This window comes from Dermacentor andersoni, chromosome 10 (assembly GCF_023375885.2).
Source record: "Dermacentor andersoni chromosome 10, qqDerAnde1_hic_scaffold, whole genome shotgun sequence".
NCBI classification, from domain to species: Eukaryota; Metazoa; Arthropoda; class Arachnida; order Ixodida; family Ixodidae; genus Dermacentor; species Dermacentor andersoni.
In genome coordinates, this window is record NC_092823.1 from 54,792,807 (window position 1) to 54,936,985 (window position 144,179).

The window sequence follows — 144,179 nt, forward strand, 5'->3', positions numbered from 1 at the left end:
TGCTTGTGTCGGCTCTTACGTAAATAAGGGGTCAGGAGATTGGAATTTCACGCCATAATTTCACGTCAATAATTTCACGTCATACAGCCCATGAACAACTTCTTGGCTGCACTGTGCGCTCAGCGAAAAAATCCGTGCCTGTCTCAAGTATATACAGCTATCCTGCAGCAAAGTCATTCAAAAGCGGTGACGTTTGCGTTGGCCTTTGTCTCCGCGAGACTCCAGTGATGTTATTATTCCTTATGTTTTAACAGAGGCAAACATTAAATAATCTCGAGTAGGAAACTATAGAATAGAGCGGCAGTTACAATTCAATCGGTATTGCGACTGTCAAGTATTCGCACGCACCTTGATTTAGGGTTGGAGAAATATTGCTGTAGAGCTGAAGGAAAATTGCGGAAGCTTGGAAACCACATACTCTTCTGTACCGTCCCTCGAGTATGAAGAATGCTGTGAGATTATGGTTTGCATTTTTTACAGCACAAAGCTACAGTGCTCTAGAGAGCCATGACGGAAGCTGTAGAGTAGAAGGCGCAGCTTTTGTCGCTGAGTATTTATTTTAACGGCTTTCGCTTTCCCAATGTATAGCCACAGAGATCCTGGACTGTAAGAACGAAATCCGCAGAGGAATAAAAATGAGCCGAAATTTGCCGCACAGTAGGCAGTCTCAGATTGTGAAAGGCACCTTGCCGATAATCTCAAGAAAGGAAAAGAAAGTCTTCTTCTACCATGTTTCTCCACCGACCATCCTAGAACATTAAAGAAACCTGATATCTATATAATGTACTTTTTGCTGATCAAGTGCCGTAGCGGGGCCAAACACCAGCATTTGGGCAATAACCGAAATTTGCTAATTATTCATTATTTCGTTAATTTAGGGGACACGTTGCAATTACATAATTGATATCAGCCTGTCCGCAAAGATTAGCCAAGCAGGTACACAATCGCTACGCAGCAGGTGTTGAAGAAAATTATTTTTATGACATTTATATAACCGGTTTACGAAAGCTCCACTTCATGTAGGTTACAAAAATGTTCGTTATTTGTACATAATTTTCTTATGCCCGCGTCCTGTGTGTTTTGAGCTGCAAATAAGCCCGCAATAAAGAAAGAAAGAAAGAGGGTCAATGAAATACGTAACGCGTCAGGTTGCTGCGCTGTGGGAAGGGCTTCGGAGCTCACCATCGGATGCGTAATTTTTATTCTTGTTTATTAAGCGACAGCTTCTACACGGCAAGACAGGCAATGACGACGACGAGAAGCCAAACACCGGGGAGGTACGCGTAGGCAACTTCGCTTTACCATGCCTTTTTGTATTTGAGAGTACTCATATTACATTGGAGCCTAGACTACTACGAGTTACTATACACATAACTGGATGGCATTGGAATGTGCTGCTGAGAACTTCCTGCGATTTGCTTTCATTGTAACCGGTTGTATCCTTGCGATGGTACGAAACAATCGGTGCAATATGGCCTGCCTCTTACTTTCCAGTCAAGCAGACGAATAACCAGGCAGGCACGTCTGCGTCAGACCTTGCTCCCAGCGTGGCTGATAACCCGGCGAGAAATGCAGGGCAGGTGAGTTTCTTAGTCACCGCACTTTGCCCAAGCACAGCCAGGTAAAGACGAAACCCTATATCACTAGAGAATCGGGCTGACTGCTAACTAGAAGAGAGCAGTTCCGACAGTTCCGATGAGAAAAGTCGTGATCGTTTCCTAATGCCAATTATTTTATCATCAAATATATCGCATCTGGCGAGCTGTGTGTTGAGATCTGCGACGAGGACTTGATTGATTGGTCAATGAATCACCGCCTGATTCACTGATTGACTGACTGACTGATTGACTCTCACGTCCAGGCCTCTGTGACGAACGGCCACAGTCGACAATCCATTTCGATATAAATACAGTAGCAGGACCATGTCAGATGACATATATTCGTCGGTATATAAAAATACTGGAGCTGTGTACAGGGCTTTTTAAATACGAGTTGCCATATTTGCAAGAAATCTTATCGTACTTCTTTCCGCTAAAGCTGGTTGTTTGCATTTGTTATGTAGCCAGGGTAAAGGGTAGGGTAGGGTCGGTAGAAGTGTTAGGTACGGTAAAGTGCAGTGACCATAGGTTAGGGAGGTGGATTCAGCTGAATTTGAAGCGAGGAAGAGTAAAAGTGATCAAGAAGAAACAGACCAACCTAGAGGCAGTAAGGGCAAATCCAGGCTATTATTTGCAAACAATTATGCAGCCTTATGATGAGGATGACATAATAAGCAGTGAAGGAAACCGTTACTATGCTTGCTTTAGAGGCAGCAATTGAAGTAGGAGGCAAGGCACCAAGGCAACCAGCAGGCAGGCTCTCCCAAGTAACAAATGACCTAATAAACAAACGGCAAAGAAATAAAGTGTCCGACTCAAAGAATCAGACAGAATTCGCGGAATTCCCAAAACTGATGAAGAAGGACAAAGGAAGGGATATTCGAAATTATAACATTAGAAAAACTGCGGCAGCAGTAAAATGTGGACGCAGCATGAAATAAGTGAGAAGAAAACTTGGCGTAGGGCAAGCCAAGATGTATGCACTGAAAGATAAGCAGGGTAATATCATCAGCAATTTCGAAGATAAGAGGAAAAGCAGAAGAATAATTCTATACTGACCTGTAGAATGTCCAGAGCAGCCACGATACCTCCATTAAGTATAGAACAAATTAGAGGCTCATTCTATAACTAGCGGCGAAGTTAGGAGGGCCTTGCAAGACATGAAGCGAAGAAAAGCGGCAGGAGAAGATGGAATAACAGTCTATTATCACAGATGCATGGGATATCTTGCTTGGACGCGCCGTGGTTGCTTAGTAGCTATGATGCGGGGCTGCTAAACACGAGGTCGCGGGATCGATTCCCGGCCATGGCATTTTGACGGGGGCGAAATGCGAAAACACCCGTGTACTTAGATTTACGTGCACGTTAAAGAACCCCAGGTGGTCTAAATATCCAGAATCCCCCACTACGACGTGCTTCATAATCAGATCGTGGTTTTGGCATGTAAAACGCCATAATTCAATTAAGATATCATGCTTGGAAAGCTTGCAGCTTTTTAAACGAAATGTCTCACAACTTCAAGGGTTCCAGAGAACTAGAAGAATGCCAACATTGTACTAATCCACAAAAAGGGAGACGTTAGAGAACTGAAACATTATAGGCCCATTAGCTTACTTCCAGTATTGTTTAATATATTCACCAAGATCACTTCAAATAGAATAAGGGCAACACGTGAGTTCATTCAACCAAGGCAGGCTTCAGGAAGGGATGCTCTACAATGGATCACATCCAGGTCATCCATTTGGTAATCGTTAAGTCTGCGGAGTACAACCAACATCTGTATATAGCTATCACAGATTATAAAAAGGCATTTTATTCAGTAGAGATACCAGTAATCATAGAGGCACAACATAATCAAGGAGTACAGAACACTTACGTAAATACCTTAGCAAATGTCTACAGAGATTCCACAGCTACTTCAATTCTCCACAAGAAACGTTGGAAGATAACTTCAAAGAAAGAGGTCAGACAAGGAGACAGAACGTCTCCAATGCTATTCACTGCGTGCTTAGAAGAAGTATTCAAGCTATTAAACTGGGAAGGCTTACGAGTAAGGATCGACGGCGAATATCTCAGAAATCTTCAATGTACAGATGACATTGTTCTATTTAGCAACACTGCAGAAGAGTTATAATAAATGATTGAGGACCTTAAAAGAGACAGTGTAATAGTGGGGTTGAAGATTATTATGCAGAAGACAAAGGTTATGATGAATAGCCGGGCAAGGGAACAAGAGTTCACGATCGCCAGTCAGCCTCTGTAAGGAGTACGTTTACCTAGGTCAATTAGTCACAGGGAACCCTGATCACGAGAAGGAAATTCACCAATGAATAACAATGGTTGGAGCTCATACGGCAGACATTGTCAGCTCCTCACTCGAAGCTTACCATTATCATTGAAAAGGAAGGTGTACAATCAGTGCATTCTACCGGTGCTAACATATGGGGCAGAAACTTGGAGACTGACAAAGAAGCTGGAGAACAAGTTAAGGATCGCGCAAAGAGCGATGGAACGAAGAATTTTAGGCGTAACCTTAACAGACAGGAAGAGAGCGGTGTGAATCAGAGACCAAACGGGGATAGCCGAAATGCTAGTTGACACTAAGAGAAAGAAATGGAGCTGGGCAGGTTATGTAATGCGTAGGTTAGATAACTGGTGGACCATTAGGGTTGCAGAATGGGTGCCAAGAGAAGGGAAGCGCAGTCTAGGACAGTAGAAGACTAGGTGGGGTGATGAAATGAAGAAATTTGCAGGCGCTAATTGGAATCAGTTGGCACAGGACACGGGTAATTGGAGATCGCAGCGAGAGGCCTTCGTCTTGCAGTGGACATAAAATGGGCTGCTGCTGCTGCTGATGATGATCGTCGTCCGAATAAGTAATGTAAATAAACACATAAAAACTTAGTGAGGGTTCATATTTCCGCAGCCAACCACTCTTGTGTCCCTCGATAGCCCCTACGCTGTGCCACACACTATCAATCAACCAACTAGCCAAGCAGTCACTTATTCAGTGAATAAGTCAAGTGACGTTGAGTTATAGATATTTCCTCGTGCATCACAATTAATGCTAACTTGTTCTCCAGAGCTCGACACATGGAACCGGTGCCTTCACCCCAGCTTCCGCCACGTCGGCGTCTGAAGCCGCAGCCGAAGTCGCAGCCGAAGTCGCAGCTACGGTCGCGCCGAATCACGACGATTCATTGAGCACCCTATACTTTCGAGACGGCAAGCGACGCATCGATTTTGTGCTCGCCTATGAGAAGCTCGATGACCGCGTGCTGGAAAACCGTCGTGTCACCTTCGAAAAGAACCTGCTCAAAGAAGGACTGGAACTGGAACTCGAGGATGCCGTGGTACGCTTTCTGATTCGCCATTGACTAGAACCGGTAATCGGTAATCTGTTAGAGCAACCGAATTTATGTCAGGAGAAGTGAAGGGAAGCACAATCCAGAGGCGCTGATCATAAGGATAGCAAAAATCAGTACACACTTCACAGAAGACGATAAGCTCTATTTCTATAGACTACAAGGTATACGCAAGTGCTCGAAACGTAAAACATAACCCAATATCGTACACACTTTCTGAGAATGACCAGAGATGCAACACATGCAAACACAATATATGAACAAGAGACCCGCGACCCTTCAACCAAACTCCTTGGAATAGTGGATCGCTCCCCGATGTGGTGCTAATCCGGAGCTCTAGAAATCTATGGTCGACATCACCCAGCAAATTCTTGAATGAGACCAACTAGTTAAGGCCTGGGCAGTTGGGTCCAATAACAAACGTCAATTCTTTCTGCATATACCAGACATTGTCAGATTCCGCCATGTTTGCATTTTAGGCCACTCATCGGCGGCGAAGCGACTCTGTTTCCGAGTAGAAAACAAACTACAATGCAATGCGGCGGTATCGCGGAATTTGATAACGTCCAAAGTAATATACGACGATGGCAAAATGCTAGTTGGCGCAATTAAATTAGAAAAACGACATGCATAATTGGAGATGGTTGGGAGCAGTCATCGTCATGCAGCGGGCATAAATTAGGCTATTCGTTGCGATGATGATCTGTCAGGGAAGTAACTAGTGCCAATATGAGAAAACTATAACGTTTATAGTTTCAATTCTTTCGACTTTAAATGGTATCCATGAATGCAAAGCCGTGCTCCTTGTGTGGATCCTAAAATTTAGGCACGGGACCAGCGTAAAATATAATAACGCTTAACGTCCCATGGAAAGTTGGATGTGCAGATTGTGAGAGCTCAGTGTCCTTGGGGCTCCGCACCTGAGCAGGAGTCACCGACACTATTTGCCGACCACGGCGGCCACATTCCGATATCAGCACAATCCAAAAAATTTCCCTGCACCGAGATTTACGTGTACGTTAGATATCCTCAGCTCGTTGAAATCGTGACTGGCGACGAGGAAGCGGCAGGGCGTTCTTTATCTCATCGGCAGCACTCGCACAGCAGCATGTATTTTCGCCGTCATCCGACTGGAGCAGACCTTGTTCACCGAAATCACGCTTGAGAGCAGCATGATATCACTGCGCAAGCGCTCCATTACGCGTTCTTTTAAATATTTTGCGGTCTTTCTTTGCAACCCGGCAAAAGGTCTACGTGAGAGGTATCGTAAACGCAACGACTCGATTGGTCGTTTCGGAATGTGCTCTACAAATGTACATATCCTACTTGGAGTGCTCAGCGAATAATTAAAAAGTTGGGTTGCAAAATTTATAATTTAGTGAGCTACGGGGAAACAAAAAATTGTCTGAGTTACTATAGGCTATTGCGAAGAGTGTGCATTCGATTCCACTCGCTTCCGACGCGCCTTTCATTTTTAAGTTCTTGGCTTAAGGAGGTATGTGGGACGCACTGTATATGTTACCTCACGGCGACGACCACAGCGCCGGTGACGGCAAAATTCGCTTGGAGTGTCCGTATAATTGCTGTCGCAATAAAATGCACTAGAAAACGCGCATACTTGATTCGCTCTTGCGTCGCTCTATGCAGGCATCCCGTGACGGCAAGACCAACTTCCTCAAGGTCCACGCTCCATGGGAGGTGCTTATAAGTTACGCAGAGAAGCTGCACCTTCGCATGCCCATCAAGGTACGCAAGGCTGTTGATGATTCATAGTCTCACTGCCTCTAAAGGTGCGTCCAGGCTAGCCGAAGGAACTGCCGCGTCAAGCATGTCCCCGCGGAAGCCAAACTTTAAACACAACATACTTGAAAATAAAGCATTTCTCGAACCGTGAGGAGCACCACCGGCTCAAGTTATTTATAACAATTCTTCGATATGTAAATCACCAATTACTTTAAAAAAAAGAGGCTATACTGCTGTGCCGAAACCGCACCCTCGTGAACTTTTCTATACAGCGTTTCTCTCAGCAGCTACTAAAGATATATATATATATATATATATATATATATATATATATATATATATATATATATATATATATATATATATATATATATATATATATATATATATATATATATATATATATATATATATATATATATATATAAGGGAAAATAAAGGGCGGTACTCGTCTTTGCTTCATCCTTTAGGCCATCGGTTGACTGTCGAGCTTCGAAAGCGGTATAACGGCTTTAATATTCTCATACCGAGAACTATCGGCCGTTCGATATGAGAATTGGGAAGGGAATATTTGATGTTGCCATCAAGAACAACTCCCAGAAATATGCTCTGAGGAGTACTGAGGTTGCTGTGGCAATTTCTGTGTTAGTGACAGGAGTAGATGAACGAGAGTTCTGACTCGAGTGGAAAACAACGAACTGTCATACTGTGCTTTCTTTGCGTTAATTATTAATGCAATAACGTCGGAGCAGTCGTAAATATTCCCAAGATCAGTGGTCAAATATCTAGTAAAAGTATAGATGGACTTGTCACTTGTAACTATATCATCTGCACAGTAGAAAGATTGCCTGAATGTTCAGGTTAATAACTAAATTCAGGTCAGTAGTACAGTCACGTCAATAAGTAAATCAGTAGAAATGAGGGCGAGTGTCGAGCAAGTTGGGTTAGGTGAATAGTTATAATACGCAGCGTGAAGTATGGGACTTTGAAGAAGACAGACATGGAGTTGAGCTGCAACTAGCAGTTACAGAACATGTGATATTGCGTTTAATGTATGACCAATATGAAATAACCACAACAACAAAAACAACAACAACAGTACGTCTGGTGCTTGTCAGTTTTTCCTAACCGAGGGCACTTACGCGTTTTCTCACTAGAAGAGAAAACGCGGTTGTAAATTTCATTTGGGTGTGTCCAGCAAGTTAAGGAATTACAGCGGAATCTTCGGCTGCAGTTTTCTGCGTCGTAGAGTGATACAGTGGTACATAGAAAACGATCTCAGATTTTCAGTTTGTATATTGTGCTTTATTTGTTTTTCTCGGCGTTTAGCTACTTTTAGATAATATAGCTTTTGCGTAATGTAACTGCGTGACATCACATATGTCAAGTACAACAAGCGTCATAAATACATGTCTGATTTGAATTTTGATGTGGCGCAATGTGTGCCAAGGTTTGTACAATGCGGAGGCGTATACAAGCGTATGAGAATGTGTAGTGTTTCTGTTTACTTATCTTCGATATGCAAGTGACTTGCCGCCAGTTGCTGCTACGTTTTTGGCAAGGTGGCGCCACCTTCCACATCACACTATGCAGTTTTGACATGTGAGAAATAAACTTGTTCGCTAACTCTATTCCTTGGCTCTCGCAGAAGAGGGGCCGAATGGTGCCTTTTCCGACGCTTAAAGTTGGCGAGGGCGACTGTCCGGCACTGCCAGACCTCAAAGACGTGAGTAACACATCAAGTATCGCAGAGGTTTTTGGAATACATCTGTGGAACAGGCCACACAGTACTAGTTTTGTTAGAATAGCTTTTGAGGTTGCATTCTTTACTCTCCAAATTGGCATAGTCATCTTATCTGTCCACAGTATGTAGGTCGCAAGTCCACTTACACACGCAACGCACGTGTTAGGAATATGAAATGTGCCAATAATTGCGCAGGCCATAGCTCCTGCGACAATACAGAATGAACAGTATACTTGCCTTACGGCTTAAGAACGTCACAAAATAATACAAGGACGTTGCGAACAAAGTGTACACATGTAGCACTGTCAGCATTCGTTTCATGCACTGCGAGGTAAGATGCACAGGGTAACGGGAACGAAAACCATAGGTAGCCAACACAAGACTAAACTTGACCACCAATGCCCATGTGAGAAATGACCTTGAGCTGGAGATATAGCGATGGCGCACTCACACAGGTATCATCGTTCCGATGAATGCAGAAAGCTTCAAAATTCATCGCAGGAATTTCCAAGCATTCACGGAACAGATACATGAAATATTGAGCATGACCTCCGAGATCGGGCCGCGTCCTCAGGTAGCATAGCGGGCCGCCAGATCTCGGAGGTAACGTGCTGAGCAAATCGGTTCTGCAGAAGTCCCCAACATGGAGAAAGTTTCAATAAGGAAATCAAAAACGAACTGATATCCTCCTGAGAGTACCACTCAGCTACAATAAACGTTTTTTTTTAGTGTGTAAACAGAGTGTCGCAGTTGAAAACAAAGTTGAAGTGACGTTTCACTTCGTGAATGCGGGTTACGCCCAAGCCTTAGCATTCTTATATAACTGCGATAACAATGATATGGACACTCCAGACACACTTCTGCCATCGGGGTCGCCGCGATGTTCCGTATAAAGTCCGAGGGTGATAACGTCGTCCCCGCGCACCGTATGCTGCATGTGCGAGTGAAAACGTGCGACGGTGAGACGAATCGCGCACAAGGGAGGAAAGCGGCAAGGAAACGCGGGAGGGAGGGGGTGGGGGCTTTAACTCTGGTAGGAACTGCTTACGTAGCGCAGCCGCCTGCGCCGTATCTTGAAAGCGATCTGCAAATGGCTCATACCATTGTGCGTCCCGTGTTCGTGCCGCTCTGTTTGCGTTGAAGCGATAGACAGCACGAAGGTCACTTGGCTCGCTCCTGCTGGCGCGCTTTCTCACGCCAGCACTTGTTCAGTTCGTGCCCGGCGCTCTGCAACGACTTCGGGGCCGGTCGAATCGTGGTTGGCCCGCCGCCGCTTGCATTGCTGCTTCGTTCTTCTCGCAAGGCGCTCGGCAACTCGTACACGAGAGGAACCCGGTACCTCCATAGCGCGCGCACAACCCGCAGCAACTGCAAGAGGAGGTCAACACAGCGCCCTTCGCTGTTCAATATGGGGAGGCGACAAACCGAGAACTACAAGTAGTTCAATACAGTACCCGCGCAAACAATGACAGCTTTACCCCCCACCACACAAAGGGCTAAACGCACAGGAAGCGCGGGACTGGAGACAGCTCCAGACCAAGATGTTCCCCAACTTACACAAATACAGCATCTTCTCAGAACAATACAAAGACGCATGCCCCTAGTGTAAAGAACAGCCCACTGCCTACCACGTCATGTGGGGGTGTACGGGCCCCAAACCGCCAGACATACAAACACAACATCCGGAGGAGCAGTGGAATGCCACCCTGTCCAGCCCAGAACTAGAGGCCCAGCGCGGACTGGTAATCCAGGCGAGAGCAGCAGCCAAGGCCACTGGAGATTTGAAATGAAGACTCCACTTACTGTACATTGTTGTCTCAGTATTTCTTTCCTCTTTTGTGAATAAATGTTTTCTACTACTACTACTACTACAATTCGCGTACCCTCTACCTCTGGGAAGCTTCGCCTCTTTTCTCCTTCCCCGCTTCGCTCAATGCCACCTAGACTTTCGGCGGCGTTGGTTTACCGTGCGCTCCTCCGTATTTGGCCCGGCGCGCGATTCCCTTCTCCTCGGCCAGGTGCCTTCCTCCTCCGCTTCCTTTCCGGCTTCACACAACCCCTCGACGGCTCTCAGTGCCCCTAGCCATTTACGCTCGTGCGTAAAAAAAAAAAACGCCTTGATCTTAGAATTCAATCTGGGACTAACGCCTTTTCAGAAGAGTAGCAGCTTGGGCTTGTTGGTTTTCCATCCTGGTGTTAAGAGCGCAAAACGTAGACGGGACACGAAACAAGAAGACTACACCACAAGCGCTTGTGATGTCGTCTTGTCGTCTCCTGTGCCGTCTACGTTTTTCGCTGTTAACACCTTTCCGAAGCGGCCATTAGACAGCGCACGGAATTGTTCTGCAACTCGAACCTTAGGAACACATAATGAACATCCAGTATTTCCGGCTGATATGCTCACTGAGTGGACGAATAAACGAACAGACGGATGAAGGAATGGACCGAATGGATGGATGGATGGATGGAGCTCTCGTCCCCTGAGCTTCTTTAGTGTTTCCCGCATCGTCACTTTGCGCCGTGATTTCGAATAATGGTAGGAGTAGTCTCTTTGAAACTGCGCGTTGGGCATCCGCAGCAAGCGCTTACCTGTTGCTGTTGTTTTCACTTGCCTTAATATGACGTCTCTAGTGGGAGAGATGCTACGAAGGATAAACTTTCTTTATAATAGCAGTCACTGTCTAGGTTGGAGGAGTGCTTAACATTATTGTCTTCGAATAAGACTCGAATCTTTGCAGTCTTGAAAACATTTCTAGCTACCATCGACTGCAAACGACTCCATACGTGTCCCGTATCCGGGCCCCTAACACGCCTTTCGATGTTCGCAGCTCGAAGAAGGCTCGACAGAACTCGAAGTTGAAGCAAAGCCAACCAAACTGCACACCCTGTGGGCCAGGTTGTGGACACCGTTCCCCTACGACAAAAAACTCATACCGGACGAGAAGCAGTTCTTCACCGCCGAGTTTGTGTGCCAGCGAGAGCCGATGTGAGTAGCCAGCGTATACAGATGTTTGTCTGCAAGTTGCTTGCCCACCTCCTCCTTCCGCCCACAATGGTTGACACGCCGCCGGGTTCGAGAAGGCTTGTAGACCGTAGTGATACTTCTTATGCTAGTCGCACGTATTGCGTGCATTGCTGCAGCTGAGCATAGCGACCCAACCCTGAGCTCGTCTGCTTTAAGGAGTGGTGACATGAAATTCTGGACTGCACTTTTGCGCTAAATGGAGGCCTCGGGACTAAGAACTCTAGAAAAAGATAGTGGCGAACCTCAGAGGACCGTTCTAAATAATTTAATATATTAGCTTTTCTAGGGCGAGGTTTGGTTTCGTACCCCTGAAAGTGACTGTGTCGTGATCTCGTGGCGCAAAACGTCACGTGGGATCGGGACATGGTGACGTTTCGGCACTCTCTCCGGGTCGCTCGGCCGTCGGTTATGCGCCGGACCTCGTGACAAATGGCAGCGTAGGAAGGGACCGATGTGCTGCTCCCACGTGATAACCTTATGCATCCTGACCTCATGAAACAGACGCCTCCTGAGAAATTAAACTGAAACTGGCCGTAGAAAAGCTGTTATACACTAAATTATTTGGGCTGCCCTGAGGCGCTAGTGACTATTTGTTCGAGGCTTTCGAGGTTATGAGCCTCGTTTAACGCAAGACAAATAAAAAGTAAAAAAAATATCACGTGAGAACTGCTTTATTGGCCGTGACACTGATACCTCAAGCGCTCGACTGCAACGACCCCGCATAACCTGCCCACAAAAGATGGAAGGGGTTGACATCATGAAACAACGCCGTCTCCGGGACAATTTAGTGATGGATATTCCTGGAAGCCTTTCGACCTGAGACTTCTGATGCATATTTTTTGTTATGGGTTAATTCGGAGGCTACTCGAAAGGTACAGTGTGAACCGACATTCTTCAAGAAGCCTCGCACCGCAGCAACATTGAAAGGAAGATAGAAAGCCTTACTGAGCTGAGCTACATTGGTAAATTCCGCTTCTGTAACAGAAAAATTACCATTTTACCGCGATAGTAGGTAGGCAAGCCATAAAAAGCGCAACGACGAAAGACGGGTGCCGATACCCCCCCCAGATGTTCCCGCAGTAACGCGCCGTGACATTATTGAAAGTGACACCGTCTGCTCAGGTGCAATGACTTCTTTGTTGGTGAGAAGGACGATGTAGTAAGATAGCTAAACTAAGAACTCAACCTAGCAACCTACGAAATCATATAAAGCGCCACAATGGCCTAAAACCGACCAAGCGCACTAAAATCCGTGATGTCACATTTATAGTTACGTTTAAGCCAGAAATTCAAAGCAGAAGAAGTTGGCATTCGTTGGCAAAGTTGGCTTTAGCAATAACCAACCTTTCTTGGCCGAGTCAAAGTTTTGACATCAACAGTTTACCTGTCTAAACAGATTTATTATTATTCTTGAGTATCCCCTTTTCGGAGTGACATAGAAACAGGCCTGGAGTGTGGCCTGATCCCGGCGACCAGAACCGGTAACGCACTCCCTCACCAGAGCAGGATTGGCCACCCTGGTGCAGTACTTGGCCGCAACCTCCTATATGAACACAACAGTATGGGAGAGGCCTTTGCCCTGCAGTGGGCATAACCAGGATGATGATGATGATGATGATGATGATGATGATGATGATGATGATGATGATGATGATGATGATGATAACACTCCGCATAGTTGACGGGGTTACGTCGAGTCGAGGCGCATTTTTGAAAAACGGGGAAGGATTTATCTCCTACGTCCCCGAGTACAGTTCGCTTTCGGTTTATGTTCAGCTCAGAAATTGACACCAAATAGGAAATTATTTGAGCGGCATTTGCATATTACCGCTCTGCAACACCAAGTTGGTTACCTTTGTAAGGGACTTGGTAAGCCAGAAAAAAAAAAGAATGAAAATGACAGACGGGTGGCGACGCCGTTGTAATGTTCGGCGCCAGTAGGCCGTGACGTCATGTACTTTGACGGTGTCTATCTGCTCCAAGTTAATTCTGTTATTGGAAAAAATTGAGTACATTGCATGCTAAGACAGGCGAAGGCTGAAGTCGGCAACTTTCAAGAGCTTTGACTGCGCGACAGCCGCCCAGTTAGAGAAAAAAAAAAAGACGATTCTTTATAAGTCATGAAATTGCACCTACCTGACAGCGCTGTGGTTCCGGCACTAAATGTTAGAATAAAAGTGACTTTCATTTTTTTTTAATAAACCACATATTGCGGCAAAGTTAAGGAACAGTGCTTTACCAGTATAAATGGATTTAGTGTATATATTCAGTGTCCCTTTAAACGGTTTAGTATAGCTCCGATATATTAGTGGCAGAACCGATCACTCTTGCCCCTATGTCTGTGCAGGTACCTGATGCAATACAAGGAGACCTTCTTCTCGCAAGCCATTCGAAGCCGGATAGCGTGGGAGGTGCTCATGAGGGCTGCGTACGAAGACAAAGAAAGTCAGAGAGGTTATAACAACTTCCCATAAAGCCGTGCATGCAAGCTTCCGGTTGATTTCAGGAGGATTGAGAAAACCCTACGCGCTGTTTGGGCAAGCATACGTAATCAAAGCGGAAAAAATAAACCATGGAGTATCCTATTAAACTCACTCTGGGGGTGCTATCGTTAAACTATCATAGCAAGGATGGTCAGTGTTTGGATGTGTCTTGATGCTTGTTGCTTCATGGCGATAGCCTTGTGACTATATTTGCTACGATGTATCTGGCTGCATTGTCTTAAAGTGCAAAGCGACCATATTCTTATAAATGCAGGAAACAATTGGACTCAGCTCGAATGCATAATCCATTGCCAAACTATTGCCCACGTCATTAGCCATTGCACGTGCCAATCCAGATGCAGATTGCTGCATCTATAACACAACATAATGTTAAAATTTCGTTAAATTTTGTTGAAAATCTTTGAACTAGTAGATTACTTTGAAGCCAGAAAGACAATGTTTATGCAAATCCACGAGTTGACCATCGTTCCCATTCTGGCTGAGCGGCAATGCTTCCAGCTTCCTAGACACTAGAGCCAAAATTTCCACTAGTATGTTATGTCGGAAAAATTAATTTAAGAAGAACTTGTGAAGGCCGAACAATGCCAGATGCATTGTGAAAAGTGTGATGGAAGTCAGGTGTCACTTCAGGCTTTGCGGTTTTTGTTTACGGAGGATCAGTTGCTATAATAAGTGGGATGCACCGGTCAGGAGGTTTCACGGAGAGTGACGTCAGTTTTTCTAATTGCAGTCCTCCATGGATATAAATATACACGAAAAACATGGACGCATACTTAAAAGAAAAACACTGTAAATGGTTAGCGACTGAAATTTGCGAAGACTTTTGAAGAACGACCTTGCTGTTCGGAGAAACATAAGCTAAAACGACACACGAAAGGTGGGAGACATGCTTAGAAGTAAGAAACTGGAAACAATCGACCGCTGTACGGTATCGCCGCTATTTTGGTCAGATTACGTAGCGCACGGTGTTCTAACTTTGCCGTTGGGGTGAATTTTGTTTGCGGCGAGTCCTTTGGACAAGTCACTAATCACTGCAGCTTTACAAACGCTCTTACGTTTGAAGGTTTCAAGAAATGCACGCTTCAAACGAAGACGAAAATGACGCACCTGCTATGTGCTTCATGAAAATGTGACTTCGGGAAACTGTGCGCTTATATAAATCGTAACGGACACCGACACGAAGCCTTTTGTCAGTAATCGTAAAGCAAAGACTTTTCAATTTTGTTATTTCTCTACCAACGACAACAGTGTTAGGAGAGGAATGATACCTCACAGCTTCAGTAGACAACGTATTTAGGCGAGTGTATTTTTCTTTCTAGTAAACAGTTTCGTACTGGACTTTTAATTCCAGAAATTAACCAGTGTTTCAACCGAATGTTTTGTCTTTTTGTTTTATGGCCGCAGGCATACACAAGCTACTCAACGACGACGTCTACTTGGAAGCCTACCCTTTGCATGACGTAAGAGGAGGACATCTTAGAACCGGAACATGCACAGGCTCTGTACATTTGCGGACTATTATTTGTGCTCTGTATTACTCTCACCTTTTGTTTATAAATACGTGCACGAAATGTAGTGTATCTCGATTGTATGGCACATAATGTAGTGTTTTAATAATGCTAGGTGGTTTAGTGCGAAGCAGGACAGAGGGACACGCGAAAGACGAGGAGGAGTGCTTCTGTGTTCCTCTCTCCTGCTTCGCGCTGCACCACTTAACGTTATGGAACACCAACTAGCCTAAACCACTACTCTTCTAAGTAGTATGTTCATCTAGCCCTACATGAGTAACTTTCTGGAATTAAGTTACACTTCTGTTACGCTTTCGTTCCTTTTGTGACATTAACATTTATTGTTACGGGCTTGACTGTGAAATACGAAAATGTTGTCATAATATTATGTGTGGCAAGAAAGCTACGCTAAGCAATGTGGTTCTTATTTTCATTTTCGTTTTTATTGTATTACCCTAAAGACCTCCTAAAAGAAGGGGGGGGGGGTGTTACATAAGGGATAAGATATACAGAGAATGAACAAAATATCTCTAACAGTCATAAAATACACAAGTATTATGTTTATTATCTCTTCCTGTTATATATATTATTATATCACTAATCTACATGTCCCGTCATATTTAATATTCAGCTTTGACCGTGCTCCCTCATATTGCTTTAGTACTGCCAATGTTGGTTAGGTGAGGCATGTGAATTAGGTGAAACGTAAGGCTGCATTTTCTCTTGCAAACCTCTGTCTTCTTTCGTATCAGAACTGGAGTGAAGGAATTCTGACTGAAAGCTGGTGATATTCGCGGCGAATAGTTGCCGCGGAGTTGCGTTGCCGCCATTCCAGCAGTGAGTCGTGTTACAGGACATTACGTTACGCGATAATGAAAGTTGGTGGTCGATAACACGGCCCCCGAAATCAGTGATCCCAGAAACCGCTGCTGCATCTTTAAATGACTTTCATTCTTCCTGACATCCAACATTAACAGTGTTCTGAAGGTACTTCGTTGCATTACTTCCACCGCTGATTTTTTGACCATCTTCTCATCGAGCATTTTTTGATTGCGCTTCTCCTTCTGAACGATGCAACATCGAGTTAGTGAAACTTCACGCTCTCTTTTCAATTCAATAACGCGCCTTCCGCAACAATTTACTTGAAAAATACCTAAATTGTCGTACACCAGATAATATAGGCACGATTGGTATAGCCAGGAATTTCTTTCTGGGAGGGGGGGGGGGGGGGGGGCGTCTACTTGATCGGAGAAGGGGAGTGGCAGCAGGTGTGCGTCACGTCTTTGCATACCAGATATCCTGGCATACATAAATTTTGGGAAGGCGAGGGGGAAATGTGCTAAAATCCCCAGTGTCCTTTATAAACTACGTTATTCAGTAAAGTGTGAAGCATATTTATTGCTCTATATCCCTGACAGTTTTGAGTTACTGCTGTCTAGTTTTGGTAACCATTTTGTTTACAGCATTAAACAATTACACATACCCTCGACTCTCGTTAATTACACGTCGGCCATTAATTAGACTTTCTGCTTTGTACGAAGGCACTATAATGTCCCGGCGAGAAACCATACGTTGCTATGGAATAAAATGTCGCTTAGTGTGCCGCTTCGGTTAATTCGACTCACGCTGGCATCCTTTCATGACCGCAGCGGTTATTGAGGCTTGAAAAACAAGAAATTCACAAGACGGTGCTACTGCTTGTTAGGCCGTGAACATGCTTCACTTTACCTTTAATTTACTTTTATTCTCAGTCGTTTCAAGAACTTTGGTTTTCTTTTTAGTTCAATACTGAGGCAGCGTTTAAACAGGTCGGCCCTCTTTGCTTAAAGCCGATTCAGTAGCGCTTCGAAAGTGAAAAGAAGGAATGCACTACAGACTGCCTCGAACAATAAAAAAATATTTGAATTTGTCCATATTTGCCGCCGTTCGCTAATTGGATCTAAATATCTACTAAGCCAGCACGGCAGGCGTGTTTTGGAAATAGGATTTAATTGGATTGACTTTCCCGGTGTGACTTCCTGGCCACGCCTCTGATAGTCAGCAACTAAGCATGCTTTTATTTCATCCTCTGATTGACTTATTCTAGGTAGACCGTTTTTCCATCGGATGGAGTCGGAACACCTGGAAACATCCGCTCATTACCGTTGCAAGAATTTTTGAATGCTTTAGAACGTCCTTTCTTATTTATACATTGAACTTCTCTCTTTGCCTACGCGTATGTTTGCAGTTATACTGCATGTTTAGTCATTTTAATGCGCCCGCTACTGTGCTAGCCCTGCTAATTTGCCGCAAAGTCTAACGATGAATTAATTGCGCAGGGTCCCATCGGGAGAGGGTCCTTCGATCCTCTCAAAGAAGTTCCCACCGATAGGAGGGTAAGTTCGCTCAACTTGCTACACTAATAGACAATTCAACGAAGCCCAGAATCAGGCTTGGCTGTAGGAATTTCAATTTAGGAGCTTTCCGTTTTGATGATGTATGCAGCAGTATACTCGGACAGGGAATGAAGCCCAAATTAAGAGTCAGAAGTTTTCTTGCTGAATTGCTCATTTTTCGAAGACATGACATATAGATAACGTCAGTCTAAGTCGTCACAAACTTTCGCAGTTATTTGCGTATTGGGTCCCCTCTCTCTCCGCTATAAGGATGTACTGTACTATCACGCGTCATTTTTGCTTCTTGTCGGTGTTCGTTTTCATGAAATTAACGCCGTTATCTACTTGTCACTCTGAGCAAAACGTCCCTACAGTATCAGAAATTTCTTGAACGCCGTTGCCAAATCTACAGCAAAGAAGGCGTTCCTTATCAAAGTGTACAGACATCACGAAGAGTGTTAGACTTTCTCTTCTGTGCAGAATCACCAGAGTCACTCAGGAAGGAACAGCGATTATTGTATAAATGGCGGACGCCCTTTTCCCATGAGATTCGACGATCAATTAAAAAAAAGACGAGGTTTTGCGTGCCAAACCACTATCTGATTATGAGGCACGCCGTAGTGGGGACTCCGGAATAATTTGGACCACCTGGGGTTCTTTAACGTGCGCCTTAATCTAAGCACACGGGTGTTTTGGCATTTCGGCCCCATCGAAATGTGGCCACTGTGGCCGCGGGGTTTCGATCCCGCCACCTCGTGCTTGGCAACCAAACGTCATAGCCACAAAGCAATCACGGCAGGTAAAGATCGACCACTATACCCACCGCTGTCGTTGTGTTTTGAGCGTTGCTTGTATTTCTGGGCACACGTGCGCCTAGTAAACCGGTAAATTCTCAGCTCACTATTGAGTCTAGAAGCGTACGGTGAAGGGCTAGTTGGTATGACATTATGAGAACAAAGAAAAAATGCGCTAAAAAGGACAAGACAGAGAAAGAACCACACGACACAGGCGCAGACTGCGCCTGTGTCGTGTGGTTCTTTCTCTGTCTTGTCCTCTTTAGCGCAGTTTTTCTTTGTTCTCATAATGTCACTATTGAGGCCGCGTTTGACTTTCCCCCTTCACTCCACAAAGTGACAATGTCTAGTCGCTCTGCAGTGTCGTTTTATTGTTGCACACTGAGTTATCTTAAACCTTCAGGTAGTACATTTTCCTCCCATGTTGGTGCTTTCTTCCCCCCCCCCCCAAAAAAAAAGATACTCGTTTGTAGATCTGCTTCTTTGCAATAAATTTAACGTATCTTTTCTCCCTTTGCAATACAGCTGCTTTATAGTGAATGGGCCCGTCCGGCAGCATGGTACAAACAACAGCCGCTGGGACTCATCAGGTTTGGCATTTTCTGCCGATTTTGGGCTTTGCGTGACGCTTCAGCATTGGTCATCCGATGCTTTGGAATACGCTCACCTCCAATTTTTACAGGCATTAGAGTGAATGTGCATTGACTACGGATGTTCGGTCGTCGTGTTGTGACACTCTACATTCGCTGCACCGCCTTTACACTGTCCCCACTCTACTCACGAAATTACATCATAAATGGGCAACCACTGTGGAAGTATAGTCTCGTGGCCTGCCGCGACAAAATATTAAGCCTTCGTTTTTACATGAACGTGGTGATGAGACTCCCTTGGGGGTCATGCTTAAATGAACAGCCGAGCATTCCTTGCTTTCACCATGAAGCTTCTTCATGCTGTGTTGCCTATTCTGTGTTCTTATCACGTAGTTAGAACGAAATATTAGAAATAGAGTGGTACACCTTGAACAAGTGAGATCAAAGTCGTATCATTCGTATTCGCCTTGAGGTGCTCATTGAAGCGTGATTAGTTACGTTTAATTATGCAAAATTTTCAGTATTCATTTTAGCGCATGAATTACATTTGAGAAGTTGTAGAGCCCGCTCATAAGCACACAAATGAAATTGATTCCTTATGGTCAGAATTTTCTTGGCTGTTCTTTTTTTTTGAGCTCGGAGTAATAATATCCATGAAATATATAGAAATGACATCAGTGCGCGCTTCCGTGTCTGTATTGCAGCTCCCTCAACCATGTTTCTGAACAAAAAAGCCACATAAACATCAAAAACCAACTATGAACAAAGTCGACATGGTTTACGGAACGTGGCCAATAGATATGACGTCAGTACAGTTTTCTCGGCCGCCCGCAAATTGTCTATCATGTGCCCTATGATAAACAGGAAACTTGAACAGGGTGCCAAAAAAAAAGAAAAAAATTATTGCGGCGTTAGACATGTGTCCACTTTTGGGCCTTGTAACATTAGTAGTTTATCAGATTCAACTTAAGTACTAGAAAACGTACATTGGACAGAGTGGTAGGTGTATTAATATTACACTAAAAGAACACAAACAATCACTTAACAACCCTAATGCCTCACATCTAGCGTCGCATTGTTTCAATTGCCGTTCTAAACCTTCGTTTGAAGACACAAAAATTTTTTCAAGACACAAATCCCAAACCACACGGGAAATAATCGAGGCATTTCACATCAAAAGGTTAGGAGAGACTTGCGTCAGCCACGCATCATTGTCTCTGTTAGAATACGAGTTTCAGTATGTTCACAGCAAGTGTGCTAGTCTCAAGTAGTGTCTTTTTGTTGTTTGGTTTTCGGCTTCATTACCTCTTGATATGTTTAACTGATGCTTTAGACCATGTCATGTTCATATGCTGCGGTATTTGCAATCACCTATATATATGTTGTTACTTTTAATTAAAAAAAATTGGTTGGGAGTTAGCGCTCGGCCTGTCTGGATCTAGTCTCTGTCCGTGTCACTTCGCGCTACAATCCAAGATCATGTTATCGCACTGAAACCTACCACGAACTAGGTCGCGTGCTACACGTACAGCGTTTCTTTCCAGAATTCAACGCGCGATAAGCGCGTTTGACATGATTTCGTACGTGAAATCAAGAACAGAGCGACGTCATGAGAAGATGCTGCCTAGCGATGGCTGAATGCATGACATCGTGCTCCGTCCTATTTTTTTTTAAATTTTTTTCATGTGCTCTACTACCGTGTTGACACGCTGAACGACGAATTCTCCAAAGTCGTACCCGGAACGACTCGATATATTTAGCGCTTTTCGCCAGTAAAACGCTGCAGCTTTCAATATTATTATATTACATTCAATAATTAGGCTGAGCGATACTATAATTCTTAACGATCAACTGCGAATGCCTTATATTCTGCGGTGCTTACTCCTTTATACAAAGAGATGCCCCTCTCAGTCATTGTTGTCGGAATATTGTCTCGCAGACGATATTTCGGCGAGAAGACCGGCCTTTATTTTGCCTGGCTAGGCTTCTACACGTCCATGCTATTCCTCCCAGCGGCACTAGGACTACTGACCACACTCGTCGGCGTCCTCGGAATGACCACGAACACGCCGACGTAAGCATGGGTGGAAGGTGGGAATAGAACGTGACAGATTGCATGGTTTGCAGTGTAGTATGGTTTGTGCTAGTAGTAGTAGTAGTAGTAGTAGTAGTAGTAGTAGTAGTAGTAGTAGTAGTAGTAGTAGTAGTAGTAGTAGTAGTAGTAGTAGTAACACTCTAACAAAATTCTGAACACTTTGGGGTTTGTCGTGTCCTTAAACGATGATCGTTATCTATCTTGCGTGTCTATCTTGGCGCTCAGCACCAGGCAAATTTATGTCAGGAGCGGCATGCTCGTTATCAATGTTTTCAAGAAAGAAAATGCGAGCAATATGTGTAGTTATTATTAAAATCACAAACGTAGCATTGGGAACAATTAACAAAGCAGTTCGTTCGAAAGCTCAAGGCTCTTAAGAACATGTGAGGTCATGCTTCATTAAATAATGCTTGGAAAGGCATCTCTGTTCGCCAATTCCTATCAGTATATATTTTGAAATAATTCAGAACGGTGTGCCGTATGTGGCAATGGCGGGGCGAATGAAGGGCGCCTTTTCTTTAGTTCGAATGGTCGTCGCAGAGGGCGCAGCTATCGTATAAAGTATTTAAAATAAATTATGGGGTTTTACGTGCCAAAGCCACTTTCTGATTATGAGGCACACTGTAGTGGCGGACTCCGGAAATTTAGACCAGCTGGGGTTCTTTAACGTGCACATAAATCTAAGTACGTGGGGGTTTTCGCATTTAGCCCCCATCGAAATGCGGCCGCTGTGGCGGGGATCCGATCCCGCGACCTCGTGCTCAGCAGCCCAACACCATAGCCACTGAGCAACCACAGCGGGTTCGTGTAAAGTATGTTGCAATGAAACCCTTTCATATTAAATCCGGTGAGTCGACACATGCAGACTCTGCGTCCATGAATAGTGCCAAACAATACCCATTGCCCAAACGGCCAGATCTAAGCAACATTTTGTTGCTAGTGATCGGGTTTATTTGGAAAAGCCTGGCTGTCTGAGCGACGAAGCAGCGTGCTTTAGTATGTTAGGTGCACTATGGGTCGGAGCACAGCATGTCCATGTGCTACCCATTCGACCACTGACTTTCCAGTGACGACGGTAGGCGGGAAAACCGGTTAAATACAAAGAAACATTCATAGATACATACATACCTACAGGCATAGATAGGCACATGACCCCTGGAAAGTGGGTGAAGTACTGTAAGAATGCTAGCGCATTAAAAAAGCATTCCTCTGAAGCTGCGCATTTTATCTCAGCTGTAACCGATAGCGGAGGACGCTTAGTATTTTCTTTAAGCGTTGACCATAGTGCAGGTTCGGTGCGTATAGGGTAGGGTAGTAAGTTAGTAAAGCTAAAAAATAATTTCTTGTCCCTTGGGGATGAATTCTCAAAGATTTTTTGTGCTTGAGTACAATTCACTATTTCTTAGCTGACATGGTTTGGTATAATATGTCCAGCATCATAATTGGCTGGAATTTCCTCTTACGAACAGATATAACGTAAAAGTTATTCGTAAATATACTTCTTGATCACTTCTGTGGGCGAAATTTCCAAATCGCCTTAAGAGGAAGTTTTAAATTATGGTGTTTTACGTGCCAAAACCAAGAGCAAGTTTTAGCTCAGGAGCTGCTATCTAAATACACTGAAAAGAATAAATCGTTTTAGTCGGCGACGACTGCACCAAATTTGATTATTTTTATTGCATTTGAAAGATTAAGTTTAGACTTAAGGACTGTTGCAAGTTGATTTTTTATTTAGGCCGTCAATTTCTAACAGAAATATTGTCGAAAATTGCAAATCTTCAGGAATAAATACTATCAAGTTAACAAACTGTACCTCAGCGAAGTTAATTAAATTGCAATTCGGTAAATTCCATTTTTAGCCCATCTATAGTAGAAAAAATGGATATATTATGCATGCCTCTTAAGTAAACCACTAATATGTGGCTAGATCTTTAGCAGAACCCTGGCAAACATTGTTAGAAATTTACGTAATATATAAATTATTGCATGAAATTTGTCTGCTTTGTATGTTCTAACGGATGCAGTTTGCGGAACTTCGATATGTTTTACTCATGCAGAGTTACGGATTTGCAAACTTCGTGCACCTGTTTCCTTTTTTTTCTTTTACCAATTTTCAGTAATTTTTGTAGTAACATTCAGGCCCTAAATAAACATTGCGTTTCTGGCAGTCACTTGATTGTAACCTTTTATCTTAAATGCCACATATTTCATTAAAAGTGGCCCAGGGTATACCATAAAAGCATTTCAGCGTTTTACATGTACTTCAAAAGGCGGTACCGGTCTTGGGCCTGAGATAAATTCTCAGAAGGAGCCGGTTGTGCTAAAGACTACAAAAAAAGTGGTTGAAGCAGCATGTATTATAGTTCTCTTGTGACCAAACTTACACCACAGATTTGCTTAAAGATGACCGCTGAATAAGCAACTGTATTTGAAACAAATAATCGCCAGTTTTCACAAGTGCCAACAGCAGCCGTTCGTGTCTCTGATGAACACCACGTAATAAAGCCTTAATGAAACTATGGATTATGCATTTCGGGTGAGCTAAAACGTATATCGTAAACGTAAGCAAACACAAACTAGCCCAACAACAAGTGTTTCTGCAGTATATCATCCTTTTTCTGAAAGCTTGCTTACAAACCGAGCCCGTGACTCTTCTAAATACTTTGCAGTACTGAGGTCTGCGACCGCAGCATCGCCGGCGACTTCATCCTGTGCCCAGCCTGCAACAAAACCTGCCCTTACGATTACCTGTACAACAAATGCACAATTCGCAGGGCAAGTATCCCTCTCTCAAAAAAGAAGGAAAGCGTGCGGCCGATTAATAGTTTGTTACAATCATTCCAAGTGGCAAGTGTGTAGAGGCGTGACTTCATGAAGCCGTGCATTAACTCAGTACGAATGCCCTCATGCTACGCTCTGTATGTGTGTGTGTTCACAATGTTTTGTTGTTGTGCTAACAAAAAAAGTTCTAACTGATTGAAAATCTTCGAAGAAAACTTTACAGTGTGTATTTGCGATGCCGGTTGACAAGATCCTTTGAGGAAGTAGCTCTTCAGGCGAACTATGGATAAGCTTTTACCTAATCGCGCTATTCCATATAAGGGAACAGGTTCCTTCTTTTACTCAATCCTCTCTGTTATCTTCTCACCCGGTTCTTTTACTCCCCTTATTCCATCTCTCCATTGCTCACCACCATTCAGATGTTAGCAGGCAGCACTAGACAGTTGCAGTACAGTCAGCAATAAGTCCCTTCCTGTTTTTTTCCTTTATTTATTTTGATTTATTTTTTCCTTTATTTATTTTTGGTCCCATTTCAGTTTCTAACTACGGGACCTCCTTCTGTATATACATATGTTGTAATTATCCTCATTTTGTCATGAATAAAACTGATTCTGATTCTGATTCTGATTCAGTAACGAATTACTACTAAGAAAGCTTAAACCCGGTAACAAAAAGCTTTGACGTAGAAGCCTGGCTTCGTCAAGGCCCTGACGGAGACAAGTTACCATTTTCCTGCGATACATTTGTATTGTTTGACGAAATTGAAAAAGAATGATACTTTGAATTCGTGCACTCAAATATAAAATGGTCAAAGAATCTTTCGCGCTTATATTATGGCGCGCTTCTGTGCTTCCGACGTAGCGTGGTGAATGTGTGTTGCAGAGACGAATCGTTGAGCAAATGTGAAAACGCGTACACAAGGAACTATAAAAAAGTAACGGACGCAGGAATCTTCAAGCTAAACTGTTCAGGCACACTGTCATATTTCTATTGCAGATAATCTATGTTGTCGACAATGGAGCCACAGTGGGCTTTGCAATATTTATGGCCTTGTGGGGTAAGTACGACTATTTAGGCTTTCTTTTCTGCTCCCAGTAGTACGGTTGTTGGTTATATGTGTAGAGATATCAGGATGAAATAATACAGTCAGAGGATTTCAGAATGCTCCTGCCACAATTCATATCATTTGGACGTGTGAAAAGATGCAGGGCTTCTTTATTTTTTGGTGCTAACTACGCAAAGCTGAGTACTTTTACTATCATAATTATTAATATTTATTATTATTTGCGACCGCGACAGTGCTATGTCACTAAATAGTTACAGATGGATGCCTTCTTAAAGCAACAGAAATGGAAAGGTTTTTTTTTCCCAACCAACCGGCGCCTAAATTGTCGCATGAATTGCACTTATGAAATAAAGCAGGCCTCAAGAATGTCGTGACTGAAAGTCATTATGCAATTAATCTAAATGCTTCGTGCCATTGCCAAATATAGTCGCTAGTTTTGTGCGGCGACGAATACTCGTTGCAGTAATGACTGTGTATTGTTATTTGACATAATGAGTACCTGGGGCTCACAACAACTGTCAGTACTTGCATGGGTTGTGTTCACTATAGGTGCTTAGATAGTGGAGCACATGCCGGCTCTAGCACATATGCACTACTATCACATATAGGGCAATAATTACGCATTCCAAAAAGCCGAACATAGAGCTGGCAAATCGACAACAAACGCAGGTAGACGAAATGCGCCATATGTATACGAATCTTCTCGAATGCTAGCCCACTCGTTATCGTTCGCTAAACCATCTTTTCCATCACCATCATTAAAGCGTGACAGTGCTTACACACAATACCACCAAAAATAGAGACAGTTTACAGCCTCTGCCAGCATGGTGCGCATTCTGTAGAAAGCGTTCAAGGGAAACAAAAATATTAACCTTTCTCATCGTATTTGTAATGTTCGCAGCAACTATCTTCATGGAGCTCTGGAAGCGTCGTCAATGCGTTTTGGCATTGGAGTGGAACCTGAATGACGTCGACACGCTCACGGTGAGAACTACAGTGCCAGTGCACATCATTTTTCTCGAATATGCAGAGCAAGTCAAGTTTAACATAATAAAAGAAAAGTATGACCAATGTCATTTGACAACTTTCTTTCTCTTGTCACAAAAATATCCACTTTACGCACCTTAACTTACACCCTCGGCATCGCGTCAATCATCGCATTGTAGGTTCATACATAGACTGTTCGTAGGTGTTGTGACCCCTCTATACTTGCAGCATAGACCTTCCTGCCTCAACTTTTTCAGGCGCTGTGTTCACAATTGCGTCTACAGCCAAAGCATTGATGAAGTTAAATGTATTTCAAATGTGCCGCCTATATCTTGAAACACTTCGGTTTGGAGTTGTGCTGCAAACACGAATACCATTTTTGCAAGATATTTTAATAAAACGAGTGGCAAAGCAGACGGTTGCGTGTTTTTGCTCAGTGTCACATGTCGTTGTATACAGCGGCTTAACTTGTTTCATTGCCTTTCACATTGTTTGTCACAATGTTTTGCAACATAGTTATGTTTCAAGTGGTCGGATTCGTGCTTTTCAAGCCTGCTAGACAAGAATTACTTGATGCTCTTATATCTGATGCTCAAATGGTGAGTTTTCGTACGGTATCCACATTCGGTCAACTTCACAAAACTCACTAAACAGTTCGAAATCTTTAATCTATTTTGCCACTGTATACTTTCTTAAAATTCTGAAGACAAAAAAATTGCGTGAAAATAAGTTTTAGATCAACAGCATACTGAAAAATGGAACAATACTGAAGAATATATAGGACTATCCCTAACGAGGTTACCCAGCGCGCGTATTTACAGACCTAATTGTTGAGGCATATTAACCCGAATAGGGGCTTGTTCTTAAGTAACATCGTCATATTCATCACAGTTTAGGCCCACTCGCAAGACAAACACATCTTTATGCTATGTCCATGGAGCCTTGTTTTGCGCCAGCTTGTATGCATACGAGTTTGTGTGTGTGTGTGCATGTGTGTGTATGCATGCAAATTTCCTCGTCTGATCACTTTATCTGAGGTTATGCTGCCCCACACTGCCTTTCCCTTACTGTGGCGTCCGCTACGTTGTTTCATTCGAACACTACTGAGTTAGATGGACGCAGTGCATGGCCTGCCAAAATGTGCACGTTTCCCCTTAACCTTCCGTGGAGCTACCGCGTTTGCTCCCCAATTCGCGTAGAAGTACTCATGTAAAGTACTTTTGCCTTTCAGAGCACTGACGTAGAAGCACTTGGAACTCTCCTTTACCATAAGTTTCCTTTCGCAGGACGTTGTGTACCCGCAGTACGAGGCCAAAGCGACGTTATACAAGCTGAATCCGGTGACTATGGTAAGAACCTTGTCAAAGGAAGAGAGGCATGACATGACAAAAACCACTGTGTTACTACCTTTGGGCAAAAGGGCATTAGCAAGAGCGAAATGTCCCTGAATGTTTATACATGGAGGCTCCTACCACGCCTTACATTAATATTTACCCAAATTCTTGTTTGCGCGGTACTGGCAGACCTCATTTGGTCCAACCAGAATAAGCGCAGCTTATTGACTACTGCAAAGAATTACGCAGCTTATTCACTACTGTTTTCAAATGACTGGTCTTAAGTGGGCCGGATTTGTGTTTTCAGCAGTTCAGTACTCCCCACTTCTCCTAAAGGTTTCAAGGCTGTGACACCTCTATTACTATAGATAAGCTACGGAGCTTAGAAGTCGCTTTGCACTGGCGCGTCTGTGACATTAGGTGCGATGCAAAAGCGAAATTTTACGACTTATACTGGCGTGGATTTTCTCGGCTGTGCGATTGTGGCTTGTGCGAATTTTCTATCCTGGCACGTACTCCATGGCCCATGTCTGCAAAACAATGACACAGCCAGTGCATACTTAGTGACCCAATTCGACTATCTTACTGCTATGGGCACTGCTGCGCACAAAGGACCAGGGATACAAGAAAGAACGATGGGACACGCAAGGCGCATGTGTGTCCGATCGTTGTTTCTTGTGTCCTTGTTCTTTATGCGTGACACTGTACCTAATTATGGCATATCAACAGGCCCAAATCGCTACCTTAATACATAATGCTACCTGTTTCGATAGTGCGAAATCGGTCGACTTCCATCCAAAGTGCACGAGGTGATAAAGAAAGCTGTCACTTTGAAAGGTAACAGACAGTGTGTGACCTTGTAGAATGACAGCCGCATTAAAAGCGAGGCTGTTTATTCCGAGTTGTTGCATAACGAACTTCAGTTGCCGGTAATTAGACCACACTGTAAAGCATTGCCCACGAATGACTGACCCGTTAAGAAGGTTGCCCGCATATAAGACTATCGAGGTCTTTTGTAAATAATTTTTAGGAGAGGCCGTACTTTATCCGCACACAAACACGTATATAACTTTGCATGTATTGTCCCATTCAGTAAAGATGCACCGTGCAAAACACACGTGTACTTAGATTTAGGTGCGCGTTACAGAGCACTTGGTGGTCCAAATAATTCCGGAGTCCCCTACTACGGCGTGGTTCTTAATCAGATCGCGATTTTGGCACGTAAAACAATATGATTTTAACGCGAAAGTGTAAAGGGCCCCGTGTTGTAGAAATTCCGGCGTCTTGCATTCAGCGTCGACTATCCAGCATGTCCATCCACGCAGGTCCTCCATGTAGCGCAAAGAAGTTACTGAACTAATTGAATGTCTCAAAGTAAAATATGCCAGAACAGTCGGAAAGTATGACTTGTACACAACCTGCAGACATGATAGCGTGGGACTGTAATTTGCATATACGAGAAAACATTCTTCTGTTACGCGGAAACTCAAACACAAACCCATTTTCCAGCGTTTCTAAAATTCATAGAGCAGCCGTGACCTCCGAGACTTGCGCGCGATGGCGCCTGCAAATCTCAAAGGCCATAAAGTGGCGCGCCCGGTTCTTTGCCACACCTCCAGATGGTACTCGCGTCCGCCCCACCGCGGCCCACGGAAGAGGCCGCGTTTCTACCAGAAAGCTCACTTTCGTGCGCAGCGTTTGCCGCCAGCGTCTCGCCGTAAACGTTACGGTTACATACGCTGCAGCTGCCGGGAAGCGCGAGAAGTCTGGGATCTTTGAATGCTGTCGCGTTCCACTCAAAGGTGAAGCTTAGACGTCCTCATATTTTTTTTTTTTTTTTTGGTTTGAAGCTGCGACGTTAAAGCTGTGGCCGGACCACTCTCCCGGTCGAGCGGGTGGCGCTATCTTGCGAGGCTTTCGAGAAAAAAAAGGTGGAGAGCGTTTGGCCATTCCAGCAAGGCGTCGCAGATCGCTTTCAAGACACAACCGCCGATTCATGCTTACATATTCTATCATTGTTAACTTAGTTAGTAAGCGAATGTTTGCAAGTTTATACGGCTTATAAAGCTACTATCATTACTTCGTACAGCTATATACTAATTTGCTATCGCAATCAGTACTTCGCCTTTCGGGCGGAACTGCGAATACCTTTTGTGTAATACAATGACATTAGACAAGTTCTGACAAGTTGCACCAAATCTTATTTTATATAGAATACAGAGAAGTAGGTTTATTGCCTAATATATGGGCCGGTTCTTGGAAGCATTGTTATTTTAAGGGGCCCCTCGCCAAGCCACATAGCAAATCTTGGCAAAACGCTCGAAGTTGTTACGCGCCCTCTAAGGTGTGTTCTACCGCAAGAATTTAAAAAAATTAGTTACTTAGTGGCAGACGGCAGAAATATTCGAATTGCCGCGAACCTGTGAATTCAGGAGGTGAGCGTCACCGCCAACACACACTCTCCGCTCCCTCTGTCTAGCCTCCGCAAGCGAAATTCCTTCCCCGCGTTCTCCCACACCGGAGCCGGAGAGCCGCTTAACGAGTACGTCACGGGCACCGCCATCTTTTTGTTCTCTCTCGCGTGTTTTTGCAGAGTGGCGCATTTCCGATGACGGTCTCACTAGCGATCGACCTTTCGTCTTTGTCTCGTTCCGCGCAATGGACGATTTTTCGCGCTCTGCACGAGAACGTATGATTGGCGGTGTAAGTGAGTGCTACAATCACAAGCACTGAGGCTTGGCAGGATGGAAGCTTATGATGCCGGCGCTGGAATAAGGTAGAAAATGACATAGTTTCGTTTTCTGCTAGCGCGAGTCCATCGGCGTGCGAACATGCAGACGAAACGGAAGCCATATATCTTGCTACGGCACGAACTAAAGCAAAAACACGCAAACATTGGGTTTGTACACCATGTTTCATTATTCGCCTAAACTTTAATTCGTTCATTGAAGCAGAAACTTGAACAACTGATGTTGCCTTGAATATTTTTCGAAGTTACGTGTCACTGTGAGTGACCTCACAGCACGGCCATGTACATAGGCGCACTTGTGGGATTGACGCCGACTCTCCGGCTGGGAGTGCGGCGCCACGCGGAGAAGGGCAAACGGCGTTTGGTTCGAAATTTAAGCTCTTCCCGCGGTGAGTAGGGCCGGCATAGCGGACACGATCGCTGGCGCGCATTGTATGTACCGCGCTTGTGAGCTCAAAATGGCCAGATATGGCGAGGGGCCTTTTAAGGAGTAGGGGCGACAAAATATATTACAGGAACCGTGTGGATGATTGCTTGATGCTAAGGAATAGCTGAACGCTTTTAGAAAGCAATTTTATTTTAAATTAGTGGACGAATGATGTGCTCGAAAGCGTGCATTTCTTGCAGTGAGGACGTTTAGGTAGCGTTTGTTGCTTTACTGCGTGGTTCCGTAGAAAACAGAACCGTTAACCAGCACATCCGTGGTGGTGTCGTCGGAACCTTCCTTTGCAACCGCCGCTGAGGCAAAGGGCGGCCGCAAAAAGAAAAAGAAAGAGGGGGAGGGGTGTGTGTTACACCTGAACGCTCCATCACGTTATCTAAACGCTCAGAGAAGCCAGATACAAACTACGCACTATCGCCTTTTGCCCCGTGTTCCCAACCTCCGAAAAGGTTTAACGAAATATTAACGAGAACAGCCTTTTTCGCTTACGTCAACCACTTTTCGGTCTGCCGGTATCCGTCTAACAAAAAAGTGTATTTCGATATCGAAGGCAGGGCAGCCTCAAAATATGCGCCTAAGCTGTTCGCGGCGCTGCTCCTTAAAAAAAGTCCTTTAAAGATTTCCCGCTTGGAATCAAGCTCGCATCACACTGGTTCCTCAAGCACAGAGGCCCGATTGTTTAGCCCACCGCACCAGGAAGACCCGCGGGCGCGTACGGATTACCCTTCGGTAGAGACCCGGAACTTCAAGCAAAATATAGTTTCTCCTTACGTGCTTATCGGGCCCATTCAACATGCAAGCATGAACTGTGTATAATTTTAGTGGCACATTCTAGTGCCAATGCGAAATATTCAGAAAAAGAAACATTCGAATTCGCGAATACCGACCGCTTGATCCTAGGACCGAATCGGCTACGACAACAACGGATTATTTGAAAGTTTCGAATACTTACTACTCTTCTTGCCCGTAGCCCAGCCCTTTCTTTGCGGAAACACATATCCGCTATGGCCTACGTAGCGCACTTTGTCTCAATTGAAGGGGCTTGATAAACATTTCAGGTCACACCATGGAATATGAACTTTTCTTTGATCAGTTGTTGCTACCTTGCACAGGGCTAGCGCGATCAGTATCTCTAAAACGAACCGATTGGCCTTTTAACGCAATAGCGTTAAGGAGCTCGTGTCGCAGAAAAGCCGGTGTCGTCGGCGTCGGTGTCGGCGTCCGCGGCGTTGGCCGTGAGCGATAAATCACGGCAGGTACTTCATAAATAAAAAGCAACTTCTAAGATGGGCTGGGTGGGAATCGAACCAGGGTCTCCGGAGTGTGAGACGGAGATGCTACCACTGAGCCACGAGTTCGATGCTTGAAAGCGGTACAAACGCGCTTCTAGTGAACGCGGTGTTGCCTTAAAAACGTGCCGTAGAAAGTTATACTGCGGTGTATATCGGTAATTATGAGCATGTAACTTACAGAAGTCGCATTTACACGAGTAGCGAAGTACGTTTCCGCTACATTTCTTCTGCGCTTACCGCACACGCAGAGCCATCTTGCGGCAAACACAGAAGACCCCCTCCTCTCAATGTACGGCGCTGCCCCGACAAGTGGCGCGCCATGCGCGCATTGGGGCTGTGCGCGGAGCGGTGCCAGGCGCGTCGCGGCCCCGACTCCCTCTCCCCTGACGACGCTTCGCCGTGCTCCCACGCGGGTTGCAGAATCAAGCGCCTTTCCTTTCTTTAGATTACTATCTATCTATCTCTCTGCCCGTGCCGATCACGACGTTTGGCTGGCGTAGATCGTTTCCCCCTCCGAGACACCGAGTTCTTTGGTTCGTTCCGTTGGCTCAGGCGCACGTTTCGTTGCCGCGCCGAACGCTGCGTTGCTCGACGTTCTCGGTGTGATAGGTGGGCGCAAAGTCCTATGCGGGGCGCCTCGTAAGTGATCCCTGCGCCGTAGCGCATTGTCTTACACCCCTTGGCGGGTCGATGGGAACGCTGTCGCGTTCCACTCTTGAAGACGAAGCTTAAGCGTCCTCCAATTTTTTAGAGCGCAGCTCTTTGGCGTCCGTTCCTGGGTTTCGCGTCGTCGTCGGCGTTGTCGTCGGCCTCGTAACCAGCTCCGCCCCCCTTTCATCCCCCCAGCGCTAGCAGCGACCGACTGATACCGCTGGATGCCGCTGACGCCGCTAGAGAGTCAAGATAACGTGACTGCATAGAACACCGTCGCCGCCATGCAGAAAGAGGAGGAAAGGGTCCCCCCCCCCTGTTCTTGTGTGGCGGATAGGGTGCTCTTCAGTTGCCGACGCGCCGGTTATTTCACGTAGGCCCCGGCACGTCGACGAATACGTGACCACCTTCCCACGGCTAGACCTGGTTCTTAGCGCTGCGGAAGCGAGGGTATCATATTGTTTGTGTCGGCATCGGCGGCGTTGTCCCTGAAACCAACTCCGCAGCTGGGGTTGACTCACTATCGGCGTCAGCGGCATCAGTCAGTCGCTGCTATCTCTTCCCTCCTCCCTTTATCGTGTTGTCCGCTTGCTGCGCGCGCTTCTGCCCCCATCGTTTGCCGCTGGGTGTACACGCCGCCCCCCTCCCCCCTCTTCCTGCGAGTCTCCGGTTGTCAAAGCGCCGGCTCGAACTTAATTCCTTTCTTCGCTCCTCCTCCAATGCAACCCCTGTGCGGTGGCAATCAGAGAGCCAGATCGGTGGCGGCGGATCTGCATATGTGCACCGCCCGAGCCGAAATTGCCGCTGCCGTTCGCCCTGTGCGGTGGCAATCAGAGAGCCAGATCGGTGGCGGCGGATCTGTATATGTGCACCGCCCGAGCCGAAATCGCCGCTGCCGTTCGCCACTGCGAAATTATCTGCCAGTTCTTTCTGAGCCATGAGCCAGACGACCGATGGAAGTCCTCCGTCTGCTGCTGCTGCTGCTGCTGCTAAACGAGCTGCCAGAGCAGAGGCCCAGCGCCGTCGCCGTCAGAATCCAGAGGTGCGTGCCGCCGAAGCAGAAGCTTACCGTAGCCGCCGTCGAGATGATCCAGGAGTACTCACGAAAGACGTCGTGCACTTCCTGCAACTCGCATTAACCGTCCATCGATTCACACCGATGTTAGTAGTGGGGGACTTTAATGTTGACATAAAGACAAACAGCAATTTCCTAACACTTATGCGGGAGAACATCCCGTTCCTCTCGCTCGTAACGCGTCCCACGGCTGTGACAACCTCGCGAGGCACTTGTATAGATCTCGTCTTTGAGAATCAAGCATTGGTGTACCAAGTCGAACATATATCAGTCTATTTCTCCGACCACAAAGCTTCCTTCATGACTGTCAAGAACTGTTAGTGGAGTCTTTGTTAAAGGAATACGTGTGAAAAATAAAAAAAAATTCTGTGATAGCGCATACATGTGTTGCTCGATTTCTTTGCCTCAATCTATCGAAAAGGTGAAACAGCTTATTTGCTGCGCTCAAATTTCGCATTAGGAAGTAACGTAATCGTCGGTAATTTTTTTTCCGCAGATATACGAACCTTACGTGCCCGCCTGGGAGAAAGTGGCGCGGATTGCAGCTGCCAACTCCGTCGTCTTGGTGATGGTTAGTACAAGTGTTCAACAATCTAAGAGTGACCCGCCGTGGTTGCTCAGTGGCTATGGTGTTGGGCTGCTGAGCTCGAGGTCGCGGGATCGAATCTCGGCCACGGCGGCTGCATTTCGATGGGGGCGAAATGCGAAAACGCCCGTGTAGTTAGATTTAGGCGCACGTTAAAGATCCCCAGGTGGTCGAAATTTCCGGAGTCCTCCACTACGGCGTGCCTCATAATCAGAAAGTGGTTTTGGCACGTAAAATCCCATAATTAAAAAAAACTAAGAAGAAATAACGTAACATTAATTTCTGTGGAGCCTGATAGCTCGAAGACTAGTGAAATAACTATTACCACAACGTTTAAAGCAACGTTGAAATGGACAACAAGGAGGCGCACCAAATTAGTTCCGACCAGTAGTGCATTCTTTCAAAACTCTGCTTTCTATAATTTGAGGAAGAATGTTGGTTATCAGAAAAGAATAAAAGGCAGATTTCACTTCTTGACTTCACGCGAATACTTCGACGTTGGAATGGAAACGTGACGTCACAATTTTTTTGCACCGATTCGGCACAGGAAAGTTTCTCACAGCCTGCTAGATCCAGCCTCCGATTCCATTGTAATTGAATGGCGATAGGAGGTCTACTACGCCCTATTTGACTAAGTTCTAACTCTTGACGTTCGGTTAAATTTGGAGCGGGAGCTTCTGTGTTGCTCTTGTGTCTGGAGCATTTGCGGGCCTCCTTTGATTATACGAGTGACCACGTTGCTGTCGCGGTAAGTAAGTTGCTTAATATGCAGCTGAAAGCAACATTCCTCATTAGCGGCCTGTTAACGCAGCACTGAGAAAAAGAAAGGTTTTGCAGGATTTCGATTTCTTTACCAGATCGTTGTCGACACAGTATTTACGCTATGGAGCAGTCAACTTCCCCAGAGCACAGCAAATGATGCATTACGGCAGCTTTAAATGCAACCAGTGCTACTTAGGGCGTGAAAAGGAGGCTGACTATTCGACACGTCAACAAAACCTCATATGGTTGTCTAGCGCTTGCGGACATGACTGGAACGTAAACCCACACTCTGGCCGTGCTGTGGACACCCGAGTGCATTGACACAGCTAAAGCGCATGGTTTGTGCTTTTTTTAATGTATGCTGCCCTAGGCGCCAGTTTTCAGTGGGTTGCACAATATGTGCTATGAATAATTATTTGCGGCGCTCGCATGGAATTAAAACTTTTAAATATAGATATTAAGTGAACAGCTTCCTAAAAAAGTAACAGCAGCAGCAGCAGCAGCAGCAACAACAACAACAACAAAAGGAAGAATGCGGAACACGACATCTTTGTGTGAGTACTGAGAGGTGACCACGCGGACAATATTTCAAGTGCATTCTCGTCGTGGCATAGCCGGATGTCGGCGCGTTCATTTCAATCTGCGCCATAACAAGTTGCAAGTATCATGGCTATAAGATGCACCCTAACGCTAAAGGAAACGCATACTGGTCACTCCTTTTGAGGGAGCAAATCCCTGTACCTCGTCAAACTTCACTTCCGAGAGCCCACGCGCTCCAGGATTAATTAGCTCGAAGCAGGGTGAACGTGTTGGTGCTTGAGAGGTACGAGAGGAGGAGCAAATAACTTTATTGTGTGCCCTGCGAGTTGGTGGGCAGGGCCGAAGGCCCCGCCTAGGTGACGGCCAGGAGTTCTTGGGTCCTGGCGGCACCCTCGGCCCGCTGAACGGCCCATAGTTGATCCTTGAAGGCGGGCTTCCCAGCGCGGCTTCCCAGCGCGTGCGAAGGCTGCTGCTAGAGGCCGCGTTTTCTTTATTATGTATCCCTCGGCATTCCCATAATATATGCTCCAGAGTGGCTCTGGATTCACATGTTTTGCATTTGTCCGTTGGATATACATCCGGATATATGATGTGCGAGAGCGCAGGATTCGGATATGTCCTAGTTTGTAACTGCCGCCATGCGACAGATTGCTTTTTTGTCAATTTTGCGTGGCGAAACTAGCAATATGGGGGCCGCAAACACGTAGGGGGGGCCGGTTAAGACAGACATTAAGCCGTACACTAGAGGTACGAAAACCTTCAGAAATTAGCATTAAAAAATGGGACACGCAGACATTCACGCAGACGAATTTTCCAACACTCTCTCTGTTGTTAGGGTGCAAGGTATCCTTCACTGAAATCAAGAATCTTGCACCGTTGAACGTTGTGGTTGTACCCAAACAATGATTGCCATCCAGCCTCCGTGCCTTTCTTTAATAAGGCTCGGCTGGCACTTTCTGGTCGCGAATGACATGCGCTCGTGATCGTGGCATGACGTTCTTGACGGGAAATGAGCGAACACGGAGGGCAAAGAAAAGAGATGCACGCTATGTTGATGACAATTAATGTTGACCAGAAGATAAAACCCTAACGTTGTAAAGAATATTGGGATATTGCTACAGCTATTTAGTCTGGGGTGAAATTCGATTCGCCTGTTAAGACGATTTGCTGGTAATTCGTTTGTTTTAAAAGGTGCAAAGCTATATCCCCACCGATTGTAGGAAGCAAAACTTCCACTTCGGGCATAAAATATATTATAAAAGATTGCCCAAAGTGGGTTGATTTCAAGAAAAAGAAATTCGAAACACAAGATTCGCGACTCCTGTAGCTGTTCGTCGAAAAAAGAGAAATCGCAATTGCGTAAACTTCGCAGCCCGGGTGTTGCTTCACCTGCTAATGCCGGTTTTTTTTTTTTTTTTTTTGTCTGCGGAAGAATCAGTACGCCCGAGATGAGATGCATGCAGTTGCCGCTTTAGAGCAGCTCACGTGGTCATCCCCACCCGCTTTGCAGCTGTGCCTGGTGGTGTGCTCTGTGTTCGCCATCATCGCCTATCGCATCATCACACTCGGCTGGTTATCGCGGAAGCCCCAGCTGCGCCCACTCGCCCACATGGCGACTGCTGTGTCCGCTTCGCTGCTCAATCTCGTCGTCATCTTACTCATGAACAAGGTGTGTGTGCTCCGTTCCGTTTTCCTTTTCATTTCTTAGTATCCTGAGTGCACGAAGCTAGGGAAGTGGTAGAAGTCAGAAATACATCACGTAAGAACTGAAAATCTCTCGTTACTAGCCAGTAATCCACGAAAAGCGGCAACGTCATGTACAAGCTAGGAAATGATTGATCTGGGAAGGCGATTCCAGTCCTTAGAACTTTATTGTCATTTTTTTTTTGTTTCAAGATGCTTACTAGAGAGTGACAGCATCGGGCAACATGGTGTCAGCCTGTCTTGACATAAAACAAAGTTTTGGCTCATTCAGGAAATTTTGCAAAGGGGCTCAGGGAAAACCTGGAAAACTCAGGGAATTAGGAAATGTCAAGTTGGTAGACACCCTGAAAATACGTTCCACCTAGAAGCCGCATATTCAGCTTTTGTTCCGACAAGACCTTGCAGGGTGACATGGGTAGGGGACTCGTATGAAGTATGAGAAGCGTAGAGCAAAATTAGTTTTGAAGACAGGCTCAAGAACCTGGATCGAAATAAATGGGCGGCTAAATTGCACAAGTATCTGCACCTGCAAAGTGTGGACACAGAATCGAGTAAGAGGTTAAGAAATTTGGCAATCAAGTGCAGGGTAATTGAAAGTGTAAAGAGACAACCAGGAGTCATCAGAAAGAAAGTGAGACAATGACAGTGAATGGAGACAGAAACAGTGAATGGAATACAAAGAATGGAAACAAAAAAGCATGCCGATTTACAAGAATATCAAGAAAAAGGAAATTAGAAACTTTGTACAATAATACGAAGGGAAGTGCCTTGCTATTTCAGGCTTGAGCTGGTTGCCGAAGAAGAAAAACATACCGTAACAAGTATTCGCAACTAGGTGAAGCACGTGTATGCTGCAACAAAAATTTATCGACCAGTCATCACATCCTAAAGAAATGCCAAGGAATTCACCCAGTTAGACCCGTGGGTAACGTACGCCTTCCAGAGCGCTTGGGTTTAAAGTGGGCGGAATTGTCAACTTCTGTAGCAGTCAAGATAAGCAAGAACCACTTAAAGTATTGATGGAGAAAAAGCAGGGAAGAGATTGATACGACCGGATCCGCTACAGGCATAGGTAGCAGTACAAGGTAGCTTGAGGAGTTCTGAGGAAGAGAAAAAAAAGGTTAAAGCGATGCATGCTAAAAAATGGCTAGAGTGAAAAGCATGTTTGAGATACCTAACTCAAGCAGGCTAGGTGACTTTGCGTCACCACCGCGTTTCAAAGGGGATGCCAATAAATCGTCATCATCATCATCATTATCATCATAAACCACAAGGTAGAGAAGTTTTGAGTAAGAGAAAAATGATTAAGGAGACGCATACGAAAATGTTAGAACGAAAAGAATGTATAACGTCCCTGATGATCGACTCAAGCAGGATAGGGTACTTTGTAACCATCGCGCTTCAGAGGGATCGGGAATAAATAATAATCATCATCGCCATCACCACTACCCAATTCCTGGACTCTAACAGGATACCGCGGGTGTCAGGTCAGCCATCCCGTCTAGGGGAACCTAAAAGCGTCGGAGAGCCTGCGTACGGTACATTACGCGTGCGTCTATTTCTGCGAAAAAATTACATAATTACAGAGTTTTAGCATACATACAACACCGCTCTGTCGGCATAGTTACTGCACTCGCTCGCTCTGCACGTGCTAGCGCAGCTGTGGAGCTAAGCCGACATGTCGATGACTTACTCTCTGTCTGTCTGTGCCTGTCTGTCTGTTGTTCGCGATGGTATTCGCTTGCATGGCACTATACCTCCCATATATAGCAAATGGTTCTGGTAGTAACGCTACGGTATTAGCCTCTCAGTCAGGAATTTCTGCCGGATTCCTGTGTCGCTCGCAGTAATTCTCCAATGGCAGCGTAATGTGTTTTTATTCCTCAGGTGTACAGGAAGCTTGCCACACGTTTGACTGAAATAGGTAGGCTATCCCATGGTCTAAATTTTAAAAAATTTTTATGCTTTTTAAGGTAAAGTAGATGATGCTTGGCTGCGTCTAATGAAATAATATATGGTGGAAGAATTTCAATTACAAAGCTACTTGAAATGAAAAGGGCTAGCAACTTTGCTCTCGCAGTGTAAAGGTTGTTTCTCGAAAACATTTACGGCTGCTGATATTACTTCATCGCTCGTTTCCTTTCTCGCTCGTTTCCTTTCTCGTTTCTACTGAATTATGTAATTACCTCCGTATATCTAGACTGCCGTTGGGCATGACTAACCTGTTGTTGTCTGACAGCGCTCACGTGTCACTAACGTTTTCTTGGTCATCAATTCTGTTGCCACTCTTTCACATGATGTGCCTCGTGTAAAGATGGAAATGCGTCGACTCTTTGTTTTAGTGTTCGTTTACACTTAAGCACAGCAACGAACAAAAAAAGCACAGGCAAAATTAACTGTAGTTTTGATTGAAACAGGTAAATAATAATTAAAATGGAAGGGAAAGTGGCCGCAAAAACGATTTGCCACCGGTGGGAGCCGAACCCACATCACTCTTCCAATTCAGCTACGGCAGCGTTTGTCCTTCTCTCCGCTTTCCTGGTCATCTGACTATGTGCACTGGATCTGGCCCTGGGAGTGTTAGTCATCGCCACTCAGGGCCATGCCACCACACAGTAATAATGTGTACAGGTTTGCCGATCGTCGCCGGTCAAGCAGCCCTCTTTAGCATAAATAGCGACAATAGCCTCACCGCATTCGATGTTCACGTTAAGTCTGGGTGGGTTATCGGTGGTAATAAAGTTGGCAACAGTACTATACATTTAACTTCAGCGGCAGACATCGCGTTATACATGGTGTAACGAGGCACATGGAACCGCAATTAGATGTTGGCGAAATACTCTTGTAAATTGTACGGTGAATCATATAAACTTTTGGCCTGTTGCTAGTGTTATTCGGGGCAAATTAGCATTGTTTAGGGCAAAGAGCTCCGGTTAACTTGAAAAATGTCAACACGGGCGCCTCTAGAAATGTTACTTCGTTTAGCATGCACGCTGAAGGCCGAAAAAAACAGCAGACGAGAGGTCAATTACTTCAAGTCACAAAAATTCGTGTTTTCTTTCGTTTTTTTTTTTTTCAGAACGTCCAAGGACGCAACACGAATACGAAGACAGCTTCACATTCAAGATGTTCCTGTTCACTTTCCTCAATACGTACTCTTCGCTTATCTACATAGCGTTCTTTAAAGGAAGGTGCGTGCTACTAGGGCTAAAATTGTACAGGATGCGTTAATTAGTTCGTTGCTGTTTGTTCTGAGACATTGCGGCGAGCGTAGCTCGTGGTCCGAGGTTGAGCGAATAAACCTACCTCAATCGCACACTATAAACAAGGTACTTATTTTAAAGACTGCAAATTCTCAAATAAACCAACCACCGAGTTTATTGACCATACATAGGCTGGATGGTCAGCTGGGCTTAAACCCTCAGTTGCAGCGTGACTGGGCCCGGAAGAACAGTACAGGCATTTCATGGCAGCAGCGTTGCACAGAACACCAGCAAAATGAGGTATATCGTGAGAGCGGCGATTCAAAGCGAACAGGAATTTTTACAGTGTACATCGTCACATTACATCGTGGTGTGATGTAACTTCGTGGTGTGGTGTAGGATCGTGGTGAGAATTGTGGAGTGGTTATGGTGGCGGTATGCAATGAAATTAGCTTAAGGCTAGCCGCGCTTCTAATGACGCGTTTATTATTATAATGTCAGTTCTGTAACAATGTAGGCAGAATGAAGTCAGGCTACGTAGGATAGACACATTGTTCTTACCGAATACGAGCTAACAAGCAGTGAAGTCGAACTAAATGCGCATATGTCCTTCGTGATCCAGGTTCGCGACGCGCCCAGGACAACACGGAACTCTGTTAGGGTACAGCTTGGACAAGGTGCGTGTGGTTTGTTATCACCATTTTACGATAATCTGAATAACATTTGTGTTGAGCTCTCGCGCAGTATCCGATGGTGATGTTAGGTAAATGTGTCACAAGGCCACAATAATCAGTGACGTCGGCGATAAAGATTCTGGCTCGCCTTATCACGGCACGGCAGAAAACATTGAACTTGGCACATTTACGAATTCGCACGAGAGGAGAAACGTATGTGGTATCTTGTTGGGATTGAAATGCGAAACAAACAAACAAACAAACAAACAAACAAACAAACAAACAAACAAACAAACACAGAACAGCTGTTGCATTCAATTGAATAGTTGCGTAATCACTCAATTACATTCAATTTGTTGAGTAATAGTATCGCAAGTGAACGCAAAATGTTCTAGAACCGCAAGGCTAGGACTACAAAAGATGGAACACCGCATTAAAACACGTGCTATGTCGAATGCGAATGTGAAACTGCGCTCTCAAATGTTTGCTTTGTGTGCATATTTTAGTGCGGAGCCAAAGACATCCACACTTCAGTGATTTTGGACAGCAACACCGGAATGTTAGGTCAAAAGCACACGGCTCAAAAAATAACGCCGAAACTAAAGATCTCGCATGAAGCTAAATGTTCAACGATATATTTGTGCACGGTGCTTATTAACACGCAGGGTTCAAATTCACGACAAGTCAGGATTAACTGTCGCTCGAAAATAAATTCGTTGTTGTACAGTTACGGCAGTGGGGCCAGGAAGAGATGGTCTTCTCATTGCAATGCGGAAACTCGTCTATATTTGTGAAAATATTTGAGATTTGCACGAGAAAGCGAAAGGCAGAGTGTATTAGTATGAAAACGGAGAGGGTTAGATGTGAACCGCTGTAAAGTGCTCAGTTGGTCTGGTTGGTGCATAACTATGCAATAAGTTATGAAGTGGCACCAAAGGCGAGGTATTTCGTTTTATTTCGAAATAAATTCTTTATTGTCGGCTATGAGAACACATTTGATCGTTTGCACCTGGCCATAATGATCTCTTTGAGAAATCGCAATGTAAAGCGAGCAAATAAAGGAATCACTAATTATCTTCTTAATGAACAACTTTGGGCCATATGTTCTTCTCCTTTTGTGCCCGTTATTCCGTAAAACAAGGACGGGAAACGTCAATCATCCTTCTAAATTCAGGCGTTCTTGTCTGATGTGCCCTTTAATGGTCATTGGTGGCACTGGACGCCTTGCAAGGTGAATATTCCTCGCGATAGGTAACAAAATATGATTGTCTGTCAGGGCTGTTTATGTATTTCTGTACGTCGTTCTATACTAGACGCTGTTGTTCCTGATTCAGGATGTGTTGTGAAGTTGCAGAGGTATCGTTGCAGAGGTATCGTTTCAGGGACACAGCTGCTATAAAGAAATAAAATTCGTCGCTTTTACACGCAAGCGCTGCCGTGATTACTGCGACCGTAATGTGCTTGTGCTTGCATATTTATCAATCTGGTACTCCTGGCCATTAGCCTCGTCAAAGTGGTGGTGATTCTCACGTGCCAAATTCGAAATCCAGAATCCTTGCAAAAGAATCGTAATCGTATTAAAAAAACTGAAGCTGTTTATTTGCATCAGTTAGCCGGAAATTTAGTAAACTACAAACGGGCTTCAACAATGTCAAATCCAGATTAGTAACTTTTTGTCGAAAGTTATTGCGACCTCTAGGCCTTCTGGTTAATTAAAATCACTTTGTTGGATCCTAACTCGCAACTGATTTGTCACATATATGTTAGAATTTAGCGCCAAGGAAGCGTTCACCAATTTCAAGCGGTCACTTTGTCCTACTTGTTTGATTCTACCATAGTAACACAAACCCTCTTGAAACAATGTTCAGTGATACAAGTTTACTAGCTTAACAAGTGAACCAGGACACAGAGAAAGCAAGACGAAGTCACACAGCTGTCCTCATCTTGACTTACTTCTGTCTCACTTGGCACTTACAGCAGTGAAGTATTTATCAGACCTCTAGCCCACTTCAACGCCTTAGGTTCCACCCACTTCGCACCTCTTCATCAGTAACGCGTTCTGTAACCTGTTGCAAATGAACCACTACGTTGTCTTTCAGTGCGAGGGCGTCTGCCTCTACGAAGTGTCTGTCCAACTGGCAATAGTCATGGTCGGCAAGCAGATCGTCAACAACATCCGAGAGTTTGCACAATTGTAAGATCCCGCGCTTCTTCTACCTTTTCTTACAGCTGTTCCTCGCACAATCGTGACTTTGTTTTTCTTGGAACTTCCGCCTATTTTGCGTAATTTGCAGTTCTTTTCCGCGGCCATTTTCATCGCCAAGGTCCTTTCTTCTTTGATCATGCAAATGTGCAAGTTCCTCGTTAAACCGAAATTATCGCGAGAGCAATAAAGTTTGTAATAGCGGGTATTTATTTAAAGATAGAGACACTCCAAAAGAGTCACAATAACGCGCGATAAGTACTACGACACCAACGCGAGACTTCCTAGAACGTATATTAAAGCAAATCTACGCACCATAGGGGTGACATGACAATGCCGGATCTCTTGAGAACCTCCGTGCAGCGTTGTCATTTGTCGGTTATCAAGTGATAAAGTTAGTCGCAAGAAGCTGCCGTCCCTCGGCTGAGTCTTGCTTTCGTAATGCTTCTTGCATTTCCAGGTTGATAAAAAAACAAAACAAAGCAAAGGGCCATCGCACATGGTCCATTAAGTTGCCCGTGTGCGTATTTCCAGCTTCGTACTAAGCGGAGTTCGGAGTGACTGCACTTAGAATAATCCAGTCTGAAATTCGTACATTGCAATATGAACAAAGAGAAACTTCCAATAAAACGATTTCGTTATAACAAGGGTATACTTTGTCGTCATTATAAATTTGTGTCGCATTTCAAGGCATCGACAGTCGTAATATTAAGCTGGCTAATCCAGCGCATCGTTTCTTTTTGAAATGACTTTGAGACTTTGTGGTAGTGCGGCAGCTCACCGGTTTGGCATACTTTAAAGGAGTACTGGCACAGTTCCGAGTCACTTTTATCGTTATTTACTATTATTAATTTTTTACGGCGTTCAATGAAGGTCAAGGTTCTCTAAACCATAAAAAACACTGGCACGCGTCAGAGCGCCTTAAGTAACTTACAATACTTGTTTCTACAAACTATTTTTCACAGAAATTATCTTATGATAAAATTGCACATTAGAACGTCATTCAGCCACTCGCGATGCAGCACATAGTCGTATTATTAGTGAAGGCGGCAGGTCGATGGCGAAAAGCGCTTACAAACAAAAAGGTTTGCGAATTCGGCCTCACTTTTTCTTTTCGTGCCGAAGAGGTCATGCCGCATCAAATATACGAGACGTGATCATTAGAGAACAGAACTATGTATTTCTTACGTCCTTGTCGCGCTATTAGCATACACGCACGAACTATGCGGCTAGAAACATTTTTAGCGGTGACCATATCGGGGGGGGGGGGGGGGGCTATAGATGGCTATACTTCGGAGAGGAGGAGAGGATAACTGCCCCTAAATTTGGTGGATGTAGAGCGCTCCTTCTGTACATACAATATGAGTGAAAAAAGGCGCAACATGAAACCAGAAAACGTCGAGATGTCGATTTTTTTTTTCTGCCACGGCTGTCATAACTTCTCGCGTACCTGCTTCTAATTTAATATACTGTAACAGATGCAACTCGTCCCATTCTGTTTTATCAGGAAAATGAAATGTGTTAAAAAAATGCAACTGGTGTTTCCTGGGCTCTGCTGCTTCAAGAATGATAATTTATCCTCAGATGCACAGCAGATCTTCTTATTAATTGAGCCAGTACGTGCTGAAAGGACAATATTTGGGGTCTATACATGCCTTAAATGACTGCTTTAGTGCCTTTTATAGCCGCTCAGAGCAGCAAGAGCGGCTATCCTTGCGAGCTTTTCGCGATGCTCGCGCCCGTACTTCAAGCGTAAACCAACGCAGGCGGCTCACCAACCGGTGGCGCTCGTGGCAGCGGGACCACGTGAGGCGCGGCGGCGCAGTGAGCAGTGGACCGCTGGCCCGCTGGGAGGAGGACTACGTGCTGGCGGAGTGGAGCGTGCTGTCGCTCTTCGACGAGTACCTCGAGATGGGTGCGCGCCCTGCTGGCGATCGCGGGCTGGTCTTGTGCCTATGTTCCAGTCCCTACCACAGGATATACAGGCTTATAAATGAACGGGAATAGTGTAGCTAAACTTAAAACTGCGTCATGCGAACAGGCAATGAAGGTCAAGAAAGCATGGGGGAAATGAACTGTTTTATTCTCTGAAATGTAGAAATAATAACGGAGAGAGTATTGAACGTGGACGAAAGGACAACTGGTCCTCACATGCCGTATTACTGCTCGAGAGTGCCAGTTTGCATTTAGAGACCGAAAGAAAAAGTCGCCGGGGCTACATCCGGTGCGTACGGAGGGTGTTCGAGCATAGTGATGGAAATGTGTGCTAAAGCCTCACGTACTTTCAACGCAGTGTGCGCAGGGGAATTATCGTGGTCCATAATCCCCTGCCTCTCTTTCGAGCAATCAAGTGGGAGTCGAACCCACACCTTCCCCATTACGCGTAAGATGATACGTGCCAATTCAGCTACGCAGACGGCTGTCGACCCGTCTACTCCCCGCATCTTTTGACAACGCGTATCAGCTCTAGCCGTGACGGTGTTAGCCAGCGGCACTCTCAGCCAGGATGTGGAATGTGGAACATCCAAACGTCGCACTAGCTCAATCGCAGGTAAAACATCGCGCCGGCATATGGCCTTTTCTTCGTCCACTTCCATACTAATTTTACGTATTATTTCTAAATTTTATATAAAATAAGGGTAAAATTTTCTTATGCTTTGCTGGGCATCACTGTCTTTATTGTCTGCGAGCCCTTCGGTTTCCTTTACTATACGTATACGATCTTGCTCAGATGAATACGTTTGCACTATGCTTTCCGCCGCTTTGAACAACAAAAAACCGGAAGGGTAGTACTTGTGCGGAACGGTTGCGGTGTGGGACGTCAGGGTTGGCTATCAGTTTAATATTATTCCACGACATGTGAATATGAAAGACTGTTATCGTAAAAAAAAGAACACTGGTGGTGTCTTTTGTAATTGACGCATATGCCACAAGAGCCATACCAGTTACTTGTGTGCTTCAGCGAATGAAATGTTTTGTTAACACAGACAAACACGCATATATATATATATATATATATATATATATTAATGTATATATATACCCGGTTGAAGCTGGATGTACCGAAGCGATGCACATGATCAAATTATTTCGTTAAATCTGCAAGTTCGGAAAATGAAGTAAGAGAATTTTCAGTCCTTCGAAATCTAAAATTGTAACGAAGTAACGTAGCGACATCGAAAAAGTGCGCTTCGTTGTAGTTGCCGCTAGCCCACGCCTGCGCTTGTAAAAAGTCCGACACCCCAACTGCCACCGCCCCTAGCGCCATCTCGTAGGCGAGAACGCTAGCGACTGCAGAGTCCGTTGTGCCGTGCATGGGCGCGGCGCGCAGCGTCCTCAAAATGAAGCTATAGGGCCGTCACTATGGTGCATATATGCTTTAACGCAATAGAGTTAGAGCGCACGCTCGAAGAAAAACCCGCCCGCTTCAAAATTAAGCAGACATCACGGCTCTTTCGTACTAGTGTATTTCTGGAAAGCTTCGTTAAATTGGGTTTAATGGGAGATATTTTCGTGAATTCGGGTTGGTGATCACGTTGTAACTTATCGGTGTTTGCCCCATAAATGCTTTCCCCGCCAAGCACTCCATCGGGTGCTTGCCGGCGAATGGAAATTTCTTCGTTACATCGGGAACTTAGTAAACGCGGGCTTCGTTGGATCGAGTATTAACTATATATATATATATATATATATATATATATATATATATATAGTGATACTGCAATCCCAGGAAAAGATTCTCGCAGGGTGGGCATACAGACACAAGCACTGGTCAAACATTTACAAGAGAAGCCAGAAATAAACAAAGGCCGCAAATGACTAGCGAACAAACAAAAAGGATCAGCATTTCAGAGAACAAAGTTCAATTATGGCAGTGCAACATAGGAGTAGACATAGCAGCACTGTAAGGTTTATGGCCTATCTTAATTATTCAGGAACATGTAAAATATTGAGTAATACAGTAATACAAAATGTAAGGAAAATAAAGTTGATATCAATAAGAAATTAGTAACTATGTGGGCAGCAGGGAATGAATATAACAGAAATAGATGGGCGCTGAGGCTTCTGGTGAAAGACGTCAGAGATTGCTGTGGTACTTGACCGTTAGTTAGTCGATTCCATTCCGTTGCTGTTATACATATATATATATATATATATATATATATATATATATATATATATATATATATCACGTCATATTACACATCATGCGTTATATTTTTCCAGACAATACAGTCAATCGTTTTTAGTCAACATGTCGTCCTGACGCTTTCTGCCGTTTTGCCTTATGGCGTCCTCTGCTGATTCACATAGCTTCTAAGGCGTTCCAACTCGTCCTGTCCACCCGTTCGCAGCCATCCAGTTCGGCTTCGTGACTCTCTTCGTGGCCGCATTCCCACTCGCTCCGCTGTTCGCGCTCCTGAATAACATCGTGGAAATCCGCCTGGACGCCTACAAGTACACCTCGCAGGTGCGCCGGCCGCTTGCCGAAAGGGTGCCAAACATTGGTGAGCAACGGCCAATGCCATTTTTGTCGGGGGTGCTCGAATTCAACAATTTCGTAATCAAATCAAATACCAGTAATCGAGAAAGACAAGCTTCGAATATCGAACCGAATGCAGTACATATTTTTTCTGCTGGACGAAGTAAAATATCAAGGCTAGAAGAAGAACCAAACGTCCAGTCAATTGAAAGAATCGTAGATGAGAAACAGCTAAGCTGACTGTTTCAAATGTACCATCACGATGATGGTTCGTTTTGTATTCCACCCTTTCTTTTTCGCTTTCACAAGAAGTGTTTTGTGCATGTGACCAATGGTACTTTTTTTTTCTTTTTCGGGGTGCAGGGGCATGGCAGGTCATCCTGAAAGGTGTTTCCACTTTCGCTGTCATCTGTAACGTAAGTGCACTGCCCGTAGCATATGCAACATCACTGACATCTGTGTTAACTTGTAGTTGTGTGCACAGGAAAGACTACTAAGCGTTTGCTCTGTGTGAGAAGCTAATATTCCGAAACTTCATTTAAAGCCTACGGTCGTTAACAAGATGTGTTCCCAGACACGTCCTTCATCAGAACTTCATTTATGAAACTTGGTGCTAGCACGATCTCAGTGATCAAAACTACCCGAAGAAATGCTTCGGCGTGCACTTAGTAATTTCATTTTCGTAATTTAAATTACGTCGGCTACATTTGAATTCTGGGACATGTATTACCGTGCGAGATGGTAGAAGAAATATGGTTATCAAATAGCATATAGGGGGAATTTTTCATTTGGGCACAAGTTTTCTTTATTACGACACAGTAAAATACGTTGGTTAAGTATCTTTGGATTCCAGCACTTCTCGTTTGAACCTGATTATCAACTTGCATTGAAACTTCTTCGTGCGAAAAGAGCCCAGCGTTACAAAAATACCAGAAAATCCGTGACAGCAGAATTTTAATAATTCCAATTATTTGGCAGAACTTATTTGAGAAATTATTTGAGAATTTGGACATGAAGTTTCATATAGAAACTTGCCAGTATACTTCAGGACAGCGCGAAAAAAAAAGCGAGAAGATTAAGCAACATGGGTGCAGGCATGCACCAACTTTATTTGAAGACACAAACGCATAACACCGTGTCAATAGTCACAAACAACCAAGTTCGCTGGTCTGACAAAAAAACTTATACTGGCAGCACACAGCCCATCCCCTTGTCACAACTTGCAGCAACACAGCCAAAGCAACTTTTTTTAAACTCCCGGTACATTAGAAAATAGATAAAAACACGTGCCCAGAATAGTAGACGACAGGGCAACGTGCCTTATTGCTTATACAGTCATGGCTGAACAGGAAGTTCTACACACTCTAGGATATCGACCATGAAGAACACGAAATCCTTCAACGACAGTCACATGCTAAGCGCTGTAATACGTCAATCAAAGACTGCGCTATTACTGATTCCCAAGCTTTCGCAAGTACAGAATGTAAGTACGTAAATGCGTGTGCTCAAGCTTTATATAACTGACGGCAGTGCCAGACCGCACAGCTTAGCCAGTACAGGAAGCATATCTTGCAGGCAGCGACCATTCTTCCAGCAGACGAGAGACGGTCTGAAGTGAATTTCTCCCGGCACTCATCTCCTATTGGCGCTTTGAAGTCACGTGACAAATTGCGTGGAAAAACTGCCTGCAATTGTGCCTTAACCTTACCTAAACTAACCTAACCATCCGTGAGCCAGTAGGAGGAAAGTGCCGGGAGAACTTCGTTTCAGAAATTCTTCCGGCTGCCGCGAGAATAGACGCCGCCTGTCTTGTAGGGTCCACTACGCGTTCAGGTTTCATGTTCTGGAACCATAAAACCGTGCATGCCGTGCATGTCGACAAGACGTGGTGGCGAAGGCCGATAAATTGTGCGTCCTAGTTGGGGCCACGCACTCGACAAGGCAGGGCAAGTTGTCACACATCAAGTGCAAGCATGCCATCAAACTGGCCCGCGTTTATTGTTCTTCAGATCGTGGTGCAATTTCTGTCGTATCCCTAAACGGCTGGTCTCTGCAGAACCTGCAAGTAGGCTCGGGTGCTGAAATTTAACTGCGGGTTAAAGAACTCCAGTAGATCGAACCAAATCAATCAGGAATCCCCCGCTGTAGTGTGTGTCACACCTTCCGTGTTACTTTACAACGTTGAACCCAGTAATTCTGTGAGAGTTTGTTCTCCCGTAGTTTTACGGAAAGACAAAGATGCTATACTCACAGCTAGGCTGCTACAGAATGGTTGAGATTTCCCTTGGTTTATGACCAAGCAGCACGATAGCTTCAACTCTAAATCTGGTGCCAAAGTCACGAAATAAAGGCAGACACGTAGATTGGTTCCTGCGACGAAACTGCCGACGCTGCGCCGATTTCGATGCTCCCGACTTGATGGGGAACAATGCAGTCATTTTGCGGACATGAACAGGGTCAGGGAATGTGTTTTTAACGGTCTATTTCCATTTTGCATTCTTCATTTGTTATCATGCGTGGTGCCGCAACCGATCCCTGTGATAGCGGCAGTGCGACAGCGACAGTCATCATAGGACGCGCCCAAGAAGTTCACGGCTATTTAGTTATTCTGTCGCCAATTGCACTTCGCACCGTTTTGACGAGTTTGCAGAGAGCTGCAGGGACGATAATCTTGTTTATATCTGTGTTCAAAAGGCTCGGTAAATGTGTGTGCAACAGTTGACAAAAGGCTGAAAGGAAGACCGTCAGTGGCCGCACAGGGCCAAGGATGTCAATAGGTCCGCTTACTGTGAATCACGGGATTGTGCGTAACCTAACTTGCGCCTGTGGCAAAATATTCCTGTATCGGACGGGCTGGTCGCTACATTTATGTTCGGTTAGGAAAACTTGATCATTCTTCATGAAGTGTAGTGTCGTGCAGTACCTGTCAAGTCATTATATCCCGCGTGGTTGCATCTCTTAAATTCCTGTTGGTGATCACAAGGCACCAGCACACGCACGAAGTAGTTAAATCATGTTTAATTAATTTTTGCGCTATACAACATGCGGGCATGTGCATAAGCCAGGATTCTGTGATGCTACAGAATGGAAAAAAGTTGATTTTTTTTATGGCTGCTGCTTTCGCTGTTCACGTCAGAGCGTGCGGTATGTTTCAGTCTCTGCGGGATGAATCCCGGCAAAAAAGCCGAAGAGGTGCACATTCGTTAAATGCTACCGCCAACCGAGAGATTTTCGGCCAATACGCTGAGCCTGTGAGGTCACGCATTCGGCCGACTGTTTGAGGGGGAAAAACGAAGTGGATGGGATCGCGCAGAATTGGCTTGCCAAGGCTGGCTGCCTGAGTCAGTCTTTCTCGTCGATATACTATTATCGACATCTTTTTTTTTTCATTGTTTGAACTCCTCTATCAACAACAACTCCTCTACCAATACAAAAAAAAAAAAGAAGATAGGCAGGTGTGCAGGCAGCTGTAACGCGGCAGAGAATGCGCGTTGTTATTGGTTTTCTGCACACGCCGCATTAACAACGCGCATTCTCTGTCGCGTTACAGCTGCCTGCCAGCCTGCCTATCTTTTTTTTTTTTTTTTGTATTAGTAGAGGAGTGCACACACTGAAAAAAAGAATGTCGAGAAAACAGTGTCTAGTCTGCTTCACTTCGTTTTTACCGAAGTGCGCTGAGTAGGCCCACATATGCCGAAAATAATTCAGTCTTTCGCTAGGCGCTCGCCTGTGCGGAAATCGCTTCGTGACAGAGATCGGCGCATTCGAAACAGCAATGTGAAATTAGCATTCGCCGAAGTCGCAGCCGCGGAAAAAACGCATAGCGAAATTCACCCCGTGTGAAGCAGGCATCTGCCGACAGATGAGTGAAAAAATGGACGCTGCTAAGTACACTTCCCTGATGTAAACTGGTTCACTGTTGCTCACTAGTGCAACTTTATTGGAGTAAAATACTCACGGCGCGACTACAAACGCGCGACGCGCATGTGTGAACAGGCGTTCCAGATCGCGTACACCAGCGATTTCATTCCGCGACTGGTGTACCGCGTCGCGTACAGCAGCGACTTCAGCATGCGCGGATTCGTCAACTTCAGCCTCTCGTCCTTCGACACGAGCGACTTCGACAACGACACGCGCCCGGACAACGCCACGCTAGACGGAATCGTCGTCCGAGAGTGCAGGTGGGTTGTGTAGGCCGGGGAACCCGGGCCCTTATTGGTCGGTCGGAGTTAACTCATAAGCCGGGCTTGAAACTGTAATAGCTTCAATTGCTGACACCTTTTTTGCGTGTGTGTACCAAATGTAGACGATGCTTCTGAGATGACCGTCGATCAAATTTATTAAAGAACACGAATTCAAACTCTGAGATGTGCCCATGTACGTTCGACTATAGCGAAATGTATAATTTAACTGCCTCGCACTCATACCTTCGACAGCTGCGGGTGGTGGTTTCGTGTGGCTGAGTGCAGGTGGCGTTATATGTCGGTGCCGCGATCCGATTTTGAGCGTGCAGATTGCATGTGACAGAGGTGGCGGAAGAGAATAAATAAACAACGCACTTCCATTAATTAAAACTTAGCATCGTAAATTGTGCATTAGCGTGTCGTACCTGGCCTGGCAGCAAATGTATAAAGTAGTAGATATTTTCTTGGAGGTGAATACAATTGCTTAGCGTCGTAAATAGTTGCGTAACGCGCACTGGTTCTTGCAGTCATTCAGGCGTAGGATTCTGTAATTTGGGGGGCGGGGGGGTCAGGTTAATATAAAGGAAAACTGAAAACGCGCCGTGGCAGCGCTGGTCGTAATAGTCCCGTAATTTCCTTCGTTTATTTATGCTGCAGTTAAAAGCAGCCGGCATATTGATGGTGCAGTAGGCTTCTTATAAAGCAAGTGTGAAAGCTTGGACAGGTTTTCTTGGCGAAAATCAAGTTCATGAACTTCAACGCATGTGCCCAACCGTGCTCTTCTGTCTTTACAATCGATTCTCCTGCATTATACAAGAAGCACCTCAGCGCTACGGTATATTACGCAAGGTGGGCGAGAACATTGCGCGCGCTCCCAACGAGATATCTTAGCGTTGCTGGCATCAGGCTCGGTGTTCTGGCGCCATTAGGAATAAGAACAGCTGGCCGGGGGAACGCACTGGACTTTTTTTCAGTATTTCATAACATATGGAGCAGTGCGGACATGTACAGAACTGCTACTGCTATTCTGCTATTCTGCTATTGCACTACTGCTATTATTATTCTGCTGTACACTGCTATTCGGAAGGCGGAGCCCATAGCACCGTTCTGTGGAGCGCCCCCACAACCGGCGCCTCACGAATTCTTGCGGCGCAGGCGCGTTTGTAGCGATTGGCAAAAGGACTAAGAAGTGTTTTGCTTTGATGAGTCTGTCCATGGCCTCCGAGATCAACCACGGCGCGCGCGTTTCAGAGAAACGCGCGCGGGGGTGAATCTCGGAGGCCATGGTTTGTCTGGCAAGACTTCACGAGGCGTCGGTGGTGGCGCTCCACGGAACTCTGCGGCGGGCTCTCGTGTTCCCTCTAGCAGTGGCCACGCCTGTATGTTAGCACGAAAAATACTGAAGCATTAAGATGAGATTTTGCTGCATATATTTTGGCTATCTAATGTTAAGACCCAGAGAAAAAAAATACTGATTTTGTGACAATCAATGCTAGCATACGTTCGGTCTCGTGAAATGTGAGCTCCGACACAGTGCCCGTCGTGGAACTCGGCCCTGGACTACAGGACTATACTGACAGACGGAATGCTGGTTTGATGAATACCAATAATTGGAAAGTGTGTAGCTCTTGAATTTTTGGTATGTCGGCGCCGCTGTGCAGTCTTGAGGGCCCTTTCTTCTACGAGCACTATTTATCCGTTAATATTTAAAGCAACTGTACATTATTTCTTTTTGGGGGAGCTTTCTTTAGTCTCTAACCACTGTTCCAAAGCTATCGGTTAGCTCAAGACGCGGCTGCGTCTATTTCTAATATCCGGAATGTCGTCCCGGGTTCAATAGCAAATTAACGCCATCTAATCAGATTTCGCGCGTTATACATATAATGGCGTACATTCTCGACCTCATATGAGCTCCCGAGATTCCTCTGCAGCACATGAGCGTTCCAATCTGATCAACCGATGCCTTGATCTGTAGATCAAATGCACAGGATGCGCTGTTTTTCTCGCAGCGATGGTTGTGCTTAGAATGTTACTTTCTTTTCCAGCGCAAGCTTGCCTTCATCATCATCATCATTAACGTCAGAACGTCATTACTACGCGGCATATAGACGTGCTTCATTTTCATCGAATACCCACCGTGGTTGCTCAGTGGCTATGGTGTTGGGCTGCTGAGCACGAGGTCGCGGGATCGAATCCCAGCCACGGCGACCGCATTTCGATGGGGGCGAAATGCGAAAACACCCGTGTACTTAGATTTAGGTGCACGTTAAAAAACCCCAGGTGGTCGAAATTTCCGGAGTCCTCCACTACGGCGTGCCTCATAATCAGAAAGTGGTTTTGGCACGTAAAACCCGATAATTTTTTTTAATCGAGTCAATACTCGGCAATGGACTAGGACTTCTTTGCGTGCGCGTTTACACATTTAACGCAATAATTTTATTCATAACTTCTTAATTTAGGAGGTTATAAAAGTCAGCAACCTTATATAACAGGCGGTCTTAACAATAAAGAAAGTTCAAATGCTTATTAGTCAGCTTTTATCTCATGGCTGGGAAGAAAATTTCAGTAAAAATATCCTTATGATAATTAAAAGCATATCCGCTTGAAAACGTTACATCTTAGTTCTCACTTTGCAAGCTGATACTGACTTGAAGGTGGTTCGTATCGTGGGCTCTTGACATATGTCCAACCGTCGAACAAAGAATTATTCCGAATGTTTCATTTCGGGAAGGCGTGTCATCCTCCTGTCCTTCACTCCGGTTGCCGACTACGCATGAGACGAAAGTGCTGCGTAAATGGCGTCGTTAGCACGACGTCTCGGGATCAAATCCCGGCCACGGTGGCCGCGTTTCGTCGGGGACGAAATGCGAAGACACCCGTGTACTTAGGTTTAGATGCCCGTTAAACAACCTCAGGTGGTCCAAGCTTCCGGAATCCGCCAATACGGTGTGATTCATAATTCAGTTCTGGTTTTTGCACCTACAGCCCCATAATTCTGCCAACACGTGAGGCTTAATCGAACTGCCAACATCCCTTAATGACGTCCTCGGCAGTCACATAACTCTTGAATGCAAGAAGGTGTAAGGACTTGTGCGCGAGGCTTTTGAGTACGCGGGCACCCTTTTTGTCGTTCGATACCTGCTTGTCTGCATTGCGCCTATGTTATAAAGGCACAACGGCAACATGGTAGACAATATGGAAAACAGACAAATCCTGCATGTGCTACTGCACAATAATCTTAAATAGTAGTCGTCCTTCACGCACGTGAATAGCCCTGACAGGGCAGTGCTTTGACAACTAAATGCAAGTACTGTACACGTCATGCCCAAAGGTGTACCGGCCCCGGTGACCAGTAAATGTGGCGTGATATTGTGGGCAGCTTGACCACAGCATGCTAATGGACGACGACAAAGAAACGGTTCGCAGAATTATTGTGTCATGCCTTATGCCCCAAAAAGCAAAACGAACTTTTTCATGCTTCCATCTTAATATTTAGGCACATCTTATCTCGATTTGCAGCTGCTGCTCTAGGCCATCAGTACGGAAAAAAATTAATAGAGGGTACCTTAATAATAGAGGGTACCTTAACGAAACCGATAGATGAAAAGCAAAGGCCATCCATGACGGCGTTTCTCGTGGACGCTGCGCAACGTTGAGAACAATTTTGCTCGGGCCTCCTATTTCGTTTCTCCTATTTCGCCTCCTATTTCGGGCCTCCTAATCGTTTTTCTAGGCAACTACAGCGCCAAATTTGATGAGGCTTGTTGCATTTAAAAGAACAATTTAAAATATAGTTACTGTTGCTTGCAAATTTTTTATTTAGGTCGTCAATTTTTTAATAAAAATTGGCAAAAATCGTAGGTCATCAGAAAACGAAATTACCTGTTCCTCCCCAATCAAAAAGTATATCACAACTTCATCGACTGCATCTAAAAGTACATCTAAATCGGACTAAATTGATATATTACACTTGACTCTCAAAAAAAAAAAAAAACACTCATTTGTGAGTACAACTGTAGCGAGACCATTGTAAACGATCTAGCGAATTCACGTAGGAGATAAATCAACATATCAAATTTGTACACTTTGAATGCTCTCATGAAGGCAGTTTACAGAACTGCGATATATATTCTGCGTGCAGACCTGTGTCTTTGTAAGCGTCGTGCCTCTGTTTTTTTTTTTTAAAGACTGCCAATTTTCGAAAATTCCTTATAGAACGTGCAAAATTAATTCGCAGTTTTGCTTCTCACATTCACTATAATCTAACATCCTCTTTCAACTGCAACGAATTTTATTCAAATTGGGCCAGTGGATAGCTCAGAAAAGCGTTTCTGCGTTTTACATGTATTGAATGGGCGATATTGGAGTTTAGCCCGAGCTAAAGTTGCCGCGAAGTGCTTCCGAGGATAATCCTAGCCCGGTGACTTCCCAGCATTAAACAAAAGAAAAAAAAATTTCATGGCTGCCTTTCGGGAAGCCTCTGAAAAGCCTGGAATCAGTCACCACTTGGTTTGCCTCGTCGCGGCCCAATGTTGTTAGGATGACAAGTGTTTTCCAGCCGACGAGCGGCAACTCTTTATCAAGAAGACTGATAACACCGCCGGGACAAGTTTTGCGGTGAAATTCAATGCGCAGGGACAGTTTTTATTCGTTTACCTATGTTTCGCTGACATCACTAGGTCACCGGGGGAAGTCTGAAACGTTTAATGTCACTACGCCACGCGATGGCACTCCCGCGAACTAAATCCTGATGTCCAGAAAAGCTGAATACGGATCTGCTGCCTTTGTAAGATAAATCAGTTAAGTTCTCAATACAAACCGAAAGCTGCGCCATGCATGTCCAGGCCACGTGGCGCTGCATAAAGCCCCGCTCCTGTAAGCATTGCCTTCATGATAAAGAAGAATGATAATAAAAAAATCTATAATATCGGCGTTTTCCAAGCTGTGTGCTCAGTCATAGAAATGCAATGAGTACGGGTTTATATGTTTCTATAAAGCCGCATTGATTCCTTTGTCCAGGTACCGGGGATACCGAGAGCCACCCGGTTCGGAAAACGAATACGAGCTCACCCTCACGTACTGGCACATATTTGGCGCCAGGCTTATCTTTGTCGTTGTGTTTGAGGTAAGCACACATCCGTGAGCAAAGGTGTGTGAAGCTTTGTGTGAGGCATATGGAGCCAAAACACGAGTACACACACACACGCACACAAACACGCGTATCTCTTAAGGCGAGCTACCTCTGGTGGTGCAAGGCACCCACCGGCGCGCGCACACTCCGCTGTGATTGGTTGGTCTATTCAGCCAGAGAACGGCCAGGCCGCAGCGCCCATGGTCACAAAACCCGCTGAGGGGCTAAACAAAGAAGAAAAAGAAACCCCAATAGACCGATCTCCACACCTTCAGAGGTCATGCACACCAGCCCTGCCGGCGTCATGATGTATGCATACGAATTTGGTTTTGCTGTATTTCGATTCAAGGCAACATTGACGGGAATGCCGAGTAGAACCAGATTGGTGAATTTCCCCTACGAATTATTAGGGAGGTAGGGGGTATACGTCTCGTCTAACGACGAAGCTATGATATGTTCACTGTTTAATCCCCTCTCCTTATAATCCCATAACCCTTGAAATAGAACGGTTTGTCACAAGAAAAAAAAAAAACGAAAAAAAGAAATTTTCTTTAGCAATTTAAGGTACTATGTTGGGCTGGTTATAGTGCGTAGCTAACAAAGATAATGTGGCGTAACCAACATTACCTTTGTTAACATTTCGTCAGCAGTCGGCTAAGGACTAAACCTACCGGTATCCCTTGCAGCAGCGGTGGCATGTCGGAACTACTGTTGAGATTGGTCTATTAATTGGTCACCTGGAATTGCGAATCTTACAGCGCGAGTTACGTTATGAAAACACATCGCATTGTATTTGTCACCTTCACGCTTCTCGCCTATCTAGGATGTCAAGAGGTCGACTTTTTGCGACAGCAATAGACCGTCTACTTGGGGTCACCGGTGTCCACAGTGCACCGTAAAAATGTTTGCACCCTTCTTATGGGTGTTTTCTTGTCGAACGGGTAACAACCCTACCGCTAGGGCCTCACAAAAAATTTATAGAGGACGACAACGGAGCTCTAACTGGACGTGGGATGACAAAGGACGTAGTAGAAAACTAGGTAATCATTCTTACAGCCTTGCGCACACGGAAATATCCGACAGGAGACTTTCACAAGGAGAGATATGAAGCTCTCCTGTCGGATATTTCTGTGCACCCAAAGCTGTCACAGTGATTGCGTAGCGTTTAACTACGTCTTTTGTCATCGCACGTCTAGATAGAGCTCCGTTGACGTCCTCTATAAATTTTTGCAAGGTCCTAACGGCACACTCTTAAACAAATGTACACCTTTTGGGTCGTATCTTGCCGCACAGCAATAATCGTCATCAGCCTCGCTTGCGTTTTCTTTCTTGAAAACGTTGCGCTCGCTACTTTCCTGTCGAAAATGCTCTGTCGTGCTGATAACGTGAATGACGTTCGTGACTTGGAAGTACCGGGTTCGCAGCTTTAAAGGGAAGCTGAAAGGTTTTCCAGAAAAAATGAGTGAACATCTGTACATAATGGTTTTCAACCCTCCGAATTCGAATATCGTATCGAAATGTAGCGAAAGAAAGCGCAAATATATTTTATTTCGACGAAAAGTGCAGCAGCGGACACGCACAGCTCGCGCGTCTCGTTTCCGCCTGTGATTGGTCGGGCGCCTCGTGACGTCAACACTAATAACCGACCGCTGCCGCTACACATGAAGCGCGGTGCCAGGTAGTTTGGTGCTGTGTTTCTGAGACGGTAATGGAAAATTGAGAGATACTGCGTTTTTCTGAAGAGTTCGGCGTTACTCCCTACATGTACGAGCCGATTGCGAAGAGCCGGCCTCTCGAAGAAGCAAACGACGCTGGTGCGAGCAGTGCTTTCGACGCGAACAAAAGCAAAGTCTTCGGATCTCCTCGTGTTGGAAATGCTCTTTGGTGAGTATGTTTTTTGCAAAGCGATCTAGTGATCTCGCCGATCTTTCGGCGATCTAGTGAGCTCGTTTCCGGTCAAACAACTGTAGTGTTGTGTTCCTGCATGCCTCCTCGTGGAACGTAAGCGGGGATGCGATCGTCGGCATTTGTGCGCTGTCCAAAGCTGTCGGCAATCTACAAAGACGGTATAAACGCGTGAAAAGCTTCCCGGTTCATGCAGTACGTGTAGTGACCTTCATCTGTTGACTACCACGTTGACTACCACTCACGTTGATTACCACTTACGTTGACTACAACGCACGTTGACTACCACTCTACATACACGCAGACGCACCAACAAAGGAATGCAGGGTCGATCGAAGCAGATTACGATGGCACGCACGCAGAAACAAGCGCGGACAGGCACGGTCGCGGACGCTGCGAAGGAACGAAACACTAGAGTTGACGTCACAACAACGCGGTTTCCCGTCTCCGCTCGCATCGTCAGCGTCAGCAGCAGCGCGCGGCATTCGACGGGGGGCGGAGCTACAGCGCAATTTCAACCGACGATTACGTCGCTCCTAATTGAAAAAAAAACCCCAAATTTTACCTACATGATTTATAAGGTTCCCGCATCCGTATATGAGCGTCGTATTGAATTCGACAGACTCTTCAGCTTCCCTTTAATTAAAGAAAGGAAATGCGTACAAGATAGATGACGATTATTCTTGTGTGACAAGACGCGACCCAACAGGTCTAATATTACTTAAGAGTATAGAGTGTGTAGAGTGCGGCAAGAAAACAGCCTCAAGGGTGTAAACATGTTTACAGTGTACCCTAAAAAAATATCGCTAAGCGCATTTGCAGTGCCTTTAGACAAAATTGTGTGCATAGCACGGTTCCCCATTATGCAATTCCTGAATGCAGAAGCTGTGCTGATAGTACTCTGTAGCGCCATGGTAATCTTTCGGTGCATGATTAAACTGAGGTCACGTGGACGAAAGTACAGACCGAGTGTGTCCCATTGTTCTTGTGTTATTTCTGCGCAGAAACTTTGCCATAGCTTTGCATTTCAGGCTCGCCCAAATCTGTACGACGATGACGATGAGATGACGATGATAGTGATAATACATTGGCTTCCCCTTTGAAATAGGACGGCGACAGAAGCAAGCACTTCTTTCGGTTAACTTGAAGAGCCGGCTGAGGGCGCGAAGTGGAGTTTCAGCTAGAGTACTGTATGGGTCCGGACCCAGTGCTCTCCTAGGCCAGGCTCTGGTCGAAAGGCACGGCCCCAGTTTGGGCACAGACCCATTCGCTGATGGGCCTAGGTTGGGCCTTCGAGCACTCGTGGAAGCTTTGTACACGCTCATATATCCAAGGCATTCTGTGTGGTGCTTAAGTCACTGGTTGTAAAAAGTGGCTCTTAATTATATCTTAGGTATACTAAAAGAGAAAAAAGAAGCGAAACAGCTATTCTAATCGTTTTCTTGTAAAGATTATTATTTTTTTAGTTTCAACAAAAGGCAAGCTTTGTTGTCGGTAAGGAAACAAATTATGTACTAATAACTGCTCTTGATGCGATCTCATCGTTAGCGTATTTGCGATCGCACTATTTTATTGTTCTCGATACGGTTATTTCATTGGAATTTCCTCATTTTGCTGCTTTTCATTTATTGCACCACATTCATGATTGCCTTATGGTCGCTGCAGTTCCCATGAATGGCTTCCACCTGAAGAGCATTGACAATGTTATTTGTGGACGATCAATTTACAAATGGGATGTGCTTCGTTGCTGCCTCGACAGGGTTGGTGTGGCAGCTCATTTTCTTCCCACGATATTTTCACCTTCAAGTTAGGACATAGGCGCTTGAACGTTCAGCGGATTTTGAACATGGCATGATTTGAAGTTCTTCTTGCTGCCAAAACTATTGAGAGGAACCAGTTTATTGGAACAGCAATTAGAAAATAAAAGTAGGGGTGTGCGTGTTGTCGAAACTTTCGAATAACAAATCATATTGTGTCCTATTCCATTGGATCGTGGAACCGAACAGTCGCTATTCGTAACTGCAAATATTTTTCCAATACCTTTTGCATATTTTGAAACGTCAGCTGCATCCAATTAAACATAAAGATAGATCAGAAGTACGGCAAATTTTCACCCCCCACGAGCGTAGTACAGACATAGAACAGCAGAACTTGCATAGTGAAGCAGGCCATGTCGTATAGATAGCCATACTTTACAGGCTCTACAGCGATCATTCGCACACTTTGAATAGTTCTGTGCATGCCAAGAATTTTTTTGCTTCTAATGCTCTATTTGTATTTTGAATAAACTTAATAAATAATAATAATAATAATATTAATAATAATAATAATATTAATGGACTTTAGAAATGATAGGACTTAAACGCTGTTTTATGTAATTGTAATAAAGGCTGTTCATTATTCCAAAACTAATAGAAATGTATTTGATATTCGATCCGATTCCACACTATTCGATTTGTATTCGATTCGGACTCAAGGATCACTCCTAGTTACTAAAGGCACGTTCATACCACCGCCATCCGACTACAACTACATCGACGAGCACGCACCTCGGGTGCGTAGGATTACACAATGGGGTATGTAGACAGGCTGGCTTAACGTAGAGATGAGCAGTGCGTTCAGCTGCAAAAAAGCTTCGGAGCCATGCCATGCATAGCCACTCACACGCAGGGTGCGAGAACGGCCTAGCTGGTGCTCCATCTTGTTCCGCACTCTGTAACGATAGTTGAGCCTAACTCAACGGGCGGCATTCTCAAAAATTATATTGCAGAACGCCTGCCGCGTTTCCACAAGTTTTCCTTAGCAACGTCGCGAGGGTACTGTCTTCTGATATCACACCCACTTACGAAACTTATTCGACAGGGAGCACTAAGTGCCGACTAAGCACCGTAAATGCGCACGTTACGAAAAGGAAGTACTCTAACGACGTTGCTATTTGAAACTTGTAACTCGGAGCATCTTATCAAGTATATATATTTATTTCAAATTTCTGCCCTCCATTGAGTAAACTAGTGTATTGCGTAAGTTAAGGTAATGTATTGCGAAGTCCAACCGATTCTCCAAGGGCCAATTTCAATATTTCCCAGGTATGACCCCCTTCAGGTCAGGGATCCCGAGTGTGTGCACCGATATTTAAAATCAATTTACTGAAAAACTACGCGACTCGTTACCGTTCCGTTAGGTGCACGTGACCGTAGGGCCCACATCAACGTAGAATATACATTTCGTTAAAATCCGAGCACCCAAAATAAATACCAGCTGTCGTCATTTTACACTCGCAATTGTTTTTTTTGTTATTATTTTTTGCGCATGCGCAGCACGTGGTCTTTTTCATAACGAGTCTCGTGGCCGCTCTCATACCGGACGTGCCTCAGTCAGTGCAGCAGCGGATAAGGCGGGAACAGATGGTGGCACAGAATCTGATCGCCGGCCTGCACAGCGACCAGCGCGCTCGGTCCCAGCTAGGATCCAGGAGCAGCTCCTCCAATGTCAGCAACTGATCGTCACCAACTTCAGCATCATCGCTGCCAAGACTATCCCGCAATACAAGTGTGCTCATCTAAGAAGAAGTGGAGGAGTTTGCTTCGAACTGTTGTTCCTGAAGCAACATGCTCAGGTCATGCTGCGACGTCTCGGCGTAGACAATTTCGAAGAAACAAGCGTTTGAGGATTTATGCATCCGAATAAATTAGACACTGAACCGGAAAAAGTATTTTTAAGGGTTATTGGCTCCACACGCAGGGCTTTGTTCAAAAATTATTTATTTATTATTTGCGTGGTTTACAACCGCGCAAACTTACGCACAGCCTGGCGTGGTAGCTCGTCTGGTTGCCCGCCGAAGACGAGAAATGGAAACAAGAGAGGAAAATCTGGCCCTACACAATGGCGGAGTAACGCCGACTTCTGGCGTCATTTAGCTTCACAGAGAGTGACGTCAGGGCCTCTTAGATTTTGCTTTCTCCATGTCCATACTATCGGTCGCTTTCATGCGCGGCCGCGCCGTGCGCCGCAGCTGCCGGAGTAGAATCCCTCCTCCCCCCGTCTCTCCCCTTCCCTCCCCCCGGTGCCTCGCACGCGAAGGAAGACGGAGCGCTTCCTCCCCGCTTTCCTCCCTTGCGTGCGCGAGATTGAGCCGCAATCGTCGGGGGATCCTGGCAGGTTTCACTCGCGGATACAGCATACGGGGTGCGGCGATATAGAGAATTCTGCCGGCATACTTCACCTTTCGGCAAAGCAGTTTGCCCTAGAGAAACGAGATGGCGGTTTCGACGGCGCGCTGCTATGTTTGCTAGATAAAACAAATTACGTGCCGCACGTTGCCTCAGCGGAAGCGCACGGATACGAAACCATTACCTCTTCAGCCCTGATTCTGTGTGATCAGCTGCCGGAACCTCAACTGACTTTTCGCTTACGCATTGTGCTCCATTCATGCCACAATATCTGTAGTGGTGGAGTGCAGACACGAGCAGTAGTTCGCTGCAAATATTTACTTCCCTATTAGGAAATGGGATGAATCTGCGTTTCGGATTTCACGGACTGCTGCTAAATAAGGACTGACTCTGTTGCCGGCTCTTCGCTGTGCACGGCTTCCCTAGAGGATAAAAAAAAACATTCCTCCGCCAGGGTTGTATTGCTAACCTCCTAGGAAAGGATTCCTATCCCAGAACGTCTGCAAGAGTGAGTACCGCTCGTTACACAGTGAAAAAGGCAGTGGCGCAGTTTCTTGCCATATAGTAAGCTTCTGGCACGTTATTTAGACACGTCCACTCCAACTCAAACGCGAACTTTGCTTACTCTATCGCTAACGTGTCAAGAATAAGTGAACGGGCGCATACTTGAATCAATGCGCCGAAGCAAGGGTGACTGCAACTACACCGACAGCACACTCATGTTCGAAGCTGAACGTTTCGTAACTGTCCACACAGTAAGCGAGTGAGTACGAATGTTACGTATTTTCTACAAGCTATTACAAAGTACAGAACGTCTACGTTACAAGTCTGGTGCGCAGCAAGAACAAATCTATCGCAACTGATCCCACCCAAGAGCGATCAGGCAGATACTAAGCAGATTGTGACTGCCTAGGGAATTTACTGAGGGAGAAACGTGACAAGCGGCTCTTTAAAAGTATTTGCTAAATAATGAGAGAAGAGTTAAATGCACTGATTCAGATTCAGTTCATAAGCGGAAAGTTTCTGGAATACATTTTTAGCCCCGTTCATACACTGCTCGCGCCGTTAGGGGAAAGTGCAATATGCTCCGGAAGCGCTTACATGCCATCTAAACCAGTGGTCAAGGTTTCGAGTGTCGTCAATCTAGTCATCCTCTACGATTTCCACCGAAACAAACGTTTGCAGAGGCGCACCATCGCCATGTACATCGATTGTAAACACAGAGTCAACGGAGGTAGCTGAGGCAAGCAATGAACACGTCACCACGTGATTAAACGTGGCAGTGCCCATGGCATACCGTCGTGAAAAGGGTCTGTAAGTAGGAGTACATGCTACTATACATAAGGAAGGAGATCGGTGACACAGAAGCCCTAGGAGAAGAAAAGTGAAAAAGGAAATAGAAACTAGAAAAACGTGATCATTGTATATACGGATGACACAAAGTAGATTGGTATTACAGTTTGTCAAGCTATATAGTTTGTTGCTTTAGGTGGTATTAGCCTAGAGAGGGAGAGAATAAACATCGCTATTCAGGGATTGTACAAGCTTTATTTCCGGCGTGGTCTCCGCTTTCCAGGAAACAATAGACTTTCGCCGCGTCGACGGGCCTCGCTACCAGCCGGCGCTGGCTTGCGAGGGGGGAGCTGTCTATAAGGCTCTCTCCCAAAGCTTAGGTGTGTAGTATGGATTGGCTGTGCTAAGCGGTGATTCCGTGCAGCTCCATACTATGTGGTAAAGTGGCACAATGGAGAGGAAATTTAGAGGGTGAAGCGGTAGATGGGCGCACGGGGAACCTGTTGGTTCGGAGTGCCCTGAGAGTGCTGTCTTGACATTTGGTTAGCTTTTTATGCGAGGGTGTGAATCTTGCACGACGCAACCTATAGTGCATGATGAGAAACTAGAGGGCGAAGGTGCCAAGGCTCCTCCGTTGCGCCATGGGCTTGATTAGTGAAACCTCGAGCTGCGAGATGCGCCATCTCGTTGACTGAGATGCCATGATGCGCTGGTACCACACCAGCTTTACTCGTCTCTCTGGAAGGAGGGCGGGGGGGTGTTGTCCCTCTGGTGTAGTTGCCACCAGGTTCGGTGAATTCTGCCGTAACAGAAAGTGCGGCACGCTTGCTGGCAGTCTGTTATTCTGGCAGTCTGAATTTTCTTTCTCATCACGGCATTGATGACTATTACGCAGAATCTGGTATGACGACGACTTACGCCTGACGTCGCTAATCCAGCTGAAAACATATGTCGCTGTTAGCGGTTAAATAAGAAACTGCTACCGTCTGAGAACACAGTGGGAAACGCGTTCGGGGTATACCGACCGTGCCGACAGCAGCATGATGCCTTGAGTTATTATGCTCACCCGTAACGTAATGAAGTAGACAACCCACACTGCCATCACACAGGCACCTTTGTATCCCCAAGATCAAGGACTCTATCAGGGGTTCAGGGACGTAAACACCACACCCAGCTTCCGTCACCGTGTCTAGGACTGCAGAGCCTTCTCGAAGAAGACGGGCTGCGCCGCACGGCATGACCGTATGTTCCTATAAGAAATTAATCGCTTTCAGAGACAACGAAGCCGTTAAAATGACAGGGGCATTACTGCGGTATGGCCGAGAATTTGCGGTTCTCCATAAGAAAAAGTCGCAGTTTCTTCCAAAAAGGGAAGGATCGATTGGGATAGCAAATTAATAGACAGCTACACGAAGTAAGGACCGTAGTTTTATCGGCCGTATAAACTTGGAAACATGTCTTTACTAATTATATTAAGAAGCATGGTGTTAACGTGAACGAGCAAACATGAACACATCACACCCAATGAGCGCGGACACTCGCTGTCGGAAACGCTGGAGGCTGGGGCCAACAATGGCGGCAGCAGCAGCACGAAAACTGACCGTCGTGCGCTTTACTACTTCAACGCAAGAGCCGCGAGAACACAGGGCGCAGAAAAGCACGAGCCTCCTGCAGATGCTTTCCGAGATACGGCGCTCGCGACCGCAAGCGGCCGTGCCAAGTACATGCTTGTTCGCGGACTCGAAGCCCTCCCCCCTCCCGTGCTGCGTCCCCGCTTTCCTCCATATATGGCGCTCGAGATTGAGCCGCGATCGTAACTCTTGCTCCTGGTCGCAATAATGCGCAGTTGCTGCCGGAGCACAACGCCTCCCCCTTTCCCTCCCTCTGATACCCCTCCCCTCTCCCGGCTTGTCGCGCGGCGGAAAACGGCACGTTTGCACTCCGCTCTCACTTTCTCGCGAGCCAGATTGAACTGCGATCGTCGGCTTCCCCGGCGTGTTTTCGCTGTCTCGTACAGTAAACGACACGCGGCAACGGTATCTTTAGACATGCAGTTTATACCGAACATCACGGCGACGGCAAAAGTGCGCGAGGAGTGTACATATTGACGCGTGTACTTATCTTTATCGGGCGACCACGTTTCGCCGCCTAACAAATGTAATCGCACAGCGCTGGATGCGCCTGCATGTATCCGAATTTTCTGGAAAGTTATCGATGCTTCCATCGGGCTGTCTGTTGTCGCTGATTATGTGTTATCTGATTTCATCGCGTGACGCGAATGGTGTAGAACTTTATGGAAGGCACGCGGGTCCGAAGGATTAGTCTGGAACATTCGATGACTGCTGTATAAAAGCCGACGCGCTTGACCCGCTGATCAGATTTCCGACGATCGCCGACTGTGTTCGCCGCTTTCGTTGTGCTAGAAGTGTAGCCTGTATTGTGGGCACAAGTTCGCCCAATAAAAGTTAGTTTTCTCGTACACAGTATTGCTACTGTGTTCTTCTACGTCACCACCACGTGACATCTGGTGGAGGTGCTTTTCTTTCATGTACCGGACGCCCCCGACAAACCGTGATCCAAGCCCGGACCGCAAAGACAGCACCAACGTAGTCCCGGACCATCGAGCAAGCCGCCGTCTTCAACAACTGCCCCCGGAGCACGGACTTTTGCCTGAAACCAGGAAGATCACCACCAAGTCCACCCCAATGGCAGCCCCAGCATCTCCCATCGTGCTGCAGCAGCCCAGGGAGCCTCCGACGTTCCGCGGTTCAACGTTCGAGGACCCGGAAAGCTGGCTTGAGACATACGAGAGGGTCGCTGCTTTTAACAAGTGGAACAGCGACGACAAACTGCGACATGTCTTCTTCGCATTGGAAGACGCTGCCAGGACGTGGTTCGAGAACCGAGAAGCCACCTTGACGACCTGGGAGCTATTCCGAAGCGGCTTCTTGCAGACATTCGCAAGCGTTGTACGCCGAGAACGAGCCCAAGCGCTATTAGAAACCCGGGTGCAACTACCAAATGAGACCACCGCGATTTTTACAGAAGAAATGAGCCGCCTATTCCGCCACGCCGACCCGGAAATGTCCGAGGAAAAGAAAGTCCGCCTACTCATGCGTGGTGTAAAGGAGGAACTTTTTGCCGGGATGGTACGAAGCCCACCGAAGACTGTCGACGAGTTTCTTCGCGAGGCCACCAGCATCGAGAAGACACTCGAGATGCGAAACCGGCAATTCGACCGCCGCACGAACTCGACAAACTACGCCGGAGTTCAGTCACTGGCCACCGACGACCTACGCGAGACTATCCGAGCTGTCGTGAGGGAGGAGCTTCAAAAGCTGTTCCCATCATCACAGCCTCAAGTGGCTACGATTGCCGACGCCGTGCGTGAGGAACTCCAACAACAACTTGGAGTAGCCCCTGAATCGCCGCAGCCTGAGCCGCAAGCGATGACCTACGCCGCCGTCGCACGCCGTCAAGGTCCCCCTCCGCGACCGCGCCAGGGCCCTGTCACGCCGCAATTCCGTCGTCCGCCGCCGCCGCCGCCAGCCCGACCACCCGTCGCCCAGCGCACCTACGCGAGGAAGACGGACATTTGGCGCGCTCCTGACCACCGCCCGCTCTGCTACCACTGCGGCGAAGCCGGCCATGTGTACCGCCGATGCCCATACCGCGACCTGGGATTGCGAGGCTTCGCCGTGAACGCACAGCGCCCGAGGGAAGGTGAACGCCCTCGTGACATCGCCGACTACCTCGCCGCTACTCAGTGGAGCCCTCGACGACCGTCCCGTTCGCCGTCACCAGGCCGCTACCTGTCGCCGCAGCGCCGACCGTACACCGGCCCAGCACGGGGCCGCTCTGCGAGCCCATATCCGGAAAACTAAAAGCAGCAACCGATGGAGGTGCGGTTGCTGTTCGTCGAACTGACGAAGATCCTCCGCCGCCGACGAAGACGACAAAGAAACCATCTCGACGACCTAATGACGACACGCCGCCGTCCCGACGAAGTCAGGAAGCCAAGACTACACCGATGAAAGACGACTTGACGACCCGACGTTCCAGCTTCAGTTCAACACGACGCAGCCGTGATCCGACGCCAAGACCCAACTGCAACGCCAGACGAAGAACCACCGACCTCGACGTACTTCTCGACGGCCACGCAGTCACTGCCTTAGTCGACACAGGGGCCGATTACTCCGTAATGAGTGGACACATCGCCGCCCAGTTGAGGAAGGTTAAGACTGCATGGGAGGGCCCCCAAATTCGGACCGCTGGAGGACACCTCATTACGCCGACTGGAATCTGCACGGCAAGAATTACCATTCATGACCGGACTTACCCTGCCACCTTCGTTATCCTGCAACAGTGTTCACGAGACGTCATTCTCGGCATGGACTTCCTGAACCAACACGGCGCAATCATCGACCTGAAGTCGCAGTCAGTAACGCTGTCCGAAGATCAAGCGATACCGTCGGAGAGCCCTCGTAGTCACCACGCCTTGAGTGTGCTCGACGATCAAGTGAGCATCCCGCCTCGCTGCAGCATCGTTATTTCGGTCGGCACCGAAACACCCGCTGACGTAGAAGGCGTCATCGAAGGCGACCAACGTCTACTACTCGACCGTGAAATTTGCGTCGCAAGAGGGATCGCTCGACTGCACGGAGGAAACACGAAAGTGCTGCTGACAAACTTCAGCCAGGAGTTCAAGCACATCAACAAGGGCACGACGATCGCATTCATCGAGGAAATACAGGAAACCAGCGATGCGTTTGTCCTCTCGGATTCTGTCGTATCTACCCCGACGACCGTAGTTCCCGAGCCAGACTTCGACATAAATCCAAGTCTCCCCGTGATTAAGCAGCAACAGCTCAGAAGTCTGCTTCGACGATACAAAGACTGCTTTTCGACGTCATCGAGGATTCGACAAACACCAGTCGCAAAGCATCGCATAATTACCGAAGAGTGCGCTCGACCACTCCGCCAGAGCCCTTACCGAGTTTCGACGCGAGAACGCGAAGCTATAAGACAACAAGTCGAGGAAATGCTGCGCGACGACATCATCCAGCCATCGAAAAGCCCGTGGGCGTCTCCAGTTGTTTTAGTGAAGAAAAAGGACGGAACCCTACGTTTCTGCGTCGATTATCGTCGACTGAACAAAATCACGAAGAAAGACGTATACCCCCTCCCACGGATAGACGACGCATTGGATCGGCTCTGCAATGCTAAATACTTCTCATCGATGGACCTCAAGTCTGGCTACTGGCAAATAGAAGTCGACGAAAGGGATCGCGAAAAGACCGCCTTCATCACGCCAGACGGCCTCTATGAGTTCAAGGTTATGCCATTTGGACTGTGCTCGGCGCCTGCAACGTTCCAGCGAGTGATGGACACGGTTTTAGCAGGATTGAAGTGGCAGACGTGTCTTGTTTACTTGGATGACGTCGTTGTCTTCGCCGCAAATTTCGACGATCACCTTAGGCGGCTTGCGACAGTATTAGAAGCCATCAATTCATCAGGGCTCACTCTGAAGCCGGAAAAGTGCCCTTTCGCTTACGATGAGCTTTTGTTCCTAGGCCACGTCATCAGCAAATCAGGAGTACGCCCCGACCCACAGAAGACAGCTGCCATCGCAAAGTTCCCGCAGCCAACCGACAAGAAGGCAGTGCGCAGATTCCTTGGCATGTGTGCCTACTACAGGCGCTTTGTCAAGGACTTTTCACGCATCGCTGAGCCGCTGACGAAGCTAACTAAATGTGACGTCGAGTTCAAGTGGGAAACGCCGCAGGCCGACGCATTTCAAGAACTCAAACGACGCATGCAGTCGCCGCCCGTACTTGCGCACTTCGACGAGCACGCCGATACCGAAATACACACTGACGCCAGTAGCCTAGGCCTCGGTGCCGTCTTAGTCCAGAGAAAAGATGGACATGAACACGTGATAGCTTACGCTAGCCGGTCGTTGTCAAAAGCGGAAGGCAATTATTCTACAACCGAAAAGGAATGCCTCGCCATCGTTTGGGCTACGGCGAAATTTCGCCCTTACCTCTATGGCAGGCCATTCAAAGTGGTCAGCGACCATCACGCGTTGTGTTGGCTAGCTAACTTAAAGGACCCTTCAGGACGGCTGGCGCGGTGGAGCCTCAGACTACAAGAATATGACGTCACGGTAGTATACAAGTCCGGAAGAAAACACTCCGACGCCGACTGCTTATCACGTGCCCCAATCGATCCCCCGCCGCAAGACGACGAGGACAACGACGCCTTCCTTGGGATAATAAGCGCGGAAGACTTCACTAAACAGCAACGAGCAGACCCGGAGCTAAAAGGCCTCGTCGAATATTTGCAAGGGAACACCGACGTTGTCCCTAGGGCATTTAAGCGCGGGTTGTCTTCGTTCACACTACAAAAGAACCTGCTCGTGAAGAAAAACTTCTCACCAGTCCGCGCCAGGTACCTTCTTGTTGTGCCATCAGCGCTGCGTCCAGAAATACTGCACGCCTTACACGACGATCCAACCGCTGGGCACCTCGGATTCTCCCGGACGCTATCGAGAATACAGGAAAGGTATTACTGGCCGCGTCTGACCGCCGACGTCGCCCGTTACGTCAAGACATGCCGAGACTGTCAACGACGCAAGACACCACCGACAAGGCCAGCAGGATTACTACAGCCGATCGAACCTCCTCGCCGACCATTCCAGCAGATTGGGATGGATTTGTTGGGGCCGTTTCCGATGTCAACATCCGGGAATAAGTGGATCGTCGTGGCGACGGACTATCTCACCCGCTTTGCTGAAACCAAAGCTCTACCGAAAGGCAGCGCAGCCGAAGTGGCGAAATTTTTCGTCGAGAACATCCTGCTGCGACATGGTGCCCCAGATGTCCTCATCACCGACAGAGGAACGGCTTTTACAGCAGAGCTCACCCAAGCCATTCTGCAGTACAGCCAGACAAGCCACAGGAGGACAACTGCCTACCATCCGCAGACGAATGGTCTCACGGAGCGCCTGAACAAGACCCTCGCCGACATGCTAGCAATGTACGTCGACGTCGAGCACAAGACGTGGGACGCGGTCCTGCCGTATGTAACCTTCGCTTACAACACGGCGGTGCAAGAAACAACACAGATCACGCCGTTTAAGCTGGTTTACGGCAGGAACCCGACGACGACGCTCGACGCCATGCTGCCGCACGTCACGGACGAAGAGAATCTTGACGTCGCGACCTTTCTCCAGCGCGCCGAAGAAGCTCGACAACTCGCCCGCCTACGGATCAAGAACCAGCAGCGTACCGACAGCCGACATTACAACCTCCGACGACGCTTCGTCGAGTACCAGCCCGGTGACCGTGTTTGGGTTTGGACCCCTATACGCCGACGAGGACTGAGCGAGAAGCTTTTGCGTCGCTATTTCGGACCGTACAAGATCATCCGACGTGTTGGGGCACTGGACTATGAGGTCGTGCCAGACGGCATTTCGCTATCACAGCGGCGCCGCTCACGACCTGAAATAGTCCACGTTGTGCGACTCAAGCCGTACTACCAGCGATAATGAACTTTGGGACTTCGCGTAACTGACCTTTGGACTTACTTTCTTTTCGTTGTTTTGTTACTTATGTTTAATAAGTGTCCTTTTGTGTTTTGCTCTCTTATATTTGTAGCATCGGGACGATGCTTTTTAAGAGGGGGGTATTGACGCGTGTACTTATCTTTATCGGGCGACCACGTTTCGCCGCCTAACAAATGTAATCGCACAGCGCTGGATGCGCCTGCATGTATCCGAATTTTCTGGAAAGTTATCGATGCTTCCATCGGGCTGTCTGTTGTCGCTGATTATGTGTTATCTGATTTCATCGCGTGACGCGAATGGTGTAGAACTTTATGGAAGGCACGCGGGTCCGAAGGATTAGTCTGGAACATTCGATGACTGCTGTATAAAAGCCGACGCGCTTGACCCGCTGATCAGATTTCCGACGATCGCCGACTGTGTTCGCCGCTTTCGTTGTGCTAGAAGTGTAGCCTGTATTGTGGGCACAAGTTCGCCCAATAAAAGTTAGTTTTCTCGTACACAGTATTGCTACTGTGTTCTTCTACGTCACCACCACGTGACAATATAATTTCTATCGCAATAATGTGAGAGGAAATATGTTGCAGATCCAGAGTGCCAGCTCTCTCTTCCCCTTTCTTAGCCCATCTTCCCTTTCCCCAATTTGGTCGCGTGCTGTCCTTTTTGAAATAAATTCATTCACTCATCGTGTAATTGGTGCAGGGACGACTCACTATGTCTCTCTTAAAATCCATGAACACCACGATAATACGTGACACCGCGGGGTCCGTTCTGTCTTTGTGCCATTGCGTAGTCTTTATTTCTGTGCTCATAGAGTCATTGTAGTTTTGTTATCATTGTAGTCGTCGCGTCGTCACTCCTGTCATGACGTCATTTTTGTTGTTTTGCAAGCTATCGTCATGTTGGGCTCTGGTTTGCGACTTTATGTACTTTTTTTTGCTGTCTGAATTCCCCAGGACAGTAACTATGCAAGAACATAATTCTGTTCAGGTCGAACAGAGAGAGCAAGTAGTCAACATCAACAAAAATCGGTGAGTTTCACAAATGAGTGTGAATTGGAGATATTCGGGAGTTTTCTCGGAAGCTTACGAAAACGTTAAAGCAAATGGTATAAAACGTGGCCCAAATGACAATGTCCCCAAACTGTCCTATTCTCAAGGCACTTTCGCAAGAGGACAAATGTCGAAAGATGGTTGGAGACTGATTATTCAAACTTAATCAGTAGCAAAAAAAAAATGTTAGGTTACTAGGCTAGGCTACGCTGCTGAATGAGTTAAAGTCGAGGAATCTTCGAAAGACGATGGAAGTTCGCGTCCTCAGGAAACAGATTCGCTGGATTGAGCGCAACCAGAAGAGGCAAAAACATGTTCTCAAGTTTGAGTAGCTCAAAAATATTACGAAATTTGTAATGTTGTGTGGTGGCAGCCAGAAGAAGCGGCTTGCGCTAGTCCTCAAAATTATGCTGGCAAACAATATATCAACGACACTTGGATGTCACAATGTGCCGCGAGTCGTGGCGAAGTCGGAGCAGCCGCTCTCGTTCCCGACGTTGCTCATCGGCTGGCATTGGAACGCGATGGAGAAGTCGGCGCTGTGCTTGGTAGGTCCGTTCACCGAACCACGGCTGTTGTCTCCGCTGCATCGGAAGTAGGCGTAACGAGCGTAGAAGAACTGCGCCTCGGACATGTAGTACAGACTCCAGGCGAGTTTCTTTCGGAACCACTCAGTCCTCGCGAGATCCCCGCCGGCAAAGCTCGCGGCTGCGACATTCGTTGCGATCCGCAGGCCAATGGTCCGTGCAAACAGGTCTTCTTCGTCGTCGTCGTACATGGACAGCCTCTCCGACTGCTGTACGCATTCCCTACATCGGAGATAGAGGCGATAGCGGACAGCAGGAAAACAAAAAACATCTTTAGTAAACCCAGTTCAATTTCAAGGTCGTAGCTTAGTCAAAATGGCACATTTAATCATGTAAAGTAACCAACGTGATTTAGTATATGCAACATCGAAGCGGAAGGTTTCGCTTCCTTTGATGAGGTAGCATTGTACATGACGTTATCGGGATTCAGCCATACGAGTATGTAACACGTTTCCTCCCGCGAGTAAAGGGAAGGAAGCGTAGGACAGGGAACTAATGACAAGTCATGAGCAAAGCAGCCCTCGGATTGGTTAGCGCGTGTGCTGACTTCGACTGAGCGCTAAGGGGAAAGGAAGAAGGGTGCGAGCAATGAGCAGGAGGCCAGCCTATCTTCCCGCCGTTGATCGATGGCGTGGCGTGAGTGATGGCGTCACTAATTATCAGGCACGGTGGACACAGGGGGCGCGGGTTCGCGCACTTAAAGTGATGAAAGTGTTATCCTGGACACTGTCAAATTCTGCCACATTTTGTTATTTGCCATCAGGACAGATTAAGTAACCCCCCCACTCTTCCAACAGCTCCTGTGGTTGGCATAATACACCAATTTGGCTGAATCTGACTGTATAAAGAATAGCACCACTGCTGGCTTCATCGATCATACTCGTTATATTGTGGATCAAACATAACGAGATATAATACAGCAGACGGAGTACACCCTGACGTGAAATGCCAGCAACACGCATCCCGTATGGAAGTGGTTAGAAGGGCGTGGCGCAGACGCAGTTAGCGGTGGCTATTTACGAACGTGCATCCTTTCGGCGTAAAGTTGTGGCATGCCGACACACATTCGGCGTTTATAATAGCTTTTACTGGCGTTGTATCAGTCGACACGGAGGGACGTGACAAACGACGAAATGGGAGCCGACGAAATCGCTGAATGTGCGTAGACTTTAAGGCACAGTTGTAGCACTATTGTATCACCATGAACACATGTAGCGGGCCGGCCTCATACATGCTATCGCATATATCTCACTAAATAAACGTTTCCTAACTGACGCTGAGAAACTTTAACAGCCGAACTTTGTCTAGTGAGGCTAGCTTAGCAGGACTCTTTGAGGAACTATCAGATATTGTTGGGGATATCATTGGCCTTAACGAGATTAGGAGAACTGGTGATGCTTACACAGTGCTGACTAACGGCTATGTCCTCTGCTATAGAGGTCTCCCAGATAAGAAGCAATGCGGGCTAGGATTCCTAATCCATAACGAGATAGCGAACAACATTGACCAATTCTACAGCATTAATGAGAGGTTAGCAGTAGTCGTAATCAAACTTAATAAGAGGTATAGATTAAAGGTAGTACAGGCCTACGCTCCAACATCCGTCCACGATGATGACCGAGTAGATGTTTTATGAAGATGTGGAATTATCGATGAGAAAACCGCCAACTCAGTATACTGCAGAAATGAAAAAATGGGGAAAACACAGAGTGGTGAACAAGCAATGGGCAACTATATGGCGCCGATTCTAGAAACGCTAGAGGAGAGATGCTGGTGGAATTCGCAGAAAGGAAGCTGCGAATAATGAATACATTATTCAGGAAGTGCTGCAACAGGAAGTGGACCTGGAAAAGCCGTAATGGTGACACAAGAAATGAAATTGATTTCATGCTTTCTGCCGATTCTAGCATAATGCAGGATGTAGAAGTGATAGGTAGCGTAAAGTTGAGTTATCATACGGCTAGTATTCACCACAATTTCAAGAAAGAGTAAACTTCGTCAAGAAGAAACAGGTCAACCTAGAGGCAGTAAGGCTTAAAAACAAGTTCAGGCTGGTACTAGCAAGCATGTATGCTCCCTTCGAACAGACAGATGAAGATGACATAGAGGTAATGAATGAAACCATAATTAGGCTGGCTTCAGAGGGAGCAATTGAAGTGGGACGCAAGGCTCCAAGGAAACCAGTAGGCAAGCTCACAAGTAACAAAGGATCTAGTAAAGAAACGACAAAGAAAGAAAGTGTCCAACTCATCAGATGAGATAGATTGTCATAACTGATCAACAAGGCGGAAACAAGTGATATTCGAAATTACAATGTGAGAAAGACTGAATTAGCAGTAAACAATGGACGCAGCCTGAAAATTGTGAGAAGAAAACTTGGCATTGGACAAACCAGGATGTATGCACTGAAAGATAAGCAGGGTAATATCATCAGCAATCTCGAAGGTATAGTAAAAGCAGCAGAAGAAAACTATACCTCCATTCGAAACAGTAATAAACATCATACAGAAACTACGCCGCCAATTAGCGATGAGGTCTGAATGGCCTTGCAAGACACGAAACGGAGAAGAATGGCAGGAGAAGATGGAAAAACAGTCGATTTAATCAATGATGGAGGAGGCATAATGCTTGGAGAATAGGCGACTCTCTGCAGTGTCTATCGACTGCAAGGGTCCTAGAAAACAGGAAGAATTGGAACATTATAGTAATCCTCAAAAAGGAGATGTCAAAACATTAAAAAATAATGGACCCATTAGCTTACTCCTAGTATTATATAATCATAATCATCATCCTAGCTACGTCCACTGCAGGGCAAAGGCCTCTCCCATACTTCTCCAACTACCCCGGTCACGTGCTAATTGTGGCCATGTTGTCCCTGCAAACTTATTAATCTCATCTGCCCACCTAACTTACTGCCGCCCCCTGTTACGCTTTTCTTATGGAATCGAGTCCGTAACCCCTAATGACCACCGGTTATCTTCCCTCTTCATTACATGCCCTGCCCATGCCCATTTCTTTTTCTTGGTTTCAACTAAGATGTCATTAAAGCATGTTTGTTCCCTCACCCATCTACTCTATTCTTATCCGCCCTTTGTTACACCCATCATTCTTTTTTCCATAGCTCGTTGCGTCGTCCTCAATTTAAGTAGAACCCTTTTGGTAAGCCTCCAGGTTTCTGCACCGTAGGTGAGTACTATTATATGAGCTATTATACACTTTTCTCTTGAAGGATAACGGCAACCTGCTATTAATGATCTGAGAATGCTTGCCCAACGCACCCAACCCATTTTTATTTTTCTGCTTATTTCAATCTCACGATCCGGATCAGCGGTCACTGCCTGCCCTAAGTAGATGTATTCCCTTACGACTTCCAGTGCCTCGCTACCTATCGTAAGCTGCTGTTCTCTTCCGAGACTGTTAAACATTACTTTAGTTTTCTGCAGATTAATTTTTAGACCCACCCTTCTGCTTTGCCTGTCCAGGTCAGTGAGCATGCATTGCAATTGGTCCCCTGAGTTAGTAAGCAAGGCAACATCATCAGCGAATCGCAAGTTACTAAGGTATTTTCCATTCTTCCATTCTCAGTTCTTCCCAATCGAGGTCACTGAACACCTCCTCTAAACACGCTGTGGATAGCATTGGAGAGATCGTATCTCCCTGCCTGACGCCCTTCTTTATTGGGATTTTGTTACTTTCTTTATGGATGACTACGGTGGCTATGGAGCGGCTGTAGATATATTTCAGTATTTTTACATGCGACTCGTCTACACCCTGATTCCGTAATGGCTGCATGACTGCTGAGGTTTCTACTGAATCAAACGCTTTCTCGTAATCATTGAAAGCTATATATAAGGGTTGGTTATATTCCGCACATTTCTCTCTCACCTGATTGATAGTGTGAATATGGTCTATTGTTGAGTAGCCTTAACGAAATCCTGCCTGGCACTTTGGTTGACAGAAGTCTATTCTATTCTATTCAGATCCCATTTGTGATTACCTTAGTAAATTCTTTGTAGACAATGAACAGTAAGCTGATCGGTCTATAAATTTTCAAGGCTTTGGCGTCCCCTTTCTTATGGGTTAAGATTAAGTTGGCGGTCTTCGAAGATTCCGGTATGCCCGCGGTCATGAGGCGTTCCGTATACAGGGTGGCCAGGTTTTCTAGAACAATCTGCCCACCATCCTTCAACAAATCTGCTGTAACGTGATCTTCCCTAGCTGCCTTCCCACTTTGCATCGCCCCCAAGGCTTTCTTTTGGGATGTCAAATTCCTCAAGACTGTTCCCTCTTCCATTACTTTCGTGGGTGCCACTGGTACAGTATAAATCTCTATAGAACTCCTCAGCCCCTTGAACTATCTTGTCCATATTAGTACTGATATTGCCGGCTTTGTCTCTTGACGCCTACATCTGTTTCCTGCCTATTCGTAGTTTCTTCACTGCTTTTAAGCTTCCTCCGTTGCTAAGAGCATTCTCAATTCTATCCATATTACTCTTCCTTATGTCAGCTATCTTACGCTTGTTGATTAACTTGGAAAGTCCTGCCAGTTCTAGCTGTAGGGTTAGAGGCTTTCATACATTGGCATTTCTTCATCAGATCTTTCGTCTCCTGTGATAGCTTTGCAGTACCCTGTTCAACGAAGTTTCCACAGGTTCTGTTGCACACTTCCTAATGATGCCCACAAGATTGTTGTTCGTTTCTTCAACACTAAGGTTATCTTCCTGAGTTAAAGTCGAATACCTGTTCCGTAGCTTGATCTGGAATTCCTCTATTTTGCCTCTTACCGCTAACTCATTGATTGGCTTCTTAAGTACTGCTTCTTCCGTTCCCTCTTCAAATCCAGCCTAATTGGAGATCTTACTGTCGTATGGTCTCTACAGCGCACCTAGCCGAGCACGTCCACATCTTGCATGATATCAGGGTTAGCGCAGAGTATTAATTCTATTTCATTTCCCGTCTCGCCATTCGGGCTCCTCCACGTCCGCAAATTATACCGTTCTGCAAACTCTCCTAATAACTCTCCCCTGCTATTCCTGTAACCTATGCCATATTTCGCGACTGACTTGTCTCCAGCCTGCTACTTGCCTGACCTGGCATTGAAGTCGCCAATCACTATAGTGTATTTTGATTTGGCTTTACCCATCGCCGAACCCGCCGTGGTTGCTCAGTGGCTATGGTGTTGGGCTGCTGAGCACGAGGTCGCGGGATCAAATCCCGGCCACGGCGGCCGCATTTCGATGGGGGCGAAATGCGAAAACACCCGTGTACTTAGATTTAGGTGCACGTTAAAGAACCCCAGGTGGTCGAAATTTCCGGAGTCCTCCACTACGGCGTGCCTCATAATCAGAAAGTGGTTTTGGCACGTAAAACCCAATAATTTAATTTTTTTAAATTACCCATCGCCGATTGCAAGTCTTCATAGAAGCTTTCGACTTGCTGGTCATCATGACTGGATATAGGGGCGTAGAACTGTACGACCTTCAATTTCTACCTCTCGTTAAGTTTCACAAGACCTGCCACCCTCTCGTTAATGCTATTGGATTCCTGTATGTTACCAGCTATATCCTTATTAATCAGGAATACGACTCCTAGCTCTCGTCTCTCCGCTAAGCCCGGGTAGCACAAGACGTGCCCGCTTTTTAGCACTCTATATGCTTCTTTTGTCCTCCTAACCTCACTGAGCACTATAATATCCCATTTATAGCCCACTAATTCCTCCAATAGCACTGCTAGACTCGCCTAACTAGATAACGTTCTAGCGTTAAGCGTTGCCAGGTTCAGATTTCAATGGCGGCCTGTCCGGATCCAGAGATTCTTAGCACCATCTGCTGCGTCACAGGTCTGACCACCGCCGTGTTCAGTTGCTTCGCAGGTGCTTGGGACTGAGGGCGGGTTTGAATGTAGTATTCATATAGGACGTTGTGGCCATGTATTGCACCAGGGTGGCCAATCCTGCTCTGGTGAGGGCGTGCGTTAGCGGTTCTGGTCACCGGGATCACGCCTCACTCTAGGCCTGTTTAGGCAAGTTTATAAACGCGCGGATTTTTTTTCATCCTATCGAGAATTGCTCGGCACCGGAATTCGAACCATGGTCCTCTTCTACGCGAGGCAGACGCTCTACCTCTACTCCACCGCTCATCAATGTTCATCAAACAACTTGCAAGAGAATAAAGGCAACACTGGACTTTAGCCAACCAACGGAGCATGCTGGCTTCAGGAAGGGATACTCTACAATGAATCACAGCAATATCACTATTCACGTAATCGAGAAATCCGCAGAGTACAATCAGCCTCTCTATATGGCTTTCATAGATTAAGAAAACTCATTTAATTCAGTGGAGATGCCAGCAGTCATAGAGGCAGTACGTAATCAAGTGTTACAGGCCACTTACGTAAATATCTTGGAAAAAATCTTATATTCTACAGCTAGCCTTATTCTACACAAGAAAAGTAGGACGATACCTATAAAGAAAGGGGTCAGACAGGGCGACACAATTTCTCCAATGCTGTACACTGCGTGCTTGGAAGAAGCATTCAAGCAACTAAACTGAGAAGGCTTAGGAGTAAGGATCAACGCTGAAAATCTCAGCAACCTTAGGTTTGCCGATGACATTATTCTATTGACACATGATTGAAGACCTTAACAGAGAGAGTGTAAGACTAGGGTTGAAGATTAATATGCAAAAGACAAAGATAATGATGAATAGCCGGGCAAAGGAACAAGAGTTCAGGATCGTCAGTCAGGCTCCAGAGAAGGAGCACGTTTACCTAGGTCATGTGATCACAGGGAAACCTCATCATGAGAAGGAAATTCATAGAACAATAAATATGTGTTGTGTCGCATACTACAGACATTGTCAGCTCCTGACTGGAAGCGCACCATCATGATCATAATCAGTGCATTTTACCGGTGCTGACATACGGGGCAGAGACTTGGAGACTGACAAAGAAGCCTGGGAACATGTGAGGGAGAGGGCAAAGAGCGATGGAACGAAGAATGCTAGGCGCAACGTTTAGGGACAGAAAGGGAGCGGTATGGATCATAGAGCAAACAGGTATAGCCGATATTCTAATTGACAGGTCATGTAATGGCGCAGGTTAGATAACCTTTGGACCATTAGGGTTACAGAATGGGTACCAGGAGAGGGGAAGCGTAGTCGAGGCCGGCAGAAGTCTAGGTGGGCCGATGAAATTAGGAAATTGGCGGGCGGTGGTTGGCGTTGGTTGGCTCAGGACAGGGGCATTTGGAGAACGCAGGGAGTGGCCTTCGCCCTCCAGAAGACATAAAAGAGGCTGCAGCTGATGATGATGCTGATGATGATGAATTTGAAACTTTATTTTGCTTTCATCCGCTGCGCTTCATATTTCCTTATGGGTTCAATTTGAAGTGATTTTGCGAACAAAAATAATTTCCTCGAAGCAACGCCATCTGTCGAGTTTCTTTTTAAAATTGTTTTTGTATGCTTACAGGATCTAAAGTTTCACGTATGCTGCGCTGAAAATCACTGAAAGTTGTTCGGGTCCTGTTACATCTCAATACGGGGATGAGCAATCCTTGGACATTTCTCACGGGGTCGTCCTTTCATCAGCGCGAGCAGAGATGACAACGAGGCCCGACATAGACTGTGACGCGCAAGTAAAGGAGCATGCTTGGAGGCGACAAGAGCTGCCTGTAAGAGCTGCCTGTAAGATACCCACTCCATGTAAGAGCTGTGCTCTTACATGGAGTGGGTATCCCTACGTAGAACCAGTGTAAATAATGTAAAGCAAAACTTTTTTTCTTCATTGCTTCTACCGAACGTACCCATCGATGTGCTTGGAGGATTCCGAGCCGCAATAGCCCAAAGCAGTGAAGCAAATAAATAATGAATGGCTCATACGTGCCGTCAACACACTCAACAAAACACGTCAACCCCCACAACCCCGTAGCTACAAACACCCGTGCAAGAACTGTCCCGTCTCTAACACGGTTCACCATTCTAAGGGAAAATTTTGCTGAATTCCGCAAAGTTGTATATATATTTAGCAAGTACAAAAGAGTGTACTCGTCTTTAGTAATCGTGGTGATCATGGCGACGTAATTAAAGATTAGATTTGATTTGGTTTGATTATAAGCCAATACAACCGTAAAAGACGAATTCGACAAAGCGCAGGAATTGATATCGATATTTCTAGGTTGACACCAGGTAACGGCAAGGATCTTACTGAAAGGAACGTAGCGCCCTCTGTGTCCTTGCTGACCAACCGCTCCATTCGCGGACGTTGCTCCACATCCAATACGCCATGCGGCTCGCAATCACCGGCGCATCCGCGAGCAGAGGATTGGCAGTACCATTGCTCAGCCAGGCGTACGCTGGCGCACTGACGTAGAGAGTGGTCTTGTTTACAAACAGCATTCGTTCTGCCGCAGATTCCAGGAAACTCTCGGCGAGGGCGGGCATCCCTCGTCGCTCCTTCTCAACTGTTGCGTCGTACTCGAAGCTCTTCGAGCGGAAGATGTTGCGCACGAAACCGCTGTTGTTCAACACGGGCACGCCCATTTCCGGCAGGACGAGGTCACCCGGAAGCATGAGAGTGAAGCTCCGTGTTAGTTTCTCGAAGTTCGCGGTGTCGTTTCCGGTTGCCACGAGTTTTCGAAGCGGCTCGTAACCGACGATGCTCTGCCGTGTCGCCTCGAAGATTTTGCGTAGTTGGCGGTCCTTGTCGGGGCTCGTGAGGGCCGCGACGTAAGTGGCCCTCCACAACTGCAGGTTTCCGCGGAGGTGTAACTGGCAGACTTTTGCGCTACGCAGCCCTGGCGAGTTTAACTCTGCGTCTCCGAAGACGATCCATTTCAGGGCACTAAGTGCTACGATGATCAGTGCGTGACACAGCGACAGGGGCTGATTCGCGACGTTCCAAAGACGCGCTATGTCGGCGAGCAGCTCCGGCTTGGATGACACAATTGCAAAGTCCTTGGTGTCGACGTCTATTAAAAACTCGCGCAGTATGGCCTTGAACTGCTCAGCTTCCATGCCTCCGAAAACCACGGAAAGCTCGTTCCAAGAGATAACGTCCTGTTTAGTGTGGTCGTCAGTAAACAGCTGCTCCCACGCAGCTATCTGCTCCTTCGTGCAGTTTTCGCCGAAGTGCGCGTTAAATGCGGACAGAGCGTTGGAATAACAGGCGTCGTCGCAAAAACGTCTGTAGGCCGCGACTCGGAGCAATTTCCTTGTGAAGTAGATGTTACCGTAGTAGTCGTAAACAGTGAAGTAGAAAGGGAGATCGTACCGTGTCTGGACTTCCAAGGCAAAGCGCAGAAGTTGGGCGGGGCTCATGCGCTTCGTGGTGTTGGCGATTTCAAAAACGGCCGCCAGGATGTCTCTCAGTCGCAGATCTGGCTGCCATATCTCCGTGACGCATGATCTGTAGAACGCCTGAAGTGCTGCAGCGGCTTTCACACTGTAGTTTGAGGTGCCCGTGAGGATGTGCGTATCGATGTCCCACTGCGAAGAGGGAGGCGCGGTGTTATTATTCCTTAAAGGCTATCTCGTACTTTTGAGAGATTCAATGAGGAATAAGGATAAGCATATACTCTGTATAGTGGAGATTAAAACAATCGTGGTATGACATCAAGTTGGGTGGGATTTGCGATAACATGGTAGATTACAATGGAAGATGCGGCAATTGAAAGGAAATCCTAATAAACGAAGGTAGAAAATTGGTACGGTTTTACAATAAGAAACACTGCACCTGGAGGGTGTTTTAACCTAGATAAGGAGAAGAGTAATAGGTGAACTCAAACTCAAGCCTTGATTTTGCCATCGACATTACTTAGGCTAGTGACGATGATGGATTTGGTACCAAGCACTACGTAACTAGATAGTAGTCTAGGGGCACCCACTTGTATGATATTTCGTGCTAGTTAATTAGGAAAAATAGACCTGTTTCGAAAAAATTGGCAATAGTTAAGAACTAATGCGTAGTGTATCCCGAGACTGGAGTTCTTTGGATCAAGTAAAGCAAGAAACAATACCTCAGTTTCTACAATAGGATATAAATTGGGGAAGTGGCTCAAACAGATTTAAAAATACAAGACTTCTATAACTTAACTACTGCCATGTATTCAAGGCTAGGTGTTACGTTAGCCAAGAGAAAGAGAGCAGTTGTGATCAACCTCATTCTTAAGACCCCATTGAAGATGGCCTAGTTACAAATTTTGCAGGATAAATGTGCTTTTCACACATCGTGCTTTAGAACGAATATAAAATCGCTATGACGAGAAAAGTGGGTGCACTGCTTAGACATTAAATGTGAGCGTCAAAATAATGGTAGTTGATTTTGAGGAAACTCTCTTTTCAAACAGATGATGATGTAATTTTTATCTTTAGAAATTTGTTCACCTTATATTATGATTGGACAAGAGAAAGTTCAGGGGAACCAAAAAGAAAGGCTCCCTAACTATATAATTCCTTACAAAATTGTTCAGAACCAAACTGTGTTTAGTGCAGCCTAAACGTTGCGCTGGTGACGTGATTAAAATCAGGTTCTATAACTATATTATCTACGGCAGATGAGATAAACACTTCCGCAGGATGCCTAAGAAAAAAAAAGAAAGTATGGCGCTATAAGAAATTGTACAGGCTTAGAGTTGATTCTATATTACAACAGTGTTCACGCCTATTGCATCGTCGCCCTCAAAAGCGTACACTACGATAAGGATCTCCCCGGTTTGCTCTTTCTTGTGTCGCTTCAGTTGATAAGGCACCCTTTCCGCTACCATTACAGATGACTGGTTATCTATCCTGTAACATCAGATGACATGCCCGAGTCCACGTGTTCCTCTAGGCTTCCTTTAAATATCGCTGTGGGTGTCCCACCTCTAATCACTAATGTTGTGTATTACGTGTAATTAGCATGCCTTGAGTTACGTTCCAGTTTGTGGCACTCTGCCAAATCCTTAGGTGCTTGCAGTGTTTCCATAAAGATTTAGCACGCCTGCAAACTGGCTTTTCTGACCGGTTTACCAGAGCCGGCGACCGTAGTAGCACAGGTGATTTTTCAAAATTTATTTCTGGGGCTTTTCTGGTCAAAACAGCAATCTGATTATGAGGAACGCCGTAGTGGGAGACTCTGGAATAAGTTTGACCACCTGGGGTACGTGCACCTAATTCACAGCACACGTAGTTCCTGCATTTCGCCCCCGTCGAAATGCGACCGCCGCGACCGGGATTCGATTCCGCGACCTCTTGCTTAGCAGTGGAAAGAGAAAACCACTAAACCACCAGAGCGAGTGTTTTATTGGCTTTTAGTTGGCATAGTAGGATAGTGCCACATGTAGGTCGTGGGTCGAAGCCAAGAGTGGGTCGAGCCCAAAAGAACAAAGAAGACCGCCGGGCTTCGCTGCTCGCGAGCCGACCACGACGGACGCGCTCTCCGAGAGCCCGCTGCTGTGCGGTTTATTAAAACCCCAAGAGTATTCTGAAGGCTGGAAGATAACCGAACCATTGGGGTTACAGAATAGGTGCCAAGAGAAGGGAAGCGTAGTCGAGGATGGAAGACGACTAGGTGGTGCGATGTAGTTAGGAAATTCGCGGGTGCTAGTTGGAATGGGTTGGTGCAGGACAGGGGTAATTGGAGACCACAGGGAGAGGCCTTTGTCCTGCAGTGGACATAAATTAGGCTGATGATGATGATGAAAGTAGATGAGGGTAGAATAAGATGGATTAGGGTGGGTTAAGGTGGACTAAGGTAAATTACAGAAGGCTTTACAAGGCTTTCTCCTTCGCATCTCTTAGGCGATAGCTAAGGACACCTGGGGCACATTTTAAACATTTGATCAGCTTCAAGTTTGTTAATGGTCTATACGTGCACGCCAATAGTAAAAAATAACGAAAGCTTTAAATAATCTGCCTATTGTGGTGATTTGTCACTACAAGAAAATGAAGCGAGCAAAAGTTATACTTAATGCACAGATCGTTTACAATAAGCAGCGCGAGTAAGTCATCCCCGTGGCATACGTTGCGTAGATTCCATCGAAAAGCGTTAAAAGTTTCACCGATTATTTACAAACAAATTATCCTCTTGTGGAATACTCATACAGTAAGAGTGGTAGAGTGGGCTAGTTTATCTGATTAGAAGTAAACATGGTGATCTCACGTTTTAACTCTTGTAACCTAATGTTGTAGCCCCTGTGGTTACACCTTTCTGCTACTAAGCACGAGTTCGCGGGTCCGACTCGCACTGATCGCTGTGAAGCTCCGATTGGGGTGGAAGGCAACAACGTTAGTTTACTTAAACACAGCTTGTAGTATTAAATCCACAGCCTCCCACTAACGATTCTCTCATGCTGGTATGCTATTTGGGCTTCTGTTTCTCGACCGATCAAAAAATCAATGAGTCTTCCTCTAGCACAATGTTTCCCCACCATATTCCCAAACAGTCCTCGACATGAAGCACTTTCTACCGCGTCGCATAGCCTACGTACTCACGCTATGGTTGTTGCCTTTCGTGCTGCGCTATTGTATACTACACGATATCTTCTGTGCGGGCTAAATATTATTATCCAGACCTTTAAAGCACGAATGAAAAACGAAATAAACAAAGGAAGTAAAAGAAAGAAATAGTTATATGGTTATGGCAGCGGGCTTCCGGGAAGCCCAACTGCTGTCGCTATTATTCCTTCGAATGTGCAGAGGACCTGAGCTTCTTAACTGACACGAGCATCAGGTGACACTCTTGTTTCTTGCGCAGCACTTGCGGTTCACCTCCTGAGACGACCGAGGGCGAGATTCAACATAAATCAGAAAAAATAGAAAAAATTATCGCAGTCTTTGACTTCCGCAAGAGGGTCACTTGCTAAAACCGCAGGTAACGAAAACACGGCATAAAGTTAGCGCAGCCGTACAACCCACGTGCCTTGCTTTGATACCGCTGTGTCGAGAAAGAAAGCGTCATGCATGAGTCGCATGCATAGAGACGTGGTTGGCCTGCCACGCATGGCGCAATGGGAGCTAAATTTTGCCGCTTGCAACACGCTCAGCGAGGCATACCTCGGCAGCACTTTTGACAACGCGAGTGGTAGTGGTCACGTTTGAGAGATACGACACGTCTAAAGTCGGCGCTGTACTCATAGGGAGCTATGAGGTTTAAAAGCGTTCAATTTGATGCAGAAATTTGACGGTTCCATGGCAATGGCGCTCTTCTTGTTCGACAGGTAGTTTCCAGAAATGGCGTGAAGGCATTCAGGCAAGACAGCGAAATGTTCATTCGCGCGCGCCACCCATGAACACGGCGGGGCCTCAATAAATTGGGAGTGAGCACCGATTCGAGATTAGACCGTGGGACCCTCACTAACTGTTTTCCTAAGTTAAACCCGTAAGCTTGCTAATACGGGAATAAATGTCGCGTGTATGTCACTGCGCCCATTTTTGCACTATGCACTCTCAGTAGCACGCGCAATACAGCCGCCTGATTTTGGAGAAGAACCTGTAAAACTCCCAATAATGTGGCTTTGGTACTGTGTACTTGACACGTTAATCTGGGCGCTTATCAGCGGTCGCTAGAATTATATAGTGCTCATTGTTGTCAACCAAAGTTTAAGGTCTGAAGGATCACGAATCTGTAATGTGCCTCCCCCTAGGGCTTGGACATGGCAGCCTTAGTGGCACTGAGCTCGGCTGCTCAACGACACTTACCAAAATGTCGTGCGCGGCGTTCCGCTGCCTTATGTCTCGGTCGACGGCATTGCTGCAGACGTACGCGAAGAAGTCCTCGCAAGGCGCCGCCTGGTTGTCGATGACGGCGAACAGTTCGGCCGCCTCGCGGGGGCAGCAAAACGGCGTCTCCCGGAGGACGGTGTCATGGCGTCGCATGGCAGCCAGCGGGACCGAGAGCCAGATAATGACGAAGGCGGCCACGGAAATGAAGAGGGCGCAGGAGACGCCGAAGGCGGTGCCAGCTATACGCGTGCGTTTACTTCGGGGCGCCGGCGTTGGAGAGATCGCACCAGAGACGGACGCTGGGGGCTGTTCAAGTGGCGACTGCGCTACGTCGCTCCGGGCCATAATTGCACTTCTTTCTCTTCGTCTTCTACTTCTGCACCATCAACATCTATGATGATGATGAAAAACTTTATCCCTCTTTTAAGGGAAGGGGGCGATGGAATAGAGGGTGAGGGAGGAACTACTTGAAGTAGGCCTCCTTTATCCTCTCAGTCCACTCCAGGATGGCCTCATGAAGATCGGGCCTGGACCTGCGCAAGGCAGCCTCCCGCTGCTCCTCACTAGATATTAATTGCTTGAGGAAAGGGGGAAGGGGGTGCTGCACCCCCACATGATGTGGTTTAAGTCTGCTTTGGGAGAGACACAGAATTTACAAGAGGGAGAAAGGTAAATTGCGGGATGAATGCGGTGGAGGAGGTAAGGGGACGGAAAGGTGCGAGTCTGCAGCTGTCGCCACAGAACTTCACACCTACGCGGGGATTTGCCCATGAGTGGCGGAAAGGTTAAGCGGTCTAATCGGTAGTGTGCACAGATGTCGTGGTAAGTAATAAGTCGATCCCGCGCTGTAAACGGCGCCTCCTCCGTGGCGAGGTCCGACACATCTGATGCCTGAGCCCGGACTGTAAATCCTCGGGCACTGGCATGAGCCGCCTCGTTTCCGGCAAGGCCCGCATGCGCGGGAGTCCAGATTAAGTCGCGCGGGAGTCCAGACCTATAGTGCATCATGAGAAACTAGAGGGTGAAGGTGCCAGGCCTCCTGCGTTGCGCCAGGGGCTTGGTTAGTGAAACCTCGAGCCGCGAGATGAGCAATCTCGTTGACTGAGATGCCATCATACGCTGATACCACACGATCTTTGCTCGTCTGTCCAAGGGGGGGGGGGGGGTGGGCAGGTGTCCCTCTGGAGTATATGCCAGCAGGTTCGCTGAATTCTACCGTAAGAGAAAGCGCGGCACGCTTTCTGGGAGTAATTTGTTCTGGAAGTCAAAATTTTCTCTCTCAGCAAGGCATTGATGAATATTACACAGAGTCTGGTATGACGACTGACGGCCGACGTAGCTAATCCAGCTGAAAACATATGTAGCTGTTAGCGAATTTTAATAAACTGCTGACGCCTGAGAGCACACTGGGAAACGCTTTCGGAGTATACCGACCACGCCGACAGCAGCATGACGACTTGAGGTATTATGCTCACTCGTAAAATTATAATGAAGTGGAAAACCTACACTTCCATCACAGAGGCGCCTGTGTATGCCTAAGATCAAGGACTCTATCAGGGGTTCAGGGACGTAAACACCACACCCAGCTTCCGTCACCGTGTCTAGGACTGTAGAGCCTTCTCGAAGAAGCCGGGCTGCGCCGCACGGCATGACCGTTTGTTTCTATAAGAAATTAATCGCTTTCACAGACAATGAAGCCGTTAAAATGACAGGGGCATTACTGCGGTATGGCCGAGAATTTGCGGTTCTCCGTAAAAAAAAGTCGCAGTTTCTTACGAAAGGCGAAGCCTCGAATGGAATAGCAAATTAGTAGACAACTATGTGAAGTAATGACAGTAGATTTATCGGCCGTATAAGCTAGAAAACGTGCCGTTACTAACTGTATCAAGAAACATGGTGTTAACGCGAACACGCAAGCATGAACACATCATACTTGACAAGCGCGGACACTCGCCGTCGAAAACGCTGGACACTGTAGCGTGCAGTCGCGGCAGCAGCAGCAAAAGAAGTGACCTTCGTGCGGTTTATTGCTTCAACGCAAGAGCCGCGACAGAACAGCGCGCAGAAAGGTACGAGGCGCCAGCAGATCCTTTCCGAGCTACGGGGCACGCGACCGCTCGCGGCCGGGCAAAGTACGCGCTTTTTCGCGGACTCGAAGGCCTCCCCCCTCCCGTGCTGCATCCCCGCTTTCCTCCATATATGGCGCTCGAGATTGAGCCGCGATCGTGAGTTACCTTGGCTCCTGGTGGCGAAATGCGCAGTTGCTGCCGGAGCAAAACGCCGCCCCCTCTCCCTCCCTCTCATACCCCCCCCCCCCCCCCTCCCTCGGCCTGTCGCGCGACGGAAAACAGTGTGCTTGCATTCCGCTCTCTCCTTCTCGCGAGCCAGATTGAGCCGCGATCGTCGGCTTCCCCCGCGTGTCTTCGCTGTCTCGTAGAGCAAACGACGCGCGGCAACGGTGTCTTAAGACATGCAGTTTATACGGAACATCACGGCGACGGCAAACATGCGAATGGAGTGGCCATGTAATTGATATCGCAATAATATACAAGGTAATTCTTGTTTTGGATCCAGAGTGCCACCTCTCTCCTCCCGTTTCTTAGCCCATCTTCCCTTCCCCCAAGTTGGTCGCGCGCTGTCCTTTTCGAAATAAATTCATTCCATCATCGCGTAATTGCTGCAGGGACGACTCACTATGTCACTTAAAATCCGTGAACGCCACGATAATACGTGCAGCCGTGGTGTGCATTCTCTCTTTCTGCCATTGCGTAGTCTTTATTTCTGTGCTCATAGAGTCATTGTAGTTTCGTTGTCATCATTGTAGTCGTCGCGTCGTCACTGCTGTCACGACGTTGTCATTTTTGTTGTTTTGAAGCTATCGTCATGTTGGGCTTCGGTTTGCGACTTTACGTACTTTCTTTTGGTGTCTGAATTCCCAAAGACAGTAACTGTGCAAGAGCATAATTCTGTTCAGGGTCGAACAGAGAGAGCAAGTAATAAACATCAACAAAAATCGGTGAATTACACAAATGAGTGTAATACGTGATTGGATATATTCGGGAGTTTTCTCGAAAGTTTACGAAAACGTTACAGCAAATGGTATAGAAATGTGGCCCTAATGACCTAGATGTCGTCAAAATGTCGTATTGCCAAACCACTTTGGCAAAGGGACAAAGATCCACACATGGTTGGAGACCCTATCAGTCGATCTTAATGAGTAACAGAAACAAGTTAGATCACTAGGCTGATAGATCACGAGTTAAAGTCGAGTAATCTTCGAATGACTATAGAAGTTTGCGTCCTCAGGAAATATATTGGCTAGATTGAGCGGAACCATAAAAAACAAAACATTTAAAGTTTCAGTAGCTCGAAAATATATCGTCAAGTTTGGAACGTCAAGCGGTGGCATGTAGAAGAAGCGGCTTGTGCCAGTCCGCAAAATTATGCTAACAAGATATCAGCGACGACACTTCGATGTCACTAAGTGCCGCGCGTTTTCGCAAAGTCGAAGCAGCCGCTCTCGTTCCCGACGTTGCTCATCGGCGGGCATTTGAACGCGATTGAGAAGTCGGCGCTGTGCCTGGTAGGCCCGTTCACCCAACCGCGGCTGTCGTCTCTGCTGCATCGAAAGTAGGCGTAACGGGCGTAGAAGAACTGTGCCTCGGACATGCGGTACAGGCTCCAGGCGAGTTTCGTTCGAAACCACTCGGTCCTTGCGAGATCCCCGCCGGCAGAGCTTGCGGCTGCGACACTCGCCGCTATCCGCAGGCCCATGGTCAGTGCAAACAGGTCGTCCTCGTAGTCGTACATGGACAGCCTCTCCGACTGCTGCACGCATTCCCTACGACGGAGATAGAGGTGATAGGGAACAGCAGGAAAACAAAAAAAAAAAAAACATCTTTAGTTAATCCAGTTCAATCTCAAAAAGGTAGCTTAGTCGAAATGGCACATTTAATCATGTAAAGTAACCAACGCGATGTAGTATAGGCAACAGCAAAGCGGAAGCTTTCGGTTACTTCGATGAGGCAGCATTGCACAAGACGTTACCGGGATTCAGCCATACGAGTATGTAATACGATTACTCCCGCGAGTAAGGGGAAGGAAGCATAGGACAGGCAACTAGTGACAACAAGTCACGAGCAAAGGAGCGCCCGGATTGGTTAGCGCGTGTGCTGACCTCGACTGAGCGCTAAGGGGGAAGGAATAAGGCTGCACGCAATGAGCAAGAGGGCAGCCTATCTTTCCGCCGTTGATAGATGGCGTGGCGTGAGTGATGACATCGCTAATTATCAGGCACGCTGGACACAGGGGGCGTGGGTTCGCGCACGTAAAGTGATGAGAGTGTTATCCTGGACACTGTCAAATTCTGCCACATTTTCTTATTTGCCATCGTGACAGATTTAGTAGGCCCGCACTCTTCTAATAGCTCCTCTGGTTGGCATAATACGCTGATTTCTCTGAATTGGACTTTTATAAAGAATAGCATCATTGCTGGCTTTATCGATCCTACTCGTTATGTTCGGGATCGTGCATAACGAGGTTATGATACAGCACACGGAGTACATCATGATGTGAAATGTCAGCAACCCGCATACCGCATGCAATTGGTTAGAAGGGCGCGGCGTAGACGCAGTTAGCGGTGTCTACTTATGAACGTGCATCGCTTCGGTGTAATGTTGTGGAACGCGGACACACATTCGGCGTTTTTAACAGCATTGGCTGGCGTTGTATCAATCGACACGGAGGGACGTGACAAACGACGAAATGTGAGCCGATGAAATCGCTGAATGGGCGTTGACCTTAAGGGACAGTGTCGGCAGCAAGCCCACACTATTGTATCACCGTGAACACATGCAACGGGCAGGTCCCATACATGCAACCGCATATATCTCGCAATAAACGGTTCCTAACTGATTTTGGCAAACTTTAACACCCAAGATCTGTCGAGTGAGGCTAGCTTAGCAGAAATCTGAGACTATGCATGTGACATAAGCTTTCCAATGGACCCTGTCAGGTTTAGTTATGACGGAATTATCAACATAATTAACAATTTGAAAATCTCCTCTTCTTGCGGGCATAATAACATTAACACTCAAGTCCTGAAGAATACTAAAGTGTACTCCGCAATTTTTTTACTGAGGATATGTGACAATCGCTTGAAACAGGAGATATACCGCACGAATGGAAACTGGCTAAAGTGATTCCACTCCATAAATCTGGCGACAGGCATTCACCCTTCAGTTATCGTCCCATATCAATTTTCCATTTCCTGTAAAATCATGGAGCATATATTATTTTCTCAATCATCTGGTTTTCTTGAATCATTTTCGTTTTTCACGCCTACACAGCATTGTTTCAGGAAACTGTTTTTCTGTGAAAGACAGTTATTATCTTTCAGCAATGAAATTTATTCCATTCTTCATGAAGGTTCCGAGGTCGGCGTCATCATCTTAGATTTTTGCAGTGCTTTCGATAAAGTGTCCCGTAGTCTGCTGTTCTATAAGCTTGGTCATCTTCATTTCGACCCGAATGTTCTAGCATGGATTCGTTGTTTTTATCTAATCGCTCGCAGTTTGTCCACGTTAACCATCTTCAATCATGTTCAATGCCGGTTGTCTGGGGTACCACAAGGATTGGTACTCGGACCCTTGTTATTCCTTATGTACAACAATGATCTGCCAAACAACATACAATATTCTATCAAACTCATTGCAGATGATTGAATACTATACCGTGAAATTAAAAAAACACTAATGATATCCACTTATTGCAAATTGATCTTAGCTGCGTTACTGATTGGTGTACTAAATGGAAAATGGTTTAAACGCATCAAAATACAAATCCATGCGCTTTTCACGTCAAGGCGTCTCGCCATCAGCCTCTTACAGCATCAACAACGGTTCGTTAGCCCCGGTTACCTCGTATAGATACCTCGGTGTACATCTGACATCAAATTTATCTAGGAACTAGCATATCACCTACGTTACTGGAAACGCAAACCGCATGCTCGTTTACATAAAAAGAAACTTTTCTAATGCACCCATTTCAGTCAAACTCCTTCTTTATAAAACACTGGTTCGTTCAAAGCTTGAATACGCCGCGTCGATATGGGACCCTCAAGCTAAGTCACTTATATCTGTGTTGGAAGCTGTACAGAACCGTGCCGCTCGTTTTATCCTCCACAACTATGACCGCGCATCAAGTGTCACACTAATGAAAAACACTTTGTCACTACCATTACTTTCATTGCGCAGAAAAATTTTGGGACTCTGTCTTTTTTTAAGATCTACAGTCGGAATCATGCTTTGAAAAACGCTTTGCTCCTTCCACCCACCTATGTTTCATCGCGCATTGACCATCCACGCAAAGTGGGTGTTCCACCTTGTCACACTATCGCTCGCTTAAATTCTTTCATTCCAACTACGTCATTCGAGTGGAATCACTTGCCAGCAGATGTGGCACTCGCTGACGATCTCAAGCATTTTAAGAAAAAGTGTCTGCATTTCTTGTTCATGACATGTCTGCCCTTCGTTTTGTGGTCCCTCATGAACTCTGTGTTGCTGATTTCTAGTTTGCCTTGTTGTTTTCTTTTCTCGTTTTTTAAGTTTTAGCTTTCCGTGGATGTGCACAATTGGCGAAATCTGTAAAACTGAGTGCAGTGAGCTATATGTAATGCTATGACCCATGAATGTATTTGCATTTTTTGTTATCTGTGTTATTGTATGTCTTGTTCCACTCCCCTCAATAATGCCCGCAGGGCCATGAGGGTACTTGAAATAAATAAATAAATAAATAACTAAAAAAATATTTCAAGAACTATCAGACATACTGTGGGATACCATTAGCCTTAGCGAGATTAGAAGAACTGGTGAAGCTTCTACAGTGCTAACGGCCATGTCCTCTTCGATAGAGGTCTCCCAGACAAGCAATGCGGGGTAGGATTTTTAATCCATACGGGCATAGCGGGCAACATTGACTAATTCTACAGCTATAATGAGAGGGTAGCAGTAGTCGTAATCAAACATAATTAGAGGTATAGATTAAACGTAGTACAGGCCAACGCTCCAACATCCGGCTACGATGATGATCAAGTAGATCAGTTTTATGAAGAAGTTGAATTAGCGATGTGAAAAGCGCAAACTCAGTGTACTTCAGTAATGAAAAAGTTGGGAAAAAGCAGACTGGTGAAGAAGCAATTGGCAACTGTGGCGCCGATTCTAGAAGCACTAGAGAAGAGATGCTGGTGGAATTCGCAGAAAAGAAGAAGCTGCGAATAATGAACAACTTTTTCAGGAAGCGCAGCAACAGAAAGTGGACCTGGAAGAGCCCTGATGGTGAAACAAGAAATGAAATTGATATCATACTTTCTAGCGATCCCAGCATAGAAATTATGGGTAGGGTAAAGTGCAGTGATCATAGGTTATTGAGGGCTAGTATTCACCTCAATTTGAAGAGAGCAAGAGTAAACTTGGTCACGAAAATCAGGTCAACCTTGAGGTAGTAGGGTTAAAGACAAATTTAGGCTGGTACTAGGAAGCAAATATGCAGCCTTCGAACAGAGAGATGAAGATGACATACAGGTAATGAATGAAACCATAATTAGGCTGACTTCAGAGGCAGCAATAGAAGTGGGAGGCAAGGCACCAAGGCAATCAGTAGGCAAGCTTCCAAGTAACAAAGGCCCCAGTAAAGAACGACAAAGAATGAAAGTGTCCAACTCATGAGATAAGATAGATTTCTCGGAACTGCCAGAACTGATTAACAAAGGGAAAACAAGTGATATCCGAAATTATAATGTGAAAAAGATTGAAGAAGCTTTACACTATGGGACGCAGCCTGAAATCTGTGAGAAGAAAACTTGGCATAGGACAAGCCAAGATGTATGCGCTGAAAGATAAGCAGGGTAATATCATCAGCAATGTCGAAGGTATAGTAAAAGCAGAGGAAGGATTCTATACTGACTTGTACAGTATCCATAGTACTCAGGATACCTCCATTCGAAACAGTAATGAACAGGATACGGAAACTCCTCCTATAACTAGCGATGAGGTCTGAAGGGCCTTGCAAGACATGAAACGGGGAAGAACGGCAGGAGAAAATCGAATAACAGTCGACTTAATCAAAGATGAAGGAGACATAATGCTTGGAGAACTGGCGACTCCCTATACGAAGTGTCTATCGACTACAAGGGTAGTCGATGCTGCTGCTGCTGGTGGTGGTGGTGGTGGTGGTAGTGGTGGTGATGACGATGAATTCGAAACATTATTGTGATTTCGTACGCTGCAGTTCATATTTCCTTATGGGCTCAATTTGATGTGATTTTTCGAACAAATTCTTTTCCTCGAAGCAACGTCATCTGTCGAGCTTGTTTTTTAAATTGCGTTTTTGTATCACGACAGGATCTCAAGTTTCACCTGCGCCGCGCTGGAAATCACTAAAAGTGGCTCGGGCCCTCTTACATCTCAATACGGCGATAAGCATTGCTTGGTTGTTTCTCACAAGGCCGTCCTTTCATCAGCGCAGGCACAGATGACGACGAAGACCGACATAGACTCTGACGTTCAATTAAAGAAGCCCACTTGGAGGCGGCAAGAGCTGCTGTCCTCCGTGAAAACTTTAATTACCGCGAAAACCTGTCTACTTGAACATGACGCAGACAAGTAAACTCATTACTGAAAGGGCCAACGTCGAGGACTGCTGTGGGAACAGCGTCGACTTGAGTTTTCCAGATTGTGACGTGGTTGCCTCGTGTGCGAGGGCGGAACGGTGCGACAACATGACAGGGATACTGCAAGCGGTTCGACAATTATGATTGGCCGAGATACATTAATCAGATTTCCTAGTTTGGTCTGCTAGGGCAGACGACTCTTTCAAAAGCTCCGTAAAACTTTAATTACCGCGAAAACCTGTCTACTTGAACATGACGCAGACAAGTAAACTCATTACTGAAAGGGCCAACGTCGAGGACTGCTGTGGGAACAGCGTCGACTTGAGTTTTCCAGATTGTGACGTGGTTGCCTCGTGTGCGAGGGCGGAACGGTGCGACAACATGACAGGGATACTGCAAGCGGTTCGACGATTATGATTGGCCGAGATACATTAATCAGATTCCCTAGTTTGGTCTGCTAGGGCAGACGACTCTTTCAAAAGCTCCGTAAAACTTTAATTACCGCGAAAACCTGTCTACTTGAACATGACGCAGACAAGTAAACTCATTACTGAAAGGGCCAACGTCGAGGACTGCTGTGGGAACAGCGTCGACTTGAGTTTTCCAGATTGTGACGTGGTTGCCTCGTGTGCGAGGGCGGAACGGTGCGACAACATGACAGGGATACTGCAAGCGGTTCGACGATTATGATTGGCCGAGATACATGAATCAGATTCCCTAGTTTGGTCTGCTATAGGGCAGACGACTCTTTCAAAAGCGTCCTCCTTTACTGCAGTAAAGGTGGGCTGATATGTCCCGATGTGAAGTCAGATATTTGATGTGCTCCTACATGGAGTGGGCATCCCTTCATGGAACCAGTGTAAATAATGTAAAGCAAAGCTTTTTTTCCTTTATTGCTTCTACCGGACGTACCCATCAGTGTGTTTGAAAGTACTCCGAGCCGGAACATCCCAAAGGCGTGAAGCAAATAAATAATGAATGACTCATACGTGCCTCACACGTCGATCCCCACAACCACGTAGCTACAACCACCCGAGCAAGAACGGCCCCCCTCTAACATTGTTCACGATTGTGCATTTTGTTGAATTCCGCAGTGTTGTATATTTTTAGTAAGTACAAAATAGCGTACTCGTCTTTACTGGTCGTGGTGATCACGGTGACGTAACTAAAGATAATATTTGATTTGGTTTGATTTATAAGCCAATCCAACCGTAAAATACGAATTCGACAGAATGCAGGAATTGATATCGGTATTTCTAGGTTGACGCCAGGTAACGGCAAGGGCCTTACTGAAAGGAGTGTAGGGCGCTCTGTGTCCTTGTCGACCAGCCACTCCATTCGGGGACGTTTCTCCACATCCAGTACGCCATGCGGCTCGCAATCACCGGCGCATCCGCGAGTAGAGGATTGGCCGTACCGGCGCTCAGCCAGGCGTACGCTGGCGCACTGACGTAGAGAGTGGTCTTGTTTACAAAGAACATTCGTTCAGTCGCAGATTCCAGGAAACTCTCGGCGAGGGCAGGCATTCCTCGTTGCTGCTTCTCAACTCTTACGTCGTACTCAAAGCTCGTCAAGCGGAAGATGCTGCGCACGAAACCACTGTTGTTCAACGCGGGCACGGCCATTTCCGGTAGGACGAGGTCACCCGGAAGCATGAGAGTGAGGCTCCACATTAGGTTGTCGAAGTTCGCCGTGTCGTTTCCGGTTGCCACGAGCTGTCGAAGCGGCTGGTAACCGACGAAGCTCCGCCGTGTCGCCTCGAAGATGTCGCGCAGTTGACGGTCCTTGTCGGGACTCGTGAGGGCGGCGACGTAAGTGGCCCTCCACAACTGCTGGTTTCCGCGGAGGTGAAGCTGGCAGACGTCTGCGCTCCGCAGAGTGGGCGAGTTTAACTCTGCGTCTCCGAAGACAATCCATTCCAGGGCACTAAGTGCGACGATGATCAGTGCGTGACACAGCGACAGGGGCTGATTTGCGACGTTCCAAAAACGCGCTATGTCGGCGAACAGCTCCGGCTTGGATGACACAATTATCAAGTTCGTGGAGTCGACGTAGGTAAAGAACTCGCGCAATATGGCCTTGAACTGCTCAGCTTCCATGCCTCCGAAAACCGCGGAAATCTCTTCCCAAGCGATGACGTCTGGTTGAGTGTTGTCGTCAGTAAACAGCTGCTCCCACGCGGCTATTTGTTCTTTAGTGAGGTTAGCGCCGAAGTGCGCGTTAAATGCGGACAGGACGGTGGAATAACAGGCGTCGTCGGAAAACTGTCTGTAGGCCGCGACCCGGAGCAAGTTCCTTGTGAAGTAGATGTCACCATGGTCGTCGTAAACAACGAAGTAGAAAGGGAGATCGTACCGTGTCTGGACTTCCAAGGCAAAGCGCAGAAGTTGGGCGCGGCTCATGCGCTTCGTGGTGTTAGCGATTTCAAAAACGGCCGCCAGGATGTCTCTCAGTCGCAGATCTGGCTGCCATATCTCCGTGACGCATGATCTGTACAACGCCTGAAGTGCTGCAGCGGCTTTTACACCGTAGTTTGAGGTGCCCGTGAGGATGTGCGTATCGATGTCCCACTGCGAAGATAAGGCGCGGTGTTATTATTCCTTAAAGGCTATCTCGTACTTTTGAGAGATTCAATGAGCAATAAGGGTAAGCATATATTGTGTATAGTAGAGATTAAAACAATGATGGCATGACATCAAGTTGGGTGGGATTTGTGATAACATGGTAGATTACAATGGAAGATGTGGCAATTGAAAGGAAATCCTAATAAACGAAGGTAGAAAATTGGTACGGTTTTACAATGAGAAACACTGCAGTTGTAGGGTGGTTTAACGTCGATAAGAACAGTAAATGATGAGCTCAGACTCAAGCTCTTTATTTTGTCGTCGACAATAATCAAGCTAGTGAGGATGATGGATTTGGTACCATGCACCAGGTAACTAGATAGTACTCTATGTGCACCCACCTGTATGATTTTTCGTGCTAGTTAATTAGGAAAAATAAACCTGTTTCGAAAAAATTGGCAATAGTTAAGAACTAATGCGTAGTGTTTCCCGAGAGTGGAGTTCTTTGGATCAAGTAAAGCAAGAAACAATACCTCAGTTTCTACAATAGGATATCAATTTGTGAAGTGGCTCAAGCAGATTTACAAATACAAGACTTCTATAACTTAACTACTGCCATGTATTCAAGGCTAGGTGTTACGTTAGCCAAGAGAAAGAGAGCAGTTGTGATCAACCTCATTCTTAAGACCACATCGACGATGGCCTCATTACAAATTTTGCAGGCTAAATGTGCTTCTCACTTGTCGTGCTTTAGAACGAGTATAAAATCGCTATGACGAGAAAACTGGGTGCTCCGCTTAGACGTTAAATGTGAGCGTCAAAATAATGGTAGTTGATTTTGAGCGGACTCTCTTTTTAAACATAAGATTACGTAATTTTTATCTTTAGAAATTTGTTCAACTTATAACATGATTAGACAAGAGAAAGTTCAGGGGAACAAAAGAAAGGCTCCCTAACTATTTAATTCTTTAGAAAATTGTTCAGAACCGAATTGTTTTTAATGCAGCCTAAATGTCGAGCTCGCGACGTAATTGGAATCAGGTGCTATAACTATCTTATCTACGGCAGATGAGATAAAAATTTCTGCAGGATGCCTAAGAATAAAAAAGGAGATATGGCGTTAGAAGATATTGTACAGTTTTAGAGTTGATTATATATTACAATACTCACGCCTATTGCATTGTCGCCCTCAGAAGCGCACACTACGATAAGGATCTGATCTCGCCGGTTTGACGTGGCACCGTTTCCGCCACCATAACAGACCACTGGTTATCTATCCTGCAACATCACATGACATGCCCGAGTCCACGTCTTTCTCTAGACTTCGCTTAGAACATCGCTCTCCTTGTCCCACCTCTAATCAGTAAGGATGTGTATTACGTGTAATTAGCATATCTGGTCTTCTGTTCCAGTTTATGGCACTCTGCCAAATGCTTAGGTGCTTACAGTGTTTCCATAGAGATTTAGCACGCCTGAAAACTGACTTTTCTGACCGGTTTACGAGTGCCGGCGATGGTAGTAGCAGAGTTAACTTTTCAAAATTTAATTCTGGGGCTTTACTGGTCGAAAGAGCAATCTAATTATGAGGAACATCATAGTGGCAGACTGGAATAAATGTGACCAACTGAGGTAGGTGCACCTAATTCACAGCACACGTAGTTCCTGCATTTCGCCCCCGTCGAAATGCGACCACCGCGACCGGGATTCGATTCCGCGACCTCTTGCTTAGCAGTGGGAAGCCCAAGCCACTAAACCACCAGAGCGGGTGGTTTGTTGGATTTCAGTTGGTGTAGTAGGACACTGCCACACGTAGGTCGTGGGTCGGCGGCAAGAGTGGGTCGAGCCCAAAAGAACAAAGAAGACCGCGCGGCTTCGCTTCTCGCGAGCCCACCCCGACGGACGCGCTCTCCGAGAGCCCGCTGCTGTGCGGTTCATTAAAACCGCAAGAGTATTCTGAAGGCTGGAAGATAACCGTTGCACCATTAGGGTTACAGAATGGGTGCCAAGAGAAGGGAAGCGCAGTCGAGGACGGCAGAAGACTAGGTGGTGCGATGTAATTAGGACATTGGCGGGTGCTAGTTGGAATGGGTAGGTACAGGACAGGGGTAATTGGAGATCGCAGGGAGAGGCCTTCGTCCTGCAGTGGACATAAATTAGGCTGAGGATGATGATGAAAGTAGATTAGAGTACAATAAGGTGAAATAAGGTTGATTAAGGTGGGCTAAGTTGAATTACAGAAGACTTTACAAATCTTTTCATTCGCATCTCTTAGGCGATAGCTGAGGACACCTGGGACACTTTTTAAACATTTGATGAGCTTCAAGTCTGTAACTCAGGCACGTACCCAAGGGTGGCCCAAGGGTGGCTACGCAGTTTTACGGGACTGGTGACCACGCATCGTTACACAACTTCACAAATAACAACACGAGTCGGTTTTGCTACTTGGTAGTGCAGTAAACGAGGGATGCAAAAGAACTGTGACTGTTCCGCAAATACACTTTTCTCTAAAATTATTCCAGAGCTAATTCGAAAAACGTTACCAGAAATCTTTATTTTGCACTTTTGGTTAGTTAACTTGTTCTTGGCAAGGTTCTTCCCGCGCATCTTTAATGCGTGAGTCCATTTGATGTGGTTCTTTGTTTGCCAAGTAAAGAAGAGGTGTATCTCACAGGCGTACCTGTGAGATACACGTTATTTCAATTCCATTTACGGCTTTACGCGTCTTTGTGGCAGATGGTGGGCATTATTCACATTTGTATAGTAGAAGTACCCTCCACCTCATTTGCATAGAAAAGTTGCCTTGGGTTGCCCCCCCCCCCCTCCCGAAATAATATCCTGCGTACGTGCCCTGCTGTAACTGCTCTATACGTGCAACTAAATAGTAAAAAAATAACGAAAGCTCTAAATAATGTGCTTTTTGCGGTGATTAGTCGCTACAAGATGAAGCCAGCAAAAGTTATACTCGCAGCACAGATCGTCTATATTAAGCAGCGCGAGAAAGTCACCCTCGCGCCATACCTTGCGTAGATTTCATCGAAAAGCGTTATGAGTGCCACCAATTGTTTGCAAACAACCTATCCTCTTGTGGAATATTCATACAGTAAGAGTGGAAGAGTGTGCTAGCTTATCTGATTAGAACTAAACATGGCGATCGCACGTTTTAATTCTTGTAACCCACTGTTGTAGCCCCTGTGATTACATCTTTCTGCTATTAAGCACGCGTTCGCGCGTCCGAGTCCAACCCACGGCTGTGAAGCTCCGATTGGGTTGAAAGGCAACAATGTTAGTTTACTGAAGCACAGCTTAATGAATTAAATACACAGGCTCGCACTAATGATTCTTTCATGCTGGTTTGTACGAGAAGAAAGGGGATTAAACGAGGGGCCCGATATTTATTAATCATATCATGAGATGCCAACAAAGAAAGCAGGAAAAACATACGGGGAATTGCTTGTACTTACTAATTGAATTAGAGAAATGATAAATTAATGGAATGAAAACGGATGAAAAAACAACTTGCCGTTGGTGGGCAACGATCTAGCGTCTTCGCATTACGCGTGCGATGCTCTAACCAGTTGAGCTACCGCGGCGCGGTTTGCCCATGCACTTTCTTGGATATTTGTTTTACTACTAGAACCAGCGAGCGCCACCACTCACAAAGCTTGGCGGCGGACGCGGAACAAACTTTCTGCTGCAGGCGGCACGAGTACGCGATCTTTCTTGGTGAAGGCAACCAGTCAACAGACCCGCACATGCTGCCTGAAGGCATCAATGTTGCCGGATTCGAGACCCTCCTTATGTAAGAACGAGAAGAAAGGGGGTTAACCGAGGGGCCCGATATTTATTCATCATATCATGAGAAACCAAGAAAGACACCAAATACAACAGTTGGTTAGAGCATCGCTCGTGTAAAGCGAAGACGTTGGATCCTTGCCCAGCTGCGGTAAGTTTTTTTCGTCCACTTTCATTGCCATTATTTATCATTTCGTTAATTCAGTTAGTAAGTACAAGTAATTTCCCCTATGTTTTCCTTGATGTCTTTGTTGGCTTCTCATGATACGATCTCATGCTGGTATGTTATTTGGGCTTCCGTCTCTCGATCGATTAAATGAATGAGTCTTGCTCTAGCACCGTGTTTCCCACCATATTCCCAAACAGTCAACGACATGAAGCACTTTCAACCACGTCGCATAGCCTGCGTACTCACCCTATGGTTGTTGCCTTTCGTGCTGCGCGATAGTATACTGCACCATATCTTCTGTGCGGGTTAACTACTATTATCCAGACTTATAAAGAACGCAGAAAAAATAAAATAAACAAAGCAAGTAGAAGAAACAGATAGTTATGGCAGCGGGCCTCGGGGAAGCCGCTACTGCTGTCGCTATTATTTCTTCAAATGTCCAGAGCACCTTGGCTTCTTTAGTGACACTCTTGTTTGTGGCGCCGCACTTCCGGTTCACCTCCTCAGACGACCGAGGACGAAATTCAACGTAAATCAGAAAAAAAGAGAAAAAAAAATTGGCTGGGGCTTAGCTAAGGTTAAGCCTGGCAATCTCGTAGCGAAAATGTTCGGTGATTCTTATGGTTTAGCTTATGGTTATGCTTTATGATTATATCTTTCATACACATCCCATGGGAAGCCAAAGGGACTGTTCACAAAGTCCGTCGTGAAGGTTCTGGTCGCCCTGGCACTTTCAACAAGTTTCAACACGTTGTCTGTGTAACGGCGAGCCTTTACGTCCTCTTCCGTAGTTGTGTCCTCACTCTGATGGCTGGTGGCACTGGCGGCTAGAAGCCGCTTTTGAGCATCTTGTCGTCGTCGTTTAGCGAGACGCTCCTCTCGTTGCTCGGGTGTTTCGCTAGCTCGTTTGGCTCTGGCGTTTTCATTATTCCTTCGCAACTGCTCAGCGATTCCCGAACATTCACCATCTTGGCTACTGTCAGCTGATATGGCCGAACGTCGCTGTTCAGCTTCCTTTTCACGCCGTTTAGCAAGACGTGCCTGTGAGACGTTCTTCTCGTTGTTCGGGTGTCTCGGACGCTCGTTGAGCTTTCAGCCTTTCATTCCTTCGCTCCTTTTCAGCCAACTCCCGTGGTAGCACTTCTGTATCGCTATTTGTTACTAGCGATACAGAAGTGCTACCACGAGAGTCACACGTGACGTCACGGCAGCCGTGCGTGACGTCACGCGCGGCAGCGGTGAAAGATCAGCCGACGGAGTCGGCGGTGGCCACCTGCGCCGTGCGTGACGTCACTCGTGCTCCGACATACGCCGGCTCGCGCGAAGCGTGGTGTTGACTAGCGTAGTGAAGCTTTTCGCTTCAAAATAGCGCCCTCTTTCACTTCAGTCAGCGTAGTGGGTCACTTGCTAAAACCCTATGTAACGAAATCACGCCATAAAGACATCGCAACCATACTACCCACGTGCCTTGCTTTGATACCGTTGTGTAGAGGAAAAAAGCGTCATGCATGGGTCGCATGCACACAGATGCGGTTGGCGTGTCAAGCATAGCGCAATCCAAGATAAGTTTAGCCGCTTGCGACACGCTCAGGGAGGCATACCCAGGCAGTACTTTTGACGATGCGAGTGGTAGTGGTCGTTTAAACTCGGTTCTGTACTCATCGGGAGTTATGAGGCTTAAAAGCGTTTGATTTGATGCAGAAATTTGACGGTTGCTGGGCTATGGCGCTGCCCTTGTTCGACAGGTAGTTTCCAGAAATGCCGTGAAAACATTCAGGCAATACGACAGCGAAATGTTCATTCGCGCGCGCCACCCATGAATACGGTGGGGACACAATGAATAGGGAGAGAACACCGATGCGAGATTGGACCGTGGGACCTTCACTAGCTGTTTCATAAGTTAAACCGTGTAAGCTTGGTATTGCGGGAATAAATGTCACGTCTATGTCACTGCGGTCATTTTTGTACCATGCACCCTTAGCGAAACGCGTCATACAGCAGCCAGATTTTGAAGAATAACAGCCGATAAGACTCTCAATAGCGAGGCTTTGGTACTCTGTACTTGACTACGTTAATCTGGGCGCTTTTCATCGATCGCTAAAATTATAGTGCTCATTGTTGTCGACCACTGTTTAAGGTCAGAAGGGTCACCAGACTGCAACGTGCATCTCCCTAGGGTTTGAACTTGGCAGCCTTAGTGACACTGCCCTCGGCTGTTCAACGACACTTACCAAAATGTCGTGCGCAACGTTCCGCTGTGTTAAGACTCGGTCGACGGCGTTCCTGCAGACGTACGCGAAAAAGTCCTCGCAGGGCGCCACCTGGTTGTCGATGACGGCGAACAGTTCGGCCGCCTCGCGGGGGCAGCAGAACGGCGTCTCCCGGAGGACGGTGTCATTGCGCCGCATGGCGGCCAGCCGGACCGAGAGCCAGATAATGACGAAGGCGGCCACGGAAATGGAGAGGGCGCAGGAGACGCCGAAGACGGCGCCGGCTATATGCGTGTGTTTACTTCGGGGCGCCGGAGTTGGAGAGATCGCACCAGAGCCGGCCGCTGGGGGCTGTTCAAGTGGCGACTGCGCTACTTCGCTCGGGGCCATAATTGCACTTCTTTCTTTTCGTCTTCTACTTCTGCACCATCAACATCTATGACGCATACTCATGTCGACATACTGGGGAATAGCGATCGAGCTGCGGGTTTGATTGCTAGTCTCCTCTCTTGTTCCTGAAACCAGATATGGGGTACTAACCAAGAAGCCGGCGGTTAAAAGGAGGAGCGAATAAACTTAAAGAAGGTAAGACATGCTATGGAAGGAATCTTACTAGAACCTGAGTATCCTTGTACAGACAAACAAACAAGAATTTTGGAGTTTCGCCGGAAAGTAGAAGCATCATTTGCGATAGCAAGTTAACAGGCAGCTAAACGAAGTAAGGATAGTAGTTTCATTGGCTGTATTGACTTGTAAACATTCGCTTACCTAACTAAAATAAAAAGCAATGTTTCAAACGCGCACAGATAGACATGAACACATGTCACTCGATGACGGCGGAAACTCGCTGTCAGAGCGCTGAAGTGAGGAAGTGCGCAAGCAGCAGCGAGGAGATTTAAGACAGCAATTTTCGTCCTCGCTTTCCTCCTCCCTTGCGTGCGCGAGATTGAGACGCGATCGTCGGGGACGATGTTATCGTGGTTGTATTTCATTGTGGACACCTCGGAGTCGGCGGCGCTGATGACAGAAATGAGCCTGGAGTGTCGATATGTCTCCTATCGCCATACAAATTGACTATATTTCCAAACAGACGGTAAATTGGGAGTATAAAATAATTGCAATAATTACGATGCAAATATTACTTCAGAAAAGAAGCACGTAATTCTTGTGTCGCAGCGGTATTCATAATTGCGCGTTTCAGTTTCCAATGGCTGACGCCGAACAAAAGGCCTTGAATGTCGAAATATCTTGAGAATTTATGAGAATATCTATTAGTCGAGATGACAATTTCCAACACTTGTGCCTTTGACTTTAATGTGATTAGCATTCTTTGGGCAACTTCATCAGTTTGCGGGCTGCCTCTCTGTCTGCATATTTGCGCTGGGCTAACATCTTTCACGCCAACTGCGGTCACAGTGTAGTTCACTGTTTAATGGGTGGAGCTTGGTATGTGCCAATCTTCAATGAATTTCTTTCACACCAACTTCTGTTATGGGTCACGTGCCACTCTTCCCCGATCTCCAATGAAAAACAAAAGAAAAGAAGATTCCTAAAACCACTTCTGCTGCCATGGGGAACCTAACCCCTGCCCTGAATCTTTCTCTGAATGCAGAACAGATTTTTCATAGCCTCGTAGCGGGAGCGCTAGCCGCGCCACTACTGGATGGATGGATGTTATGCGCGTCCCCTTTGGAGCGGGGTGGTGGGTTGCGCCACCAAGCTCTTGTTGTTATACTGCGTAATGTCCTACCTAGGTTAAACAAGAAAAAAAAAAAGAAGAAACCACGATCAATTTCCATAAACAAATTTTTGACCCTCTATTCTGAACTTTCTTTTTGTACGTCTTCGTTTTTTGTCGTTTCCCTACGTTTCTTCTACCAATCTTCCAATCGCCTCTTACTAATCTCTTGTGCGGACATGTTTACTTTTCCCCTGCTCTCACTGAACCCAAGGGCTTCAAGGCGGCCAATGGTGCCTAAATCGACCGCTGGGCAGATACCTTCACCTTCTAATACAACATGCTCCATAGTTTCCCTAGCTTTACCGCAGCAAGCACATGCTTCTTCTTCCTTCTTATATCTAGCTTTAAAGGTGCATGTTCTAAGGCATCCTGATCTCGCTTCGAAAAGTAATGAGCTTCCCTTTATCATAAATTGTTTCTTTCAGGATTTCGTTTTTCCCTCTTAGGTAGTTGGTCATAGCCGGTTTCTTTTCCATTGGCGCCACCCATGAGGTTATTTCAGCCTCTCCGACTTTCCGCTTGACCTTCTTTGTTGCTGTTTTGCTCACCCCACAGGCCGCATATTTGCTGGTAAGCTTCCTAGTTCGTTTCCTCCGCTGTGAATCAATGTTCATCCTGTAGAAATACCTCAACACTCTCCCAGCCCATTTATTTTCTTCCATATTCATCAGTCGTTCTTCATAATCACTTTTACTGTGAGCTTCTGCCACTTCAAAACTTGTGCAGCCCATGTCACCCTGCACATCTTCATTTGTATTCTTCCCGTGAGCGCCCAATGCTAGGCGTTTCACTGATATTTGGTTTCCATCGAGTCCTGATTCCATCCCCGATTTCAAGCAAACAACCGCATTTGCAAAAGTATGTCCTGTAACCATTACACGTTTCTACATATCCCGAAGCACCTCGTACCTATAGTAGCCCCATAGCACTCCGTGCTTTATTATCGCTGTATTTCTATTCCCCTTTTATTTAGTTTTCTGTGTTTCCACATACCTATTGTCTTCTTTTATCCATATACCAAGGTATCTATCTTCTTTTGCCTGAGGTATTTCCTGGCCCTGTATCGCCACTGTCTCTTCACTGTTTTAATTGAATACCATAACACCTGATTTTCTAACACTGAATTTCAAACCTGAATTCTCGCCTTCCGGACCACAGATATTACCCAGACGTTGCAAATCACTTTGCTTGTTAGCTAGCAACAGAATGTCGTCAGCATAAAATAAATCTGGAAGCTGCTGCTCTAATACTGTACCCGCCTGTTTGTATAAGAGATTAAACCCGTTATTACTTTCTTCTAGCGGCCTATCCATGCTCATCATGTACATCATAAACAGCAGTGGGGACAAAGGGCACCCCTGCCTCAGTCCATTGTTGATATCAAGTGCGCGATTCGGTGTCAAGTTGTAATTAGACTAAACCTGAAGCTCAAACAGTTTAAAGGCGCGACAACCTCGCGTCAACGTACACTGTGAATATCTCTGTGTTGTCATCATTGTAGTCGTCGCGTCGACATTGCTGCATGACGTGGTCGTCATTCTTGTTCTTTTGCAGGCGGTTGTCATGTCGTTGGTTTGTGACCTTAAATACTATATTTTGTTTTGCTGTTGGAATTCTCATGGATAGTAACTACCCAAGAGCACAATTCTGCTCAGAATCCAACAGAGAGGGCAAGAAACAAACACAAAAAGCGGGGAATTCGACAAATGAGTGTAAATCGGAGATATTTGAAACTTTCTCTGATGTTTGCAGAAACATTAAAGCAAACAGCACACAAAGGTGACGCTAACCGCCTAAACGTCGCAAAATCTCCTAGTGCCAAAGAACCTCGGCAAGACGAAAGATGATTGGAGACCGTACGAGCCAAATTTAACGAGTGCTGAAAGGAGTTAGATGACTAGGCTTAGCAGCTGAACGAGTTGAAGTCGAATAATTTTCGAATTACTATAGAAGTTCGCGTCCTCGGGAAAGAGATTCGCTTGCTTGAGCGCAACTATAAAAAGTAAATCATGTTCTAAAGTTTCAGTCGCTCAAAAATATATAATCAAGTTTGCAATGCTACACGGTGGCAGCTAGAAGAAGCGGCTTGTGCCAGTCCTCAAAACAATGCTGACAAACAAGGTATGGGTGACACTTGGACGTCAGAAAGTGCCGCGCGTCGTGGCGAAGTCGGAGCAGCCGCTCTCGTTCCCCGCGTTGCTCATCGGCTGGCATTGGAACGCGATGGAAAAGTCGGCGCAGTGCCTGGTAGGCCGGTTCACCGAACCACGGCTGTCGTCTCCGCTGCAACGGCAGTAGGCGTAACGGGCGTAGGACTGCGCCTCGGACATGCGGTACAGACTCCAGGAGAGTTTCTTTCGGAACCACTTGGTCCTTGGGAGAACCCCGCCGGCAGAGCTCGCGGCTGCGACACTCGAAGCTATCCTCAGGCCCACGGTCAGCGTAAACAGGTCGCCCTTGTTGTCGTGCACGGACAGCCTCTCCGACTGCTGCAACGCATTCCCTACGACGGAGATTAAGGCGACAGCGGAGAGCAGGGAATTAAAACACGTTCAGCAAATCTAGTTCAATCTCTAGAAGGTAATTTAGTCGAAATCGCACATTTAAATATGCAGAGGTAACCAACCTGACTTAGCACATGGTAACAGCAGCGTGGAAGCTTTTGGTTACTTAGATGCGGCAGCATTGTACAGGAAGTTATCGGGATTCAGCGATACGTGCATTTTAATACGATTCCTCCCACGAGTGGCCGTGCCTAAATGAGGAAGGAAGCCTAGCAGACGGAACTAGTGGGGACAGTAATGAGCAAAGCAGCGTCCGGATAGGTTAGAGCGTGGGCGTGAAAGGAAGAGTGCACGCAATGAGGAAGGTGGGCGCCTATCTCCCCGCCGTTGATAGAATGGCGTGGCATGAATCATGACGTCGCTGATTATCAGGCACGAGGAGGCAGCGGGCGTGCGTTAGCGCACGTGAAATGATGAGGGTGTCATCCTGGGTACTGTCAAGTTCCGCCACATTTTCTTATGCGCCATCGTGACAGATATAGTTGGCTCAAAACGCCAATATGTCTCACGTCGAATGCGTAAAGAATAATATCACTGCTGGCTTGATAGATGACGTTACCTGCGATTCCTCTGGGTTACAGACAGCGTGCGAGAGCGAACACGACGAGGTATAATACTAAACACGCAGTAAGCGATCGTTTTAAATGCCAGCAACGTGGCTCCTGTATGGAAATGGTTAGAAGGGCATAGCGCAGGTGCCCTTAGAGGTCGGTGCATATGAACGTGCATAGCTTCGGCGTCAAGTTGTGAAATGCCGACACACATTCGGCGTTTCTAACATCTTTGGCTGGCGTTGCGTCAGTCGGCGCGGAGGGACGTGACAAACAACGAACTAGGAGCTGATGCCAATGAAATCGCTGAATGTGCGCAGGCTTCAAAGGACAATGTCGGCAACAAGCGCACTCTACTTTATCACCGTGGACGGATGCAGCGGGCACGCCCCGTACATGCTTCCGCGTATATCTCACTGAATAAGCATTTCCTAATTTGAAAATTCGTTTTACTTTCATCCGCTGCACTTCACATATCCTTATCGGGTGAATTTGAAGTGATTTTGCGAACAAATTCAGTTATTCGAAGCAACGTCATCATCTGTCGAGTTTTTACAGCAAAGCTGTTTACCTGACGGTACCTGTATGAATGAGCCGTATGTGTGGCCTCGTAGGGGGGCGGGGTGAGGTATCCGGGCTGGTTAACGTCCGTAAAGTGAACAAAAAAGGTAACGAACGAAAGTACGGCGCAGAAGAAAGAAAGGACACGTGATTCCACCGCGCGCCTCATCTACGGGGGAGTGCACCCGTGCTGGCCGCCGTTACTGCTGGCTGCGTCAGCTGTCGTCCGCCCTCGATACAACTGCGCGGCAGTTGTGGCGGGAAAACATGGGCATGTGCGCCGCGGTAGCCGTCGCGGTGTGTAAGAACCGGATTGCGTGTTCCATAGGGTAGACCATTGCGACAGTTGCAAGTCAAATAAAGATTGGAAAAAAATGGGAAGACCACGCATTGTGCGCACAGCCAAAGAACAAGCCGAGTACGAGACGCGTCGACAGCAGAGACGCGACTATAGGCAACGGCAACGTGCACGTGCGAAAGCGGAGAATTCGTGCAGTGACTTCGCCTCCCAAGAACGTCAGCTAGTGCACATGCGAGAGTCTTATGGTACTTATGGAACGTCAGCTAGTGCACACAAGGTATTTATGGAGATCGCGCACTAGAGGCTGCTCGTAAGCGTCAAGCAATGTCGTTCTAGTCTACGTCCAAGCGGCAGAAGCGTAAATTACCACCTCGTTCGATTTTCACTACGGCGAATTCCAGATTCAAGAGACTGCTTCTGGAAGCGGAGTTTGGCCACAGTTGCTCGGTCTGCAATCGACAGCTTCGATGGCTAATCCGAGACCATATGAATGGTTCAGCCCGAATTTTTTTAGCTTCCATTGTCGGCGACCTTCAAGTGACCTTGAGTCAAAAGGCAGAGCCGTTATCCTAGCAAATAGTTGCTAGGACAAAACGAGATTATCCGTGCAAGCAGTCAACACTTAAGAAAACGCGGTCTGTGGCCGACAACATTTTGTGCAGGACCGCATTGCATAGGCTAGTTATTGGCCAAACAAGGTACAAAAATACTGCTTCCCAGTTCTTCCTTATCACGATATCACTCAAGCTGTAACTTCTAGTACGCTGAAATTTTATTTGTCATTTCTAATAGTGACGTTAAAAAAGCAGATACAGGGCACCAGACACTGCATTGACATCTTTTGGCGTTCAGAAAGGGTTGCCTGTGCTCTTTTGAACACCAGCGGTCCGGGAGTTCCGCGGTGCGGCTTTTGCGTCGCCTTCAGAGTCTGCGCCAGGCCTCGTGGCGCCTTCATCAGGCGCTTTTCGGCTTCTAGCTGGGCAGAGCGCTCTGTCTCCCTGGCGTCTTTTGCTGCCTGTCATGACGCCTTCAGTTAGTTTTGTTCTATTAGCTGCGCAGCGTCCATATGGACCAGTGCACAGTATGGCATGGTGCGGGCGTGCCATTGCAAACATGCTCTCCACCAATTTTAAGATTATGTCTAGCATGGTCTCCGACCAGTCTGCGTTGCCCGGTTGCCATTTCAAGCTTACATCTACCTTCGACTGCGGGAGAGCTAGCAATCTTTTTCAAATTTTGGTTTTTTGTCATTACAGCATCTGAAGTTTCACCTACGCCACTCTGGAAACAATTGAAAGTGGTTTGGGCCCTGTTATATCTCAATACAGCGATGATCATTTCTTGGACGCTTCCCACGAGGCCGTCCTTTCATCAAATAGCGACGATGCCCGACATAGACTGTGACGTGTAAAGGAGCTCACATTGAGGCGAGAACTGTCTTCCTCGGTGGAGCCGGTAATTACCATGAAGACCCTCTACCTGCCTGACAAGCTGAACTAATTGATGAAAGGGGCCAACGTCGAGGACTGCTGTGGGAACAGCGTCGACTTGAGTTTCTCAGATTGTGACGTGCTTGCCTGGTATTCGGGGATGAGGGTGCACTACAGGACGGGGACTCCGGCGGAACGGTGCGAAAACATAGCAGGGACATTGCGAGCGGTTCGACGATTACGATTGGCAGAGCTGCAGCCATCAGATTCCTTAGTCTAGTCTCCTAGGTAAGAGGACTGCGTTAAAAGCGGAATGCTTTGGTGCAGTGAAGGTGGGTTGACATGTCGTGATGTGAACTCAGATGTTTAATGTACATGAAGTGGGCTTTTGAATGATGCTCAAACGTTTAATGTGCTCCTACATGAAGTGGGCTTTTGAATGATGATGATGATGATGATGATGATGATGATGATGATGATGATTGGAGTTTATTGGCGCGAAGTCCAGAAGTGGCCAAAGAGCGCCAAGGCTACGACAATAAACTGCGATTGGTAAATGAGTACTGATCACCAAGACGTGGATGAAACGCGGATGTATAGAGGCTTAAAAATTCGGTGGAAAGTGCGCAAATGTATTCTTAATAAAACTAGACAACGGTACATGATATGTACGAGGAGATGTAGTAAAATGGGTCGCTACAGGAAGCATTATTACTTCACCAAGGCCCTTAAGCACAAGGGCCTGGAGGCTTGTGCAATATACAATGTATCAGCCTCTACTGAGAGGATGTGCTACGAATATCGTATCTGGAGCCATTGTTGATTCTGTAACATAAACCCTTTTTTTATTCATTTATACTACCGGACGTACTCCTCAATGTGCTTGAAGGACGCGCCCGCAGGGCGCGCCGTGTCATTGCGCCTGACGCATGTATGGAACCACGTGTCGCTGACGTCACGCTGGTTAAACGGCTGTGGAAATAAAGACGGGGCTCTTTCCGCTTGCTGGCGGGTTAAGCTACAGTCGTCTCTTGTCTTTCGTCGATCACGCACTGATAGCGGGGGGCGCCGTTACGACAGATTAGACAAGACAAAGGTCAGACCCTGTGGGAAGAAAACGAAAGAAAGTAGGCTCCCTAACTGTTAACGTCTTTAGAGAATTGATCAGGATGGAGTTGTTTTTAAAGGAGCGTATGGGTTGCGCTTGTGACGTGATTCTTGTCAGGATGGCATCTATTTTATGAACGTTGATTGAGATAAAATTTCGGCAGGATGTCTAAGAAAGGTACGACGCTTTAACAAATTGTACAAGTTTAGAGTTGCGTCTATTGTAGCAATAGTCATATATTATGTGTCGTCCACCTCAAAGGCGCACACCAGGATAAGTACCTCGCTAGTTGTCCCTTTCTTGTGTAGAGAATCCGACCATTATTACTTTCTATCCTCTAACATACCATCTCCATGCTCGCTTGCGCTTCACTTGCCTTGACATTCTTTCTGCTACCATAACAGACTGCTGGTTATCTGTCCTACAACATCACATGACTTTCCCCAATCTACGTGCTCCCCTAGACTTCCCTTAGACCTCGTGATTAGCAGCAGCCAATAAACCACAACTGCGGCTCAAGAAAAACTGGTAGCGACATCTACAATGAGTTTGAAAAGTTTTCACGCCACGTCAGCGTTCTCGTCGACAGAAAATCATAAAACGATTGAACGTTCGCGATAATGTAGCTGGCGTCGCTGTTACACCAACAGTTAAGTAGCATCTGGTTCACTGCAGCATGATCTTTGTATGCTCTGTTAAATTTTGCTCGAACTCTGGCTCACAAGATGTCGCTAAGTGTCGCTGCTGCCGTACGCCTCTCCAGTAATCTGGCATTGTGCAAAAGGTAATACGTTCATGTGAAAGGAGGGAGAGGATAGGTTGAAGCTGTCTACTGATGGCGAAGTTGCACGTGCTTTATGCTACGTAACCTCTTGAATCAACGTATAGATTGTAGTGTAAGAATAGAGTCTTAAATATTCTTATTTCGCAAGTAGTACTTGCGTCTGTCAGAAGTAACTGTTTCTCTAATATGGTACAAGGACGGAAGTATTTCAGCTACATCATGCTAAGCAGTCATGAATAAAATGAATGTGTTAATTCGTGCCGGAGCTTTGCCTTGATATTGATGCATTCACACTTCACTAAAATGGGCTAGTTATCCATTTATGCCTGATAAATAAGTCATCTTCATGTATAAGGAAGATACAATGAGAGAAAAATTGCAGTCGTTGCTGGTGATTATAATAATAAAGTGGCGGGCATCAGAACTTGGCCGCAGATCGCCTTCCAGAAATGTTTAATAATTTGCTATGCATTGCGCACGAGTTTTCACAAGCTTTGAGGAAAATAGGGTAATACACGGCCTAAGAAAGAAAAAAATAGGCAAAAAAAAAAACACGGACGTCATCCTTCTGTGCAAACTGAAGGAAACAGAAATTTAGTAGCCCTTCTTTATGTACATAAAATGTCACTGGTCTAACAAATGCGGCAAGGCGCTATGACGTTTGGGGGGTATTTTCTGCACCGCACAAGCTTAGCCACATTTCTTCCATTGTGCACAGAAGAGCACAGGCTTCACCACAGGGTATCAGGAAATGCAATCAGAAGCACGGTTAGCGTTTTCTCGATTGCGTCTTAAGATAGCGACGCAGCAAATTGCCACCGTCCGGACAAGTTATCTTCTTTGGTTAACTTGGATTTAATGGTGTAAAGCGACTAAGGCTATGCTGAACCAGCCAGAAGACAATAGAAAAGGTAACGGTAAAGCAGATAAACCTGCGTTACAACATAGTACGCGTAAACCATTAGCTCCCTCTAAAAAGTTGAACATGTTAGTGAATGGCACTAGCGGGTCATCTTGCCAATAATAGGGCAGGCTGTAAAGGTATATGCAAGTTATTCATGTTGTGTAGAAGCTTCTGTCTTTGCGTTTCGATGTGTGGACATGTCACACGAATTTGTATCACTGTAAGAAGCCCATGGCACTTCTCGAAATTCTCCGGGTATTGTTTTCGAAGGAAAAAATTGTGTTTAAGAAGTGTGTGTCTAATTCGCAGTGGACATAAGATCACCTATTAGAACCGTTGTTCGTGACAGCCCGACTTCCACTCTCCAGTTACGGGACTAGTAAGCTGTAGCTCGTTGCTTGTACAATGGTCCCATCCGTGTTGCCATTTTGACCTCAAGGCCTTCAGAATCGCACAGATACTATCTTTATGTGGGAGTGTTGGTTTTGTTATGTCTTTGTATGTTGCCTCTATCAGCTGCCTCATTAACCGGTATACCAACATAGTTTGGCACCCAGCAAAACCTAATTGATTTGCCGCATTTCTTTGACGTCACCCTGTTTAAAATGTCCCCTGACAGGGGTTCACATTCGAATTTCACGTGTAGAGCCTTCAGTGTGCTTAAGGAATCAGTGTATATGACTGCGTTTTCGAAGGGGAGGGGGTATTTCTCAGCGATGATCTTTTGAACTACACTCCATATTGCGCAGACTTCGGCTGTGTAAACAGAGGCATGCTGTGGTAATCGAATACTTGTCTCTGAATTTTTTCTGACGGCCCCACACCCACGCGTTCTTTTGTTTTAGAGCCATCACAGTGTGAAATTCCATGTAATTCTTACATTTGTCTTCAACAGCACGGAGTTATTGTGCAATGTGTTCATGTGGGGTGCCAGTTTTCTTTAGAGGTACCAATGTCCATTAACATAAATGTATGAATCGCACCACGGGGGTAATCGGTGTGGCCTTTTAGCGACCTGAAGGAGTTCATGAGGAAAGTCGTAATTGCAACAGTATTCCTCATATCGCAGAAGAAGCAGTGTAATCATGTTTCCTTTATTTGTGTAGTGTAATAGTGAGTTTCACTGTATGACGATGTTGTGGCAAATGTGTTGAAGCGATGACTGAATTGTGAGTGTGTAGGAAAAAAGTTCGTAAAACTTTGTTCTGCTGTAAAGTAGGCTCATTACAGTCAACGCATAAACTCTGGGCAGATGAAGTTCTGCAAGCGTCACTTGCCAGTCGTAGTCCAAGGTTATGAATTGGAACAAGTCGTCGGATGTAAGACTGCCTGGCTGAACCACATATGATGCTACTTTAGTATAATAATCTACGTGCGAAAGTGCGGTAGATGTGTAGCAGGCATTTACGGTCAGAGCTCCAGCGCTTCGGGGATAGGACTTTGAGGATGTTAAGCGCATTGTTCGCTTTAATTTTAGGACTATATACGTGCGCGAGAAACCTCAACTTTTTATGAAACAGAACACCCAGGAACCTGTGTTCGCCTTTTACCGGTAGTGCGGCTTCCTGCAGCTTAAGAATGGGATCGGGTTGTAGGCCTCTCCTTTGTGAAAAGACCACACTTATACTTTTTTTTTCAGTTGAGGAACGAAAACCCTTTTCAGGTGCCCACTTGGTCAATTTGTTTAATGCAATAGGAGTTGGCCGTTCGCAGGTTGATGATGATGATGATTGAAGTGTATTGGTGCAAGGGTTAAAAGTACCGTTCGCAGGTTGCCAGGTTCGATGCACGACACGCAATTCGTTGATTGTCCACGCATAACGTGTGCATTACAGAGGATGGAATTATATTACTTACGTAATTCATTTTCACCACAAAGACTTGTGCTTAATGCACATCCCTGAGGAACATCATTTTTCTGAATGAACACGCGTGACAGCACCGTTCCTAAACGCCCTTGGAATGTTCGGTCGGCCATGAAATCGGCTAGACATTTCAGCATTCTACCGCTGTTTCCTAAATCTGCTAAGTCCTTTAAAATACCAGAACTCCATTTTGTGTCATAAGCCTTTTCTAGATTGATAAAAAACTGTGTCATAGTATTGTTTGTGAAGGAAAGCCGGGCGTATTTCGTCTTCTAACTGGACTAGATTATCTGTTGTAGAACAACCTTTCGTGTACCCACACTTAGCAAGTTCTTAGTTTCAAGGATGTATGTCAATCATGGCTATAATGGTTTCATGTGATTTTGCAAGACAGCTTGTCAGTGCTATAGGTCTATAGCTGGTTGCTGTTGTAAGATGCTTTCCAGCTTTCGAGAAAGGGAGTACGATGTCTTTCTTCCACTCATTCGGCATTTTCCCGTTTCCCAGATTATGTTGAAAACACGAAGCAAGCTCTGAACTGCTTTGGAGATAGGTGAGCGAACATTGAGTAAATGTACTCTGTCGGGACTGGGTGTTTTTTACCAGTAGTGAGTACTTTGTTGATTTCCATAAGTGTTAAGAGGGCGTTATACGATCTCTCCGAATTTCCTGTTGTCGGAAGCTTTCGTTTTTCTGCTAATCGCTTATATTTTCTAAATGTAGCAGAATATTATACTGTGCTTTAGGTGTTATGGAAATGCTGCCCTAATATGTCTGCTTGTTGTCCTATGTTTGTTTGCGTGCCTGGGCGTAATCTTCGAACGAAGACCCTACCGCGAGCACAGGGCACACCACCTTACAAACAAAGTCGCAGCAACCCGAAATTAAGAATACGCTTGCTGCTGATAAAGCAAATTTCGGCTGCAACGGTTTTTAAAGGGACACTAAAGGTTAATATTAAGTCACCGTGGACTGTTGAAATACCATCTCAGAAACCTCGAAACGCTTGTTTCGTGCGAAGAGACTTATTTTAAGAGAAAATGCGCTCTGTAGCGTCCGCGTACCTCTAGCGGAGTGACGTCATGGTCTCATAGTGACGTTGCGCCGTCGGTGAATAAAATGGCGCCCGCAGACGGCGATACGGCTTTTCTGCGCAAAACGCAAATGCGCGGCCAGAAACAGAGCCAAGACAGGGCCGACCGCAGCGCGAAAGCCGAACTATGGTGGCTAGCGGTAAGGAAATCGCGCGACGATACCTGGTTCCTCATTTTATGACGCCAACTTTGACGCTCGTTGCAATGGACGACCCTGAATACGACACATTGGCTCGCAATGCTGGGCTCGACTTCAGCGATTTAAGCACTGATGAACGTGACCTGCTGCTGAGGGCTCGCGCTGCCGGCGTCGTTGCGTACTACTACGACGGCATCTGTATGTCATGGCTGTACATATTCGCACATTTGTAGCTTTTCCTTTGTGAAAACCAAATGCCGCACTCACGGCCCCGTCTTCGGTCTGCAGTTGTTCTTGCGCTTCGGAGAATGCAGGCATGGTGTTAGGCTGCTGAGCACAAGGTCGCGGGATCGAATCCCGGCCACGGCGGCCGCATTTCGATGGGGGCGAAATGCGAAAACACCCGTGTACTTAGATTTAGGTGCACGTTAAAGAACCCCAGGTGGTCGAAATTTCCAGAGTCCTCCACTACGGCGTGCCTCATAATCAGAAAGTGGTTTTGGCACGTAAAACCCCATAATTAAATTAGAATGCAGGCAAGACCAACGGAAGAGCGCTATGGGAAAGCATTGCTTTGAAAGGCACTCCGCACGACTTCAGTAAGTGGGCGTTCAACTCGTAATCCTCTGGACGAAAGTGCAGCGAGCACACTGCGATTTTTCAGGTTTTGCCAACGCACCGTGGCAGAGGTACGGCCCTTAACCACTTCGAGCGGAGAAGTTAACACGTTGGCACGCAGTGATAAGTAACGTTCGATTCGCCGCCGCAACTACCCTTCGCCAAGTTATGCGGACCGTTCGCGCATCCCACGACATCACATGGACGTGGCATTCTCGCTGCTTGTTCCAAATGCGAGTGTCGCGAGCCAGCAGAACCAGCGAAGCACGACGCGATAACGAAACCACTGAAACCACAAAGCGCGCACGCGCAGAGTCGAGCGCGCAAAGTCGAGCGAAAACGAAACCTTTCGACCACCCATGCTACTGAAGGGTAACGTCAAAATGTTTTTTCTTAGTACCGAACATAAGGAGACAAGTAGCATTTTCTTCCGTCTTATAACCTAATGAAATGATCTTTTTAATACGAGTAGTTGAGTACTAGTGACGTAAATTATGAAGAGGAGTGCTTTCGTCATCAGGCTAGTACCGGAATGTCTCTGGGGGGTCTCAAATCGTGTCATGCATTTACCTCAATTTCTCGGTTACTAAAGCTCTGTTCGCGATTATATTGACGCCTTAGACGTTCTATGGCATTGCTTTATCACTTTAACTTGACTTCATAGTAACCTTCAGTGTCCCTTCAATGCGTACTCAATGCAATAACAGAGTTCAGAACCTCATATTCATCATGTTTATTTATTATAGTTCTTTTAGCCTTATATCCCTTAAACAGTTTTATAATTAAATTTTTGCTTATTTTTATTGGCGCCCCCCACTGTTCCGCTTTGCAGTGAACGGTGCCCGCCATGTTGCTCTAAAAATGTGTTACTGTTTGCACCGGGTGGGCGAGACATATCAATGCGTCAATCAGTGAGGAGATATGAACTTTTGGTACGTCATCTTGAAGGCTTTTCCGGGCAGCGCAATTAATTCGTGAATGCAAAGTACAAGACGCTCACACAGCGCTAAGCGCCTCTTGCCCTTCTCTGCGTCGATATGATAGCTGCGCTACACGGAAAAACGTCCAAGCGCAGTCGTGCTTCAACATACTCTTTGACAGAGAGAAGAATCTTCCAGGCGTCAAGCTTGAGGGAACGAATTCAAGCACGCGCTGTATGTGGAATTGTGAACTCGCTTAGAACTTTACGGTATGTGACTCGCAACTTTTCTTGGCCAAATAATGTTGCCGATATTGTGCCTCAGGCGCGAACCAGTGGCAAACTGTTAGCATGGACACGTACAAAATGAATCTTAGCTGCCACAAGCTCTCTTGGACTTGAACGCCGCCTTTCTAATGATTGACAGGCCTGTGATCTACGATGTAGAAACGCAAAGTTAACGTAGTGGGAAAATGAAACCCGAGGAATGTCGGCGCACCTAACTACATCATCGTCACCGTAGCATCAGCGCACGTTGACCTGTGCCGTGGTGACGAATTCTCCGGATAGCAACGCCGTTATCCTTTTTTTTTTCTGTGAAATTTTTTGTTTCTCTACGACTCACACTGCGTCAAACGGCGCAAGACTCTGCGTAATGTTGCGCTATTATATCGACCATGTTATTTCTGTGCCCTTTGCAGCGAAGCTAAAACATTCTTTTTATTTTCTGTGACATCGTACCGATAGTATTTCAACAATAGCTTTGTTAGTTAACACCCACAGATGTTAACCGTGAACTTCACGAACAGCAACGTTTAGTGTTGCACCCTCTAAACTACAAACAGGATGCACCTTACATCTGGTGCACAGCGTTAATAAAGGCTCTGAGCAAAGACGGACAGCTTTGTAAACGTTGTTCGCAGAGACATAAGTTAAAAAAAACAATTTGTACAGGCTTAATAAGTGGGTGAAGCAAGCGAAACCTTATTTTAAGGATAAGTGAACGGAACTCGCGCTTGTAATTTTTTCCATTGTCGCCATAAAGACACAGGACTATAGTGGTGCTAGCGGTCAGTGCGCCTTTACTGAGAGCTCTAAATGTCTAAAAACAACACACAAGCAAAAGAACTAAGGACATAAAGCTGAAGAGCTATAAGAAAGTATGGGATGCAAGTCCTTAGTGGTGTTTCGTCGAGAGCCGCTTCAAACAAGCATGCTTTAATGACTTCGGTTGTCGACATTGCGACAAACAAGCCACTGAGAGCATTCGGAAGCAGAGATCACGCTCACGAGTCGCACATTTGGGCATGCTGTACACACGGAAATCTTACCCATCCTTAGGAGGTCGTAGAACCAGCCAGAGTGCTAATAACCTCATGGTTTCATGTAAAAGACCAACAGCAATTCTGTTAAATAAGCACTGCTACAAAGGGGTTGACATTGTTTTAAAGAATAGTATGTTCCCTAAACATCGCAAACAATGGGTGCGTCATTTTAGACTCCACGGTTGGGTGCCCCATCGTACCCACAATAAAGATTGTAAGGGTGTTTGGCCTAGATCCGGCCTCAGTAATTTCATACATGCGTGTACATCGTACACGCCTAAATACATCCTACCTGTTTGCATGGGTCCACAAAAATGTCTTCAATAGCATAAAAAGAATAGTCCTGTAACATAATCTTTTGCATTCATGTATATATAAGGTTGCGAGAGGTAAGAAATCGCTATACATGAATGCACGCGTGATCACATGACAGTTTACTGCAGGTGTACTGTGTACATGCAGCCTGCACTCTCGATGCTTTTTCTCGAGGAACTGGAGCTGGGTTGGGGACTGCTGTGTTGCAGACGAAAAGAGTGATTAGGAGAATACGGACGATGCCCACTGGAAGCGGGGCAAGTAGCGGCAGTTCACGGAGATAACAGCAATGCATGGTGGACATTGCCACTCGTTCAAAGGTAAACTGAAGTAGAATGATATCAAAAGATTATGCAACAATTTGGTGAAGGGGCTTCGAAGAAGTGGCATTGAGCGGCTTCGTTGACACACACCATCTAAACAAACGCCGTAAGCAGTTGCAATAAAGCGGAAAGTTGGGCTAGTTGGTAAACATTCATAATTGTAACGGCGCGAACAAAACGACGGAGTGAAAGGATACCAGCCGAGCGCCCGTCCTGTATCTTTCACTCCGTCGTCGTTTTTTTCGCGCTGTTACCGTTACAGTTGTAATAGCTATACACTTGAGACGGGGGTAAATGAACGATTGTCATAAAGTACATAGGCACCACAGCAGCCTTCAAAATACAAGCAAGGCAACAAAAAGTTATTTCATTTTGCCGCACTGACGCACGGATATAAAAAAATTGAAACAGAAGCAAATACAGCCAGTTTTACGAACAGCTTTGAACACGAATTATCTACTGGTCGACGTGATTCACACCTGCTTGCGCGGCCTCTCGACAAAACACCATGAGAAAGAGATAACATGTTCGCCGTTCTTTCACTACGGCCGACGTGCAAATCATTTTAAGTGAAACTACCTTGCGGGATATTGCCAGCTGTACGATTGCCTCTCAGCGTGTTCACAAGATAGCTAGGCAGACTCGCCAAAACTGCCATCAAAAAGCGCCGCGTGTGGCGGCGACATCCAAGCAGTCACTCGTGTTCTGGTCTTTGCTCCTCGGCTGGCACCGGAACGCAGTGGCAAAGTCGGGGTCGTGGACGACGGGCCCCATCACCGAACCCAGGGGGTTGTCTGGGCTGCACCGAAAGTAGGCATAACGGGCGTAGAAGAACTGCGCTTCAGACATGCGGGACAGGCTCCAGGCGCTCTTCAACCGGAACCACTGGGTCCTCGCGATGTCCCCGGCGGTAGAACTTGCGGTCGCGGCCAGCGCGGCTATGCGCATGCCCATTGTCAGCGCCAACAGGTCGTGGTTGCCGTACTTGAGCAGATCCTCTACCCTCACAGCACATTCCCTACGTCGGAAGTTGACGCCAGAGTTTACTTCAGAAACAATATCCCTTGCAAATAGATGCCAACAATTAGTTTAATAGAAACCGATACCAACTTCGACATTTTATGATTTAAAGGTCACCAACGCTATATAACTTGGTAATTCAGCCATGCGAATGCTTTTGGTAATCTTGTTGAGGAAGTAATCTGCAGGACGTCAGCGGCTTTAGTCATATCACTACCTAAACGATTTAAACCGCGAATACTGCGCCTAGACGAGGAAGGGCTTGGCGCAATAGATGCAAACTAGGAGCATAGTAGCTACGGGACTGGTTAGAGCGAGCGCAGGTGAGCGCTCACGTCACTCTCCGGGCTACTCTGGTTGAGTAGCCGAGGCGCACCTGCGCAGAGGAAGTAGCGCACCTTTGTGCCATTGATATATGAGATGGCTTGGGCGATGACGTCACCGGTGATCAGGCGAGTGCTAGTGCGAGGGGACTGCCGTGGATGCGGTCAGCAAGCGCGTTCGATAACGACACCTGCGCCCTCTCGGAGGGAACGGGCGCACGGTTGCACTAAACCGGGTGGTGCTGAATCCACATTTGGGACTAGTGTGTGACGGTAGTTACGCTCCTCGCGTTTAAAAGCGGTAAACGAGTGAAACGTCGACGCAATGACAACGCTACAGATTATGAAGCTCCTCCTTGAAAATGAAGACCTGGCGAAATGCATTCATTCAACTTGACCTATCTCACTCACATGTAACGGGAACATGATCAGCCTCCCCACTCCCTTGCCAGCGAATATGTAGCATCGAAGATAGCAACATTTATACAGGCACTATATACACATGGATACTTTACTGAGGCACTAGAGTACACCTATTTCAGGGGAACCATATGCCACCTGTAGAAAACATAGTGTCGAACGAAATGTTACACATGCTGTGACCTTACACCGGCATGATACCGTAAGCCAGTGGTGCGAGTATTTGACGGTGCCACTGGTGAAGACTCAACGGGACTTCAACACAGGCTAATTGGGGCATTTCAGCGGGGTTTGAAGAATCTCACAAGCTCAACTTGAAAAACAGGCACACAAAGGGCGCATGACATCTAAAATTCGCTACTGGCAACTTATATTGGGCCATCGTGTAATTTAAAAATCTTAATGCGAAAGGCCTCTAAGAAGGCGATTGTGTTTATAAGGTGCTCGCTCATACCTTGATTTTTTTAGATAAGTACTTTGTTCTGTTTTATACCCTGCAATCACATATCTGCATGATCATTCTAAGGGGGTTATAAGTGCCCACCAGTTGTTTTGAAGTGATCATGAAGTGAACGTCAGTTGCTCGAGAGGCTTTTGTTTCTCCTTGCTACCTTTGCCAGACTAGCTTCTTGAATATAATCTGCGCAGCGCTACAAGTCACTGAAGTCCGTTTGGCGCAAGCCACTGTTGTATGCTGAAGAAAGAATGGCTACACATGGCTTTCATGCAGGTACAAGAACAAGGAGGTCCCTGTAACCCCCTCCTCCGCCGTCACCACGTATGTAACGAAGTACCTTTCAGGCTCTGATGGTGACCCGGAGGATTGGAGATAATTTTGCAAATTTATTCAGTTTCCGATTTTCTGGTGTTTCGAGCGGATCAGAGAAGCCATCGTAGCCGTGTGGGCCTGTCAGAGCTGATAAAATGGCGAAATGCGACAGTTTGCAGGCTAACACCCTGATTATGCAATTGCACACGTGAGTACATATTGAGCATTTTGCTGAGTGCCGCGATTTCGGACTTTTTGAGCCAGTCGGAGAAAGCACTGCGGCCATGTGAGCCAATCAGAGCAGGCAAGACGTCGAATTCCACAAACTGGTGGAATTAGCGTCTGCTATAGCTTCCCAGGCTTGACTCTAACTAACGAGCAGGATCTTACCGAAAAGAATGCAGCGCGTTCCGAGTACTTCCAGACCAGCCGTCCCATTTTTCAACCTTCCGCCACATCAAGGACGCCATGCGACTTGCGATCACCGGAGCATCAGCGAGCAGGGGATCCGTGGTACCCTCGCTCATCCAAGCGTAAGCGGACGCGGTCACGTACAGCGTCCTCTGGTCCACGAACAGCATACGGTTTATCGTCAATTCCCGCGAGCTGTCGAAGAAGACGGGCAGCCCTCGTCGCAGCTTTTCAGTTTTCGTGTCGTACTCGAAGCTCATAATGCGGAAGACGTTGCGCACGAAACCGCTCTTGTTCAACACGGGCATGCCCATCTGCGGCAGGACGAGGTCCCTCGGAAGCATGAGGGACATGTTGTGCACGAGGCTCTCAAAGTGCGCCGTGTCGTCGCCGGCCGCCACGAGCCGTCTGAGCGGCTCGTAGCCGGCGAGGCTCCGGCGCGTCGCCTCGAAGATGGCGCGCAGTTGGCGGTCCTTGTCGGCGCTCGTCAGGGCAGCAACGTACGTACCCTGCCACATCTCTAGGCTGCGGTGCAGGTGGTTTCGACAGACTTCCCTAATAGAAGCCGTCGGCGAGTTAATTGTTGCGTCACCCTGGACGAGTAGTTCGATGGTGTCCAGGACGAGGTAGACAAGCACGTAGCAAAGCGACAAAGGCTGATGGGCGACCTTCCACAGGCGTTTAATGTCGTCGAGCAGTTGCGCCTTGGAGTCCACGATTACGGATTCTACGGCATCCACGTCTATGCCGAACTCGAGAAATATGGCCTTGAACTCCCCATATTCGATGCCTCCAAATGCGGCGAAAAGCTCGTCCCAAGTTGTGAAGCGTGGTGCCGTGAAGCTGTTACTAAACAGCCGCTCCCACGCGGCAATCTGCTCGATCGTGCAGTTTGCGCCGATGTGCGCGTTTACTGCCGATAATGCGGGGGCGAAGCAAGACACATCGCAGAGCCTCTTGTACGTGGCGATCCGAAACAAGTTTCTTTGGATGTAAACATCGGTTCCGCCCAGGAAAATAGCGAAACAGAACTTGAGAGTGTACCGGCCCTGCACTTCCATGGCGAAGCGAAGTAGTTGGGCTTGGCTCATTCGCTTGGTGGTGTTGGCGATTTCTAAAACGGCCGCCACGGCGTCTTTCAGTCGCATATCTGGCTGCCATACCTCTTTGACGCACGATTCGTAGAAGGCTTGAAGCGCCGCAGCGGATTTCGAGCTGTAGTTCGAGGTTCCCGTCATGATGTGCGCATCGATGTCCCACTGCAAATTGAAGGACGTGCTTATTTATTAGCATTTAGAGGTTACTTAGAATAGATTGTAACAGATTTAGGCAGCAATAAGGATTGGCATATGCGATATTATGTTCGAGTAAAGAAATAGGTGAGACGTCAAGGATTTTGGCATGTCATGTAATATGGCTGAACACAACATCGCAGATGCCGTGAGATAGCGTGTGATAACTTCGAAAGCGGAGAATGGAGTGGGGTACTGATAGTAGAAGGTCTGCATGCTTAGGGTGCTTCAACTTCATGCAGCAGAGTTAATCGATCTCTTACAGGGAGCCTTTTAATTAGCCGAACACTTACTTAAACTGCTGTGAAAACTTCAGCGAGTCCCCAGTGGCTCATTCTGGTGTTCACAACAAAGGAAATAAGGTACAGTCTTAGATTTGAAGAGCGCTAGATTTACTCTAGTGACGATGATGAAATGGACATCATAAACAAAGGGCTATTTCTAGTTTCACTTACTGAGAACTTCGAATGCTAGATCAATATACACTCCCTATGGGCATTTCATCGGGGCCGTCTGCCTTTTCCGAGGAATTTGAATACCTAATGCCGACCTTGTTACAACAGTAAAAGTGTATACCTAATAGCGTCACTTCGATAATTCGTATGAGCTCACTTAAATAAGTGCCAATCGTTAATAAAATCGAATGACTAAATTTTCAAAATTGACGGGTAAGGGCTTACTAATTTAAATACCCTAAGCGATTATGTACAAAGCAGGGTTGCCACCCGTCAAACTTGCCATTGCCACAATCAATAGTTCCCTAACTGCGTAGTCTGCTGTTTCGACTCCCACACGATCATGCCGTTTACCTGTTGCCTAATTCTCCCTAAATCAGCCCGTACATGGCATGTGCTCTATCGCACGGTTATATAAGAGCTCAGTTATCCCAAACGGATTCCTTTCTTGTGCAAAGTCGTCGAACTGTTGTGTTATTTGAAGTTGAGAGAAGTTATCCGAAGTTGGGTGAATTCTTTCACATGTATTTTTCCTTATAACCTTTGTTTTTATGTGTCCATGTGCAAGTGCTGCTTATCTCCTACACATCTTCTATGCGGCCACTCACCAATGGTGTTTTCTACGTCAAGCGGAAATACTAGTTTGGGCCCCATGAAATTCGCGCTCATTGGCTGTTTTCTTGCCCTCACGCAATAGCGAGAAACGGAAATGACGCTCAATGGGCTATTGGCTTGAACAGCTGGTCTTTCTGAAACTGTTGTGTGCCACATTGTATAATGCCTTATAACAAATTCCAATCTTGCAAAGTTTGTATTCGAGGTACTGATATACAGTAGTTTGTTTTTATGTTCTTTGTATTTGTGCAAGCAGTACTTCATCTTCCCCCTCGTCCCCTTAGCTCCTTCACTGCTACCCTTCACCCGCCACTGTTCCGTCCCTCTCTCTCTCCAACACAAAGTTTTGCTACATGTCTACAGAAAAACGACCAAGCAGTACAATGGCAGTGTCTATAAAAAAGTGCCATGCGGTGAAGAAAGACCAAATACACTTGTGTTATGCGCATCAGAAACAGAAATATGTCTTAAGACGGACTCATGTCTCTAAACCAGCACTAAAAGCGCTGACGGAGGAAGTTACGATGACTAGACTGGGTAATTCATTCCGTTCTTTCTAACTAACATAAGATCCAACTAACTAACACAAGATCAAGCTACTCGACTTCCTATTTATCGCTGGAGTGCTGCCAGGCACATAGGTGTCGTGGTTACGTCACCCTAGAGAAAGCGAGCAGGCATGATAGATACCATTCCTTACAGCAAAAAAAAAAAAAAAAAAAAACACGCCTGCAGATAGATAAAACCTAAACATTTCGTTAGTGCTTGAAAGGCGCTCATTTTCTGTGCAATTATGTTTTAACACTTTATAGCTGCACCACGCACGTTGTGGCAAACTAAACTGCGATGCAGAAAAGTATAGCCTGATCACAGGTCTTCTGAACGGACGTATAGCACCAATAGCTGCTAAGACAATTTCTCAGAATTATATGAAACCTCAAATAAACACATCAAGAAACACGAATGAAAGTAATAATTTACTCTTCTTATCATAAGTGTACCAAGAATAACAAATCAGAAAAATACAAAATGTGCACCTGGTTCCTTGTACCCAACTTTCGTAGATCAGATGATGCATAAAAAAATTATGACAATTCTTGGCGTCAATACCAGTATTCGGGCGAGCAGTAGCTTCGCAAATGCGAAAACACGCAAGTTGCACCAGGCACCTCGATTTTTTTTAATTGCACTCTTTAGGCTCGCGAAGCAATGGCTGTAAAATCGGAGAGCACGCAGAAGCCTCGTCATACTTGATTATTTCGTCCGATCAGATTTCCTGGGTAAGCAAGATGGTCTAGTTTGCGCCCAACTGACGCTAGTGCCTCCAAATGCTTTGTTTATGTTTTGGACAATGCTGTACAGTAATGTGGGGTGTTGCGTAATATGTTGCAGTGCTGAGTACGGGCACCTAGACATGCGGTGTTCAGTACGTGCGATATTAGACTTATAGTCAAGCTTCGATCGAATGTCGGCCTGAAGTCCACTGCCGGCTCTTGTGCGAGCGAAAAACCCACACGGCGGAAAGGGCTGCTGGTAATAATTTTTACAAACGCTGCCGAAGCGGTTAGGGATGAAATAAACCCTCGCTGGGAATAATAATGCTGCACTTGATATTGGTCGAATACGATTATCCATACAATTCTTACTGACGGGCGTCTAGCATTGTGTGCGACATCGTTAAGGAAAGCCTATATTTCGGATCGGAAAACATAAAGCACGGCAAAAGCTTCTGTGTCCTCACTGCTGCTGTCAATTAAACAAAAAAACTTTTTCGAGTAGACCAAAGCTGCTGTCTTCATTCCTATTATTGAATAAGGGCAAGGAGTATACCGGAGGCTAGTTTCAACGTTACCTCCAGTCGAAGGTTTATGTTTCCAGTCTTCCCAATCTGCCAACAGCGGGTCCAGCACCGTTCAACAAAAAACTCTGGACTGGCAGGAGTTCATTTCAGGAAGTGTCAGATGTTCAATGGCAGAATGGTTGAGTTTCGGGTGGTTCGGCATTTGGATGACAACGGAATGGCGGCCCACATTACATGCAACCGATTCAATGAGAACTGCTTTTTTTTTACTCTTAAGTAATATTATTTTCAATGAAAACTTAGGCTGACGCAAAGTTGGCATTCGTCGGCTGTTCCCGCCGCTCAACCTCCGTAAGGCCAACTTGGCATCGTTAGATTTAGCGCTTCATCGTCTTACGTTACGCAGTGCATTCTAAACTAAGTGGGCACAGTTGATATCTAGTTAATAAACTGAAAAATGACAACTGAGGCCAGTGGAAACCATGAAAATATTATGGTGCTGTTTCTACAGAATGCCTTAATCTCCACAGCTATTATCGATACCACGTTTAGCGGTTCTGCGCTCTCTCCTTTTTTTAAAATAAAGATAAAGCTGGTAAATGTCGCACTCGGGATTGAAGCAAACGGAGTGACATCACGCTCTCCTTGCGTTTCTGGCATCGCTAATAACATAGTGACCGGTATTCACCACCACTTGTATCGTAAGTTTCGTTGTCAATGGGTCTGGTCACTAGCACCAGCCCGCGCTCAATATCGTATGACATTTCGGTCAAGTCTGCCTGCGCAGTGTACCGCGCGTTTTCTCCCTTCTCTCTGCTGGCTGCATAAAGCTCACTCGTTGCTTGGTCCCCGAGCAGGGAAGTCGTTGTTCTTCTCTGAGGCCCTCCGCGCCCCGGCTGTTAGGCCTCGTTCTGTGGGCTACTCGTCCGACCGGCTCGTGGACGCTACTACACATTTTATGGATGGAAAACATACTGCTACGCGATGTGCGTTCCACCTGACGTCTGGATTTCCGGGCCTTCATTCACACAACGCTGTGCCATTCGAAGGCCACTTACCAGTATGTCGTGGGCGGCGTGCTTCTGTGCGAAGCCTTGCTCGACGGCGTTCCTGCAGACGTACGCGTAGAAGTCCTCGCAGGGATCCGCCTGGTTGTCGATGACGGCGAACAGTGCGGCCGCCTGCTTGGGACAGCAGAACGGCGTCTCCCGGAGGACGGTGTCATTGCGCCGCATGGCGGCCAGCCGTACCGAGAGCAAGACCAGGGCACAGGCGGCCGCAAAAATCAGAAGGGAGCAGGAGAGGCCGACGACGGCGCCACTTGCTTTAATGCGGTTTCTTCGAGGTGGGGGCGTCGGAGGCACTGTACGAGGACTGGCCGGTGGGGACTGTGCTCCTTGGGGTCGTTCGCTCTGGGCCATAGATTCTTCTTCTTCTTCTTCTTGTTCTTCTGTCATAGATGCTTCTGTACTATCATGACTTATGTTTTTTGTTACCTTTGTTGATGGCTCACACCCACTATGGAGAATGGTGCACATGTGGATGGAACTCGAAGAAGGTGTTTAGTGCTGCCTAGAAAACAACTAAATTATGTAAGAGGAATCTAGCTAATCATGAGTAATAAAGAAGTGCTAGAAACGTAACTAGTAAACTGCTCTGGAACAATCGAAATTCGTCGTTGGCTTAACGAGCATCCTTGTGACAAGTTCAAAGCGAGAAGGCTGCCACATAAATAGGTTTAAGGAACTTAAAAATCTATCGAATTTGTACAAACTTTGCTTCTCTCATTTTTTTCCATGTGGTGCGAACAGGCGACAGAAAAGGGAAAAAATGCATAACTGCCTCAACTTAGAACGACAGAAAGCTGAGCTAGTTGGTAAGGATTCATTATGCAAAAAAGGTGAGGCGTGCAGACAGGACACAAGAGTTGAGAAGTGGACAAAACGAACGCGGACTATCAACTGAAGGGAGCACTGAGGCGAAAAAAGAAAGGAGACACAAAACTGATCTGCGCAAGCTAAGGAATGGTATGACCACGTGTCAGTCGGGTACATGTGCCGGTCTACGAGAAACATAACTGTTAAGGCACTTAATCTCTTCTTTATTTAAAGTAATCGAAGGCTGACTCACGCACTTCCACCATTATAGATATGCCATGCCTCTACCATACGACGCGTATCTTCATTCTTATGCCTGTGCAATATCGCGCATTCAGCTAACTCTGGCGTGCAGTTACAATCTTGGCAATGTAGGCAAAGATTAGAAGGCGATCCACCGGTTAATGACCTTTTATGCTCCATTAGCCTCTGATTGATACACCATCCCGTTTGCCCTACGTAGAATTGACCACAGCTAAGGGGAATTTTATAAACTACACCAACACGACAGTCAGTAAAACTGCTCTTATTGTGCTTCACAGGACAAATATCTGTTCTTTTTTTGCCTTTTACCACCGCCTTTTTCCTCTGTACGGCAGCGCAAATCTTACCTAGTTTATTGGGAGCAGTGAAAGCAACATTAACATCATATCTACGTGCAACTTTTTTAGGCCTGTGCGACACTGAATGAATGTACGGAATAGCCACTACTCTTGTTTTGCTATTACTGCTTTCTGTTATCACGTCCGTCCCCCTCGAAACCAACTTCTTTAGGCGGTCAGCCACAGTGGCCACTGCTACACTAGGATACTCTAATAAGCGCCGGACCTGCGCAGTAAAACTGGCGCTCATTTGGTGCATGCAGGATCTGGTGAGAGAAGACTTAAGGCACGACATGGCAATTCCGTTTTTTTACTACTTTGGAATGCTTGCATTGAAAGTTTAGTACCGGCTTCGAAGATCTTGGGGAGTACTGCCAACAAACGTGATTTTGTTCGAAGACCAAGGAAATGTCAAGAAACTGAATTACGCGTCGCTGCGGAAATTCCTTGGTAAACTTTAATCCTGCTCCATAAAATTTAAATTGCTCACTTACTGAGGTAGCAGCGGAATCGAATTCTTCCCTATTGCAGAAAATCAGGTAATCATCAACGTAACGAAATATCTTCATAACGCTATCACCTAAGGCTTTCTCTAAGCAGCTGTCAACCTTACTCAGGTAAATAATGCTAAAAATAGGGGCAACCTTTGAGCCAACACAAATGCCTGATTTCTGCAGAAAAACACCATCTCTCCACCCAATCAGCGTCGACTTCAAGTACATTGAAAGAATTTGTAGAAAACCTCCCGTGGAAACACCGCCTCTGTCAATAAAAGCCGACTCTTGCACTTGCTCTTTAATGCATTCATTTACGGAATTTAGCAACCCGTCATGCGGCAAGGAATAATACAGGTCTTCGATATCCATACTAAAAGCTGTACAATCACCAGGATTTTCCTCTCTCAAATACTGAACTAGTGCCTGAGAATTACGCAAGCAAAAGGGGTCTGAAAAAACTAGTGAAGCTAAACAGTTCTGTAAGTAACTAGCGACACAGACCTGCCACGTCCCTTTCTCTGGCACTATAGCACGAAAAGGAATTTCTTGCTTATGGGTCTTCGCCGAGAAAAAAGTTCTAAGGTGAGGGATTTTGCTTTCTTCACATTAAAGACAACCCTATCAAGATTATGTCTTGACAGGAGGTCAACCGCACGTCGCTTAACTGCCGAAGGCTTGAGTTTCACTGCCTGTAAATTCTTTTCCATGGCTGAAATCGCTTTTTCTGAAAACATGTCATCTGGAGTAATTACGAAATAACTTTCCTTGTCAGATATTACTTGTCTATGTTTATGCTCCACAATGTAAATAACTAAAGTCGGACAGGGTCAGACGTCTTAAAATGAGAAAATAATTGCTTAATGCTAGCAACGAATCTGAAATACAGCGCGAGCGTTCTTCTTCCGAGGACAAACCTGGTTATTCAGCGCGGCATGCTCAAAAAGCCAACGAATTTTAGGTTAGGCTTAAAAAAGTGCTTAGGACCTAAAGCAAGGGTTTTAAAACCCTTGGTTTACGATTTAAGTGCTCTGAAAGTATTTTATGTCTAAATAAACTGTCTTTGTACAGCCTTGAGCATAATCATCCTAATACCTGTGATGCACTCTTGTAGTACAGAGCAAGCAGTTTGTTTCGGTAAGCATGAATATTATATGGTGAAGAATTCGTTTCAAATGTCTTGTGTACGTATATGATTCATGCACTAGCCAAACATTGCCTTACATTAAGCTCACACGTGATGTTACTGCAACTGGCAATGCAGTTAAGAAGCTGTACACTGCGTGTCTCAGCCCATGTGCAGCTTCCGGATGTTAAGCACCACATACCGTGCCGTACATGACAGTATGTGCAAACGTTCATAGAAGCAGCAGATGTCAAAGCCGTAGCATCCTTGATTAGCAAATGCCACGAACAGTGTGCTACAAACATTATTTTTGCACCATTGTACATTCAAAAATCGAGTTTTCTGTGACAAGACATTTGCAAAGTTCTTGTGCCCAAGATAGGTGCTTGGTTGAGCAGCTTTGGACACTAGGATTGTATGACTAAAGATTTAATTCATCAGACAGCGTAACAATAGTAATTTATGCGGAGTACCATTATTAGCAGTCCACGAGATAATGTTGCTGCTTCAACTTTTCACTGTTATTCGCGTGTTGTGACAAGACATCTTTGAGACACAGACTACTAGACGGACTTCGTGTTTATTTTTCCATTCAAGCAATATGCGGTGTTGGGCTCGAGTGAAGAGGCTCAAGACCCAGTGGCTTTATTGTGACAAAATAACATTCATTAGACTAGGACAACATGCACCTTTGAACAGATGTACAAACATGCACAGTAGACAGTAAAACATTTACATATCTCTCCCTTTGTCAGCTGTTAACTTGATCATTCATCGTTGGAGTTCATTGAGAGTGTTCACGATGAGATACAGAACATGCCTGAGACCTACGGTTGAGCAGCGCCTAAGGGGCAGACTGCGAGGAGCCGATTCTGGGTGCACTGATACATACAAAATGCAAGTTCATGTCAAGAGAGCACATGAAGTTTGAACACTTCTTGCCTTGCCATGAAGGGCGAAATGCTGACTGAATGTTATCGACTTACTGGCCACTGTCAATGTCAGCTGTTCAGAGAGGATGAAACACAAGCGTAAAAAAATGTCATTTCTCATTATATTTTAGTCCTCTGTAATCGAGAGGGAACAAATTACAGACTGCTCCCATGACGACTGCTCTGATATTTACTCTGCGCTCGAGCCGAGAAAATACGTTTCTTCATGTTGACCCACTTCTACCAATTGACAACATTGACTAAAATACTGACTTCAGTATTTCACACACTGACAGAAGATCCACGCCGCAAAAGCACTCTTTCGAGCGGTCCTGCTGAATTATAAAATAATTATTACCACCAATTATGATCGTACAATCAGGATACAACGGTAACCATAAGTAATAATGTAAGAGTAACTTTTGAAAAAGAATTAGGCAACCTTATAGCGAGACATCTTCTAGAGAAACTGGCCACCCTGTATACGCAATGCCTCATGACTTCGAGCGTACCGGAATCTTGGAAAAACGCTAACATAATCCTAATCCATAAGAAATGGGACGCCAAAGACTTGAAAAATTATAGACCAATCAGCTTACTGTCCGTTGCCTACAAAGTATTTACTAAGGTAATTTCAAATAGAATCAGGAACGCCTTAGACTTCCGTCAACCAAAGGACCAGGCAGGATTCCGTAAAGGCTACTCAACAATAGACCATATTCACACTATCAATCAGGGGATAGAAAAATGTGCGGAATATAACCAACCTTTGTTTATAGCTTTCATTGATTACGAGAAAGCGTTTGATTCAGTCGAAACCTCTGCAGTCATGGAGGCATTGCGGAATCGGGTGTAGACGAGCCGTATGTAAAAATACTGAAAGATATCTATAGCGGCTCCACAGCCACCGTAGTCCTCCATAAAGAAAACAACGAAATCCCAATAAAGAAAAGCTTCAGGCAGGGAGATACGGTCTCTCCAATGCTATTCACAGCGTGTTTACAGGAGGTATTCAGAGACCTGGATTGGGAAGAAATGGGGATAAGAGTTAATGGAGAATACCTTAGTAACTTGCGATTCGCTGATGATATTGCCTTGCTTAGTAACTCAGTAACTGCAATGCATGCTCACTGACCTAGAGAAGCAAAGCCGAAGGGTGGGTCTAAAAATTAATCTGCAGAAAACTAAAGTAATGTTTAACAGTCTCGGAAGAGAACAGCAGTTTGCGATAGGTAGTGAGGCACTGGCAGTGGTAAGGGAATACATCTACTTAGGACAGGTAGTGACTGCGGATCCGGATCATGAGACTGAAATAATCAGAAGAATAAGAATGGGCTGCGGTGCGTTTGGCAGGCATTTTCAGATCATGAACAGCACGTTGCCATTATCCCTCAAGAGAAAAGTTTATAACAGCTGTGTCTTACCAGCACTCGCGTACGCGGCAGAAACCTGGAGACTTACGAAAAGGGTTATACTTAAATTGAGGACGACGCAACGAGCTATGGAAAGAAGAATGATAGGTGTAACGTTAAGGGATAAGAAAAGAGCAGATTGGGTGAGGGAACAAACGCGAGTTAATGATATCTTAGTTGAAATCAAGAAAAAGAAATGACACGTAATGAGGAGGGAAGATAACCGATGGTCATTAAGAGTTACGGAATGGATCCCAACGGGAGGAAAGCGTAGCACAGGGCGGCAGAAAGTTAGGTGGGCGGATGAAATTAAGAAGTTTGCAGGAACAACATGGCCGCAATTAGTACTTGACCGGGGTAGTTGGAGAAGTATGGGAGAGGCCTTTGCCCTGCAGTGGGCGTAACCAGGATGATGCTGATGCTGCTGCTTATGATGATAGCGAGACAAAACATCCCGAGCAGTGCATGTCACACACTGGCAAAGCCAATATTCATGATGTGCGACTGAAAAGAAATAGGGGCCCCTTAGGACTTCCGTATCTGGACAAACAACTGACCCATTTGGCGCCCTCAGGGACTCTGTGACTAGGCCTCCCTGTAAGCAACAGTTGCCACATGTCCAGGACAACTATTGAGACCGTGTAGTTAGCTACTGAAAATTGTACCCACAGGAAACTGTTCACAAGCAGCTGCGTGAGAATAGAAGCTACTGCAGGAAGCCTGCATAAGCATTGCCTGTTAGGCACGGATCAAAATGTTCATTTACGTGTATTATTGAAAAAAGCTCATACATAATACATCTCGTAAGACGCTTGAAACTCATTTGGAATGTCTTGTTTTCCAAAATACTGGACTTAACGATAGTCCTGAATAAGTATGTACATGAAATAAGCACTATGTATTTTACAAACAGCACTCATTTGGCGGAAGCCTTGGTTGTGGTTTATGAAACGTTTGAAAACAGTACATCTTCGCAAAGGGAAAAATCACTACAAAAGTGAGTGACAAATTCTTCACACCTGACCATTCAATTTTCCACAACGGAACCACCTGATGAGTATATTATGGCACAAGAATGCCTTTGGCACAAGAGCCCCATTCCACACATTAGGTTTATTTACACAAGGAGAGGTTAAAGACCCATTTTCCAAGCATTTAACCCTATAGAAGCCGACCACCAAGCCAGGGGAAAGCTTGTACCCACTGCATCACCGATGAGTACCCGGTGGCACTGAGGTTGGAACCCCACACCTCCCGCATGCGACGCGGATGCTCTAACTACTAGGCCAGAGCTATGGTAACCGAAGAACCCTTTGAACACATTGTAATGATCTGAGTGAAAACATGTTTTGGAAAATTCAGGGACAAGTACGACTAATGTACTGTTCCGAATACCTTTATGGGAAGGGACCTGGATCGATCAAAATTTACATGCATTAGTGAAAAAATCCAATAGACAATACATCTCGTATGACACTTCCCATTCATTTGGAATACCTTCTTACAAGATACAGTACTTAAGAATAGCCTTCAGCTACTGTATACCTGGAACAAAGCACTTCACATGCGACAAACACTCATGTCAGATCTCCCCACTGATTGGCTCACAACAGAAACTGCTGAGCATTTTGTAGTCTGTCGAGTGAAAACGTGTTCTGGACATTTCAGTGGAAAATACCTGGAGTACGAGAGATGTACCCGTTCGCGTACCTTTACACTATACACTACAAATTCTCGAAAAATAAACATTCTTGGCCCATCTTGATGTTAGACCGTGCACTTCATAAAAAAAGATAATTCGTTACAATTACATCCTATAGCACTTTTATAGTTCAAGAAGACACATTCATAATGTTCTTTTGAAGAACAAGAAAAATCTGTTTTTGTCGTAGTCCTTGAACCAGTTTTCCAGGCAGTAGTTCCATCTGGTTCCACCTGGTTCCAACTTAATCCGCCTTCTGTATATGACTGACATTGAGTTGACATCCTCAACAAGTGACGCCCTCAGCAAGAACACTATGAGGGCCTTGGTGAGGAGCTCTCTGGTTCCATAGACGATCGCAGAAGCATCGTCTCACTAAGACAGAACGTTGCACATCACTAAAAGAGGCACACTGTGCCCTCCGACAGTTGCATCACTTAGTTGCCGAAGGGATGCCACTGACGGCACAATGTGCATTTAAAAGACAAATTTGAGCGACACTTTTTGTATTCTAATGAATATAAAACTTCTCTAAAAGAAGATGTCACATTGAGGCAGATAGAACTTTTTGTTAAACCACGGGTCTAAACTTATTATGGTAAAAAAGATGGGCAACTACAATGTGCCAGCTGTATTTAATGAAATGCCTGGTAATATATGTCTTGCAAGTAACATGAGAAAGATGATGAGTTACTTTATAGATTGGCACGTAAGGTCTTGTGTTTAACTTTACTTGTTTTGTATGTGTTATTTTGTGATGTGCTATTTGTCGACAATGTCCTATATAGTTAGACAAGAAATACATGTATATCGATTTATTTCTATGAAACGATTCTACACCTGTGGCCTGACCAGCCAACACGCACAATATGCATAGGCAGGTGTAGGTATCTGTTGTACTCACTATCAAATGTAAGCTTGAAGCAAGTGTCACTATACTACGGAAAGTAGAACCAAAAGCACCCACGGGTAGCAGGGACATTCATCCAAAGCAAATAATGGGCAGTGTTATCGCGCATACATGTTTCCAACATCCATATTCCCTACGAGCCTTACATTGGAAATCAGAACACGAAGGCCACGCACGTGTGTATGCACTTCAATTTTAGTGAACGTTTTGGTTTTTCTTGTTATCCCCCCCCTCCTCCCCCCCCCCCCCCCCTGTACAGCGCTTCCTACAGTTTATAAGCCACCCTACGGGAAATAAACATTACAGTAGGTAGTGTGCACACTGTCTTGTGTCTTCTTGTTTACTCTCACTGTTAGCGCTGTTTTCCGAACCTATAAACATTTTGCAGCTCCATACCCACAGGCGCCGCCGTATTTAGTCACGTGGCAGTGCCAACTGTTGAGTGCCTCCTGATCGGTGTTTTCTAGCTTGTTTACAATTTTCACAGCTGCCGGAGGCACGGCTCAGAGAGCGGCTGTTTCGACCACCACGGCTGAGCAGTGAGTGGGTAAATCACAGTAAACTTTGGCCTCACGTGCAGAGGCAGTGAAAGTAAATCTTTCAATTATACGTTCTATCTGCAATGCAATCTTATATGTGCAATTTAACAGGCGGAAGGCGAGGATGTAGCAGCATGAAGTTTGATATTATGTTTTATATTGTATTTTTTAAAACGGTACACTTATACGTCTGTAATGGCTGTGCGCCTGTTGTCGTTGTGAACTGCGTGTGCAAGAACTTTCCGGAATAGGCCTGTGTGCGCCAGCAGAAAATGCCTGTTCATGATCTGCTCCGACCAGAGTGGCTTATTCCGAGTGCGCAATTCTTGTTGCAAACGCTGATCAGATAACCTGAAAGTTGACTGTCGATAACATACAGCCCAGATAAAAATGTATTCGCGTGCGTGTCGACTAAAACCTTGCAGGTAGACGAGAGGTCGCTTGCGCGTCTTGGGATTCCCGTCGCAGAAAGAAAACTCTCGGTGCGCACCCGTCATCCCACCTTTGACTTCGCTGCAGAAAGCGGAAACTGTTCACGTATGTCAGTCGCGCTTTGGGGTGCAGGACGTAACGCTCACTTTGAATCGAAATTCACAATTTCTTGTTATTTTGCGCTATATATAGCAGTGGTGGGGCGAAAAAGAGAAAGATAGAACTCCTTAGTGGTAATAGCGCATTCAGCAGGCAGATAAGTAGGAGGAGATCGGAGACATATGGACCCCAGGAGGAAGAGGGCGGCAAAGAAACAAAGATCGAGAAAAAAATGCGATTATGCTATTTGATTATGCACACATATCTCAATACTAAATGTTTAAATACAAATTTAAAAAATTTACTTCCCATCCCAGCCCTGCGAAAGCGGATGTCCAGCGAAACTACCAATACAATTGCTGATAGCGTGCCTCAGTGGTCTAATTATTTCGATCCTTCCTTTATCACCTTTCATAACTGCTGCTAGGTTAAAGAGACGTGCAGTCATGCAAGACTCTTTGAACCTATCATTAACAAATTTAACTGATTACCGACACTTCCTATTTAGCAGAAACTTCTGCCATAACACAAAAACTGAAGTCCTCCTTACAAAGTTTAGATGTCCAATAACAACATTAAACTATTATCAGCATTGATCTGGTCTGATTCCCTCCTCTTCGTGCTCTTAGTGGGATGAGCAAAAGGCAATGCAATACTTCTTCCTGTCATGCCGCCGTTTTTCATCATTAACAAAACATAATTTAGAAAGGCGATTTCATGATACTGGATTGAATATAACGATTATTGATATATCTGTCAGAGCTTCTTCTCAAGGACACTATCATAGGACTGTTGTTTCAGCTGTTGTGAACTATATAATTTAATCAGGACGATTCCCTCGTTAAATTCTTCAATTTTATCTGACTTCATTCTTTCAGCTATTCGAAATTTTGAATAGTGCTTCTTTTTAGATTCGTTTAATCTTTCTTAATAAGTCACCCCATTCCTCGTCAATCCGCTATTATGGGTATGAGCTCCTCGTAGATGCAAAGAAACAAATTAACAATTACTGAGGATGAAGTGGGCATGAAATGCTTTATTGCTTTAGACTAACGGTACTAATGGTAGTTTAGAATAATGGTAGTAATGAGAGAAGTGGCAATTTTGACAGCGCGCCACCACTGGTCATATTGCCTTGTGTTTGCCTTTAACTCTCCTGGTAGTCACGTTGCTCCTCAGGAGTCCAAACTGTACGTTGCCTACCTGTAGCGGTGCTGCAACAGCAATAAAATTAGTTGCTAGGCTGGTTCTTCTATATACGAAGGGCCAATAACATCGCTCCCCACATCGCGTGCTGCCGCTTCTCGATATCATCAATTCTGTCGTTCAGGTGCTTGTTTTGTGTTTGTTCTTTATTGAAACAAATGCTGATTTGCACGTTGTATGCGTTATTGAAATGAATGCACACTTTTCGCTTTAATTGGCTGAGTGCGCGGTCTTCTTCACCTCTGCCGCGTCCTCCCAAAAAAGCATAATGCGTCTCCTGCTATTTATACATCTGCGGTTCGACAAATACTTCATCGTATATCGCGGCCTCCATTTACTAGATTTGTCTGGGACCCATTCAGTGAGTATGAAGCACTTTGGAGTATTTGCGGCATCTGTGCCTTGCGTACGCTTCCTTGTTGTTTCTCGAGTAGATGCCTCAAAGTTGTCTAAGTGTTTCTTCGGTGCTCGAATAGCTGTAAACGCAAGAACTAACATGGATCCTAGTAAAACGAAATTTACTAACGCCGCCCTTACCACAAAAACAAAAGTACATTGCTCGAGTGCGGGGGTTATATGGGCGGCGTAGTGGCGCTCTTGATTGGATTTCTGGTTTCCATTCGTCCTGCAGGTTATATCGTGTGTTTTCTTGGCGTGTCCTTGTGCGATGTCAATTATACGGACACTTGAAGTGCTTTCACGTCGTCGAACTGGGATACCCGTATTGAGAGTGCATGCACGGCCATCGTGCCAATTTCTGGAGGTCACGTGACTTGTGGCGAGTGCGAGGATTAAAGCGAGGTCTCTCGACGCCAGGTTGAGAAGTTCAGGTGAGAGCTTTGGTGCCTTGTTTGATGAGCGCGTTAAGTGTTCAGAGACGTGGCCTGTGCTCGCGTTCCATCAGTGAAAGACGCCTGCGATACCGCTGGTGGCGCTCCGCATCATTTCGGTGTTGTCCGCATCACGGCGCTGTTTATTACCTCGCTCGGTGTGAATTTCTCGCGTACTGTGCAGTGCAAACAGCACCTCTGGCGATTCAGTTTTGCAAGCCAGTGTTGTGACACAGCTGGCAGTTGCCAGGACGCTGTTTCTGTGGGACAGCAACATATGCGTCTGTGTTCAGTTTATTTCCTTAATTAGCCCAGTGTTAGAGGTGCTACATAAGGGGGGGGGGGGGGGCGTTACATGTTTCAGTTTTATCGAAGTGAAAGATCTATTAGCCTCTGCAAAAAAAAAATGTCTCAGGCCTGCGGGGCACACGCATCACAGTCACAACGTAAGCTGGTCGTATTCGGCACCACGCACTACAGGGTCTTCGCGGCGAAGTCTCTTAGCGTCGTTTTCGCCGGAACGATCTTAGCGGTCCGTCCAGTGTCGAAGGCGAGCAGAGGCTTGTGCGGCTCTGCAGACAGCGGTCTGCTTAGGCCGATATTGCCTGGTTGCGGCCGCGTGCGTAGCTCTACGATTCGCTTCTTCAGCAGAGGTTCGTACTTTGCGAGGAGGCGCTATAACGCGTAACAAAGGTGTCCAAACTACGTGGCGCACATAGCACGTCCCTCGACCCGCGGCACATTGCGGTGCTGTTGCTGATGATTAAGTTAATGATGGTTTATTCGAATCCCCTCCGACACTGGGGCGTCAAAAATAGTCGCCTGGCCTGTTTGATTTACCCAGGTCCAGTTACATGCAGCAGGCAACTGCTATATGCAAATGCTGCATCTCGGGACACCTGGTGGAATATAACGAAACTGCAATGCAAATGTTGTAGGCATCGATGCTACGTGGCACGCATGTCAAATCGCGTGTCAAATGACACGATACGACCCTAATGATGACGATGACGGTTCAAGGGCATTCCTTTCGAAACGGGATGGTGAGGAACAGTCGTCTAGTGCGCTTTAAATAATCAGGCATACCATACATGTTTTTCAATACATCAATACTTATTCAACTCCATAATCTCCTTTTTCTTCCTCACGACTTCTCAATCTACCTTATAACGCTACCTAAGTAACTGTTGCATGGCGCGCCGACTGGTGCAATAATATGCAACTGCAATTCAAAGGCCGCACTTACAGACGCTACAGGGCGCGCATCTCATGTAGCAAGGCAAGTGGCACGATACGATACTAATAAGATGATGATGATTTGATGGCATCCCCTTTGAAACGCGGCGGTGGCTTATACCCCTGACACACGGGCACTCTAAAGTCCTTTAGGTAAGGGGACATCTGCCGGAAAGGCGTTCAAGTGCAGTGACACACGACAAAGGAGTATCTCCTTTACGGCAAAGTTCCTCTTCGGGAAAGGAGATCGCGCAACTACTTTTCGAGCGGAAAAGGAGTTACTCTCGCACACAGCGTGCACAACTCGTCAATAGAAGGAAACCTGCCACACAACTACGGTGTCCATAAGCATTTTATTTACCTTGCGAAAATATTTTAATTGTTAGCAGTAATACAATTTGTCGAATAGTGAAGATTTCCTCTAGCTATACTCTCAAACGCTCGCATAACGTCGCTAGTGCCGCCATGTTGAATTCCGGCAGTGTCGTCGTCGTTTGCTGCGCTCATGTGGTGTGTTCACGTCGCGAGATGGAGACTGCACAATCAGCGCCCGCAGGAAAGACCCAGAAGAAACCACAGTTGTTGGAATAACATATTGAATAAAACGCGTTACGCCTACGCGCACAAAGGAAGGGACCACAAAGACGTGAAAAAGGACGACAGAAACGTGGGCATCACCAGAATAAACAGCACGCACAGCAAAACACCGGCTGTACTTAGTTGCTGGACCAAGTTAAATGACTGCTAACAACGCAAAAACGCGAATAAAATAAACGACTAAATTATTAGCCATCAACAATGAAAAAAAAAAAATACATTTTTAGGTTCTACAGTAGCTAAGTGTAATTAAATACGCAGCTTTTTAAGAATGTTTTCTCTCTTGTGGCTTTAACGGTCAGCGGTATTTTTCTTGCGGCGTTCATCTGAGGAACTACCTAAAGACGTTCAGTGCGGTGCCGTGTGTCATCGGCGCAACTCCTTTCTGCAAAGGGTCCTTCAGAGTAGCAAAAGGGGTTTACTGGAAAGGACTTTAGTTTTGCCCGTGTGTCAGGGGTATTAGTCCGTAGCAAGGTTGATTTGACAAGTGGCATGATACAGTGCTAGCGATGGTGATGATTATCATTTATTGGCATACCCCTATGAAACGTGGCGGTAACAGTCACCTAGCCAGCTTGATTTATTTAAGTACAATATCTATTTTTTCCAGCATTCTTGTATACATCTCCTTGAACTTCTTTTTCTTCCTCCAACCTCTTTTATCTGCCTTGTACCGTACCCTGTGAATAGGCTGCATGGCGTTCTACCTGATGTAATAAAATTCAACCGCAATGCAAAATGTGCATTTATCGACGCTAGGCAGCGTGCATTTCACATCGCGTGTCTCCTCACGAACCGGGACGCGTTTATAGCGCCTTATTTCATTGCATGCTAGCAAGAACCGGCGTGGCGGACTCGTAGCGGGCCCTGGTTGAATCCTGACGGGAACTGGGTATCTTTTTTCGCATTCCCGGTGATAGGTGCTGCGGACACCGGACACCGGAGCGGCGGCGGACACAATAGCCAGACGAATCGACAATTGTAATGAGCCCATTACAGCTTACAATGCAATAAACAACAATCGGTGAATTCCACAGATGAGTACCAGTTTCAGATATTCGGAGGTTTGTTGGATGTTTTCAGAAATCTTTACGCAAATGCTATACAAACGTGACGCTAATGTCCTTAAATGTCCCACATTGTCCTATCGTAAACAACTTTTGGAAGCGGACAAAGGTACTAATGAGCCCCACAGAAAGTTGGACAACTTGGCTCAGCTGCCGAACGAGCTGAACTCGAGTAATCTTCGAATGACGTTAAAATTTTGTCCTCGGGAAAATTGATAGAGCGCCACCTGAAAAGACAAAAAAACATGTTCTAAAGTTTGAGTAGCTCAAAAATGTTCTCACGAACTTTGTAACGTTGCATGGTGCCAGCTGGAATAAGTGGCTTGTGCCAGTCCTCAATATGATGCTGACAAGCAAGGTATCAGCGACACTTTGATGTCAGAAAGTGCCGCGTGCCGTGGCAAAGTCGGAACAGCCGCTCTCGTTCCCGACGTTGCTCATCGGCTGGCATTTGAACGCCATGGAGAAGTCGGTGCTGTGCCTGGTAGGCCCGTTCACGGAACCGCGGCTGTCGTCGCCGCTGCATCGAAAGTAGGCGTAACGAGCGTAGAAGAACTGTGCCTCAGACATGCGGTCCAGGCTCCAGGCGAGCTTCATTCGAAACCACTC

The 144,179-nt window shown here is 46.1% G+C and overlaps 3 protein-coding genes across 3 annotated transcripts; 2 read left to right on the top strand and 1 right to left on the bottom strand.

The window, feature by feature from the left end:
* Window positions 1–6,697: 6,697 nt before the first annotated feature.
* Window positions 6,698–19,345, top strand: LOC140213452 (anoctamin-6-like). Its single transcript, XM_072284686.1, has 8 exons — window positions 6,698–6,709; window positions 8,355–8,432; window positions 11,279–11,436; window positions 13,823–13,929; window positions 15,384–15,439; window positions 17,806–17,862; window positions 19,182–19,246; window positions 19,339–19,345. Exons 1-8 carry the CDS (start codon window positions 6,698–6,700, stop codon window positions 19,343–19,345), a joined length of 540 nt encoding a protein of 179 aa, XP_072140787.1.
* A 5,778-nt stretch (window positions 19,346–25,123) lies between these two features.
* LOC126543439 (anoctamin-4-like) lies at window positions 25,124–62,791 on the top strand. The gene is made up of 15 exons (XM_055077977.2): window positions 25,124–25,179; window positions 26,090–26,172; window positions 27,462–27,524; window positions 34,215–34,289; window positions 37,117–37,275; window positions 39,198–39,234; window positions 40,390–40,501; window positions 41,136–41,190; window positions 43,287–43,381; window positions 45,157–45,305; window positions 47,746–47,898; window positions 48,237–48,289; window positions 51,870–52,054; window positions 57,077–57,182; window positions 62,411–62,791. The coding sequence occupies exons 1-15, from the start codon at window positions 25,167–25,169 to the stop codon at window positions 62,591–62,593; spliced, it is 1,521 nt and encodes a 506-aa protein (XP_054933952.2). The 5' UTR covers window positions 25,124–25,166; the 3' UTR covers window positions 62,594–62,791.
* Window positions 62,792–81,778: 18,987 nt separating this feature from the next.
* Window positions 81,779–87,647, bottom strand: LOC129388018 (uncharacterized). The gene is made up of 2 exons (XM_072284626.1): window positions 87,435–87,647; window positions 81,779–83,243 (listed from the first exon to the last, which is right to left on the bottom strand). Exons 1-2 carry the CDS (start codon window positions 87,609–87,611, stop codon window positions 81,960–81,962), a joined length of 1,461 nt encoding a protein of 486 aa, XP_072140727.1. The 5' UTR covers window positions 87,612–87,647; the 3' UTR covers window positions 81,779–81,959.
* Window positions 87,648–144,179: the final 56,532 nt, after the last annotated feature.

Coding starts and splice junctions, on each gene's coding strand:
- LOC140213452 (XM_072284686.1), top strand. Junction 8,433..11,278: donor CACTGCCAGACCTCAAAGAC/GTGAGTAACACA, acceptor CGATGTTCGCAG/CTCGAAGAAGGCTCGACAGA. Junction 13,930..15,383: donor AGACAAAGAAAGTCAGAGAG/GTTATAACAACT, acceptor TTATGGCCGCAG/GCATACACAAGCTACTCAAC.
- LOC126543439 (XM_055077977.2), top strand. Junction 48,290..51,869: donor CTTTCGCTGTCATCTGTAAC/GTAAGTGCACTG, acceptor ATGTGTGAACAG/GCGTTCCAGATCGCGTACAC. Junction 52,055..57,076: donor ATCGTCGTCCGAGAGTGCAG/GTGGGTTGTGTA, acceptor TCCTTTGTCCAG/GTACCGGGGATACCGAGAGC.
- LOC129388018 (XM_072284626.1), bottom strand. CDS start 87,611: ATGCGACGCCATGACACCGTCCTCCGGGAGACGCCGTTTTGCTGCCCC. Junction 83,244..87,434: donor ACGCCGCGCACGACATTTTG/GTAAGTGTCGTT, acceptor CCCTCTTCGCAG/TGGGACATCGATACGCACAT.